The 144179-nt window shown below is 38.0% G+C and overlaps 3 protein-coding genes across 8 annotated transcripts; 2 read left to right on the forward strand and 1 right to left on the reverse strand.

The window, feature by feature from the left end:
- The first annotated feature begins 26521 nt into the window (after positions 1-26521).
- Positions 26522-28917, forward strand: LOC149839332 (WRKY transcription factor 55-like). Of its 2 annotated transcripts, XM_090002471.1 has the most exons (4): positions 26522-26962; positions 27052-27183; positions 27256-27405; positions 28070-28917. In XM_090002471.1, exons 1-4 carry the CDS (start codon positions 26568-26570, stop codon positions 28416-28418), a joined length of 1026 nt encoding a protein of 341 aa, XP_089858597.1. In that variant the 5' UTR covers positions 26522-26567; the 3' UTR covers positions 28419-28917. The 2 variants fall into 2 exon arrangements, with proteins under 2 accessions (XP_089858597.1, XP_089858598.1); XM_090002472.1 differs by lacking the exon at positions 27256-27405.
- A 4249-nt stretch (positions 28918-33166) lies between these two features.
- Positions 33167-109711, reverse strand: LOC149839333 (DEAD-box ATP-dependent RNA helicase 20-like). Of its 4 annotated transcripts, none has more exons than XM_090002467.1 (16): positions 109283-109711; positions 108077-108158; positions 107115-107207; positions 106842-107006; positions 106635-106730; positions 100456-100530; positions 100071-100232; positions 95132-95212; positions 80440-80538; positions 56186-56281; positions 37718-37849; positions 37525-37599; positions 36241-36330; positions 36045-36119; positions 34400-34653; positions 33167-33346 (listed from the first exon to the last, which is right to left on the reverse strand). In XM_090002467.1, the coding sequence occupies exons 1-15, from the start codon at positions 109546-109548 to the stop codon at positions 34474-34476; spliced, it is 1767 nt and encodes a 588-aa protein (XP_089858593.1). In that variant the 5' UTR covers positions 109549-109711; the 3' UTR covers positions 33167-33346; positions 34400-34473. The 4 variants fall into 4 exon arrangements, with proteins under 4 accessions (XP_089858593.1, XP_089858594.1, XP_089858595.1 ...); XM_090002468.1 differs by having other exon boundaries at positions 33167-33373; XM_090002469.1 differs by lacking the exon at positions 108077-108158 and having other exon boundaries at positions 109283-109709.
- Positions 109712-125165: 15454 nt separating this feature from the next.
- On the forward strand, positions 125166-141799 carry LOC149839334 (adenylate kinase isoenzyme 6 homolog). 2 transcript variants are annotated; one of them, XM_090002473.1, is made up of 4 exons: positions 125166-125267; positions 128293-128501; positions 141206-141351; positions 141468-141799. In XM_090002473.1, the coding sequence occupies exons 2-4, from the start codon at positions 128310-128312 to the stop codon at positions 141658-141660; spliced, it is 531 nt and encodes a 176-aa protein (XP_089858599.1). In that variant the 5' UTR covers positions 125166-125267; positions 128293-128309; the 3' UTR covers positions 141661-141799. The 2 variants fall into 2 exon arrangements, with proteins under 2 accessions (XP_089858599.1, XP_089858600.1); XM_090002474.1 differs by having other exon boundaries at positions 125171-125267; positions 128299-128501.
- Positions 141800-144179: the final 2380 nt, after the last annotated feature.

Here is a 144179-nt window from a genome sequence, read left to right on the forward strand (position 1 = left end):
CGGAGCTTGAAAGAGGAGCAGATTCATGTGAAAGACAGGGATTCTTCTTGAACTTTGAGACCAACTCCATGCCCTCTGGTTTCTCCCTCTCCTCTTTTGGATTGCTCAAACAGGAAGACAATGAAGAGATGCTGAATGAGCCCACACGTCCCTGCAGCCACCAGACCGTTTGCCGAACTTGGCCGGATTTCGACGTCGGTAAGCCTTTTGAGATCTTCAAACAGCCAAAACCAGTGAGCTCAGATGATAGTGATGCAATGTCTGGTGGTGAATGCAGCTTCCCTGGACTTGACATGGGTTTTATCAGCTTTGTGGGGTTTGAAGATCTCGATCAAGGTTACTTTCTCAGTACATGATGCAACTGTGTGAACCAGTGGTTTATTATAATTTACAGGATTTCTGGGGATCAGTGAGGAAAAGCAATGGGAATTTTGAAAATCCAGTAAGTTCTTGGGTTTGGTAGCATCCAAACACGACCTTTGTGACCCGGTAGAATTCAGATGTAAGGTCTGTGTTATGTGTGTGGGCTCTGTTGTGAACGAGAAGTCGTGGAAAAGTCACTGCACTAAAATGGGAAGATATTGTTTGTTCCAGTAGAAGTAAAGTGGGTTATTTTATTAGTAATTTGTTTACATTTTAATTCTCGTTGTTAAATGAATACAGGAGGAACAAACCGTGGTAACAAATATTAAGATTTTGACCATAGTTACCAGGAAGCCATGTGTGAAGCAGAGGTGAAGAAGCGAGTGTTAAAAAGCAGTATGAAGCGGGAAGCAAAGTTCATTTTAGAAGCTATTGTAGAAGCATGTGAGAAGCGAAAAAGGAAAACGTGAAGGAAACGAATGAGAAACTAAGGGGAAACTAGAGGGAAAATAGTGGGAAGCAAAAAAATAAACAATAACATAAACAACACAAAAAAAAGGGGGAGTGAGGGGAAACGAGGATAAAGCAAGTGAGAAGCCAAAGGGAAACAATGGGAAGCGAGTTTCCCCCATGCTCCATTCCAGCTTCAGAAGCTCCCCCCCTAGGGAGGCACTTCTGGTAACTATGATTTTGGCACAATATTCTCGTGGCAATATTTTGCTTTTGAAAGCAATACATTTTGAAAAGCTCATTTACTTTGAAAATATATCACATCTTTAATGTTATTTTAATTAATCAGGATTGATTTTCTGCAAGCTTTAAATCATTTTTATGTGCATTATAATTATATATATTGTGTATATTTAGTATTTTTGTATGTATGATATTTTCTTGAGATTTTTTTTGGGTACATAGAAGTATTAAAAGAACGGCTGATTTGGAAGGATGCCTGTGGCTGGAAGAAGAAAAATAAAATCTAAGTATTGGACTACAGAGGTCCTTCATTGTCATGCAAGGACACACAAATACCCACAGAGATTCCAAACAAAGAGAATGATGAGCCCTATCATCTTTATCAGGAGAGCTTCATTCCCAAAAGTAAGGCTCAGAAACTGTGCTTTTGATACCAGTCTCAGTCTCAGCGGTGCAGATCGCCATGAAGATGATTGTTAGCCCTGAATAAACGTGCCAAGAAAGAAGCGTGGTCCTTGTCAAAATTGCAGCACCAGGAAACCAGAAGGCCACGAAACCGATCAACCACTGTAATCGAGAGAGCCGGAATCAGTTGCATAACTATTGGTGGTGATTTACGATCGCGTGCATGCCATTGGTATGGAAATTGAAGTCAGCAGCAGTTGAACTGCTAACTTGGAGTATGGGTAACAACCTGCAGGCCAAAGGGGCAAATGGTGGCCATGCATGCCTAGCCATGAATGCAAACCGTACACGTTTTGGACGTCAGATTCTCCATGGAATTTGAATGCCGCAATAACACCGATCATGCTCATCAAGCCAACAATTAGGTGCAATGCTAAATGAGTAAGCTTTTGTCTGAGCTTCTCTTAGCGTTTTGTATGCCATCATTGTTGTTCAAAGAGGTACCAACATTACTAAAGAACATGTACGCGCACACGCACATACACATACATATCCCTGTGAGAGTGAGAGATTTACCTTCACCAACAAACAGAATGAACCCGATGAACCTTAGAACTGGGTGCACATGATAGCCCACAGAAACACATGGTGAGCATTTTGCATAGAAAACAGAATCCATATAATCTTTATGCAACTTTAGCAGTAAAATGTGCTAAATAAAGTCTTTAATAAGTTAATAAATTGGCAAGCTTGGAGTTCATGTGGATAGCCGAATACGGCCAAATCTGTGAGTTTGTGCGTCATCTCCACTCTCATCACCCCTCTCATCTCATCTCTAACACCGGCTCCCAAACAGAGCCCTAGTCACAAAACCTAACCAAATTCATAAAATATGCTCATGATCCACAATATCTCTTAACTTGCCCCAAGTTTTTGCTGAAGCGGATGGGCTTTTCATTGCCTAGTAGATGTCCAATACGTTGCCAACATTAAGAATCTAATTGATCACATTATGACCCATTGCTCGGTGGCAAGGCAGGTCTGAAGGGAAACTGCTGGCATTTTGGACGAAGGGTAAGAAGATAAACACTTGAGAAAACCGTATAACTGGTATTCTGTTACAAAGCTAACGCAGAACATTTGTTAGTTTAAAAATAACCGACAGCTACTACACCAAACAGGATGATACGATAATTGTTATCCGACGATAATTGATGAATATCTCACCTGGCCTTTTTCACATTTTCTGCTATAAACGGTTGCTGACGTTGCTTTATCTATTGATCACATTTGCCGATGTTTCTTTATTTGTTGATCACATTTGACGTGATCTTATCATATCGAATGATATTCCTGGGACCGAATATCCTGGGATCAGTGTTGGCTCATGATATTCGTGAGACCGAATATCTGTGGACTCTAAGACTCCCTCTCAAGTTGGATTGTGCAAATCTATAACGCCCAACTTGTGAGTAAGAAAATGGAATTGATCTTTGCCAAGGGGTTTCGTGAAGATATCGGCTAACTAAAATGTGGTGGAAACATGAGCAGTGAAAATAACACTGGCTCGAATCTTGTCGCGAACAAGGTGACAATTAAGCTCGATATGTTTAGTACGTTCGTGAAAGACCGGGTTAGATGCAATATGAAGTGTGGCTTGATTATCATAGTATAATTTCATGAGTTGATGGTGAGAAAACCCAAGATCACATAGAAGAGTTTGGAGTCACACAAGTTCACAAGTTGCAACAGCCATATCCCGATATTCTGCCTCTGCGAATGATCTGGATATAGAATGTTGCTTTTTAGACTTTCAAGAAAGTGGGTTGTTGCCCAACACGGTAAAATAGCTGATGGTGGATCAACGAGTCATAGGGCACTGACCCAGTCAGAGTCACAATACACCATCAACTGAATGTCACTGTGAGAGGATAAGAGAATGCCATTTCCTGGGATAGATTTCAGATAGCGTAGCACCTGAATCACTACATCATAATGAGGAATATGTGACTAATGCATGAATTGACTAAGAATGTGAATTGAATAAACAATATCAGGTCTTGTAACTGTAAGATATATCAACCTGCCCACTAAGTGACAATACCAAGTGGGATCGTCCAATGGTTCAGTAGTCAAGCAGAGTTTTTGATCCATAGGAAAATCCGTGGGTTGAGCTCCAAGAAGGCCCAAATCATCCAAGATATTCAAAGTGTATTACTGTTGGCTTAAAAAAATGCCCTCGGGTGCACGTGCAACTTCAATGCCGAAAAAATATTTCAAGTTGTCGAGGTCTTTGAGATGAAATTGTGAATGTAGAAATTTTGTCAAGTGAGAAATAAATGGTGCATCATTTCCTGTGATGATAATATCATCAACATACACCAAAAGTGCAAAAAATCCAGTGCCAGTAGTGTGAGTAGGAAATAGCCCGCCTTGGATTGTGAAAAACCAATAGTTTTCAATGCAAGCGACGACTTGCTAAACCAATTATGGGATGATTGTTTCATATCATAAATTGATTTACGAAGCTGACACACTTGATGCTCCCCTTTACTTTGGAATCTTGGTGGGAGATGCATATACACTTCCTCATCAAGTTGCCATGTAAAAATGTATTACTGACGTTGAGTTGATGTAAGGTCCAGCCTTTGATGGCAGCACAAGCTAGTAAGCACCGTATAGTGATGAGTTTGGCCATGGGGGCAAATATCTCGTGATAGACAAATCCCTTGATTTTGGAGTAACCTTTGGCTACCAAACGGGTTTTGTACCGTTCAACAGATCCATCTACCGATGTTTCACCTTATAGACCCCCTTTGCACCCAATGGGTCGCTTATCTGGTGATAGGGACATAATTGTCCAAGTGCCATTGTCTTTGAGGGTTTTAATTTCTGCATACATTGCATTTTGCCAATGGGAACTCTTTATTGCCTCGTTGTAGGTGTGAGGTTCTCTCTTAGAAAGGACAGAAGAAATGAATGCAAAATGGGAAAAAGTAAATTTGTGAGTAGGTAAAAATTGAGCAATGGGGTATGGTGTACCTAAAGAGAGCTAACCGATGGAGTCAGGTAAAGAGCACGTGGCAGGGTGGGTATGGACAAAAGAGCATACATAGTCAGAGAGGTAGTTGAGATGATGATGTGTACGGATAGACCTACGCAAAGAAACAGGTTGTGGTGGAGGACTGAAACTGGGAGTTGGGGAAGGTGATGACACTGGGTCTTTGTGAGACTCATTAACGGAACCAAAGGGAAGGGTCAGGTGAGGAAAGGAAGTCAGTAGTGAGAGTCATAACCGGTACGGGTATGACAGGTGTCTTTAAAGGTGGATAAGGAATGGATGTTTGAAATGAAAATATGTCTCCATGAAAAGTGATGTCACGACTAGTAAAGATGTCATGATCATGTAGATCATAATGACGATATCCACGTTGACCAAATGGGTAACCAACAAAAATACAATGTTTGGCTCTAGAGGAAAATTTATCCTTGGATGCATTGAGGTTATGAGCATAACATAGGCATCCGAAAACACGCAAGTGGTTGTATTTTGGTTTGGTTTGAAAAAATATTTCATGGGGCATTTTGTTGTGCAAAACGTGAGTAGGCATGCAGTTAATAAGGTAAGTGGCAGTGAGAACGCATTTCCCCCAAAAAGAAATAGGAAAATTGGCATGAAATTGCAATGCCCGTGCAACTTTAAGGAGATAACGGTGTTTGTATTTGGCTCTAGCATTTTGTTGGGGGGTGCCAACATAGGTTCGTTGATGGCCTATACCATTTTGGTGAAAATAATTTTGAGTTATATGTGAAAGAAATTCGGCTCCGTTGTCAGTGCGAATTTTCTTTACTTGTGTGTTGAATTGGGTTTTAACCATGGCAATGAACTTTGTTAAGAAATAATATGTTTATGATTTGTACCTCATTAAATAAGTCCAAGTGCAACCCAAAAAATCGTCTACTATGATAAGAAAATAATATGCACCTGTGTGTGACGGTGTAGCATAACCACCCTATATGTCACAATGAATCAAGTCAAAAGGTGAATCACTTTTATTTCTACTAATCGAAAATAGTAAACAAGTTTATTTTGCTCTATGACATGCATCAAAAAATGGTTCAGAATAGGGAGTAATATGAGGATTTTCCTGTGATAATAAAGAAATACGGTCTTTGATCGGGTGTCCAAGTCGCATATGCCAAATGCGAGAGAAGAAGATCTGACATAGAGGACTCAGTTGTCTGAAACATTTGAAAGATGGTATAGCCCATCATACATTTTACCCTCTCCAATCAGCTTCTTCGACGAAAGGTCCTAAAAAACACAAAAGGTTGAAAAAAATATTGCAACACATTGCAATGATTGAGTTAGTTTACTTATGGAAAAAAGGTTAAAATGGACATTGAGAATGCAAAGGACATTTGAAAGTTTTAGGTTGAGTGACACCAACATGTCAGCTATGTGGAAAATCATCAAACTTTGACCATTTGGGAGGTTAATCGATTTTGGTTTTGCTAAGGTCTTCATATTGCTTAAAGAATGAAGTTGTGAGGTCATGTGATCAGAAGCGCCGATATCTATGATCCAAGAGGTCATATTGTTAACAGAATTAAGAGAGACATTACCTGCAAGATTAGCAGAAGCTGGTGTAGAGTCCCTATTGACAAAAGCAAGAAACTACTTAAATTGCTCATCGGATATCTATGGCACATTGTTATCAACATTAGGTGTGGATGTAACTCCTTGTATCGACCCATGGGTAAGAGTAGGAGTGGATCCAATCTTTTGATCGGCTATGTTGGATCTTTGTTTGGGTCCTTCAATAAGTGCCGCATTGGATGGACTTTCCCCCTTTAGGATGATTTGGAGGATAACCATGAAAGGCATTGTATTTGGATTTGTAATGTCCAAGAATGCCATAATGATCACATTTAGGTTTGTTGTGGTTTTTTCTTTCGGGGTAGCGGCCATTAGGGACAAACTTGTTTTGAGTCTAGGTGTTACTTCTGACATAGAACGTTGCAGGTTCAGAAGAATTACTCATAGGCTAAAGTAGTAGTCATTTTTTTTTTCTTGAAGAACCATGGAGTACACCTTACTGATGTTTGGTAAGGGTTGAATGGTGAGAATTTGAATTCAAATATTGGTGAAACTTTCATTCAGACCCATGAGGAATTGAAAAACTTTCTCTTGTTGTTGAGCGGTACTTTGTTCTTTGAATGCACCACACGTGCATGTGGAGACTCTGGAGTATGATGTAAGTTCATCCCATAAGGCTTTTAGCCTGGTGAAATAAGTAGACAAGGATGATTGTTCTTCACGATGTTCTGTAATCAATTTCTTGAGATCAAATATGCAGGTGGCATTACCTTGAGAGAATCTTTCCTCGAGGTCGACCCATACATCTCTGGTTGTCTCAGCATATATGACACTACAAGCAATGTCTTTTGTTAATGCATTGAGGAGCCATAACAGAATCATGTCATTGCAGTGACTCCATTGTGGCCATTCAGGAGAGGATGTGAGTGGTTGGGAAATGCTTTCATCCACAAACCCATACTTGTTTTTCGCGCTTAATGCCATTTTCATGGCTCGTTTCCATGTTGAATAATTGTCCCCATTTAACTGGGCTGACACTAAAACTGCACCAGAATTGTCGAAGTGATGAATATAGTATGGAGATAAATCTGCATCTCTGCCTTGATTCTGAATATTGGTTGGAACACTTTCACAAGCCATGGGAAATCGTGGTCAGAGAAAACAGAATCAACAAACAATGAGGAAGCGATGCAGGCAAACAAGAACGTGATAATGTAATATCATGATCATTGTGCAGATATGGTTCGATTAGTGCTTAGAACCATCAATAGCTACATCACGATCTGATGCACAGGTGACTGCAATCAGCACTTAGACATGACTTCTAACATGACAGTTTGATCTACTATGAGGGATGATCACAAGCGAACAGATCGTCTTCCTTGCTCTAATACTATAAGAAGATAGACACTTGAGAAAACCATATAACTGGTTTATTACTTGAATATTCTGTTACAAAACCAACGCAGAACATTTGTTACATATATACACTATTTAAAAATAAATGACTGCTACTACAACAAATAGGATGATACGATAATTGTTATTCGACGATAATTGATGAGTATCTCGCCTGGCCTTTTCCATATTTTTTGCTACAAACGGTTGTTGATGTTGCTTTATCTGTTGATCATATTTGACGTGATCTTATCTAAAGCATAATTGTTGGAGACTACTTGCTACATTGGATGTGATCTTATCTGAAGCACATTTGTTGATATCGCACGATATTCATGGGACTGAATATTGTGGGATCAGTGTTGGCTCACGATATTCGTGAGACTGAATATCTGTGGACTCTAAGAAATGGAGGTCCCATTATGGGGTGTAAGGGAATCGTTGGCTTGGTTGGGGAGGCAGAGTTTCAAAGAGAAGAAACTATGGAAGATATGGATTATCTCGTTCCAAAATAATTATTCAAAAATGTTGGGAAGTGGGGAATAAATTGGTGTTTGATCGAATGGGGGTAAAGTCTATTGGGAGCAAACTGCATTGTTGGTTTTGAATGAAGACCATATAGATGTGCTTAGATTATGCCATGGGTGACTCAAGGGTTCGAGTTGGCACGAGTGGCCGAGGAGAAGCTTTCTCAATTGAGCTTGTGTTGAGCCAAGGACAGATAGACATCAAATCAGAGGTACACGTCCAAGGAAAACAAACACCTAGCAGGGCAGCCTTGGGGCTTGCACTGAAGACCGAGCGTGATCAGCCTGTAGATCAAGCCAAGGACTGCTTCTCTTCTTCGAGGCGTAAGTCAGAAGATCGCTCCACAGTGCACGTGAAATGACTCACCCACGAGCATATGGAAGAACGCCACTAGAAGGGCTTTTGCTACAACTGTGATGAAGTATAGGTGAAGGGCCATCGATGCAAAGCCTTAAACATGTACCTATGCGACAGCGAGCTCGAGGACAACAAGACCGAGTTGGATAATGCAGGTGAGGTCATTTCAAAGATTTTGTATCATGCTTCAGCTGACGTCGAGGTACCGTAGATGATGCAAGTACCTGGGAGAATCAATCATCTGAGTATCTTTGTTCTAATAGACACTAAATCGACAAACAACTTCTTGTACATTTAGACGACCAAGAAGGTCAAGTGTGAGACGACACTCCAACATCTCCTCGAGGTGGTAGTTGGGCATAGAAGCAAGCTAAAGTGTACCACTCTCTACCCTAGAATCTGGCCTGATATCTAATACCATTGTTTACACCATAGTCATAGATATCAAAAATATTTTCAAAATATCATGATATTATCGTTGTAAGTTCAACAAACAATAATATAGGTAAAATATCATCAATTTGATAATATCATGATATTATCACAAGAATATTGTGATATTATCAATTAATTTTAGTATTTGTATCTAGTTTTTGCATTATAAATATTTTTTTATTTTCTTTTATGTTTGTTACTTATTTCTTTTATTATTTATGTGTTTTTTGTCCAAGCATGATATTTTTTTACTTATTTTTTATATTTTTAAACTCCAAAAATTTTCTTAAATTTATACCAAACCAATAATATCATGTGAAATAACCGATAGATATTTGTGACTATGGTTTGAACCATCACACCAATCCCACTCTAATATATTTAACCAATACCAACTGAGCTCAACGAGCATCAAACTTGGGTGCAATCATTCATGCCATTTTACTAAACATTGTTATATTCACATCACCCACATATTTAACACCAAAGCCTCCTTTATATGTTCTACACACAACATCCCAAGCTAATAAATGAAGGTGAGGATGACTATATGACCCATCCCATAAATAGTTCCACATTAATTGTTCCATCTTATACCAATTACTTTATGAGGCAGCTTAAATCTGACATCGAGTAAGTAGAAATGACAAACTATATAAACACCAGCCTACCAACTATAGGCTTGCTTACCATCCCAAGACTCCAAAGCCGACTCCACATCAAAGAATTGCATAAATTTGACCTGAGCTTGTTGGAGGAGCGTGGATTTTATTTCTTAAGTGTATATAAATTCATAATTTTTGCGAATCCAATTTCGCGGTAAGTTGGTGGGGGTTTCAGGTATCCGGCCTTCTGCCCGTAAGGTGAGGTTTAAGTAAGTTAACTTTGAAGCAAATTTTTTGAAAAGTAGTTCTATAATTTTACCCTAGACTATTTGTTATATCCAACAACACTAGCAGATTCTATGTAAAATTCGTAAACTTTCTTATTTATCTCAATCAATAAAATAGAAAGCTTAATGTGATTGAAAATGTAGGTAATTCTTGTAAAACCACGTAAATTTTTTAGTTTCATATGTTGTTTTTTTCTTTTTGTTTGTTCATGGTTGTTTCTTCGATCCATCTGTAGGTCGAAGCATCGTTCCCTAATAGAGCTTCCTTATGAAAATAAGAACTTGAGATAACAGAAAGGTAGCTGGTCTAATTTCCATCACAACATGTGAGCCATTGATTTTTAGATTCCTTTAAAAGCCTATATAAACTTTGAAATTCGTTAATTTATGACATATACTTCATGGAAAAGGAATTGTGGATTTGTGGTCATATGTTATGCTACACCACAGGTGAATCGAAAATAAACCACCAAGAAAATACCCAAAAATAAAGAAGATAAAAATTGCATGGCATAAAACGAAAGAGCAAAAGACAAGATATATGTGGTTCAATGATATGCTTACATCCACGGGCAAAGGAAGAGCATGATTTCACTATCAATCAATAGAAAAAAGAGGCTACAGAGGCAATATAGAAAACCCTCAAACCCAAAGAGGGCAAAGCCCTAAAGGGAACAACAATAAAGAGTGAACCCAAAGAGAAATAGACAATACCTTTTATGTGGTTTTCTCTTAAAGGGGAAAACACAAAAGAATACCTCAAGAAAATGCCTCATTACCAAAGATGAAGTCTTCGCCCAGTGGAAAGCCAAAACCCCTCTTTCTCTTCTTCTTTCTCTTCTTCTTTCTTTCTTTCTTTCTTTCTTTCTTAATCAGGAAGAAGACCCAAAAGCCTTCATACGTAGAAATAAGAAAGGCTTCTTTCTTTTTTTTATTTTCATTCTCCATAACTCCAAATATTTTAGGTTTATTTCACAAAGCCTCATTAATATGGATATTACAAATAAGTCCATCAAGAACTTACCTTTTACCATATGGTGCAAGACACACGTAACAAATCTCCACCTTGACTTGAACACCATCATAGCTTCAACAAAATAGCAAACATACTCCACCTTCACCAAAAAATATCCCAAACGGGCTCAACTCAAGAAACTAGAAATGCCATTAAAGTTCAAGCAATGCTTGAACTTGGCAATTGGAACCGGCTTGGTTAAGGCATCAGTAGGATTTTTTGTAGTACCAATCTTCTTCACAACAATTTCACCCTATGCAACAATGTCTCTAATAAAATGGTACTTGACATCAATATGTTTTGTCCTCTCATGGTACATCTGATCTTTGGTCAAGTGAATAGCACTCTGACTATCATAATAAATAATAGCCTTTTCTTGACCTATATAAATTGAATTCAGATAACATACCTTTTAACCAAATAGCTTCTTTAACTGCCTCAGTCACTGCCATATATTCAGCTTCTATAGTTGATAATGCAATTGTAGACTGTAGGGTAGCTTTCCAACTTATAGCACAATTTCCAAGAGAAAACACATAACCAGTTAGTGACCTTCTTTTATCAAGATCACCCTCATAATCTAAGTCAACATATCCAACCAAGCCATCACTGCTCCTCCCAAACTCTAAACAAGTGTCAAAAGAGCTCTTCAAATACCTGAAAATCCACTTCATTTCCTGTCAATGTACTTTGCCAGGGCATGACATATATCGACTGACAACACTAACTGCATGTGAAATATCAAGTCTAGTGTAAACCATTGCATACATACTACTACCAACTACACTAGAATAGAGCACATGTGACATATACTCTTTTTCATCTGTTTGAGGAGATAAAAGAGCTAAGAGTTTAAAATAAGCAACAATAGGGGTACTTATAGGTTTGGCATCTTTCATGCCAAAACGCTCCAGAACGTTCTCAATATATTTCTTTTGAGACAAATATAACTTCTTTGTTATTCGATCCCTATGAATTTTCATGCCAAAAATCTTCTTAGCAGGACCCAAATCTTTTATCTCAAATTCATTTGCCAACTGCATCTTCAACTTCTTGATTTCAGACATATCTTTTGCTGCAATCAACATGACATCAACATAAAGCAACAAATAAATAAAAGAACCATCACGAAGCCTTTGATAGTAGACACAACTATCATACTTGCTTCTACAGTAGCCAAAATTTAACATAGAAGAATCAAACCTTTTATACCACTGTCTAGGAGACTGCTTCAAGCCATATGATGACTTCTTTAAGAAGCAAACATGATGTTCTTTTTCTTCAATAATAAAACCCTCAGGTTGATGCATATAAATATGTTCTTCTAGTTCACCATGTAAAAAAGTTGTTTTAACATCAAGTTGTTCCAACTCCATATCATACATGGCAACCAAAGCAAGCAAGATACGTATAGAGTTATGCCTCACTGTAGGAGAAAAAACATCATTAAAATCAATTCCTTCTACCTGACTGTAGCCCTTCGCCACTAATTATGCCTTATATCTAGCATCTTCCAATCCTGAAGTACTTTCCTTTTTCTTGAAGACCCACTTACAACCAACAATCTTCTTGTCTTTTGATTGTTTTACAAGTTCCCAAGTTTGATTCTTATGGAGAGATTTAATTTCTTCATGCATAGCAACCAACCACTTAGTAGAATGAACAGAATCCATTGCTTGTGAATATGATGAGGGTTCTTTGTTATCAATTGATTCTACAACTGACAAAGCATAAGCAACTATATTAGCATATGCATACTTGTTTGGAGGTCTAATATTTCTCCTTTGTCTGCCTTTAGCAATACTATATTTCTTCACCTGCTCATCATTTTGAGGAATTTCTTCTACTTCAACATGACTAAGAAGTTGAGTTGAAGGTGTCTGTACAGAACTTGTAGTCTGATTATGATCATAAACACCAACTTCTAAGTCCACTTTTTCAATTGAACTCTGAACATCTTGGGCTTTACCTACATTAGACTGAGTAGAGAATTCCATCTTTGGATGTAATAAAGAAGACTCATCAAAAGTTATATCTCTACTAATAATAAACTTTGAAGATTTAGGATCATCACACCAAAGTCTATATCCTTTTACTCCAGAAGCATAACCAAGAAAAATGCACTTTTTAGCTCTAGGCTTAAGTTTACCTTCATCTACATGAACATATGCAGGACAACCAAATATTCTTAAATTAGAATAATCAGAATGAGTACCAGACCATACCTCTTCAGGTGTCTTACATTCAATAGAAGCATTAGGGGATCGATTTACCAAATAACAAGCCATATTGATTGCTTCTTCCCAAAACTTGTTTTCAAGCCCTACATTAGATAGCATACAACATGCTCTTTCCAACAAAGTCATGTTCATGCACTCTGTAACCTTATTCTGTTGGAGAGTCTTCACAACTGTGTGTTGTCTATCAATACCCTCATCTTTGCAATATTCAGTGAACTCATTATTGCAAAACTCAAGACCATTGTCAGTCCTAAATCTTTTAATATGCTTCCCTGTCAGTTTCTCAATTAAGGATTTCCATCTTTTAAAAGTCATAAATACTTCACTTTTATGCTTCAAAAAATAAACCCAAACTTTTCTAGAATAATAATCAATAAAAGTGAGCATATAACGAGCACCACCTTTAGAAATTACCTGTGCAAGACCCCATAAATCTGAGTAAACATAATCAAGAGTACATTTTTGGTTCTATGCACTACAGTACTAAAATTGACTCTTTTATGTTTACCAAATACATAATGTTCACAAAAGTCCATCTTTCATGTGCTCTGACCACAAAGAAGACTTCTCTTACTCAAAATAGTTAGTCATTTTTCACTCATATGGCCAAGTCTCATATGCCATAATTTGGTGGTATCTGACTCTGACATAGATGATATGGCAATATAACCTGTAACTGTGGAACCCTGCAAGACATATAAGCTACCAATCTTTTACCCTTCATCACAATAAGAGCACCTTTGCAGACCTTCATGGCTCCACCTTCAACTGAGTACCTACAACCATTTTCATCAAGAGTACCCAAAGAAATAAGGTTTTTTTTAAGTTAAGAACATGTTTAACATATGTCAGTGTTCTAACCACACCATCATGCATCTTAATTTTAATTGTACCTTTACCAATAATTTTACAAGATGCATTATTTCCCATCAACACAGAACCACCTTCAACGGGCTCATAAGTAGAAAACCATTCCCTGCTAGGGCACATATGAAAAAAATAACCAGAGTCAAGAATCCATTCATCTTGAGACCGATTTCCATCACCAGTCGCAACAAAGACATCAGCATCACAATCAAATGCAATACTAGCCTCTGCAGGAGTTTCTTTCTTTTTTTCATCTTTCTTTTCTTCTTTCTGTTGCTTATTCTTGAGCTTATAGCGATTGGAAATTTCATGCCCCTTCTTGCGATAATAATTGCAGAACAAATTCTTATTTCTTGACTTGGATCTTGAGTTGCCTCTTTTGTCTTTCACATAACGATCTTTTGGCCTCCCTCTAGCAAACAAACCAACTGAACGATTATTACTGACACTACCAGTCAATTCTTTATCAATCTTCTCTTTACTCATAAACTTGGTTTTGACCTCATCTATGGTAATTGATTCTTGACCATAGATCATAGTGTCCCAAAAAAATTTATATGATGGTGGTAGGAAACACAAAAGCAAGAGGGCTTGATTATCATCATCAATCTTCACATCTATATTTGTTAACTCCATAATAATAGAAATAAATTCATTGATGTGGGATTTGATGGGAGTACCTTCTGACATGCAAAAAGTATATAATCGTTGTTTTAGGGCCAATCGATTTGTGAGAGACTTTGTCAAATACAACTCTATTAATTTTTTCTAAAGTTTTGTCATTGTCTTTTCTGTTAAGACTTCTTGAAGAACATCATTAGTTAGACAAAGTTGAATAGCAGTAAGGGCCTTATCATCTAATTCATTCCAATCATCATCGCTCATCACTTGCCACAGGCTAAAACTCATAACACCATCAAACTTTCCAATATCAAACTTTATTGTAGATAGCATGGTGGCCAAATAAATTCAAGAGGCTCTGATACCATTTTGTTATGCTACACCACAGGTGAATCGAAAACAAACTACCAAGAAAATACCCAAAAATAAAGAAGATGAAAATTGCAGGGCACAAAACGAAAGAGCAAAAGACAAGATATATGTAGTTCGACGATATGTTTACATCCACGGGAAAAGGAAGAGCATGATTTCACTATCAATCAACAGAAAAAAGAGGCTATAGAGGCAATATAGAAAACCCTTTTTCTCTTCTTCTTTCTTTCTAAGAAGACTCAAAAACCTTATACGTAGAAATAAGAAAGGCTTCTTTCCTTTCATTATTTTCATTCTCCATAACTCCAAATATTTTAGGCTTATTTCACAAAGCCTCATTAATATGGATATTACAAATAAGTCCATCAAGAACTTACCTTTTACCATATGGTTCAAGGCACACGTAACATCATATATGTATAGTGATCTTCACTAAACATATAATGCAAACATTAGAAAACCAATGAGTCTAAGTAGATGGCGTACATTTCAGTGGCAAAGTGTATCTAAACTTTGTAAGATGCATTTAAATACTAATAGGAGATACACCTCCAGTCACTTCTAACCGTGAGCAAAACCTGTCTTTGTTAAATACATAGAGAGGTCGAATCATGTGATATTCCAAAACACAATTTGTTTACATTTTGAAATCACCATCGTCCAGACCTTCATCTCTATATAACGATGATACGAGTGATTTTTATGGGCCTCACAGTATGCACAATGAACGGTAGTCATGAAGGCTATGAAAGGTGGTGATTTCAGAACAGAAAAATTTGGTGTATTGATACATAGGGATGCAAGCTGATTGGATCTAGAACAGCTATAGGGAGTCCGATCTAGATTGAATCTGACCCATTGGCATTTTTATCAGCACATCACTTGATCCAACCTCACATATAACATGTTTTCCCATTCAAACTGTTTTATTTCATGCATGGTTGTTTCTCATTTTCTGCATTGTTATCCATGGTCGAATTTGTGACCAGGTCTAACAGGAGACAGAGCGAATAACGTCCAAGTTGAAGGGCATTATGAGTTTGATACTGAAGTGTGCATCCTTTGTGGTCAAGTTGAAGCTAATGAAAAACTATGGTGGACAGGATAGAAAGTAATCATGGAGTTTTACACCACAGACATAAACAGGGGACTGTTAACGGGCAGATCAGGTGCAATGTGATTGTATGCTTTCTGCATGCTGCTGCACCTGATCACCAACCATCTTTTGGATACATTCTGTCAGTTGTTGGGCTCACTTGTAAGTTGTGGGGCCAACATCAGATGAGAATGATGGGTGATCAAGTGTAGCAGGACACTAAAAGTGTCCAATGACATTGCACATGATCCCCCACCACACATTTCATTAGGAATTGTGCATTTCACATAGGAACTGTGAAACTAGACTCCAGAGAGATTTCCTTGATATGTGGTGAAGGTTGAATATAGTATCGGTTGTGTACAATATGCCCTCCTTCAGTGCCCTGTTAATTTGGATAAGCTCACACAAGTGCGCAGGATGTAACGTGGTTTGACCCAGTATACGTCTAAGCCTACGAAAAAAATTCTCTCTATCACTCGTCAACAAATTCAGAGATGAGATGTTCCTTTAATGAATATATATAGATTACAGTTGTTTAGGAGAGCATGCTCTCTTCTTAATTAATCTAATACAAGCTGGACTCCTACCAGGGTCCTGCGGCCCTGCTTGTATGAGACATTTTTCTTGCAGGACTCTATCAACAGCAACAGTCCTACTATTCTTCTTTGAGCTAATCTTAATCGAATCTGAATTCTGGATTTCTTGGTGTTCTTGATTCTTGGCTTCTTGATCTTGATCAGGATTCTAGGAAGTTTGATGATGAAATGTGGGACCCACTGACTCGGCAGTCCCTAAGGGATTTCCTTCAAATGTGGGGCCCACTAGATAGGATGCTTTCAAACATGAACTTACGTTTACACCCCCCCTTAAACTCAATGGTCGAGGCAGGGTGTTGAGCTTGTCCCACAGTTGATTAAACCGAGTATTAAACAAGGGTTTAGTCATGAGGTCATTCAGTTGATCCACCTAAGATAGATATTAAACTTGGAGGTTCTTCTTATCAATATGATCCTGATTTAAATGTACATCAATATCAATATATTTGGGGTCGTTATGAAAGATAGGATTAGCAGAATGATAAGTGGCACCAATATTGTCAGACCAAAGCGTGGGTGGAGCAAAGCCAGCAATGTAAAGATCTTTCAATAAAAATGTGAACCAAAGAGCTTCAGTAGCAGTATTAGACTAGGATCTGTATTTAGCCTCAACGCTAAAGCGGGCCATAGTGTGTTGTTTTTAGGCTGACTAGAAAATAAGAGACTGACGAAGAAACACCGCAAAATCGTCAGTGGGTTTTCTATGACATTAGCCCAGTCTACATCTAAGAAGGGAGATATGTTGAAGTTGGTGCACCAGAGAATAAATAGGCTAAAGTGCAATGCATGTTTAATATAGCGAAGGATCTGTTTGACAACAATGCAATGGGTAGTGGTAGGTTGATGCATATATTGACGTACTTTGTTTACCATGGAGGCTAAGTCAGTTTTGGTCATAGTCAGAGCACCCACGACTTGCCTATATTGGGTTGGATCTGGAAGTGGGTCACCATCATGAAGTGACAACTTAGTTGAGATAGCAATGGATGTGGTTACCGACTTTGCCTCAGTAATGTTGGTATTGTCCAGCAGATCAATCACATATTTTGCTGAGACAAAAAACATGCCACCAAAAGTAAAAATAGATCAAATACCCAAAAAGAAATGTAAGTCACCCAAGTCTTTAAGGGCAAATGATGAGAGCTATATAGCTAAAGGAACTAACAATGATATCATCAACATATATAAGAATATAAATAAGAAGACTATCCTGATGAAGAATAAACAAAGATGTATCAACCTAACCCAAAAAAGTCACTAATAAAAAAGGAGCTTAATCTTTGGTACCAAGTGCATGGTAAAAAGTTTTATGTAACTCGCAAAAATGAGAAGATATCAAGAATCATGTAAACTTCTTTTTACAAAAAGGTCATTAAGAAAGTCATTATGAGCCTCCAACTGATAAATAGACCACTCAAGAGTCACAACAATACTAAGCACAACAGGAATAGTAGGGGGTTTAACCACTGGACTAAATAATCAATCCCTTCGTCTAAACTATATCCTTGTAAGACACTTGATTTTAAAGATTCATTTAAAACCAACAATATTAGTATTGGGTCTAAGAGGATCAAGGTTCTAAGTGTCATTATTTAAAAGAGCATTGAACTCCTCAACCATAGCTTGATGCCATTGAGGAAGCTTGTGAGCTTGGGTGTCGTAAGAAGGTTCAGAGTCCTTAGTGAATTTAGTGAGAAACACTTGGGAAATAGGATATCTAGTGGAGAGATAAGTTTTGGGTTTCAAAGAACCTGATTGAGAACGGGTAACCATATGGCGTGCATGACTAGAAGGTTAGTTAAGTTGAGGGGTTTGATTAGAGCTTATCTCAACAGGGGAAGGATGAGTTCTTAAAAGGGGGCGGGTTTAAGAACACAGGTGATGGAGCTACGATAGACAAACTAGGGAGAGGGACCAGATCTGCATGAGCACTTGGAGCACTATGGGGTTGGTGGATAGGGGAATGGGTAAAAGTGGAATAGTTGGAGACACCGGAGGTAGAGGTTGAGTGGATGTCTTAAATGAAAAGTTTATTTTATCAAATTGTTGTTTTACCAATCATAAGGTCAAGACAAATATAGCCTTTGTGTCGACCACTATATCTCATAAATACACATTTTGTGCTTCTAAACTAAAGCTTGTGACTATTAAATGATCCCAGATAAGAAAAAAAAGTACACCCAAAAGTTTTAAAAAAATTATAATTGGGACAGTTTTAAACAAAATCTGAAAGGGGGGCTTTTTTGGTAGGGCAAGTGATTCAATGCTCGATGCCACATGTTTTAAAATACGTGTAAAGTGGTTTGTACTCTCCTCCCTAATTACTCTGGAGAGCTCTTATATGTCTACCAAATTTGGTTTCTATAAGCTTTTGAAAACTTTAAAACACAAGAAAGAGTTGAGATTTTCTTTCAACAATAAATATCCAATTAAACCCAGAATAAGCATCCACAAATGAAACATAATAAAGATGTCCTTTGAGTTGTTTCCTGTGCATCAGAATAAATTAAATCAAGAGATCCATCAACTTTGAAAAGAAGCTTTAAAAGGTAAAGCATGACTTTTAGCCATTTGACAAGCTATTGTGTATAAAAGAAAGTCCATGCTTATTCAAAATCTGATGAACTATATAAAATGCAGATGCCCCATCCTCGGATGCCACTGCTCAATTGATGCTTTCTCTCTAATATAAGCATACGCTCCACACGTTTGCCTTATCACCTGAGGAACATCCAATTTGTAGAGACCATGATCATTGGTACCCGGTAAAATTGTTTTTCCTATTTTGTAATCCCTAACATAACACCAATCATGATGAAATTAAAAAAACATGTCATTGTCTTTGAAAAATTTATGAACTGATAGTGTTGGACTCCCACCAGGGTCCTGCACCCCTGCCTGCATGGGATGTTTTTCTTTGTATAGGACTCTATCAACAGCAACAATCCTACTATTCTTCTTTAAGTTATTCTTAGTCGGATTAGGATTCGTGATTTCTTGGTGTTCTTGATTCTTGGCTTCTTGATCTTGATCAGAACTCTTGATTTTTTGGTGTTCTTGAAGGCTTCTTGATCTTGATAAGGATTCTTGATTTTTTGGTGTTCTCGAAGGCTTCTTGATCTTGATCAGGATTCTTGGAAGTTATCTGATGAGATGTGGGACCCACTGGTTGGGACGTCGCTGCGGAATCTCCTTCAAATGTGGGACAAACCTGAACTTAAGTTAACAGGCCTTAACGGGTACACAGACATTTCTTCTTTCTACTTATGTTTGGATGCAAAATCTATAGGACTACCATTCTTGAAATTGTAGACTTGATACCAAAATCAAAGTACTAAAAGTTGTAGACTCGATACCTCTCTGGCTTTGCCCTAGCCATGGACTGAGAATACCAAATGAAAGAAGGGATCTGGCTTTTGGAATGGGATGGTTAAAGTGTTGAATGTCTTCTTACAAAGTGTAAAGGTAGAGGTGGGCAACGGTGAATGCATAAGTTTTTGGTAGGATGTCTGTCGCAAAAATCTCACTTAGAAGTTCTTGGACTTGCTTCACATATGCAGAGGCACGGGTGGCTTGGTTTGGGAATATAGGTTGGGTCATGGGTGCTAGGGAATGGCACCTAAATGTTGAGCGTAGTTATAATGAAGTCACAATTCAGCAAATGAGGGGATTAATGTGCATGCTTAGTGAGGTAGCACTCACAGTTAGTACCGATAAGATTAAATGGGTGCATGGCAAGGCTGGTTTGCTCTCTGTAGCGTCATGTTATGAGGTGCAGGTTACTCCCTCAGTCATTTGGCTGCCTAAAAAGTGTCTTTGGGAGAAGGGGAAACCTTGTTGTTTGGTTGGCTAGTGTAAAACCAGCATGCTATAAGCAACAACGGGGATTCAGATTGGCGAGTAGATGCAGCCTATGCAAGAAGAGCGTGGAGAGTTGGGAGCACATGTTTGCAGAGTGCAGCTGGTTTATGAAACTGCACCTCAGATTTTGAGGAACAGTGCCATCGGTCCAGCCTGCACGCCCATGTGACCTGTTAGCTCATTGGCATGAAGGCGAAAAAGGTTACAAATGGAGACGATGGTTATTAGTTACTTGGAGACAGATGTGGCTGTCCCGTAACGAATTTATTTTTCAGGGTGTAGTTCCGAACTTGCAGGCAATTCAAATCAGAATTGGTAGGGAAACCCGTGAAGCGTCCATGGCTGCTGCTCATTTGTAAATCAGACTGTCCTGTAAGGTCAGGGGTGTAATTATGTAAATCTGTAAATGTTGACAGATAAATAAAATGTTTGCCTTATCTCTCAAAAAAAACGAAACACTAGAAATTGAATTATTTTGAAAAGCTGAAAATAACACAAAAAATAACGTGAAACAATAAAATGTAGGTAAGGTCTCATTACATCTCTTTTGATTGAATTGTTATCCCCCCACATTTTTTTCTTTTTTTTAATCAAGGGGGAACCCCGGCTCAGGTGGTAAGGCCCATGAGAGTTTGACACTCTGCAGTATGGCCCATAGGGAGGCAGTGGACCGGGGTGGGGGACAAGGTCTCTACCCCCGCCCTGTCTCAAAATCCTGCCCTCCATCCCCATTTCATGTCCTCCATCCCCGATCCAAACGGGGCGAGGCGGGGTGCGGTCCACTGCCATCCTTAAAGATGGATTGAAGATAAGGAGGGGCAGGGTGGGGCGGGATGGGCATGGGATGGAGCGGAGGAAAGCGTAAGTTCATCCCCGCATGGGTTTTGATTTTAACCTCCATCCCCGGTCCAAACGGGGCAAGGAGGAGCAGGCTTCGTTTTTTCCCTAGTCCACTGCCATCCCTAATGGCCCATGTCCAAAGTGATTAAAACCTCTGAGTCATGCCCCTTGCTCACCCGGAGCCAGCTGCTTTGGTCATAATCCAAGGGATGCACACCCGGCCCATGCATCGAAACTTGTGACATTCTTCAACTTGAATGCCTTAAGCCAACCCACCTAACCACATATGTGGAGCCCTCGCGAGAGTGCCTGACGAGGGATTGTAATTTTGATAGACTCAAACTTTCTAATTTTTTTGTTTTGAAAGGCAAGCTAGGGTTATAGGCAGACCCCTACCAGTTATACAGCGACACCATTGGGATTTGAACTTGTAACATCCCAACACAAGGTGACGTGCACTAGCTGCTCCTACCAGACAAGTGGAGCCCCTGTTGGTCAAACTTTCTAATGTTGATAAGCTCTATTAATCAAGATAAACTTTCTTAATTTTGTTAGGCTACGTAATTCTAAATATGATCAAATAAACGAACCTTAGAATCTTTTGTTTGATATTTCAAATTTCAATCATATTTGCACAAAGACAATGCACAATCATGTTTGGAAATGGAGGCTCTGCGTGGTTGGTAGGAGCTGTCAATGCACGTTTCCTTGTGTTGGGACGTTGCCAGCTCAATCCAGTTCAATCCTCAGTGGTACGTTGAATAATAACTGGTGGGGGTCTGCCTAACCCCAGCTTGCCGGACCAGGCCAATGCATCTTATCATACACTAGTGTCTTCAACTTTAAGATGAAAAAATTTATAGGTTTTCCTTTCTTCTCTCTTTGAATGTTTTTTATATATTTTTTTCTTGACTATTAAAAAAAATATGTTTTCTTGGTTTCAGATTAAAATGGTCATGTAGAGATTAATATAATGTCATTTCTGAGTTTGGTTTTCAAACTTTTAGATTTTGCAATTTGCATTTTCTTGGATCTTTATATGTTGAAGTTTGCAGAACAAGGATTTACTGGATCTATGCTAGGCGTTAGCGATGCTCATGGGAATCGAACCTTGACTGCCCATCTAGCAGCCAAGGCCCACCCCACTACATCAACCACTCTTAGGGTTTCATTGATGTAAGCTTTTTTATTAATTAAATCATACTCCATAGATGTGATCTACATCATTCGGTTAGTGAAGATCAACATTTAAATCACTGAAATCTGACTTGAGTGCAAGATTTTTTGGTGATTCAAAAATCAATGGGTGACCAAATATAAAATTTTGTGATTTAAAAAATTATATTTTTGGTCAAAAAATATGATTCAAGGGTCGATTCTTATTAAATTGGCCATGTTGAATTCATCTACAAGGTCAAATTTGATCAAAACAACGTGCATCATAATTAAGATTTAAGAGAGGCATCAAAACAGAGGATGATATAAGGGATGAGTGGAACCAAACTGCAGCCCATGCTTAGCTTGTAAAGAGCATGTTTGAACTAGTAAAATAGGTTTGGCAAGCTGAATATGAAAAATAAGTATTTGGCTTAGCTCAGTTCAGCTCATACCGGCTCATTAAATATTTATTTATTTATTTATTTAATTACATGGTCTTTTATGCATATGAAAAATAGGTATTTAGCTCAACTCAGTTCAGCTCATTAAATAGTAATAATTTTTTTTTACATGGGCTTCTATGCATGCCTCTTGTTCTATGAGGTATGAGTTGCACGCATGCAAGACCATGCAAATGTACAGCTGCTAGATGCATTAGTGGTGCTTCACTGGACCCTGGTGGGTCTGGATCTGGAGTACTGATACAGGGTCCGAACCTGAGTTCGACTAGATCTAGCATAGGAAAAATCATTCTCAGGATCTATGAAGTTTATATAAACTACACTTGGTCCATACCTGGTAAAATAATATTTTTTTTAAATGTTTTCTATATTGAACATTTGTGGATCCTAATCAAAACTTGGATCAGATCTAAATATGAAATTTCATAAACCGTACTCAGCTCTGTAGACCCGAATAGTTACTTAAACCTCTTGTTTTGCTTCCAAATGCTCACCCTAACGGATCCAGTACAGATCGGGATTAGATCATACCTGACCCATTGTCACCACCCCTAGTGCACGCATGTGTGCTGAGAAAGGTTTTTCCACAACACTATTCAAAACATCAAAAGACAAACTTGGGGCCAGGGCGCAGCGGCCGACACCAAATAAGCATTCGCGAAACACACTAATATTGTGTCCGCACCTCCCGCGTTTGCATGGAGCCTGCTTTTGGTGTGTCCCGCGGACGGACACCTGATCCCAATTCTTCAAATGCACACTAAACATCAAGAGAGCAGGATCCAATCATCTACTCAGCCGAGTGATTGGATGCATCCCACCCTGATGTGTGGCATCTAGTGATTGGACTGCGCAAGGTATTCAGTCCGATCATTGGATTTCCTCTCAAACTTCAAACCTATTTATTGATATAGTTAAAGTTAACTTCACTCTGTACGTGTCCCATGTGCATGCCATGATATTTTCAGAATTTCTCAGTTTTATTTAAATATTAGAAATTAAGAATAAATATCAGAATAAAGTGTGCAAAAGGTAAAAAAATCAGGAACTTTTTTAATCAAATGCATATTTCCCAGAAAATTGAGTATATAATCATTTTATTTAAAAAGTATATAATCATATTATTATTATTATATCCATTATTTCAATAAAATCTTGGTATTTTAAAAAAAATCATGATCTCATTGGCAATTTATTGTTTTGAAATATGACAACATTTAGGAAATGAAAAATGATTCTAAAGGTAGGGTATTCTCACCAAAACCCACAAATATGCCACAATTCTCATCATGTCCAAAATTATTAATTTTTGACTTATTTAGGATTATTTTAACTTTCACAACTTATATGTGCTGACATTCACACCAATATGTTGTGAACTTAATGTTCTCATGTGAATCTTCTAACATTTGCACAAACATGTTGAGAAGCTTTTGACATTCGCACAAATATGTTGCGAACATCTCGACGCTCGCACAAATATATTGGAACCTCCTACTGACGTTTGCACAAATATGTTGTAAACTTCGTGCGAACCTCTTGATGTTCACACAAATATTTGCGCAGACCTCATAATGCTCGTTGTGAACATTTAAAAACAGTTAAAATCAAACTAAGGTGGCCTCCATATTTGTGCCAACATCAAGTGGTTTATAATATATTCGTTCGAGAGGTCTGGACAAATATATTGCGAAGGGTAAAACGACCCTAAATAACTTGAGAATCAATGATTTTAGACATGCAAAAAATTTTGGCATATTTGTGAGTTTTTGTGAGAATGCATCATTTATAGAGGACAATACAGTCATTTCCTGTCTAAGAAAAATAGGCATGACTCCAAATGGTACCCTATATTCAAGCTCTTAGAAATGGATCGAGGGGGTTTCAGATCCACAGCATTATGATATTAAGTCATTTTAGAGGTGAAGAAAAGGAAACTTTTTGCTAAAAAATTCAAAAAAACAAAAGCCAAAAGTTTTTTAAAACAAATTCATTTCATCAAGAAAATAAGCATATAAAAAACTAATATTAAACATGATTTAGTCATCTAAAAGCCTTCTGCCGAATCTGCACAAGTAGTTATAAGCATAAAAGGAATTTAACTTATCATAACGTCATAGGTTAAGTTTAACAGTTTTAACAAGAAAACTACACCCGCTTGAGTGGCAGCTGGCTTGGAGAGAAGGTGTTGACCCCTTTGTCCTGGATTCAACACCCGTTGGCTGCGCGAGTTCCTTTTAACAGGTAGGCTCCGTAAGGGTTTAGGCACCGGGGGTTTATCTCACATGGAGGTGGGCTCATTATGTAACCCGATTCTCGCGAGGGTCATTCATCATAAAAAAAAAAAGTTTTAACAGGAAAACTAATGACTAGATTTAAACGAGTCATTCCTTACAAAGGTTGGCTAAGGAGGTGGAAGGATACTACTCCCCCTTAGAACCCGACCGGGTTTTGGGCATTTGAGATGGATCCGAATCCAATAGGTGTTCCTCAAATTTTGTGAAAATTATGACTAGATTACAGGAAGAGGATCAAATGAGCTATATATTCCTATAAAAAGGGTTGGATTATAAATTGGTGGGATACTACGCACACTTAAAATCAAAACGGGTTTCGAACATTTGGGATGGATCCAGATCAAATACATATTCCATGAATTTTTTAAACAAAGGAAATTAAAACTGGGATTGCATCGATTTAAGACTAAACTCAACCTAGTTAAATCCGGATCCATCACATCAATTGGATCAAATAAGCCTCTGGACCGAACCGGGATTTTAACTTATTCCCGAATAATTTTACTTGAAATTAATTTGAAAACATGAAATTGGGATTATCCAATTAAGTTCAAGCATGCCGAATCACACTCAGACATAGACATAATGTACTGGATCCTGTTAGATTTTGACCCGTAATCACATGGGTGTCTTAAAATAGGACCTCAAAACCGGGTATATGCTCCAAGTCCAAAACTTGAATGCTTATACACGTCATAGAGCACACAATGTTTTTTTTTAGATAATTCAAGGGAAAAACCCTGAAGGTCCCCCCTAGGGATTTCACCCAGCTTCGACCCACCTTGTGGTAAGAGACGACACTTGTGGGTTTCTAACTTGGTGACATTCATAAATGGCCCCTACTGGATGAGCAGAGCCCTTGTGGGCATTATAGGGCACACAATTTTTTTTTTTTGGGGGGGGGGGGGGGGGGAATAATCCAAGAGAAACCCCTGATCACAGATCGCACCTTGGCTGACCTCGGTTTGGTAAAACCCTTAATTAGGTCCCTCTACCGGCAGAGGAGTCTATACACCCAGCTTTGACCTTGCAGCAATGGATGCCACCCATGGGTTTCGAACTTGTGACGTCCCGTCAACTTGGTGACATTTACAAGTAGCCCCTATCAGATGAGGAGAGCCCTTGTGGGCATGGCACACACACCTAGTCTTGGACCCACCTGTCTCCTATTTGTGGACTTGTCATCAACTTTTTCAAACCTTCGAGAAGGAAAGGACAGGGGAAGGTCTTCCCTTTTGGACTCAAAAGTCAAAGCACATTTAAAAGAAAAAAAAGAAAAAAAAATCAAGATGACCAAGAAAGAGTCAACCATTCAAACACACCCAACCTTAACGTGTAAACAGGGATTAACCTCGAGTCCATTCTTCGTACCAACGTGTGCCCCCTGTCTATTTAAGCCCTCCCTTCCTAACCCTTAGCCCTCCCTTCCCAACCCAGCAAAGGCTATCCCTATTTCCACACCTGACCTAATGGAGGACGCCCTGACCTTCATCCTCCGTGGCTGTGAGCTAGCCAAGAGGCTTGAGTCCAACCTACAAAACCCACCTGATGACCTCTCAAACTCATGCCAAGACATCATAAATGCCTTCATCAACGCCATGAATTTATTGAATTCTCAAAACGCCGGTGCCGGTGCCGGTGCCGCTGCGCTCTGGTTGGCGGAGAACAAGGCGAAGGCGCCGGAGATCCTGGACCCCTTCGACATGCTCGAGAACGAGTTCACTAGAGCAACGAACCATGTCGTGACCACTCATGATGCAGATATGCTGGTACAGCTCAAGGGGTGCAATGAGGCAGCCGCCGTCGTGGAGACGTCGGATTCCGGCAGATCGGGTTTTCCGGCGGCGAAAGGATTGAAGAAGAGGTGTGAAATCTAAAACCAAGAAATGGGAGGAAGAAACAAAATGGGAAAATAAACAAGAACTGAGAAAATTGGGATATTGGTTTTTGCAGGAGAGGGCCTAGCGAGAAGAAAACGATTAGGGTGCCCGCACCACAGATGGGAAACGTGGAGATCATACCGAACGATGGGTTCACTTGGAGGAAATATGGGCAGAAGGAGATCTTGGGATCAAGGTTTCCAAGGTATGGATGCATATTTCCTTTTCAAATTTTGCACGTTGGTAACTGAAAAAAATAGCCGTTGCTGGCATGCAGGAACAAGTCTTGCCGGATTCCCTTCCCGCCAAATCCGATCAATCTTCACCGTACCAAATTCCTACTACCCCTGTTCACCTCCTGTCGTTCTTTCCCTCTTTCTTTTTCAATCCCTAGATTGTTTGAATCAGTAGAAAAGGAGAAAAGTCGGTGACTTGCCGTTGGTCATGGCGTTTCCCGACCGTGTTGGGGAGAATTACAACCTCTCTCTCTCTCTCTCTCTCTCTCTCTCTCTCTCTCTCTCTCTCTCTCTCTCTCTCTCTCTCTCTCTCTCTCTCTTACGGATGTCAACGGGCCAGATGTAACCCGACATCCGACCCAAATCCGATCAGTCGCTAATTGGATTCGATAGCTAAATTCGAATGTAATTAAAAATTAGATTTGAATTCGATATTAATTTTGCATTGAAATCCCAATTTGAATCCGATTAAGTGTAAATATCAGGTTTTAGAGGATTCGGTTTTATTTTTCTCCACCAGACTTCGAATCTGATTAGGTCAATGAAGATCCAAACCAAATCCTACCCGTTGGCATCCCTACTCTCTTTTTTCGGGGGTTGCCGCCAATAAAGGGTCCAAATGAATTGGGTTTGGTCAGATGTCCAATTCTAATCCAACATTTTGTTTTAGAATATGGATCTTAGCATAAAATTCCGGAGTGAATCTTGTTTCGTCGTGATGGTGTCACCACCCACCTCCTTTCACCCTCGTTGCTCTTTTTTAACCGTTAGTCCACGTTTTCAAAATTTGACCGTTTAAATTTCAAACTTTGAACTCACTCGTGCCTTGACCTTGCGTCGTTGCTTCCTTCACAGGAGCTACTACAGGTGCACCAACAAGACATTCTTCGGCTGTGATGCCAAGAAGCAGGTGCAACGGACGGACGAGGATCCTCACACGTTCGAGATCACATACTATGATCACCACACGTGCCAAACCCCCATGTCCATCCTCATCAACCCCCTTATAGCCATGGAGTCAGAGAGGCTCGAACCCTCGCCGACGAGCGCATACACGGTCGGTGGCCTGCGCATGCCGGAGGGCGAGGAGCGGGTCAGGAGCATGGAGGATCAGTTCTTGGAGTATGCAGATGTCATGTTCAACTCGGGAAGCAGTAGCAGTAATAGCATGGACTCCATCTTCTCTCCAAGGGGGGATAAGTAGGAAGGAGCTCGACTCCCACCGGGCGTGCAGGTGCCTTTCACTGGTGAGCTTCGTAAGGGATTTGGTGTCGGTGACTTCACTCGAAGATTATCGGCTCCGGTAGGGAACTTCGTCATCAGAAAAAAAAAATGAAGGCAGGGCTGAGAGTTCTAAACAGTTTGGGGGGGCTTGATACTTTTTGACCTATTGGAAGTGTAGCATGAGGAAACTGTTTGTTATGGTTAATATGCATTTGTTAGAGAAAGTGAGTGCAAAACAGTGGGATGTATTAGAACTACCGTGTACTTTTTAGTTCAATACCTTTTTTTGATTATCCAATGTAGAGATTAATTAGTCTCACTTAGGCTATTTGGTTTTAAATTGAATTGCAATAGGATATTTAAGAAAATTGATTTTAATTGGGAGTTGTGATTACTAGATTTGGTTGATTATTAATTTATTTGTAATGTAGTCAGCTTTCAATTTATTGATAATGTTTCAAGTGTTTTTATCATTAAAAGCTTAGCACAAATTGGTGTTTCAGTACAGTTGGATATTGTTCTATACCATCACATCATCAAAAGCTTCTGTGTCGTTGAGTAATGGCAAAATCAATTTAGAAAAGGGTTTGACTATTGGGGAAAAATCACTATTTTCTTATTTTCATTGAGAATTTTTTAGTGCAAAGATCTGCATTTATTGTTTATTTTTGAACAAAGAGTATAAAAAATCATGGTTCCTTTTACTCAAGATTTGGGTTGCAAAGTGGTTCCTTATAGCCTATTTTCAAATTAGTCCCTGACTTATCGCATTCTGCAAATCAGTCCTCGCCTTTCTCACCGTTATTACAAACTGGTCCTTCTGTCAACAGCTGTTAGTTTCATCGTGGTCAAACATTGAAAATGTTGTCAGTATCGTCTCGGGCCATGAGCCGAATCGTTTTGAATCACCCAACTTTTAATCATAGAAAGCCATGTGTCAAAATAATATTAAAAAACTATTTTTAACTATTGTCAGTTTTTTTTTTTTAAATTAGCCGGTTCAGGCCAGTTCTATATCGATTTCTTGCGGATACGATACGTATCGGCGATTCAGGCCGAATATGCACCGATATTGACAACATTGGCTGTCAATGTATTAAGTTTTTGCAAATTAGCTACCACTTTATTCACGTTTTGCAGATTGGTCTTCCTGTAAGGGAAAAATAACCATCAATTTGTCTGCCCTTTAAAAATTAGCTGATTAGGCCTAACATGAATAATGTTTGATCTTTTTCTCGAAAGATACCTGACCTCTTGCTTGGATATGAGAGAGAGAGAGAGAGCTTAGAATTAGACCCAGAAACAGCAAGGAAGTATGAAGGAAGAAGCTTTGAAGCTAGGTTGGTTGATCTTTTTCTCGAAAGATACCTGACCTCTTGCTTGGATATATGAGAGAGAGAGAGAGATTAGAATTAGACCCAGAAACAGCAAGGAAGCATGAAGGAAGAAGCTTTGAAGCTAGGTTGGTTGATCTTTTTCTCGAAAGATACCTGACCTCTTGCTTGGATATACATGAGAGAGAGAGAGAGAGAGATTAGAATTAGACCCAGAAACAGCAGGGAAGCATGAAGGAAGAAGCTTTGAAGCTAGGTTGGTTGATCTTTTTCTCGAAAGATACCTGACCTCTTGCTTGGATATACATGAGAGAGAGAGAGAGATTAGAATTAGACCCAGAAACAGCAGGGAAGCATGAAGGAAGAAGCTTTGAAGCTAGGTCGGTTGATCTTTTTCTCGAAAGATACCTGACCTCTTGCTTGGATATACATGAGAGAGAGAGAGATTAGAATTAGACCCAGAAATAGCAAAGAAGCATGAAGGAAGGAGCTTTGAAGCTAGGTTGGTGTCACATTATTGACAGGCAAAGGAGCGGATTGGTCTAGAGAGGTTTATACCGTACGTGGAATTGCAGCAACTCGTACAGTAGATGACAAAAGTAAAAGTTGAAGTATTTGACATTGAAATTTTTTTAAACGGAAAGTACAAAGTAGGTTCAGTTCTTCATCCAGACACACCCCGAAACACGTGGTAGAATTCTGGATCCATATCTAATTTGACCCCGCATTTACACTGGATTTGCATAAAATGGTTCATGTTTATTGGTTTTCCTCTTAAATAGATAAAAAGTGGTTCGAACCAAACACGATTATGGCCTGGTTCTCAACATATTTATTATTGGATTCTATCGGATCTACTAAACCCACACTATTTTTTCCGACCTGCTTGTAAAACCAACATGTTTATGATCTGTATCTGCCCCCACCCGCTTGAACCCCAGCTACCCATCTGATCCGAGATCCAATAGTGTGTGTATATATATATATATATATATATATATATATATATATATATATATATATATATAGAGAGAGAGAGAGAGAGAGAGAGTCTAGAATATGAGAACGAATGTGTGAACTGCAATTTTCATGAATTTTTTGTTCTTTTTCTTGAATCTAATCATACGGACCTTATCTACATGTTTGGTTTTATAAGAACCCACTCTTGAATCATCCAGTTTTGATGCATAAACTAGATCTTTTTAAGGATTTAAAATCAATGGCTCATAATCTTCATAAATATTCAAGCATTCAAAAATTATAAAGATTATGAGCCATCAACTTTAAAGCCTTAAAAAAAATCTAGTTTATACATCAAAATATGAAGATTCAAGAGTGGGTTCTTATAAAACCAAACATGTAGATAGATTCACGAAAAAGAACAAAACATCCATGAAAATCACGGTTAACACATTAGTTTTCATATTCTAGTAGCCATCTATGTTGTCATTATCAAAAACAAGATGGGGGCCAATAGTGTTTAATTTCCTAGAAACAAACGGGCTTCTGGTTCCACACACAAACAGGTCAAGATTTCATAGTGTTGAAAAGTTGGTCAAGAATTCTAACGTTTCAAAGTTTAGGTCCGAGATGGTCGCCACAATCGTGTTTATACCTAACTTTTGTCCGAACAATGGTTGCAACATGTGAAAATTGTTCGCAAACCAAAAACACATCTTCGCATGAATCACATCTTGTCGCGACAAGTTTAATTTCACAATACGATTGTCGCTGTTGCATGTATCATGTTCTTATCTCGATATTTACAAACACTTCTAATGTTTTTTGAATTTTTAGTAATTTCATTTTTAACATATTACACATTTTTTTAACAAAAAATGACTGTATTGTATAACAAACAATTATTTGTTTCCCTAAATACAGAACAATTTCTGAATTTATGTGCCCAAGTTTTTCAGAGATTTTCTTGTAAAAAAATATAACCATCAATATATTGCGAGATTTGATAGAAAACAGGAAATGCGACATTGGCAAGAATTCAATATCCAGGAATTAAATCAATGGTTTTTCAGGAAAATCTAGGATAGTCCTCTGATCAAAAAATGACTATTGTAAAATGTTGCATTTTTTAAAAAATCTTACAATTTGACAAAATCCAAACAATGACCAAAATCGCAAATGTTACACTAAAATGATCATTTTAACCTTCACATGTGCATATACTCAGCTTTCCTTAGTGACAAACTTTACTATTGATTTTCATCTTAAAAATTAAAGGATTTTAAAGAAACACAAAAAAAGAACAAAAAAATTAAACAAAAAAACATTTCAAACAAAATCTGAATTGGTGAAAAACGACAAACAGGCATTGAAATTCAGCCTGGACAACATTCCAAAAAAAAAGATGAACATTCGTGGTTATGCCTAGCCCAACTATTTTAAGATGTTTTTGGCCACCTACACTAAAAATAAGAAAAAACAATAAAAAGTACAGACAAATTGGCACATCAGCACGTTAACTTAACGGCACCAATATCAAGAACGGTTTGAGAAAAACGTCCTCTGCAAGATAGATTTTTCAATTGCGTCGCACTAAAAGATTTGTTTTGTAAACCTCACGAAATTCGCATAAAATATAAGCAAAAAGTAATCAATATTTGCAAGGATAAGGAATCCGCATATATTTTATGTGGATCCTCGAAGTTTGGGCACCAGGTCAAGCAGCTCATTGGGCATGGGTGGGTGGTCCAGCCCATCTGAGCTAGGATGAGACCGGTTTTGCAAGCCTGGCAAGGCAGAGCACAGCCTCTTGGCAGGACGGTTTTGACCAGCCTGTTTGCTGAGGCCCCTTTTGGCCCTGCCTGACTTAGACTGCCCAACCTTTCACTGCCCCTTTTAAGGGCTGGATAAGCCACCCTCCCCAGCGATCAGAATACAGCACCATGCCAGGTATGCCCCCTTATATGTTTACAAAGCTGCTATTATGCAACGCTCTATGCAAGATGGGCCAAAAACTAGTCCGAATGGGCTGGGGGCGAGCTCTAGGCCACAACACTTCGGAAAACAAACAAGATGAGGGACCTAAACTTTGAGCCCATGCGGTTTCATTGGATGGGTTTGGCCAAGCCTGACACCATCCCACTTGCACCAACATGGATCATGCATGACATGGTAGCCACCTGACGTTGGGCAACAATCATTTTTTTGAGGTCCAATGTCAAAAATATCGTTCTCGGCAAAAATGTTTGAAAATATTACATTTTTCTGGGGAATGTTTTGGCTTTTGAAAATTGAAGATAAAAAATAGTGATATTTTCATAATCTCGACCATATTTTCATAATCTCGACGATATTTGTGACACAGTTGAGGACAATGACGGCAACACAGACCATGACATGACCATGTGATCACTACCACATCAAAAAATGAGGATCACACATAAAGCAAGAAATATTAGAAAATCCTGCAATGACGCAACTGTAGATACAGACAGGTTAATGGTGTTCTTGACGGAAAACAGGATACAAGTCTACTTACAACATTCTTTCTCATCCTTTCACCTTGCAATGCCCAGCCATGAGCTTTGTCACACCCTGATTTGAACATCAGAACCTGTTCGTGGAGCTCACCAGTTAGAACCTGGTAAATTTATAAATTAACTAGCTATTCAAAAAATCAAATGAAAATTCAGGCAGAATTTTTTCGTGCATGTCCTGAAGGTACATGCTGCTATACTGCATGAGCGTAACCATTACTCGCAGTGATTGCAGATATGGCATGATGTGCTTTGTTAGGTTTTGCAGAAGGTAGATACCCAATGGGTAAACTAAAGGACAGTGACCTAAACCTATCATGTTGGAATTTTCACACACACACACGCATTCTACACATAAACCTACTAATATGTCATTGGGTTTATGCATGTGCGCACACACACATACACGCACATCTATCTGAGAAGGGAGAAGATGCAACCAAGACCCTATGGAGCATCTATGACATCATCTAGACCATTGGATTAAATTCAATCTAATGAATAAGATTTAGGTTTAAAATTCAAACTCTAAAAAAAATGGATGACTGCTCACTTGGTACCAATTATGAGTTGTTTCATGCATGGGAATTAATTCATAACTATCATTTATGAGGCTTTGACTAAATTTTGACTGTTGAATTGAACCTAATCCAATGGTTCAGCTGATGTCATGGATGCTCCATGCAGAAGTGGTAGTATGCATAGTTTGCCAGTTTAGAAAACAGACATAGTTTGTACAACTTTTCAAATCTGATCTATCTCAATATTTTCTGTTATGGTGGAATCTTGACCATTGATGTTCCAAAGGAATAACCATTGCTATGAATAGTGCATGTTCGCATTGGGTTGTGATTCTCAAACTTTGTTACCATGTGCATGTACCTTTTCTAAATAATTCAACTTAACTAATTGGATAACTTGGTATATTCATATTCAAGCTCCCTGATGTCCCCTAACACCGATCACAGGTCACTGTCTGTAGGAATTTGTTAATGCATGACTACTGAGCAGTTGCAAATATCCACACAAGATTATCCAGAGGAAACAAAGGATAAAATATAGAAATTTGCCCATCCAGATAAAAGGATAGTGAATATACCCTATTGGGACTTGGAAATCTGGGTGATTACCTGTTGGTTAATCTTCAGAATCAGAACTTGAACTTTTAGTGATCCTTTTTGTAAAAGGGAATAGAGCAATTATCTCAATCATCCCAAGCATCATCTGCTGCCCCCTCTTTCCTCGTGCTCACAGGGGTCAGCATGTATTTGTACTTGTCATCAACACTTATTGCAGTAGGACCCAATCCTAGTGACAATTTGGATATCCCAAGCCTTGTTTCTCTCTGTGCTGCTGCTATTTCTCTTTCTTTCTTCCTAGCAACCTGGCAAATTTCACAAGATCACAATCTCATTACATGATATCACAAAAAAGAAGAAATAACAATGATTCTGTTGAATTGGTCAACATCCTTGTAAAGCATTAGAGAAGGAAGAAAATCAAACTACGTGAAAGGATGAATCACAAGAAATGTCCTTTTCTTGGAGAATGAAAATTTAAAAAGAGTAATAACTTCTATAGGCAATGCCCATGTTGATACATGTTGCTCTTGTCCTGGACTGCAATGGCAATCTTTCCCTAAACCAAGGATGATGCTCAAATGCCAGAAGTTACTAAACTCAGCTGAAATATAGCCAAGAAGAAAATCACAATCCAAAGTCAAAATGTTCAGATAAGCAAGATGAATTTCCTTGTGTGACAAGGTAGATCCCTTTAATGGGAATGCAAAGATTATTCTTGTGATTTGGTTATCTGGGCAATATTTTTAAACCCTTTGTTTTCTTCAACCAGAACACTCGGCAGATGCATACTTGTGAAGATCATTTCTGGACAACAACAGCACTACATATAAGTTTTTCTCTCAACTCAAAAAGAGAAAACTCCATGCTTCTAAACTAAATATATCAAATTATCACCCCAAAAATTGCATCTGCAAAAATGAGTGGATTGGTTGCATCATAATGATTTGAAATTTTAACTAATTTAAAAACCAACCATACAGATAAGATCATTTCTGAACAATTACCACCCGATCATTTCTGAAGTCAAACCTTCCACCACATAGAGGTCATACTAACCCCAGCTTGGTAAGGTAAGAAATAAATGTAACCTCAAAAAGAGAAAACTCCATGCTTCTAAACTAAATATATCAAATTATCACCCCAAAAATTGCATCTGCAAAAATGAGTGGATTGGTTGCATCATAATGATTTGAAATTTTAACTAATTTAAAAACCAACCATACAGATAAGATCATTTCTGAACAATTACCACCCGATCATTTCTGAAGTCAAACCTTCCACCACATAGAGGTCATACTAACCCCAGCTTGGTAAGGTAAGAAATAAATGTAACCTCAAAAAGAGAAAACTCCATGCTTCTAAACTAAATATATCAAATTATCACCCCAAAAATTGCATCTGCAAAAATGAGTGGATTGGTTGCATCATAATGATTTGAAATTTTAACTAATTTAAAAACAAACCATACAGATAAGATCATTTCTGGACAACAACAACACTACATATAAGTTTTTCTCTCAACTAACTAGAACACACAATATCCACACCTAAAAATGGAACAAGAATAAATAAAGAAACAAGATAGAAATCATGTATGCAGCAACGAGATAATTATTGATCAGAACTTGAAGTGGAGCAACTATTACTTTCTCCAATATCGCAAATAAGAATATAAATTTCTATGATGTTGCACCTTCCCAGTAGCAAACGACATTGAATTCCCAGACTCAACATCTAAAATCCCTTTCCTGATTTGTGCCACAAGGTACTGCAAGGGCCAGTGAATCATAGGTTAATGAAATGTAGACGATTTAGCTAATCATCTCTTTAGATGTACAGAGAAATAATTGAAGATGACAACTGGAAAAGAAAGACAGAAACAACTATACCATGTCACGATCAGTATAAAAAGAAGTAGCTTGACCTATAGATCCTGCACGCCCTGTTCTACCAATCCGGTGCACATAATCCTCCATTGCCTATCAAACAGGTGAAGGTTAGCAAATGAGGTACACATTACAGATAAAGGTTCAAGAAACAACAATTTGATTAAAATATGAGAAAAAAATTAAAAGTTTTGGAATTCAATAATAACAAAAAAGCTTCCCTGTTCAAACTGCAATCTGAAAATATGACAAGATACAGATTTCATACGTAAATATACTCAATTTAAGCAAGCCTTCCACTTCCCCAACAAAAAGGAAGAACTGCATGAAGTTCCAAAGATATCCCAAAATAACTATATTCAATGCAATCCTTGAAGGATACATTTGGAGAATCCCTTCTTGTATGCACCTTAGAAAATAGCTGATGCTTAATTACTGAAGCTTTGGCAGTATTCAGTTTACTGAAAAATGAGAAGCTTGATATTGAGATAGCATACCTGTTTAGGGGATTTTTTATGCAATTAAACACAAATCAATTTGCTTTTCTTTTTCTGATGACACAAATCAATGTGTATTATATCAGTGCCTCTTACAAATGGTAAGAATTTTTTACTTATCGATTTTAGGAACTGGTAGGCGAGACAGATGGCCTATCAAAAGAAAATTAACTAGCAGGGAATGATATCAAGACCATCTCCCAGGACACATTAACTTGTAGGATACATACGTGCATACATATATGGATGGGTTTATCCAAGTTATATCCATTGTGCTAGCTTTAGGATTATCCAACTGGCATGAAATAGGAAGGCAGAGCCAAGGAACATCACAGATGGTTGCCAATTTCCCCAAAATTCTTGGAACTTTTAATTTGTTGCCACCTTTTACAGTCAAGAGTCACTTTTACAAATCATTCTGTTTGACTTCTCCCTCCAAAAATACCTAATCTCTAACCCTAACAAAAGCATCAGTTCTCAAAAATGATGCCATCTTAAAGGTGTTTTGCAATTTTGACCAGTCGAACCCTCTAAGCTAAGGATTTCATCTTCAATTAACCATATGAGAGAGAGAGAAAAGTAAAACCATTGCAATAAGATGTGACATTGTAAGAAATTGAAGAGATAGATAAAGCATTGTACGATGTAATATAAACCAGAAACAAGAGTCTATTGCACCACTTATATGAACATTTCCAGAGTGGTACCAGCTTGGCAAGTTTTTGGACTAAACAGTTGAAAACCACTTATGAGAAGACAGTCAGCAAGCATCAACTGATGCCAACCACACCTTTGGAAGATCAAGATTGACAACATGTGCAACTCCGGTCACATCCAAACCACGTGACGCAACATCTGTGGCAACCTGAAAGTAAAATCCAATATTCAATAATTTTTACCCGAAATGCAAAAGTGAGCCCATCAACAAGAAAAAACAAATCTTGAAGTAATTCCTTCCTAATCAACTATGACATTGTTCATACCAGAATGTTTGAAGACCCATTTCTAAAATTACGCAGAGCTGCTTCCCTTTCACTTTGACTACGACCACCATGAAGAGAAACTGCATGCAGCCCTTGTGCTATTAAAGCTTCAGCAACTTCATCACACCTTGTCTATATAGTATGTAATTTTGCAAGTTATTATAGAAATAAAAGTTAAAAAATATAAGATTACAAAAAGGACCAGTAGGGAATAAGTAAAAAGCCCTTCCAACATGACATTATGACAAGAAAATGTAAATGCAACAAGAACTAAAAAAAATAAAAAATAAAAAATAAAAATGGGGCTCCAAAATGCACAAGCAACTCTAACATGAGATCCATATACGCATAGTGGAATGAGCCAAAATACAGCCTCATATTTACAGAATTGCCAGCACCCAAAGGGTTGACTTTGTCTTATAGGTGTACCTGCATACAAGTTCCAGGTGCTTGCCCATGTGAGTGTGTGCATGATATGTGCACATGCATGGATTGACTATGCAAGTGCATATCACAATCTCTCAAGAAAAAAATTATCTCTGCTTTACTTAAAGAACACCTCCGTCACCCAGGAGAAGACCACTGATTTACTTAAAAGACCTTCACATTTCCAAATCACTGAAAATTAGCTTCAGCTTAAGGAGAAAAATGCATTAAGGAATGGCCTAGCGGTCAAAGTCTAAGTCATATGAAAATTAGCTTCATGTTTCCAAATGGATTGCTGTTTTACCAAAAGGTGATGAGTCTAAGTCTAGCGACTCACAACTCTTCCAAGCCAAAGGACCGTAATCTTCTTGCATAAAGTTTAAATTGGTAGAATTATAATGGTAAGCAATTGGTGTAGATTCAGATACCAAAAAAAAAAGTATTATACAAAAAAATGACTACTTACATTCCTAGTCAAGTTATATAAATAAATCTTTATTTGATACCAAAACTTATGAAAGAGTATCTTATTTTAAATTCAGACTTTTCTACAAAATACAACAATAGGTCCTAGATCCGTGCCATTTACTACTAGATTTTGATTTGTTTGGGTCAGGTTGGAGGCTTTTAGCCTCGTGTCATTTTTTGACTTCATTAATTGAACATGATTAGGTGTATCAAAGGCGATCAATAACTCCTTTTTCATGGGTAATGAAACAAGAAAAAGGTTGTATATAATTCATATAGAAAGGCTGATGATGGACAAGAATGCCAAAGAGAGTGGTGATGCCATATATAGAAGGGACCCATAGAATGTTAAGAGGCCAATAAAGCTCTTACACATTTTGTAATCCATGAATAGGATCTATTAAAGCCATAGAGTTCCAATCATGAGAGAGATAGCAAAGAAGAAGATGAGAAGAGAAACTTCATTAGGAGAAAAACAAAGAATACAACCATATATGAAGGACATCCCTCCTATCCCACTATAGGACAAAAACAGTTGACTCTACACTACTAGAAGAAGTACAAACATACTTTTATAAAGAATGTAATGTACATATAAATACATAAAGGGAGTAACACAAAATGTAATACACATATTGTACATAAAACTCAACGCTCCCCCTCCAATTTGAGATGATGTAGGAGGAATCATCCCAAGTTTGGAAAGGAATATGCTAAAGTGCAACAGAGTAAGACTCTTGGTAAACACGTCTGCAATATGATCCTTAGAGCCTACATGCTCAAGACAAATGACTCCATCTTCATAGGCCTTCCTTGTAAAGTGACAATCTATCCTTTCATGAAATTTTGGATTCTTTGCAATATGAATGGCACTCATATTATCACAATATAAGGAGGTTCGGCCATCGATATGAATTCAACTCTCCCAATAGCCACCTTATCCAAATCAGTCACAGATATCGACATTATTTTCAAAATATCACAGTATTATCACTATATTTTCAGGAAACGATATTATAGGTAAAAAATCACGATATTTTGAAACTATCTCCAATTTGATAATATCGCAATATTATCAATTATTGTTACTGTTTTTTTAATTTTCTACAGCTTAAATGTGTTTTTCTTCTCTATTTTGCACTTTTTACTTATTTATTTTATTATATATGTATTTTAGTATCTAAACATGATATTTTCTTACTTATTTTTGTATATTTTTTAAGCCATGAGATCTTTCCGAGATTTATCACCAAGCCTATAATATCGCGAGAAATAGCCTCGCCGAGATATAGCCGATATCGATATTTGTGACTATGATCCAAATAATCTCATGTGTAACTTGTGTCATTGCTCTGTATTCAACTTCAACTATAGATAAGGCAACTCTTTATTGCTTCTTACTTTTCCATGAGATTAGGAAGCTTCCAAGAAAAATACAATAAACAGTAGTGAAGAGACTATCCCTGGTAGAGCCTCCAAAATCAGCATTACAAAAGGCTCTCACATCTGGACAAGAGGATGTTGAAAAAAACATCCCATAGTACATGGTGTGCCTCACATGTCTGACAATCCAGAGTACCACAACAAGATGAACAGCCTTGGGGGAGCTCATAAACTGACTAACCATATGAACAACGTAAGTGATATATAGTCTGGATATAGTCAAATATATCAAGATCCCGACTAATTATCTATACAACATTGGATCATCTAGCTCCACCCCATCCGAAGCTCTCAACTTGACATTACCTTCCACAAGAAAATTAACCTTTTTTAATTATCCACTAATCTTGCCTTCACAACCAAATCAGTTGCATACTTATGTCGGGACAAGTAAAGTCCTCTCTTTGACTATGCAATCTCTAAGCCAAGAAAATATTTCATATTTCTCATATCCTTCATCTCAAAAAATGTTGGCTAACTTCTTCTTGGTATCATCTACCTTCTTCAAATCATGGCCTGTAATGATCATATCATCAACCTACAGGAGTAAATATGCACTTCCCTTGAGAACAAGATGCCACAAACAAGGTTGGATCATGATAACTTTGCTCAAAACCAAAAGATCCTACAACAGTACTAAATTTTTTGAACCAGGCTCGAAGAGCTTGTTTGAGCCCATACTGCAGCAGTACTACTTTGCTCAAGGAGCTCTTGGTTCCATTGTTTCACTGCAACTACTGCAAGCAAAGTTCGTATGGTAGTCCTATGGGCCATATATGCAACGGTTTCTGCAAAATCAATTCCAAACTACTGGTTATAGCCCTTTGCCACTAATATTGCCTTATATCTTTCGATTAACCCATCTGCCTTAGTATTCATCTTATAAACCCTCCCCATTCCAAAGTTCCCCTAGTGGAGGCTTTACAAGATCACATGCATGCATTCTCTCCAAAGCATTCAGTTTCTCAATCATTGCATGTTGTCACTCTTCTTTACTAGTTGCTTCTGCATAAGACTCAAGCATCAAGGTTAAGAATGCATAATATCTAGGGGAGAAAGACTCATAAGACACAAAGTGAGAGAGATGAATAGAAGCTCTAGAGCTTCGACGTACCTAAGGAAATGTTGAAAGATGGAGATGGCTCAAAGGATGACTCTAAACTTTGATGCTCAGGATCAGCTGAAGAAGGAATTGAATCAAAATTGGCCTCTATGTTCCCAACCTCCACTTGATCCAAGAAAGATATCTCAACAATATTTTATAGAATAGATTTGTCCCAACATATGGCTTCCTAAGGAAACTTGCTCCCCCTAAACCTCCATATGCCCGTCATCTCCCCCTTGCTCCCCTTGAACATCCATATGCCCATCAATTCCCTCTTTCTCCCCATGAACCTTCATATGTCCATCAATTCCATCTTTTTCAAGAAATGACACCAAGAATGATAGATCATTCTCCACTCCCACCTTATCCTGAATATGACTAAAATAAGGTGTATCTTCATGGAAGACATTTCTAGATATCCAAACTTTTATTCCAATCGGATCACAGCACTTATATCATTTTTGCTCATTCAAAAAACCCAAGAAGCATATGATACCAACCGAGGCTCCCATTGTCTATGGGGAGCAGCTAGTGCACGTCACCTTGTGTTGGGTCGTTGCAGGTTCAAAATCCAAGGGGGTCTGCCTAACCCCAGCTTTGCCTTTATAAAAAAAAGTATCTTCTATCAAATTAATACCACTACCACAACTAAACTAGAATATTTTGATGTCAAATTAGGTATTAAGGTTAAAAGAGAGTGTTATAGAAATCTAAGTAAGAGTCGTGATAATGAGAATTTGGAGAAGTATATGATAGCAAAGAAGAAAGCTAAAAAAGTAGTTCGAAACGCGAGGGATAAGGTATATAAGGAGGTTTATGACAAGTTGGATACCAAAGAGGGCGAGAAGGATATTTATAGGCTTTCAAAGATGAGAGATAGGAAATCGAGGGATCTGGGTATGGTTAGATGTATCAAAGATGAAACGCAAAGGGTTTTAGTCAAAGATGAGGAGATTAAGGAGAGATGGAAAGATTATTTTGATAAGCTATTTAATGAAAGTCATGCTCAGGATCTTGGAGACTTCTCCATTCCTTTTCATGAGATGAATCGTGACTTCATGCGCAATATTCAAAAGAAAGAAATTGCAGAGGCTTTGAAGAAAATGAAATCAAGAAGGGCAGTTGGCCCAAATGGTATACCTATCGAGGCTTGGAAATGCTTGGGAGAGAAAGATTTAGAATGGTTGACAAATCCTTTTAACAAGATTTGGCGGACAAATAAGATGCCTAATGAGTGGAGGAAGAGTACTTTGGTGTCTCTATATAAGAATAAGGGTGATATACAAGATTGCACAAACTATCGTGGTATAAAACTCATGAGTCATACTATGAAACTTTGGGAGAGGGTGATTGAGTCTAGGTTGAGGAAGGTTGTCATGATATCGGAGAATCAATTTGGTTTTATGCCTAAAAGATCAACTATGGAAGCTATACAACTTCTTAGACAACTTATTGAGAGAAATAGAGAGATGAACAAAGATTTGCATATGGTTTTTATTGATTTGGAGAAGGCATACAATAGAGTACCTAGAGACGTTCTCTGGTGGACAATGATGAAGAAAAGTGTTTCTCTCAAGTACATTAGTATAATTAAAGATATGTATAAAGGAGTAGTAACCAATGTCCGCACTTGTGGAGGGGTGACAACCAATTTTCCTATAACGGTTGGGTTACATCAAGGATCTGCTTTAAGCCCTTTCCTATTTGCTATAGTGATGGATGAGCTTACGAGATCAATTCAAGAAAATGTGACGTGGTGTATGTTGTTTGCTGATGATATTGTTTTGATTGATGAGTCTAGAGTTGGGGTTAATGCTAAGTTAGAATTATGGAGACAGACATTGGAAGCAAGAGGTTTTAAGTTGAGTAAGAGTAAGACAGAATACATGGAATGTCGATTTAGTAAGCAACGAAATAGAGATGGGAGTGTAGTGAAGCTTGGTGAGAAAGAAATACCGGTGGATGATTGTTTCAAATATTTGGGATCTATCATTCAAAAGTATGGAGAAATTGATGGAGATATAAATCATAGGATAAAGGTTGGGTGGATGAAATAGAAAAGTGCAACTGGAGTGTTGTGCGATCGTATAATGCCATTGCAGTTGAAGGAAAAGTTTTATAGGACGACTATTAGGCCCGCTTTACTATATGGTACGGAATCTTGGGCTGCCAAGAGACATCATATTCAAAAAATGAGTGTAGTTGAGATGCGTATGTTGAGATGGATGTGTAGAAATACAATAAAAGATAAGATTCAGAACGAGGAGATACGTAAGAAGGTAGGCGTTGCACCCATTGAAAATAAGATGAGAGAGAATCGTTTACGGTGGTTTGGACATATTCGGCGAAGGCCTAATGATGCTCCAGTTAGAAGAATGGAGAAATGGAAAAATATATTAGTTAAAAGAGGTCGGGGTAGGCCTAGGAAGACATGGATGGAGATGATAGAAAAGGATATGAATGCTTTGAACCTCGCCGAGGACATGGCATTGGATAGAAATGATTGGAGGAGAAAGATTCATGTGGAAGACCCAGAATGATTTTCTTTTTTGGTTCATATCGCCGACCCCAATTGTTTTGGGATGAAGGCGTAGTTGTTGTTGTTGTTGTTGTTGTTGTTGTAAAAAATCCAAGAAGCAACACTTAATAGTTTAGGGAGACAGTTTATCTCTATATCTATCAGGTAAAAGCACAAAACAGGTACATCCAAACACTTTTATCATTTTATAGTTCGGAACAATTTCATACAATTTCTGAAAAGGAGATATACCTTTGAGAACACCCGAAAGCATACGATTTATCTTATAGATAGTCATATACACAACATCAACCCAATATATTTTTGTCATACATCCAACAAAGAGGAGCTCTAGTTATCTCCAAAATATGTCTATTATTCCTTTCAACGACTCCATTTTGTTCAGGAGTATGAGGACAAGATTTTTTATGATTTATACATCTTTCTTGCAAGAACCTTTCTCAAACATATAGCGAACATATTCACCACCAAAATCAGTTCTAAGACTCTTAATCAGAGTTACCAGTCGAGGAAGCGGGAAGCGAGGCACTTTCAAAAATTTAGGAAGCGGGGAAGTGTGGGACCACTTAGAAGAAAATTCTCAACCATCTCGGAAGCGACCTAGGAAGCGAACCGGAAGCGAGGGAGAAGCGAAAAAAATGAAAAAAATAGGGAAGCGAGGGGGAACCGTGCCTCCCATAAATGGGAAGCGTGTTTCCCATAAAATGGAAACGCGCTTCCCATAAAAGGGAAGCGCGTTTTCCCTTTTACTTAGGCGCTTCCGGTAACTCTGCTCTTAATCTTAGTAAAAAATTGAGTTTCAATCATAGCACAAAATTCTTAAAGATCTCAAAATGTTCACTCTTACTTTTCATGAAATATACCCAAGTATATCTTGTTTAATCATTAATAAATATAATAAAATATGATGAACCTCCCTTGGACAAAACTGGTGAGGGACCCCACACAACTGAATGAACAAAATCAAATGAATACTCAGCTTCCGTGTCTCTTATCCCAAATGACAAAGCATGACCATTCGCTAGCCTACAACTTTCATGATTCTGAACATGCCTTGGACACAAATAACTTTGGCTCACCCAAACTCCCAACATATACCAAACATTGCAATATCAAATTAGAAATATGACTTAGTCCTTGGTGCCACAAAACTGACTCGGCCATAACTGCAGCTTTTAGACTAACTCCAGACTTCTTATGTGAGCTCATATCCAGCCAATCCAAATAATATAAATGTCTCCTCCTATGGCCAATTTCAATCCTTCTTCTTGACGGTTGATCTTACACAAGACAATCAACAGAAGAGAAGATAACATTACAGTTAAGCTTGGTAATTTGGTTAACAAAAATAAGATTCATTGCAAGAGAAAGAACATGATAAATTTGTGAAATATCCAATTTACTCCCAGGACAAGAAATGAGAGTAGTGAACCCAACTTTGGATACAGTTATAGAGGAACTATCTGTAATGCGGAAAATACCATTGCAAGGCTAACAAACAACAACAACTACTACGCCTTCATCCCAAAACAATTGGGGTCAGCGATATGAACCAAAAAGAAATTCATTTTGGGTCTTCCACATGAATCCTTTTCCTCCAATCATTTTTATCCAATGCCATGTCCTCGGTGAGGTTCAAAGCATTCATATCCTTTCCTATCATCTCCATCCAAGTCTTCCTAGGCCTACCCCGACCTCTTTTAACTAATATATTTTCCCATTTCTCCAACCTTCTAACTGGAGCATCATTAGGCCTTCGCCAAATATGTCCAAACCACCGTAAACGATTCTCTCGCATCTTATGGCTAACAATTGGCTAAAATGGATTCATGAGAAGTCATGTAGTAATATGATGCTCCTGAATCCATCAGCCATCCAAGAGGACTACCAGAAATACATGCACAAGCAACATCAGAAGAAGTGGGAACGGAAGAGAGGTTAGAAAAAAGAGCATCAATGAATGACTGAGTTAAGAGCTGCAATTGGAGAATTTGTTGTTGCATCTGTTGCATCAACTCCAAAATTCGTAGTTGACTCCCACCAAGATGCTTAAAAGAACCTCTCACAAGCAAGTCAACGGACTGAGTTCTTTCATTATCATTCATTTTCCCATTCTTTTCCTTAGGACTCTCTCTAATGGATTGAGTTGCAGAACCACCACTCTTCTTTTTTTAATGCAAGGCATAATCGCTTCATATGCCCTATTTCTTTGCAATAATGGCATCTCATACCATCCATGTCACATCTAGATGCTCTTGACACAGCAATCATCCCATCACTGAATCTACCATTCTGACAAACAGATGCACAAGAGCTGACTTAATTCTACCTTCTCCATCACAGCCACAACCCCCAACTGCAAATCAAAGAAACATGCATGCAATAGAAAACACAGCACAACTGGACCAAATACACAGTATACAGTCCCAAAACAAGCAAGATATCACCAACTTCAAGATGCTCTCTGGAATGAAACCAAAAGATAGCACACACACACTATGTTGCCAATACTACCAACTCACACCAGCACACATGTGCTCAACCGATATGAAGACCATCAACAAAATATGCATCAAACAAGATGCACACATGGCCAATCAAAGAACAAAGATGTTGATACTACCAACTCACACACATCAACAAAAACACCTCAAATGCTTCACCCAAAAACAGTGAAATCTAATGTTGATACAAAGGTTACAGTAGTTCTACTACTCATCAATAAGCAAAAACTCAACTACCGCCCCAAATAGACCACTAAAATCACTTTAAATTTTCACCAAAACACTAAATCTAAGTAACATAGACACGCCGAAAAGGGTGTCATACCTGTGTCGACACGGGTACTGCCATCGGGCACAATGCGAGTACGCCGTGGATCGGGTCCCGCACTGCGCCAGGATGGATCCAATGAAGACCCAACTCATTCCAATCTTTTTTAACCAGGCCTGATGAAAACCCTCTCTCTCTCTCGGCTCTCTCCCCATGCCCTACCCCCCTCGCTGTCTCTGCTCAGCTCAGGTACCTCTCTCCCTCTACTCTCGACTCGCCTCTCCCATCTTTGTCTCCCTCTCGACTCGCATCTCTCTCCCTCTCCTAGGGTTTCCCATCTTTGTCTCCCTTTCGATTTCCCTCTTTCTCTCTCGTCTTCCCCATCTCGTTTCCCCCTCTCTCTCTCTATCTCATCAAGAGAGAAGAAGAAGAGAAGGAAAGAGAAAGAAAGAAGGTGTGAGAGAGAGAAGAAGAAGAGGAAAAAGAAAGAAAGGAGGTGTGAGAGAGAAGAGAAGAAGAAGAGGAGGAGGAAACAGGAAGAAAGAAGAAGGTGAGAGAGAGATGTGTTTACCTCATTCGCCATTTTCTTCCTCTCCTCTGGACTGCTCTCTTCCTTCTGAAAAGATGTCATTCATGACTGGGTTTGGATCTCAGGATCCAGACCCAACTCGGTTTTATTTTAACACATGTTCATTAATGGTATAATGTAATTTTATGTTGTTATGTAATGGGTATTTTCGTACCCTAATAGTTGTATCAACATATATATAATGGGAAGCCAATACCGCAGACCCTAATTGGGTTTTATGCAGCCATTGATGCCTCTCCCCCTCTTTACTCCTCTTCCTCTTGTGATTGACGGTGGAATACCAATTTCTAACATGGTACCAGAGCAAGAGATCCTTCCTTGATGATCGTGTTCTCCTATGAGCATTCAGTCCAGCCTCTTTGTCCTCTTCTAAGGTATTTCTCTCTTTGTTCATATCGTTTCTTCTTTTCCTACACAATCCAAAATATCTGATTTGCTCATTAACCTTGCATTATCTTCTTCTCCTATTTGTTTCTTCTCTCATTGTTCTTTCTTTCATAATGTTGCATCTGATTTCACCCATACAATAATCTTACCTAACCACGCAATAGCAGAATTCATGTTTGTGTGATTTCAAAGATTGAAATCACGTCAAACTCGTTCTTTCCTTTTTCCCATATTGATGTCAGAACACACAATCTTTGTTCTGTCTTGATTGATTAATATCACTCTGAATCTATCTTTCTCTCTACTTTGGAATTTTCCCTTTTAGAAAGAAAACACGTTATTTTCATATTAATGTGTTTTCTTACTGATTGAATACTTATTTTTCTTCAGAACAGTTTTTCTTTACTGCATATTCTATTTTTTCTGCTTCGGGTCTGCAGGTTATTATTATTAATAAAAAAAAAGGCAACCGAGTTCTCTGAAATTCAATTACTTGTTCTAAATTTTTATTTGTTTGCTCTAAAGTGACTTTTCTTTTCGGTTTCTTAATCTTCCTCGTTTTTTGCTTCCCATCGACTATGGATTCATTTTTTTCTTCTCAATCTGGCCTTTCTTCCAACTTTCTCAATCAACCTGTGTCTGAGAAACTGAATAATTCCAATTTTCTAACATGGAAGAGACAAATCATCTCATTCATAAGGAGTCAGGATCTTTCTGAATATTTGAATGGTTTTGTTCATGTTCCTCCAGAGTTCATATCACAAGAAAGAAAGAATGGGGAGGGTGACGCTTTAATTACTTTTGTTAGAAATCCAGAGTATATATCCTAGATGAAGCAAGATCAGGCCTTGGTTGCCTACATCACTTCCACTCTGTCACAAGAGGTGCTTGTGGCAATCCCAGATGACTGCTCAGCTATGCAGTTATAGCATCGTCTTGTTCAAACATATCCTTAAGTTTTTCAAGCTAGAATTTTATTTTTAAAGAAAGAGTTTCAAATGTTGAGGAAGGACTCCATGACAGTCATGGAGTACTTAAACAAAATGAAGACTATCACGGATCAGTTGGCCATCGTGGGTTGCGCAGTCAATGACAAAGATATGGTGTAACGGACTTTATGCGGGCTGGGACCCGATTATCACATGATAGTTACTTCTTTGTTGTCTTTGCCAGACTTACCTACATTTGAAGACCTTCATGCTAAGCTCTTACAGTATGAGATGACCTTTAAGGGATTCTCTGAAGGTATTCACAACCCCATTGGAGCACACGATGTTCTTGCCACAGGAGTTACCTATGGTAGAAGACGTGGCAGGTATGAATCTCGGGAAATGAGAGGTCAAGAGAAGAATGGACAAGGAGCCCGTGGAATATTACCTACTCCCAGTATGCCTCCTAATCTGCAAAGGTAAAAGATAATACTTACTTGCTTTCTCTGCAACAAAAGGGGACACATCAAAGCAAATTGCTGGTTTAACCCGCAAAATAGAGGAAAACAATTGGAAACAAGAAAGGGAACAGATACATTGAAGAATACTGGAGAAGTCAAAGAGTTGTTATTATTTGCCTTGGCTGAATTGAACATCAAACAAAATGATCAAAATACTTGGTATGTTGATTCAGGTACAGCCACTCATGTCACTGGTGATACTGGTAAGCTCCTAAATCTTGTTCCTTATGTTGGTAGAAATAGTATTGTCACTGGAGATGGGTCTCATCACCATATTTCGCACATTGAAAATTCTGTAATTCCTATGTCCAACTCTTCCCTTGCTCTTTCAAATGTCATTCATGCTCCTAATATCAAGAAAAATATTGTTTTGTCTCTAAGTTTGTCGATGACATTAATGCTTTAATTGAGTTTACTCATTTTTCTATTCATGTTAAGGACCTTCACACGAGAGAAATGTTTGTTGAAGGAAAACGACAAGAGAATATGTATGTGTTTCAAGAGAATCCTTCCTCTCGTGTTCAACCTGTTGATTCCATCTTGAAGCTCACATCATCATCTTCAGTTCCTCCTGAGAGTGTTCTTAATGTTTATGAATATATTGAGCTGAATCTTTGGCATGGTCGTCTGGGTCATTGTAGTAGTCGCTTTATTGATAAGCTTGTTTCAAACAGTCTTATTCCCAAGTCAAGTCTGAATTTAAGTATCGATAATAAAAAAAATTCTAGTTGTCTTCAGTGTAAGAGTTATGTTCTTCCATTTCATTCCATTAATAAAAGAGCTGCAAGACCATTTGAAATTATATGTTCTGATGTTTGGGGTATGGTTCTAGTTCCTTCCATGTCTGGCACTAGATATTATCTCATTTTTGTTTATAGCTATTCTCGATATACATGGATCTTCTTCATGAAAAGTAAATCTGAAACCTTTAAGTTGTTTCAGAATTTTCATTCCTTTGTTCAAAATAAATTCTCTGAGAATATTACTTGTTTCCAATGTGATGGAGGGAGGGAGTTCTCTTCAAATGACTTCATTAATTTCCTCCAAACAAATGGAATAAGTAGGCAGGTGCCTTGCCCTCATACACCTCAACAGAATGGGATTGTTGAACGGAAGCATCGCCATATTGTCGAGAGTGCAACGAGCATGATAGCAATCTTTCAGTTACCTTCTGGGCAGAGGCTTTTCATACAGCAGTCAATGTCATAAATTGATTGCCCATGAATATCTTGGAAAACAAATCACCCCATTTCTCTTTGCATGGTGTGCATCCAAATTATCATGATTTGCGTGTATTCGGGTGTGTATGTTATGTTCATGTTGACAGTTCAATGCAACACAAGTTTCAAGATAAGGCCTTATAGTGCAGATTTGTGGGGTACGCTGATGATTATAAAGGATACAGATGCTATGATCCCGTGAGCAAGCGCATCAAGATATCCAGAAATGTGTTTGATGAATCAAATTTTGGTCATAATGTTGACACTCCTGAAATTGAAATTTATCACCCTCGGTTGAATTCAGATCTCGTTTCTATTATTAACGGTGTTTGTTTTTCAGACGGTAATCAAAGAGATGAGGGAAACGTGTCTACTGCTGCGCAAAGAACTCAGGAAAGTGTGATCTTTGAACCATCATTGGCCCCTGAAAGGTATAAAGGCATTGTTTACTCTCGACGTGAGAAGGAGATATTTCCCAGCTCTAATCAGGAGTTGAATTCCCCTTCTGTTTCCATTCAATCACATGTTCACAGAAGGTCTACCCGGCCTCGACATCCTATTGATAGGTGGATTAGTTATGAGAACTTCACGATGGATTTTCAACTTTTCATAACCTCTTTGGGCAAAGAAGATCAACCCACCACATTTTATCAAGCAATAAATTCTAAAAGATGGATTGAAGCTATGAACGAAGAAATGGAAGCTCTTCATAAATGTGGCACTTGGGATACTATTCTCAGACCACACAACCGAAATGTGGTTGGGTCAAAGTGGGTGTATAAGATAAAGTATAAGCCGGATGGTACTATCGAGCCATACAAGGCTAGACTGGTTGCCAAAGGCTTCACACAGGAGCAAGGACAAGACTATGACGAGACCTTCAGTCCGGTGGTGAAAATGGGCACTATCAAAGTCATACTAGCATTGGTTGTTGAGTACCAGTGAACTCTCAGTCAACTGGATGTGAAAAATGCATTTCTACATGAAACTCTGAAGGAGGAAGTATACATGGAGCAGCCCACTGGATATGCAGATGGGAACTCCAACGAATACGTGTGCAGGTTAAAGAGAGCTATATATGGTCTGAAGCAGGCTTCTCGATCTTGGTTTGACAGTTTCTCTCTTGAAGTGAAAAAATATAGTTTTAGTCGGTCTCTTCTTGATCATTCTTTTTTCATATTCAAATGTAAAGATATAGTTACCCTGTTATTAATATATGTTGATGGCATTATCATTACAGGTAACTCTAATGAACATGTTGAACAGGTTAAAGAACTCTTGAACCATAGACTCAAGATGATTCAAGATAAAGGATCTTGGTAAACTGCGATATTTTCTTGGAGTAAAAGTTGATAGGACTACTGAAGGCATGACACTTACGCAACATAAGTATACCATTGATGTTCTTAGCAAGGCAGGTATGACAGATTGCAAGCCCCTGAGCACACCGAGTGTACTTCATCAGAAACTCAGTTCACAAGATGGAGATTTGTACGAGGACTCTACAGGATATCGCAGGATAGTAGGAATGCTTCAGTACCTTACCTTCACTCGGCCTGATATTGTCTATTCTGTCAATCACGTATCTCAGTTCATGCATGAACCGCATATTGGGCATATGAAAGTTGTTAAACGCATTCTTCGATATTTAAAGGGAAGTATTAGAAATGGTCTTGTGTACAAAAAGAGTATGCATGACCATCACATGCATGAACTTCTTACTTACACATATGCAGATTGGGCAGGAGATCCAGATGAGCGTAAGTCTGTCTCAGGATACTGTGTTTTCATTGGCCTAAATCTTGTCTCCTAGAGCAGTAGAAAACAAAAGGCCATAGTCAGATCGAGCACAGAAGTTGAATATAGGCCAATGGCAGCTGCTACAGCCGATGTAACATGGATCAGACACCTATTGACAGAAATATTTCTAAATGTATTCTATTGTGTGGCAATCAAAGTGCCATCAACATGTCATTTAATCCTATCTATCATAGTCGTGCCAAGCATATTGAAATTGATCAACATTTTGTACGACAGAAGGTTGAAGAGAAGAAAATTAAACCAGAATTCGTTCGGACTGTTGATCAAGTTGCTGACTTGTTTCCAAAGGGGCTTATCAAAGACAGATTCTGGATGTTAAAAGGCAAGTTGTTCATGGTTCAAAACCATGTACAACTTGAGGGAGGGTGAAAAGATGTCATTCACGACTGGGTTTGGATCTTAGGATCCAGACCCAACTCGTTTTATTTTAAAACATGTTCATTAATGGCATAATGTAATTTTATGTTGTTATGTAATGGGTATTTTCGTACCCTAATAGTTGTGTCAGCATATATTTAATTGGAAGCCAATACCGCAGACCCTAATTGGGTTTTTTGCGGCCATCGACGCCTCTCTCCCTCTCTACTTTTCTTCCTCTTGTGATTGACGGTGGAATTCCATTTTCTAACACCTTCTTTGGTTTCAAACCCGCAGAGAGAGAGAGAGAGACTATGGGACAAATGCCCCCTCTCCTTTTTATACCCACGTTTCTTTTTTATTTTTTTAATATTATAACTTTACCTTTCCCTTATCAAAAAATATCAGTTAACCCTTTTCCTTATCAAAAATATCAGTTTGTTCCTCACATTTATTAAAAACATCAATAAAATTATTTTTTTACTAAAAACTGTCTTATTTTTACTAAAAACTGCATTGGATCTATAAACCATTATATGGATCTTACATTAGACCCACACAATATATAATTTTATATATATGTGTGTGTGTGTGTCCATCCCCGTACCTGCATTTTTTTTAAAATGTTGTATCTACCTTCCGTACCCGTACCCATGTGACATAGCACCAAATCTTGTCAGAACACTTGTAAAAGCTTCCTCACATAAAAACGACCAGATTACATCAAACTAAGGCCACCAAAAACTACTAATCTGATAGGAAGAGCCAGAAATCCAAATCTAAAATCAATATCTACCAAAGTCCCAACTCAATCAAACCAAACTGCAACAAATGTACGGACGTCCTTCTTGGGGCATGCAAAACAAGGCACACACCCGATGTACCAAAATGGAGTTTGTTCTCCCTTTTTCCTTCCAGCTGATCACCAAATACCTCTCCTTAGGATTAGGTATAGCTTTGATACCATATTAAAGCAATAGAGTTCCAACCATGAGAGATATAGCAAAGAAGAAGGTGAGAAGAGAAACTTCATTTAGAGAGAAAAGAAAGAATACAACCATATATGGAGGGCGTCCCTCCTATCCTATGTCACATGGGTGCGGGTGCGGGTGCGGCACTTTAAAAAACCTTGGGTGCGGGGGTGCGGCAGGGCAAAAATGTAAAAAATTATATATATATATATATATATATATATATATATATATATATATATATATATATATATAATTTTGAAGTTTTAACAATTAACATTGTCATAATATCATTCATCATGCATGCAATATATCAACCTAAATAGCAATCAAATAAGTAAAGCAATTACATAAATCAACCTAAATATCAATCAAATAAGTAAAGTAGAAAAGAACTAAATTACATACCAAAATTTTGGGCTTGAGCCGAGATGAGCCCAAGCCCAGTTTGAACAAGAGTTGTTCAAACTTGGCTCTAAAACAGCTATTTTTTGAATGGCTGACACCAACTAAAAAAAGAGATTTTGAAAAAGAATCGAACGTTACCGTGAATTCAAAATGTAGCTGAAAAGTCATCATTAAAATGCCCTTAGCTACATGGCACGTGGACGACATGAAAAATAATTCAAAGATAGAAGAATATGACAAACCTGGTTTGCCAAAAACCAACATGAAAGGGCTGTTTGGGTGATCAAAAACCTGATTTTCAGAATTTTGGTCACAAACAACAAAAAAAAAGGCGTCATTTCCCGACCAGCCACTGGCAGGAAAATGGCCTGATTGGTGTTTCCCTTGTCAAACGACACCAACCAGGCCATTTCTTCGCCGGTGGCTGGCCGAAAAATAGCCGGCCATGCCGAAAAACTTAAAAAAATGAAAAACTGTCGAGCCATTTTCCGACAAGCCAACGACCGGAAATGGTTGAGCCAGTGTTGCCCATGCCAGGCGACATTGGCCCAACCATTTTCGTGTAGATGGCTGGCCAACTCGTTTAAAAAAAAAAGAAAAATATGTTTTTCGGCAAGTCACCAATCGAAAATTTGTCGGCCATTCCTTTTCTTTCAAAAAAACATAAAAAAACTAACTTTTTATGGCCATTTTAAGTCGGTCACCTTCTTCCCCATGAAACCCATCAACCCTCACATGTGTCCGGCCAAGCACTGGCCAAAAAATGGCGGGACACATGTGAGGGTGGAGGGATTCCATGGGAAAGAAGGGGGGAAGGTTGTGGGAAACAAGTCACGCCTCCCCGCCGACCCAACAAGAGAGCGAGAGGGAGCAGGGTGGGGGGCTCGGCCCCTCCCCTGCCAACCCAACAAGAGAGCGAGATGGAGCAGGGGGGGCTCCACCCCTCCCCTGTCGACCCAACAAGAGAGCGAGAGGGAGCCAGAGGGTACCTGCGACGAGGGAGAGCAGGAGGTGGCCGGCGTCGAGCTCCTCTAAGAGGCATCGGGAGGAGAGGAGGCGAGCGGAGCTGCGCAGAAGAGGAGAGGATTTTGCCCTAATCCGCTTTCGACAGCCTTATGATCGGGAATTTTTTTTTGTCTAGAAATTCGACAAAAACGACCCTGGGTGTGTTGACCGCACCCAGGGTCATGTTGGCCGCACCCGCACGCGGACCTGCATCGCGTCGCGTCGACGCGGGTGCGGCACCTGCTTTGCCAAGTCCCTATGACTTAGCTCCTATCCCAATACAGGACAAAAACAATTGACACTACACTACTAGAAGTACAAAAATACACCTGTAAAGAATGTAATGTACACATAAATACATAATTGGGGTAGCACACAAAAATGTAATACACATATTGTACAACTCAACAAGATCAAACCTCATAATGATACCATGAGGGCTTTGAGGCATCCCCAAGATATGTTTTAAGATACTGCTATACAACTACAATTTATATTTGCTCAAAGGATATAAAACACTCATGCTTTAACACCCGACCCAACAACTCTTGGTGCAACAACAGGTAAATTTATTACCTATTCTACTGGCAATGGCAGATTTTTTTTGGTACATCACACTCATGCATTTGGGATCCATGTGACTGTATTGACGCCGTTGAAAGGTGTTCTATTTGCTTGCAGTTCTCGTTTTATACCTGGTAAAGCAAGTCTTAGATTTCTTTGTCCCTTGTGATACACACAAAAGAGTTTGAACATGTCAAGTGACCACCTGGTATCTCTTAAAATATATATATATATATATATATATATATATATATATATATATATATATATATATAAATTTCTTTGTTACCTGTTGTATTAGGGGCAATTTAGTTTTTTTCTATTTATGTAAATAGACATGTCCACTAGGGACATTTTTAATCTTTTTATTTTTATTTTATTTCTTTTTCTTTTTTTCCATTTGTGAAGGGGCGGACAGGACAACTAATCTAATTAGAAGTCCTAATTAATTAAAGAAACTTAATTAGACTCTTTCTAATTGACTTGGAAAAAATCGAGAGGGAGAGAGAAGGGGATGGGGCATCCCATCCTGTTTCTCCCATTAAACCCTCCATGTGGGCCCCACCGGGTAGCTTTCATTAATTCTGACATGGACATGTATCAGACTCTCCTTTCTTCTTGTATGAACATATGTCTAAAATACAGCCTCCCAGTTGTGGGGTTGGTGTAAAATATCCTCCTCAAACCCAATGGATTTTTACCTTCCCTGAACAATGATAATAACAATATGTGAATATTTTCCAAGTTTTTGAAAGATGTAAATACAATTATAATTTTTAAATGTAAAATATATCAAAGACTTAAAAAGAAAAACACAAATTTGAGGTTCTATACTATGGAATAAGATCATGATGAAGAGAGCAGAAAAATATATGAAATAGGCCAAATAGTATTTTTCTACTCTACTACATGAAATGAACATGTTCTTGACCGACTCTCGCACCTTCCTTTCAACAAAAACAATGGTTAAAGGAAAAGCTTGGCCAGAAATTTCAGCTTGAGATGCCTCCTCCACAAGCATAGACAAAAGCCGATCAATCTGCACAACAATATTCATTTAGAACTGTGATGAGAAGTTTTCTATAAGTTGCAGCTTCAATAGCGCCATTAGAAAGATTAAGAAAATGTGAAGAACGAATTATTAATCAAATATACACAACAGAATTAATACTAGTCAAAAGCATTATATGCTAATGCCATGTAAAAAGAAAAGGTAGCACCTGCACCAAAAGTTAAGGATTCAATCTTGTGTCCAGTAAGAAAATTGGAGCCTGAATAAGAAACAGAAAAATATGGCTCAAGCATGAAAGCTGAGCAAAGTATCTTACTATATACCATGTGATGATCAGGTCCCATTGGATAAAAGCCATCATGACACCACAAGGAAATGAGCACTGCTACCTTCAGGTACCAGCAATTTTACAATATCATCAATGGTCTTTCATCCATATAGTGTTCACAAATAATGAAATTATGCAAGTCCTTTTTTATAAAAGTGCAAGTTGATGCCATGGGCAGCTTTCTACAATCAATGTCTCCCTCCATAAAACTATGTGAAAATGCCACTGAAAAGAGTATTTTGACCGTTTACCAGTTGTAGGTTTAAAATTCATATTACTAAAACACAACACAAGTGCCAGTTCATGGGAGACTATCAGAAATGTCCAGAGAGAATTTCTTTTAATTATTTTCTTGGAAACTATATCAGGAAGACTCCAAAATTTCAAAAAGAAAAAGGATAGAAATAAAAAATCCGTTTTAAGTTTACTATTATACTTTCTAGTGAATATAAAAATAGTGTTGTTAAGAAACTCAAATTCAGTGATATTTTGAGAATCACCTATTTCTTATTTAAAAAAACATGAAAAAATGGTGAAATGTTTCAATAATATCCGAGATATGTGGTGGAGGTCAAAGAAATGCAGGCACCTATCAACATAACTATGAGATATTGCACTTATGCAGTCTTGACTTCTACTTAGAATTGACAAACAACAGACTGATATGCATATTGCATATAAGGCTTGGAATGGACAGAAAATTCACAGAATTTCTAATAAAAGCCTTAGCTCTCTAAGAACCAAGAACTTTTAGAACATCACGATCTTGTTTGTTTGCACCAACTCTCATTCATACCACCAGACATGAGTACTGGAATTCTCCACTGGCCCATGCCTGGACAAATCAGAATCTTTGACTCAACTGAAAAGACCAAAAATTGATGTTTTAAAGAATTCCTGGACAAGTGTATCACAGTTTGAATCTACCACAAATCTAATGGAGTACAAAAGCCTGTGATAAAATCAACCAAACTTGATGGGCTTGGTATTAGAATGGACCACCGAATGCATGTCGTGCAGAAAGTAAGAAGACAGAATGAAGAAGAGGGCTGCGGCAGCAAAAGGGCTTCTTTTTTTCTTCAGCATCGTGCCCTATTCCATGTGTGTATTTATATACAAAGGAAACTTAAGTGAGTTGGATTGGATCAATTATGTTTTGGATCCATACCCAAACAAGTAAAAATTACATATTACATTTTACATCAGAACTAGGAAACCCGATTCATATTAGAGACCCGATAGAGTCTTAATACCCTCCCTCAAGTTGTGCATGGTCCAGTACCATGGACAACTTGCCTTTGAGATACCAAAACCGCACACTTGTAAGTCCTTTGGTAAGAAGATCAGCAACCTGATCTCCTGTTGGTACATAGGTTGGAGTAATTTCTTTGTCCTCAACTTTCTGTCGAACAAAATGTTGATCGATCTCTATATGTTTTGTTCGACCATGATGGATAGGATTGAAGGCAATTTGTATGGCACTTTGATTATCGCAAAACAGACTTGCAGTGTTCACCCTCTCTCCTATTTCGGTTAATAAATGTCTTAACCATGTAACTTCAGCAGTAGCGGATGCCATGGATCGGTACTCAGCTTCTGTACTGGAACGTGAAACAACACGTTGCTTCCGACTACTCCATGCTATTAAGTTTCCATCAACATAAACACAATACCCGGAAACTGATTTTCTATCGTCTGGATCTCCTGCCCAGTCTGCATCTGCATACACTTCAAGCTGTCTATGTTCTCCTTTTGTCTTTGATTGATGATAAACAAGTCCATCTCCAGGAGTACCCTTTAAGTACCTAAGAATTCTTTTAACAGCATTCATATGTTCTGTATATGGATCATGCATGAACTGAGAGACTTGATTCACTGCATACACAATATCCGGCCTTGTAAAAGTAAGATATTGAAGCATCCCAACTAATCGACGGTAATACTTTGGATCTTTATATACCTCCCCATCCTGAGCACTGAGTTTATGGTTTAACACGCTAGGGGTATTCAATGGCTTGCAATTCTTCATTCCTGATTTCTCCAAAAGGTCTAGTGCATACTTGTGTTGGGTCAACAAAAGACTAGTATTTTGTCGATCCACTTCAACCCCCAAGAAATATCGTAGAACACCCTGATCCTTCATTTTGAACTTCCTGCTCAATAGGGTCTTTGTGATCTCTATATGCTTACAAGAATTTCTTGTAATAATAATGTCATCTACATATATGAGGAGTAAGATGCTGACCTGATGTTCTCGAAGGATAAACAATGAATGATCAAGTTGAGATCGAATGAATCCATATCGACGTACTTCAATGGAGAAATTGTCAAACCATGAACGTGATGCTTGCTTCAGTCCATAGATGGCTCGTCGCAACCTACAAACATGTGTCTCAGGATTGTTTTCTGCGTAACCAAGAGGCTGCTCCATGTAAACTTCTTCCTTTAGATCACCATGTAAGAATGCATTTTTAACATCAAGTTGACTTAGAGGCCATCCATGCTGAACCGCTAAGGATACCACAAGTCGTATGGTTCCCATTTTTACAACTGGACTAAAAGTCTCATCATAGTCTTCTCCATATGCTTGTGTGAAGCCTTTAGCGACAAGTCTTGCCTTATATCTTTCAATGGATCCGTCAGGTTTGTACTTGATCTTATATACCCATTTAGACCCTACAACATTCTTATCCGACGGCCTAGGAACTATATCCCATGTCCTACATTCATGCAAGGCTCCCATTTCTTCATTCATAGCATTTGCCCATTTGGGTGACAAGGAGGCTTGAGAAAAATCAATGGGTTCTTCCTGTTTTTCAACCTGTGCAACATATAACTGCATTTCTGTGGAAAAGTTCTTGTAACTTACCCATCTATCAATTGGGTGTCTAATCCTTTCTGAGCGTCTGACCTCCTCAGTTGTGGGTGGCGTATCTCTTCTCCTGGCATATACTACCCCTTTAAACCTTCTGTCATCTGCAGTGGGAGACATAACAGATTCCTGAGCAGCTGTCAACATGTTCCCTGTAGATTCTGCATTGCTTTCCATGTGTTCACACTCATTTATTATTGTATGACACGGAGCAGAGTTATCCATCTCCAGCTGATCAAATAACTCATTTGCAAGCCACGGCTGATAGCTTTCTTCTTCCTTAGTGGCCTTTCCTTCTTTGTTTGAGTCTTGAACATTGTTCTCATCAAAGACAACATTTCGTGAGACTTTAATGCGTTGAGTGTCTGGATCATAACATCGATATCCCTTATATTCATCAGCGTACCCAACAAACTTGCATCTACAAGCTTTATCCTGAAATTTGTTACGTTGGGAACTATCAATATGAACATAGCATACACATCCAAACACTCGCAGTTGACTATATTGAGGCTGGGTGCCAAACAATACGAAATAAGGAGTTAAATTATTTAACAACCTCATTGGTAACCGATTTATTACATAAACCGCAGTGTGAAATGCTTCTGTCCAAAGACTTAAAGGAATTTGTGTGTCATGCAACATGCTTAGGGCACTTTCGACGATATGACGGTGTTTTCTTTCCGCCACCCCATTTTGTTGTGGCGTATGTGGGCAAGATATTCTACACCTTATCCCATTATTTTGAAGAAATTCAGTAAATTCCTTTGATAGATACTCTCCCCCTCCATCACACTGAAAATGATGAATATTTGTCGAGAATTGATTGACAACAAGGGCATGGAATAAACGAAAGAATTTAAATACCTCAGACTTGTATTTCATAAAATAAATCCAAGTGTATCTGGTATAACTATCAATGAATGTGACATAGTAACGACTACCAGATAAAGAGGATTGTGGAGCAGGTCCCCAAACATCAGAATGAACAAGTTCAAAAGAAAAAGAAGCTCTTTCATTTATTGAATTAAAGCACATGACTCTTACACAACTGACAACTAGAACAAAGGAAACCATCAACTTTATTACACTGACTTGAATTTGAAATAAGACCACTCGACACTAATTTTTCGAGAGAGAAATTATTACAATGACCCAAACGACGATGCCAAATATTTGACTTATTATACGAGGACAGACTTAAACAATCTTTAGATGAATCCAATTTGAATGGTTGGCCAATGGACGATTTTGATCCAGCTCTACGAACAGAAGAAGAAGCTTCCTTTAAGATATACATATTTCCCTTTCGTTCTCCCTCAACGAGCGTCTTCTTCGTGAGTGGATCCTTGACACAGACAGAAGAAGGAGTAAATTCGATGCAAGAATGAATGTCATCAACTAGTTTAGAAACAGAAATAATGTTTTTGACAATATTAGGAGAATGAAAGACATTTGACAATTTTAGGGAACCATTGAAAAGAGGAATATTCACATTTCCAGTGTAAGTTATTGGATGGAGAGCTCCATCTCCAGTTTTAATACTTGCATTTCCATGATAAGGAATGGGTTTCGAAATCTTACCAATATCACCTGTCACATGTGCTGCAGCTCCAGAATCAATGTACCAAGTTCCTTGATCACCCTGTTTGAAATTTAATCCTGACAAAGCTAATATTAAAAGATTTTTGACACTGTCTTCATCCAATTGATTTCCTCCAGCTTTTCCCTTGCTTGACGATTCTGTTGTATTTATTTTACCTTTGTTGTGAGGGTTGTGCCAACAATTTGCCTTGATATGTCCCTTTTTGTTGCACAAATAACATGTTGGAACATTTTTAAAATTGTGATTTCCAGAAAAGCTCGGTGTGCTTGTAAAACCCACGTTTTTTCAAAAAAAAATAATAATAATTATCGGACCCGGGCCGGGTCGGGTCCGGACCCGACCCGGGCCCGCCTGCGATAGGGTTTCATAACCCAACGCAGGAGAGGTTTTGTTTAAAACAAAACCCCCCTGTGCGCCGCATTCCCCCCACCGCGCCTTCGGCCCGATGGGGAAACCCATCGGGGTTTCCCCTTTTGTCGCCCTCCCCGAGCTCTTTAAGAGCATTGCGGGAGGGGAGGAACGATGCCCCGCCCCCCCTTCTCGTTCCCTACAGGCGGCAACCACGACCGACGCCTCCTCCTTCCCTGCGCACGCCGTCGATCGCCAGCCACCTTGCCTCCTCCCCTTTCAGGTACGCCCTCTACCTCGGTCTCCTCCTCCCTCTTCTCCCCCTCCCATCTCCCTCTCTGTCACCTCGCCAGGACGCCGGCAGGCGGCGCACGGCCCCTGCCGCGCCCTCCCACCTTCCTCCTTGCCTTTGGAGACCTGACAGGGGGCCTACAGGGCCCCTGTCGTCCCCTTCCCTCTTTTGGGGTGCGCCAGAGTGCCGGAAGGGGCCAATGGCCCCTGCGGACCCCCTTCTCTTCCCCGTGGGAGATCGGGGCGACCGACAGGAGGTCGGTCGTCCCCCTGTCACCCTCCTCTCTTACCTTCCGGCAGGGGCCATCGGCCCTTGCCCCTCTTCTTTTAAAACTCAGCAGGGGTCGATGGCCCCTGCCATTTTTTTTAGACCGACAGGGGCCTTTGGCCCTTGCCCTCCTCCTCTTTTAAACACCAGCAGGGGCCGATGGCCCCTGCCCTTTCTCTCCATGAACGACAGGGGCCATTGGCCCCTGCCTCCTCTTTTGAAGCCGCAGGGGGCCTTTGCCCCTGCACTCCCCTCTCTCTGCTCATTTTTTTTTTGCAGGGCCCATCGGCCCTGCCATTCCTCTTTTTGGTAGGGGCCTATGGCCCCTGCCCTTCCTTTCAAGCCAGCAAGAGCCTTCGGCTCTTGCCTCCCTTTTCGGAAACCCAGCAGGGGCCGATGGCCCATGTCCCTCTCTTAGTCGTCAGGCAGGGGCCGATGGCCCCTGCCCCTCTTTAAATATCTGGCAAGGGCCGAGGGCCCCTGCACCTGTTTCCTTTGCCGGCATGGGTCATTGGACCCTACCCTGCTCTGTTTCGGATCGGCAGGAACCGTTGATCACTGCCTTGTTTTGCTGAGAAGCCGAAACCCCAGTCCTTTATTGCCGTTTTCCCTATTCATTTAAATGCATGCTAATAACGTACCTTGCAGCTTACGCAACAGGCTCCGTTCGTGCTCCGTGGCCCGACCCTCGTATTATCTTCTCGCGTAGGCGTACGCAGCTGCACGACATCCCAAGGTAGGGTAAAGTCGCACAAGGGGCAATAAGATCTAATTAAGTTGGAATAATTAAAATGTCTATGCTAGTTGTACTTAGATTTATGCTGCTGTTGCGTGACTAATTATTCTTGTCTCCATGTTTATGAGTCGATGTACGGTTTTACTCTTCGAGTAGTAATTTGTGTATTTGCTTACGTGTTGAAGGTGGTTTCGCACTTTTTGCAATACTTATGCCCTAAGTTGCTTGCATGTATACTCGCCTGTACCTTTCTATGGGTGGATGTACAATTTCATTATTCGATTATTATTTTGCGTAGTGTTTATGAATTTGAGGTGTGGTTTCGTATTTCTTGAAATACATATGCCCTTGTTTGCTTGCATCCATTTTTGCCTGCACGTTTCCTTTGAGTGAGGTACGACCTTGTCTCTCGTGTATTACTTATGACCTTATGTGTTTGCCTGTCTAAGTGGTCAATGTATGGTGTTGGTACCTCATGTATTACTTATGTGCTTTTCCCTCGATGTGCGGCATCGCAAGTCGAGAGTTGTTTGTTGACATGTTATAACCTGCATATGCTCACACTCATGGTAAATATGTACTTACATAACTGTAGTCTTGTGCATATCCTTTTATCACCTGTTTTCAAAACACCAGAAGTTGCACTTGAGCACTATAGTCCTTTTAAAGAGGATTTCCTTCTGCAAACCCAGGGCTCTTCAAAATGCACAACTTTTGCAAAGTATGATTAAGTCTTGCAGGATTGCGAAGTCACATTTGGCCCCTCCCAAGTCCACACACTTGGGAGAAATGTTTTATAACCTTGACTCAAGTTGCGGCTCATTTTGAATAACCCCGATCAGGGGCATGAGCATATGAATGAGTGGGGTTCTGTTGAAGGACCCATTCTTTATATCTATCTAGTGTAACATGTCGATACTAAGATAAATTTTGGATGTAAGATTTATAGTGTTGTGTCTTGTGTGAATGACTTAATGTGGCATTATGGCTTTTAAGGATGAATCGTGCCAAATGAGCACTCCTATATTCTTTGAATTGTTATGAAGTTGTGTGTTGGGTATTCCTTTTGAGAAGCCCACAGACCTCCCTGGTTCAGTATGGCGTACTTTTAGACATGCACAACATGTTAAGTACTTTGTTGATCGGACGAGAGATCCGGGATGACCTTGCATCATGAAATATGAAAAATGTTGTTGAAGTGAATTCAAGATTTATCTTGCCAGGCTGTGTTGTATTAATTCTTTTGCAGATAACATCTGTTGGGGTTTCTTTTGTGGAATCATATCCCTTTCATCGTAGTCGTACTTATGACATGTACGACCGTACTTTTTGGACAAGTACGTCTTCTTACGTTGCGATGATTGGATGAGTAGGTTGTGGCAACCTCGATGAGCGCAAATAACAAAATGTTGTGATCACCTAAATAAGGGATGTTTTCGCCTTCACCGGCAAGATACTCGAGTGGGTCGAAAGACCAGAGTATGTAGAATGAGTCTTCAGTTAACTACCTCTGATGTACTCATTCGAATCGCTGACTCCTGTCAGGAGAGAGGACAGGAAGGTACAAAACTTCGATGGACAGGCCATTAATGGCAGTTACGAGCAAAAGACTCGGCTTCCCCAGTCATCGGAGTTAGGGGAATGAGACTACCATAATTATCCTAGGTGGTAGCTCTCCATGTTTGGGATGCATCCATTGTTTATGCTGCTTTGGGGATTTCTCTCTTGGTCTCCGACCGTCCCCTTAGGTGCGTACTCAGTCAGCTATCCGGGTTATCATAAAATACATAGCATAATAAACCCCCGAATCAGTCTAGGCTGTTTTTAGAGTCGTGCCTTGTGCGTAACCGCTTGGCCAGTTAATATCGAAACATAATTTAAATCCGATCACACAATGTGTTCAGTTATGCATGTATGAAAGTTATAGGGTACAACAGGTTCAATACTTATGGAATTGTGTGTGCGGTTGATGAAGCATTGTATTTTGCTAGTTACTTTCTTGTGCAGTGCTTTGCTTGTAATAGTTAGCCTACTTGTGCCAGTGAAATGCTTGTAATAGTTTTAGCATTATGCTCATGATAGTTTGCTCTATGACTCTGCTGCAAGCAAATTGCTATCTAATTGCCTGTCTACTTGACATATTAAATTATTCTGCTTAATTATGTTCAATATTGTCTTGTCTGTGCACCTACCAGTTTTTAGCGAAACTGACCCATTTTATGGGCAGGTTTTGTATAGGTGATACAGTCTGCGATGGCACGATGGCGTGATGAGTTCAAGATAGAGCTCTTTCCCTGACGTTTCGCTCCTGAGGACATATTGGTAAATTTGGTATAAAGTGTGTTTCAAAATTTCTCTTTTATTAAACCGTGAGTTAATAAAACTGTTTTAGTAAGCTTCTTCTTGGTTTCAACAAATGAATTCTCAATTATTGAAACTCTGTTTCTAAACCATTTGATTTCAACGGTTGTGCGGGATTTGACAAAAGGAAAGTTTACGCTGTAATGTGCTCAAGATCCATTGACTTGTGGTTTTAAAAATATCATTTTCCGCTGAAGTATTATTTAAACTCTGATTATTGTATGATTTCAAAGCTTTCTGAACTTTTCTAAAAAGTTACAAGTCCTGGATGTTTGGGGCGTTACAACTTGGTATCAGAGCGACAGGGAAAATAGTGATTCTTGACCATCCGACATCTGCATCGCACAGTAAGTACTATTGATTTTGTTGTTTTGTACTTAATTTGATTTAAAAAATCTTGCTTCGATTTAGATGTCGTATAATGAGACGAGCGAGGCAATAAATGTTTTGACTGGAGCCGTTATGCATCTCCAATCTATGGTTCAGAACCTGAGTCATAGTGTGGCTTGCGAGAACACCTTTCAGGGTCAGTGCGATAAACAGATGGATAACCATAAAGTTACCCCTAATCTATTGTACCCCCGAAATTCTATTGTTTGCTCTTTCTGTGGTAACGTGGACCATTCAAGGAAGGAATGCCGCCATAAGCGAAAGTACGATAAGTGGCATCTGGCCACACAAGGCTTGGAACAAGGGAAGCAAGTTAAAGATTTTCAGAACAAAAAGTCAGTTGGTAGTAAGGAAGTTAGCAAATGCCGACTTGCCAATGATAGAATGCAGGGATCCCCACCTAAGAAACAAAAGCAAGGCAAAGGAATCAAACTACATCGATCGTCTAGTCGTAAATGCTCGAAGTGTAATTATGGTCATCCGGGACAACAATGCCCTCGAGACACAGGAGGTTGTTTCTATTGCGGAAAGATGGGGCATTTCGCCAGAGTTTGTCGCAAGAAGGAAACAGATCTGAAGAAGCGAACCGCGAAGGAAAGTCAGCAACAACAACCCAAGCTGCCTCACTAGTAGCAATTAGAGTAGTGAACCATGTTTATTTTCATCATGACAGGCTAGGTAGAGAATTGACGAATAGACACTTTAATAAGTTCGAGTAAGACTTTTTATTTTCCAGTACGGATCTTGTCAAGTAAAAGTTTATTAATGAAATTACGTATGAATTTTGTTCAACCTAGACCCTTATGATTACAATGCTTATGCAGGTAAATGACATGTAACGCCTACAACTGATTAGTTTTTGGGTAGTTAACTTGTTACGCCTACAAATGATTAACTTTTAAGTGGTTGACTTATACGCCTACAAATCATTAGTTAGACTATTTAGAGGAATGACACCTCACGACTACAAATACTTAGTTTTTATGATACATCACACCTACATAGCCGTGTTGTAGAGGGTTGCATTATGATTGTTTGTGAGAATATATCATACCTGTATAGCATGATTGGCGGATATCATATTGGACTAAAATATCTTGTAGATCTGTGCGTGTGTTTCACACTAATATGGTCGAATGCGATGTGCTTTGAGGTAAAATTATATATGTATATGATGGTACCATGATTTGGATGTCTTAGATGCATATAGAATTTGAATTCTGTGTGCGTAACTCGAACTACGTAGAAGTTACGTATCCGGAGGTTTAGTGGATCCTTGTTATATACATGATCACATTGTATAGAACTCATGCTTTGAGGTTAGATTTGGATAATGAAATGCTCCTAGTGGCAATGATATAATGCATAGGATAATATGCTTTTGTATGATATGATTGAAATGCATGTGACCTCAAATTTTGAAAGTATGGAACCTTATTGGTGAAAGGTGTGATTTTTGATGTATGTGCCATATGAAGTGATGTGATGCTCATTTATGATATATATACTTTTGCCCATTATTGGTGGCTATCGACCCTGAGAGTCGTCGTTTGTTTTGATGCATGTATCATTGATTTCGGTACCTATTGAGGACCTTGTCCGCAAAGGATTCTCTGTGAAGGGTATGTATGATCAAGATCAGGTAATCCGACTAGAGTGGTGAATTCCTGTGAGGAAGTATATTGTCCAAGACCAGGTAAACCTTCTAGGGCGGTAATTCCTTGTGAGGTCGTACATTTCCCAGACCAGGTGATCCAGTGTGGAACTTGTAGATTTTGATTTCGTAGAGAATTATGGTGTGTTTTGATGCTCTTCTGAGAGCATTTGATATAGCCGGTTATGAATCTTTAAATTTTGGCTTTATGTTGTAGCATGATTATATACTGGTTTTAGATTAGAGAATCGGATCCTTGCCGATTCTAGATCTGGTTACGAGGTTACGTTTTTGTCTTCTATGAAAGTTAGGGTCATTCTACGAATGATAACTTAAGCGAAGATAGGACAACTGACCATGTAAGGCCTTGAAATATAGGCATTAATTAAGGCTATTCCGGACTAAGAGTATGTTAGAATTAGTAAGGGTAACGAACGACAACTTGATTATGATAAAGTACAGAAACCTCCGTTCAAGGAACGTAAACAAACTAGAGAAATGTCTTGTTGTGTCTCTTCATTCGTATCGAATCTAGGAGAAGGTGACGAATAAACATTCTTACAGTCTTCTGCCAAACCCTTTTTGTGACTCCGTATAAACTCTTGCGAAGACATAAATTATTAACAATTTACCCACATTTTGTTCAATCGAGTTGTTGGCTTCGAACCTGTCTCAGGAATTTATTATGTGCTATCCTGATTACTATAATAGCATACGTGTTTCAGATCACTCACACATATAGTGTATCCTCGTTAACAACGATTAACTAAGAACCAGATTGTCGCAGATAATCTTTTAATAAATATTTCGCGGACGAAATTCTTTTAAGAGGGGTAGGATGTAAAACCCACGTTTTTTCAAAAAAAAAATAATAATAATTATCGGACCCGGGCCGGGTCGGGTCCGGACCCGACCCGGGCCCGCCTGCGATAGGGTTTCATAACCCGACGCAGGAGAGGTTTTGTTTAAAACAAAACCCCCCTGTGCGCCGCATTCCCCCCCACCGCGCCTTCGGCCCGATGGGGAAACCCATCAGGGTTTCCCCTTTTGTCGCCCTCCCCGAGCTCTTTAAGAGCATTGCGGGAGGGGAGGAACGATGCCCCGCCCCCCCTTCTCGTTCCCTACAGGCGACAACCACGACCGACGCCTCCCCCTTCCCTGCGCACGCCGTCGATCGCCAGCCACCTCGCCTCCTCCCCTTTTCAGGTACGCCCTCTACCTCGGTCTCCTCCTCCCTCTTCTCCCCCTCCCATCTCCCTCTCTGTCACCTCGCCAGGACGCCGGCAGGAGGCGCACGGCCCCTGTCGCGCCCTCCCACCTTCCTCCTTGCCTTTGGAGACCCGACAGGGGGCCTACAGGGCCCCTGTCGTCCCCTTCCCTCTTTTGGGGTGCGCCGGAGTGCCGGAAGGGGCCAATGGCCCCTGCGGACCCCCTTCTCTTCCCCGTGGGAGATCGGGGCGACCGACAGGAGGTCGGTCGTCCCCCTGTCACCCTCCTCTCTTACCTTCCGGCAGGGGCCATCGGCCCTTGCCCCTCTTCTTTTAAAACTCAGCAGGGGTCGATGGCCCCTGCCATTTTTTTTAGACCGACAGGGGCCTTTGGCCCTTGCCCTCCTCCTCTTTTAAACACCAGCAGGGGCCGATGGCCCCTGCCCTTTCTCTCCATGAACGACAGGGGCCATTGGCCCCTGCCTCCTCTTTTGAAGCCGTAGGGGGCCTTTGCCCCTGCACTCCCCTCTCTCTGCTCATTTTTTTTTTGCAGGGCCCATCGGCCCTGCCATTCCTCTTTTTGGTAGGGGCCTATGGCCCCTGCCCTTCCTTTCAAGCCAGCAAGAGCCTTCGGCTCTTGCCTCCCTTTTCAGAAACCCAGCAGGGGCCGATGGCCCCTGCCCCTCTCTTAGTCGTCTGGCAGGGGCCGATGGCCCCTGCCCCTCTTTAAATATCCGGCAGGGGCCGAGGGCCCCTGCACCTGTTTCCTTTGCCGGCATGGGTCATTGGACCCTACCCTGCTCTGTTTCGGATCGGCAGGAACCGTTGATCCCTGCCTTGTTTTGCTGAGAAGCCGAAACCCCAGTCCTTTATAGTCATTTTCCCTATTCATTTAAATGCATGCTAATAACGTACCTTGCAGCTTACGCAACAGGCTCCGTTCGTGCTCCGTGGCCCGACCCTCGTATTATCCTCTCGCGTAGGCGTACGCAGCTGCACGACATCCCAAGGTAGGGTAAAGTCGCACAAGGGGCAATAAGATCTAATTAAGTTGGAATAATTAAAATGTCTATGCTAGTTGTACTTAGATTTATGTTGATGTTGCGTGACTAATTATTCTTGTCTCCATGTTTATGAGTCGATGTACGGTTTTACTCTTCGAGTAGTAATTTGTGTATTTGCTTACGTGTTGAAGGTGGTTTCGCACTTTTTGCAATACTTATGCCCTAAGTTGCTTGAATGTATACTCGCATGTACCTTTCTATGGGTGGATGTACAATTTCATTATTCGATTATTATTTTGCGTAGTGTTTATGAATTTGAGGTGTGGTTTCGTATTTCTTGAAATACATATGCCCTTGTTTGCTTGCATCCATTTTTGCCTGCACGTTTCCTTTGAGTGAGGTACGACCTTGTGTCTCGTGTATTACTTATGACCTTATGTGTTTGCCTGTCTAAGTGGTCAATGTATGGTGTTGGTACCTCATGTATTACTTATGTGCTTTTCCCTCGATGTGCGGCATCGCAAGTCGAGAGTTGTTTGTTGACATGTTATAACCTGCATATGCTCACACTCATGGTAAATATGTACTTACATAACTGTAGTCTTGTGCATATCCTTTTATCACCTGTTTTCAAAACACCAGAAGTTGCACTTGAGCACTATAGTCCTTTTAAAAAGGATTTCCTTCTGCAAACCCAGGGCTCTTCAAAATGCACAACTTTTGCAAAGTATGATTAAGTCTTGCAGGATTGCGAAGTCACATTTGGCCCCTCCCAAGTCCACACACTTGGGAGAAATGTTTTATAACCTTGACTCAAGTTGCGGCTCATTTTGAATAACCCCGATCAGGGGCATGAGCATATGAATGAGTGGGGTTCTGTTGAAGGACCCATTCTTTATATCTATCTAGTGTAACATGTCGATACTAAGATAAATTTTGGATGTAAGATTTATAGTGTTGTGTCTTGTGTGAATGACTTAATGTGGCATTATGGCTTTTAAGGATGAATCGTGCCAAATGAGCACTCCTATATTCTTTGAATTGTTATGAAGTTGTGTGTTGGGTATTCCTTTTGAGAAGCCCACAGACCTCCCTGGTTCAGTATGGCGTACTTTTAGACATGCACAACATGTTAAGTACTTTGTTGATCGGACGAGAGATCCGGGATGACCTTGCATCATGAAATATGAAAAATGTTGTTGAAGTGAATTCAAGATTTATCTTGCCAGGCTGTGTTGTATTAATTCTTTTGCAGATAACATCTGTTGGGGTTTCTTTTGTGGAATCATATCCCTTTCATCGTAGTCGTACTTATGACATGTACGACCGTACTTTTTGGACAAGTACGTCTTCTTACGTTGCGATGATTGGATGAGTAGGTTGTGGCAACCTCGATGAGCGCAAATAACAAAATGTTGTGATCACCTAAATAAGGGATGTTTTCGCCTTCACCGGCAAGATACTCGAGTGGGTCGAAAGACCAGAGTATGTAGAATGAGTCTTCAGTTAACTACCTCTGATGTACTCATTCGAATCGTTGACTCCTGTCAGGAGAGAGGACAGGAAGGTACAAAACTTCGATGGACAGGCCATTAATGGCAGTTACGAGCAAAAGACTCGGCTTCCCCAGTCATCGGAGTTAGGGGAATGAGACTACCATAATTATCCTAGGTGGTAGCTCTCCATGTTTGGGATGCATCCATTGTTTATGCTGCTTTGGGGATTTCTCTCTTGGTCTCCGACCGTCCCCTTAGGTGCGTACTCAGTCAGCTATCCGGGTTATCATAAAATACATAGCATAATAAACCCCCGGATCAGTCTAAGTTGTTTCTAGAGTCGTGCCTTGTGCGTAACCGCTTGGCCAGTTAATATCGAAACATAAGTTAAATCCGATCACACAATGTGTTCAGTTATGCACGTATGAAAGTTATAGGGTACAACAGGTTCAATACTTATGGAATTGTGTGTGCGGTTGATGAAGCATTGTATTTTGCTAGTTACTTTCTTGTGCAGTGCTTTGCTTGTAATAGTTAGCCTACTTATGCCAGTGAAATGCTTGTAATAGTTTTAGCATTATGCTCATGATAGTTTGCTCTATGACTCTGCTGCAAGCAAATTGCTATCCAATTGCCTGTCTACTTGACATATTAAATTATTCTGCTTAATTATGTTCAATATTGTCTTGTCTGTGCACCTACCAGTTTTTAGTGAAACTGACCCATTTTATGGGCAGGTTTTGTATAGGTGATACAGTCTGCGATGGCACGATGGCGTGATGAGTTCAAGATAGAGCTCTTTCCCTGACGTTTCGCTCCTGAGGACATGTTGGTAAATTTGGTATAAAGTGTGTTTCAAAATTTCTCTTTTATTAAACCGTGAGTTAATAAAACTGTTTTAGTAAGCTTCTTCTTGGTTTCAATAAATGAATTCTCAATTATTGAAACTCTGTTTCTAAACCATTTGATTTCAACGGTTGTGCGGGATTTGACAAAAGAAAAGTTTACGCTGTAATGTGCTCAAGATCCATTGACTTGTGGTTTTAAAAATATCATTTTTCGCTGAAGTATTATTTAAACTCTGATTATTGTATGATTTCAAAGCTTTCTGAACTTTTCTAAAAAGTTACAAGTCCTGGATTTTTGGGGCGTTACACTTATGCAGGTAAATGACATGTTACGCCTACAACTGATTAGTTTTTTAGTAGTTAACTTGTTACGCCTACAAATGATTAACTTTTAGGTTGTTGACTTATACGCCTACAAATCATTAGTTAGACTATTTAGAGGAATGACACCTCAGGACTACAAACACTTAATTTTTATGATATATCACGCCTACGTAGCGGTGTTGCAGGGAGTTGCATTATGATTGTTTGTGAAAATATATCATACCTGTATAGCATGGCTGATGGATATCATATTGGACTAAAATGTCTTGTAGATATGTGCGTGTGTTTCATACTGATATGATCGAATGCGGTGTGCTTTGAGGTAAAAATATATATGCTTATGAGGGTGCTATGATTTGGATGTCTTAGATGTATACAAAATTTGAATTCTATGTGCATAACTCGAACTACGTAGAAGTTACGTATCTTGAGGTTTAGTGGATCCTTGTTATATACACGATCACATTGTATAGAACTCATGCTTTGAGGTTAGATTTGGATAATGAAATGCTCCTGGTGGCAATGATATAATGCATAGGATAATATGCTTTTGTATGATATGATTGAAATGCATGTGACCTCAAATTTTGAAACTATGCGATATGTTTAAGTTCAATAGTGAGCTATGGTTCATGGAACCTTATTGGTAAAATGGGTGATTTCATGAATTGAATACCATATGAGATGAAGTGATGATGCATATTGATGATATATATATACTTTTGCCCATTATTGGTGGCTATCGACCCTGAGAGTCGTCGTTTGTTTTGATGCATGTATCATTGATTTTGGTACATGTTGAGGACCTTGTCCGCAAGGGATTCTCTGTGAAGGGTATGTATGATCAAGATCAGGTAATCCGACTAGAGTGGTGAATCTCTGTGAAGAAGTACATTGTCCAAGATCGGGTAGCCGTAAAGACGGCGAATTCCTGTGAGGAAGTATATTGTCCAAGACCAGGTAAACCATCTAGGGCGGTAATTCCTTGTGAGGTCATACATTTCCCAGACCAGGTGATCCAGCGTGAAACTTGTAGATTTTGATTTCGTAGGAAATTATGGTGTGTTATGATGCTCTTTTGAGAGCATTTGTTATAGTCGGTTATGAATCTTTAAATTTGGCTTTATGTTGTAGCATGATTATATACTGGTTTTAGATTAGAGAATCGGATCCTTGTTGATTCTAGATCTTGATGCGAGGTTATGTTTTTGTCTTCTATGAAAGTTAGGGCCATTCTACGAATGATAACTTAAGCGAAGATAGGACAACTGGCCATATAAGGCCTTGGGTTATGGGGATAAGTTGAGGCTATTCCGGACATAGAGTCTGTTAGAAATAGTAAGGGTAACGAACGACAACCTGATTAAGATAAAGTACAGAAACCTCCGTTCAAGGATGGTAAACAAACTAGAGCAATGTCTTGTTGTGTCTCTTCATTCGTATCGAATCTAGGAGAAGGTGACGAATAAACATTCTTACAGTCTTCTGCCAAACCCTTTTTGTGACTCCGTATAAACTCTTGCGAAGACATAAATTATTAACAATTTACCCACATTTTGTTCGATCGAGTTGTCGGCTTCGAACCTGTCTCAGGAATTTATTATGTGCTATCCTGATTACTTTAATAGCATACGTGTTTCAGATCACTCACACATATAGTGTATCCTCGTTAACAACGATTAACTAAGAACCAGATTGTCGCAGATAATCTTTTAATAAATATTTCGCGGACGAAATTCTTTTAAGAGGGGTAGGATGTAAAACCCACGTTTTTTCAAAAAAAAAATAATAATAATTATCGGACTCGGCCCGGGTCGGGTCCGGACCCGACCCGGGCCCGCCTGCGATAGGGTTTCATAACCCGACGCAGGAGAGGTTTTGTTTAAAACAAAACCCCCCTGTGCGCCCCATTCCCCCCACCGCGCCTTCGGCCCGATGGGGAAACCCATCGGGGTTTCCCCTTTTGTCGCCCTCCCCGAGCTCTTTAAGAGCATTGCGGGAGGGGAGGAACGATGCCCCGCCCCCCCTTCTCGTTCCCTACAGGCGGCAACCACGACCGACGCCTCCTCCTTCCCTGCGCACGCCGTCGATCGCCAGCCACCTCGCCTCCTCCCCTTTCAGGTACGCCCTCTACCTCGGTCTCCTCCTCCCTCTTCTCCCCCTCCCATCTCCCTCTCTGTCACCTCGCCAGGACGCCGGCAGGCGGCGCACGGCCCCTGCCGCACCCTCCCACCTTCCTCCTTGCCTTTGGAGACCCGACAAGGGGCCTACAGGGCCCCTGTCGTCCCCTTCCCTCTTTTGGGGTGCGCCGGAGTGCCGGAAGGGGCCAATGGCCCCTGCGGACCCCCTTCTCTTCCCCGTGGGAGATCGGGGCGACCGACAGGAGGTCGGTCGTCCCCCTGTCACCCTCCTCTCTTACCTTCCGGCAGGGGCCATCGGCCCTTGCCCCTCTTCTTTTAAAACTCAGCAGGGGTCGATGGCCCCTGCCATTTTTTTTAGACCGACATGGGCCTTTGGCCCTTGCCCTCCTCCTCTTTTAAACACCAGCAGGGGCCGATGGCCCCTGCCCTTTCTCTCCATGAACGACAGGGGCCATTGGCCCCTGCCTCCTCTTTTGAAGCCGCAGGGGGCCTTTGCCCCTGCACTCCCCTCTCTCTGCTCATTTTTTTTTTGGCAGGGCCCATCGGCCCTGCCATTCCTCTTTTTGGTAGGGGCCTATGGCCCCTGCCCTTCCTTTCAAGCCAGCAAGAGCCTTCGGCTCTTGCCTCCCTTTTCGGAAACCGAGCAGGGGCCGATGGCCCCTGCCCCTCTCTTAGTCGTCTGGCAGGGGCCGACCCTCTTTAAATATCCGGCAGGGGCCGAGGGCCCCTGCACCTGTTTCCTTTGCCGGCATGGGTCATTGGACCCTACCCTGCTCTGTTTCGGATCGGCAGGAACCGTTGATCCCTGCCTTGTTTTGCAGAGAAGCCGAAACCCCAGTCCTTTATTGCCGTTTTCCCTATTCATTTAAATGCATGCTAATAACGTACCTTGCAGCTTACGCAACAGGCTCCATTCGTGCTCCGTGGCCCGACCCTCGTATTATCCTCTCGCGTAGGCGTACGCAGCTGCACGACATCCCAAGGTAGGGTAAAGTCGCACAAGGGGCAATAAGATCTAATTAAGTTGGAATAATTAAAATGTCTATGCTAGTTGTACTTAGATTTATACTGCTTTTGCGTGACTTATTATTCTTGTCTCCATGTTTAAGAGTCGATGTACGGTTTTACTCTTCGAGTAGTAATTTGTGTATTTGCTTACGTGTTGAAGGTGGTTTCGCACTTTTTGCAATACTTATGCCCTAAGTTGCTTGCATGTATACTCGCCTGTACCTTTCTATGGGTGGATGTACAATTTCATTATTCGATTATTATTTTGCGTAGTGTTTATGAATTTGAGGTGTGGTTTCGTATTTCTTGAAATACATATACCCTTCTTTGCTTGCATCCATTTTTGCCTGCACGTTTCCTTTGAGTGAGGTACGACCTTGTGTCTCGTGTATTACTTATGACCTTATGTGTTTGCCTGTCTAAGTGGTCAATGTATGGTGTTGGTACCTCATGTATTACTTATGTGCTTTTCCCTCGATGTGCGGCATCGCAAGTCGAGAGTTGTTTGTTGACATGTTATAACCTGCATATGCTCACACTCATGGTAAATATGTACTTACATAACTGTAGTCTTGTGCATATCCTTTTATCACCTGTTTTCAAAACACCAGAAGTTGCACTTGAGCACTATAGTCCTTTTAAAGAGGATTTCCTTCTGCAAACCCAGGGCTCTTCAAAATGCACAACTTTTGCAAAGTATGATTAAGTCTTGCAGGATTGCGAAGTCACATTTGGCCCCTCCCAAGTCCACACACTTGGGAGAAATGTTTTATAACCTTGACTCAAGTTGCGGCTCATTTTGAATAACCCCGATCAGGGGCATGAGCATATGAATGAGTGGGGTTCTGTTGAAGGACCCATTCTTTATATCTATCTAGTGTAACATGTCGATACTAAGATAAATTTTGGATGTAAGATTTATAGTGTTGTGTCTTGTGTGAATGACTTAATGTGGCATTATGGCTTTTAAGGATGAATCGTGCCAAATGAGCACTCCTATATTCTTTGAATTGTTATGAAGTTGTGTGTTGGGTATTCCTTTTGAGAAGCCCACAGACCTCCCTGGTTCAGTATGGCGTACTTTTAGACATGCACAACATGTTAAGTACTTTGTTGATCGGACGAGAGATCCGGGATGACCTTGCATCATGAAATATGAAAAATGTTGTTGAAGTGAATTCAAGATTTATCTTGCCAGGCTGTGTTGTATTAATTCTTTTGCAGATAACATCTGTTGGGGTTTCTTTTGTGGAATCATATCCCTTTCATCGTAGTCGTACTTATGACATGTACGACCGTACTTTTTGGACAAGTACGTCTTCTTACGTTGCGATGATTGGATGAGTAGGTTGTGGCAACCTCGATGAGCGCAAATAACAAAATGTTGTGATCACCTAAATAAGGGATGTTTTCGCCTTCACCGGCAAGATACTCGAGTGGGTCGAAAGACCAGAGTATGTAGAATGAGTCTTCAGTTAACTACCTCTGATGTACTCATTCGAATCGCTGACTCCTGTCAGGAGAGAGGACAGGAAGGTACAAAACTTCGATGGACAGGCCATTAATGGCAGTTACGAGCAAAAGACTCGGCTTCCCCAGTCATCGGAGTTAGGGGAATGAGACTACCATAATTATCCTAGGTGGTAGCTCTCCATGTTTGGGATGCATCCATTGTTTATGCTGCTTTGGGGATTTCTCTCTTGGTCTCCGACCGTCCCCTTAGGTGCGTACTCAGTCAGCTATCCGGGTTATCATAAAATACATAGCATAATAAACCCCCGGATCAGTCTAGGCTGTTTCTAGAGTCGTGCCTTGTGCGTAACCGCTTGGCCAGTTAATATCGAAACATAAGTTAAATCTGATCGCAATGTGTTCAGTTATGCACGTATGAAAGTTATAGGGTACAACAGGTTCAATACTTATGGAATTGTGTGTGTGGTTGATGAAGCATTGTATTTTGCTAGTTAACTTTCTTGTGCAGTGCTTTGCTTGTAATAGTTAGCCTACTGGTGCCAGTAAAATGCTTGTAATAATTTTAACATTGTGTTCATGATAGTTGCTCTATGAATCTGTTGAAATTAAATTGCTATATAATTGTCTGTCTAGTTGACATATTAAATTATTCTGCTTAATTATGTTCAATATTGTCATGTCTGTGCACCTACCAGTTTTTAGTGAAACTGACCCATTTTATGGGTAGGTTTTGGATAGGTAATACAGTCTGCGATGGCATGATGGCGTGATGAGAACAAGATAGAGTTTTTTCCCTGACGTTTCGCTCCTGAGGACATGTTGGTAAATTTGGTATGAAGGGTATTCCAAAATTTCTCTTTTTATTAAACCTTGAGTTACTAAAGCTGTTTTAGTAAACTTCTTTTCGGTTTCAACAAACAAATTCTCCATCATTGAAATTGCATTTCAAAACCATTTGATTTCAATAGTTGTGCCGGATTTGACAAAGGAAAGTTTACACTGTAATGCGCTCAAGGTCCATTGACTTGTGGTTTTAAAAAAATATTATTTTCCGCTGAAGTATTATTTAAACTCTGATAATTGTATGATTTCAAAGCTTTCTAAACTATTCTAAAAGTTACAAGTCTTGGATTTTTGGGGTGTTACAGTGCTAGGTGTAGGTAACAATCCACGCCCCCCTTGATTATTCCTTATCTGTCCATGTCCTCCTCGAAAGTAACCACGTTCTCTTCCTGGATTTGTCCCTGCAAATAGTACTTCTTGGTTCCCTGAATTGTTGCCTACATCCTCGCCTTTGATGGAAATTTCATATTGTAGTAATTTCGCCCGAAGAACTTTAAAGTTAGGAAGTGAAGGAAGACACAAGAGAGATGTAACCAACATGTGGTAGTCTGATCCAAGCCCGTTTAGCACTTGTTGAACTTTATCCTTATCAGAAATCATACAACCCACCATAGCCAATTGATCTGTAATGATCTTCACCTTGTTCATATATTCTGTAAGAGTCAAGCTCCCCTTTCTTAGGAGTTGAAACTCCCTCTTCAAATGCATAATTCTTGCTTCTGAAATTTGTGAATATGTCTTTGCAAGCTGTTCCCACAACTCCACCGCTGAGCACTCATCTGGAATACCTACAAGAACCTCTTGTGAAAGAGTAGAGGTAATGTACGCTACAACAGCCTGATCTCGTTTTCTCCAAGTATTAAATTCAGGGTTTTGAATCAGCTTGTTCGAGTCCTCTCATTTATCTTCCATGACTTCCTGCACAATAAATTCTGGTGGTGCAGAAATCGTTCCATCTAGGTGTCCATAGAGATCAATACTCTTAATAAAAGGCAGTATCTGCCTTTTCCAAGTCAAATAGTTGGTGTTATTCAATTTTTCGGAGATAAGTTAACCTAAAAAACTAGATGGCAGGGTAGGAGAATCCATGAAACTGAAATTGGATACAAAGAAAATATGACAAATGAATATGTCTGACTGCAGTCAAACACTCAAAGATTAACGTCAGATTTAAAATAAAATCTGGCAGATGGAGTTAAGATGAATCTGGAAGGAATAGTGACAGGGGTAGGAGAAATAAAACTAGAAAAAGGGATCTGATCTGAATTTGGGTTCAGATCTAATCAAACAGAATATTCAAACTGATAAAAGAAAACACAGCTGGACAGATTTAAGCCTCGAGAATCATCAGATCCAAATCTGATAAAGTAAATCATGCACGATCTGATCTAACGATCAGATCTGAAGGCAGATCTGCGGTCATGCAAAATCTGATCTCACGACCAGATCTAACGATTAAGAAGAAAACAGAAAGAAAACTGGGATTAGATAGCGATTAGATCTGTAAACAGATCTGCAGTCGTACAAGCCCTGATCTAACGAGCAGATCTGGTATCAAATCTGTTCCGATCGAGAGTGTAAAAAAAAATATATTTAGATAGGATAAGGACAAGATCTTTAACAGAAGATATTGATGATAGATAGAAAGATTGGGGAAAGATTCAGAAGAGACGCAGATAGCGTTAGGGAGAGAAAGAAGAAGACTGGAAGAAAATACTTACCTGGAACGTGAATCTCACTGGACACCTTCTTGGAGACGATTCAAGACACGTAGGCCTGGAGCTCTGATACCATATTAGAATGGACCACCGAATGCATGTCGTGCAGAAAGTAAGAAGACAGAATGAAGAAGAGGGCTGCGGCAGCAAAAGGGCTTCTTTTTTTCTTCAGCATCGTGCCCTATTCCATGTGTGTATTTATATACAAAGGAAACTTAAGTGAGTTGGATTGGATCAATTATGTTTTGGATCCATACCCAAACAAGTAAAAATTACATATTACATTTTACATCAGAACTAGGAAACCCGATTCATATTAGAGACCCGATAGAGTCTTAATACTTGGAAGAATCTTTTACTCAATTTTCATCTCAGCAGATTTTAGTCTCAGCAAGTCATGTACTAGAATCTAAGTCTTAATACAATTACATAGATCTGTATATCATGAAAATATAGCATAATATATGTTATGCATTTATGCTATAAATGCATTATAGAGAACAGATATATGGTCATAGCTGTAACTTAACGAATCTACTAGCTTCACAAGTATTAGCATGTTTTCCAAAATAACAGCCTTAGCGAGACTTCATTTTCTCACAGGTGAGTTGTAAAAGCCACTTTCAGTAGATCTTAGATTCCTTTACTTACCACTCATGACTTCTGTAGGATGGTGAACTTTGATAAAAGATAAAATCATAAAACCTCTTTGACATAAGTTCCTAAAAGAACAGGGAAAAAGAATAATATGCAAGAGAAGATTATGGAGGGGTAAACAGTGAATTGTATTCTGTCTGTTAAGAACTACAAATAACAATGATTAAGAAAGAGGAGATGCAAAGGAAAACAAAGAAGAAAGAGTGGGGGAAATCACAAATTACTAACTAAAAATAAAATAATTTCCATCTCTTTTTTATTTAGGAGAGAATTATTAGTAATTAAATACTAAAATTCCACATTTCCTGAAAAATGCTACTGCACTGATAGAAATCAAATAGGGTAATGCCTTAGCTTTTCATTGAGTTATTGGCTTCAACTCCGAGGACCACACAATTTTTAATTAGACAGTATCTTTGAACTTGTTGTTTAGTTAGACACCTTTTGCCTCCACTTTCATTGCATCTTTCCACATTAACGGGACTTTATGTAGTATGCACAACATATAACAGAATGCTAGTTTAGGAAAGCAAAATTCTAGCAGGCACCAAGTAACAGTAATCTTATTTTCACTTGACAATTATTCCATTCAAACTGTCAGATGTACCAACCTTCTCACTCTCGCTGACTTTCTCCAGAACTTGAGATACATTCATAGTTGGGCTACTTACTTTTCCCACCTTTACTTGAACAGGTTTATTTAGGTATTCCTGATCATATAGACATTGAACAAGGACAAGTCAGACACAATATTACAAAGAACAAAAGCACAATGACCAAAAACAGAATAAATAAGCGTAAGTTCAGCCAGGAAGAAAAGCACAAGAAAGTCTACAGGATTGCTCAACCAATATTTGATCCCAGCAACATTCTGCATGATATATAGCAATTACAATTCTATGAAGCAAAGAGATTCAAATATAACACATGACCTACCAGGGATGACTCAAATATTTTAGAGACATGAAGAATGTGTACCTGAATAATGCATACAAATGGTATCATGGTTCTCATAACTAAGGATTTCAATGATTAGGTCGGGTGCTAGACCCAACCAGGTCTGGACCCATCTGACTTTGAAGTGTCAGTACCAGATCGAGGTGGTCAAAACCAGACTGGAACAAGGACACAAGGCCTGGGTCCAAGATACTTTCAAACTCTGTAGATTCAACATGATAACCCGATCTGTTTTGGTGGGACCAGGTCACAGCACTACTAAGGCACTCCACTCAGTGAATTTTTACCAGCAATTCAAGAGAGGATGCATTACGATGATTCCAACTATATGGCAGCACACACCCAGTTCGGTATGAAGCTTAAAACATTTCCATCAAGCTCAGGAATCCGGTTCCTTGGACAAAGAAAACACTTTTATTTCATGTTCTGATCCACAAACAGTGACTTTCAAGCTTGGCTCATTCTTGTGGTGAGCTGAGTTTGATCTCATAATGAGCCCAAGTTAAATGAGCAGAGTCCGAGCTGGCTTGTTTATAGAAGAAATACATTGTTTCAAAGCTGGAAGAAATGGGTTACAAAAAAATGCATTTTTCAGAGCTAGAAGTAATCAGATTTTACCACTAAACCTATTTTTGCAAACCAAATAATTTAATCATATGTTCTACATATACTATATGATGTAAATGTAATGTAATGCAAAATACATAAAGAGATGCCTTTTATGGGCTTACAAACACACAAAGGTGTGTATACAGAAGGACCGTTTATGAGTCAAAATACAAGCACATATACAAGGTCACTAATGGGCAAGATAAAGAACATAAAAAATATAGAGATTGTACTTCAAGAGTGCTTGAAACAAGCATTACAAACAAGAGGGAATTCATCCCTTATTTATACACAAAAAGAGCCATCAAGGATTAAAGAGCCATTGGGGGTGCTCCCAATGGCAAGAAATATAGCCCTTGGGAGAACTCCCAACAGCTCTATTTCAAGGGCATATAAAGTCTATAATGCCCTTGATAAAAGATAAAAATACAGAAAAGCAAAAACCCTAAAGTGCTATTAATGAACACAACTAATTACATAAAGTAAAAAGACTAAAATACCCGTAATGGTTATTACCTATTACATCAATAAAATATATATATATATATATAAAAGTAAACATATATAGTAACATATATATATATATACTTTAACACTCTCCCTCAAACTTACAGTGTAATCACCAAAAGTTTGTCAAGCAAAAAGTGAAACCGGGGAGAAAAGAGTTCATAAAGAAGTCGGCCAACTGAAATTTTGATGCTACATAAGGGAGGATGATGGTCTTCTTCCAGTACTCTTCAAGAACATAGTGGCAATTCATCTCAATATGTTCAGTGCGCTCATGAAACATGTGATTGTCATCTATATATATGGCACTTTTGTTATCACAACATAACCTTAAGGGTAATTGCATATGCACCCCCATGTCTTCCAATAATCTTCTCAACCACACAATTTTAGATGTTGTGGGAGCAATGGGCCGGTAGTTAGCTTCAGTTGACGATAATGACACATTTTGTTGTTTCTTGCATTTTAATGGAATCATCTACAAACACACAGACACACAGAAACCTGTAGTTGAGCGTCTATCATTAGGATCTCCTCCACAGTCAGAGTCAGTATAGGCAATTAATTTGAGTGGGGAAGAAGAAGACCAAATAATCTCTTTAGAAACAGAATTTTGTAAATATCTAACAATATGCATAAAGGCACTCATGTGCACAGTGGTAGAAGAATGTTGAAATTGACTATTATATGGACTGCATTGTTAAATTATGTAAATCAAACTTGTAACTTCATATATATATTTTATATATATAAGGTAATACATATACATATATTATATATATGTATATGTATTTACCTATTATATATATATATATATATAATATATATATATATATATTCCTATTTTAATCTTAGGGGTAGTTTAGGCATTTTACACATATTCTTTTTTATGAATATTTTTTTTGTATTTTCTTTTTCCTTTTATTTTTCTTTTTTATTTTATTTTCTTTTAATGCATTGTACCTACCTTGGGAGGGGGCCAACACACTAGTCGTTGGACCCCTCCAACGGTCACATTTGTGACCATTGGAGGGGCTCCAACGACTATGTGGAGCCCCTTCCAAGGTCTCCTAATGCCCTATAAATATGGGCACTCCCTCTTGTATTTCTCTTAAGGGTGTTGGGGTTTATTGCCCAACCTTTTTATTGTTTATGAAACTTATGAGTGCATTTGCACATTTGTGAATTCGTGTTTTGTGTTTTTTGTGCACAAGTATTCCAAGTGTTCTTGGTGTGTGAATGTTCATACATTTATATCGTTCCATCGACTATAGTATCTTGTTAAAGATACTTTTACATGGTATCAGAGCCTCGTTGAAGAAGAAGTAATTGTGATTTTCCTCCGTTTGAGTATCTTGAAAAGCGTGCCTTCAAGCTTTTTGAGATTGAAGTGGATCATCTTCTTCGGGCAATATTTTAGAAGCCTCTTTTATCAAGAAAGACGCGGAAAATACTTAAGGTACGTATTATTTCTTGTCTTCTTTCCTCTCTAATGGGCGAAAAAGACTCATTTCTCTCTTGAGTTTAAGCTTAATGGCTCAAACTATCATATTTGGGCCGGTAATATGGAAGCCCATATTAAAGAAAAGGGGCTTTGGGGTTACATTCATGGTTAAATACCGGAACCGGAACCCAAAATCACCATCATTGAAGGAGGGGATATTAAGATCCTTGAAGGGGATGAGAGACTAAAGGCTCTTGAAGAATATTCAAAAAAGCATGATGATTGGGAAATGAAGAACTTCAAGATCTTATCTTGGATTTTTTCATCCGTTGAGACCAAGATTAACGCCAATATCATCAAATTTAAAAAAGCTTCCGAAGCTTGGTTGTATCTTGAGAAAATGTACACTTCAAGAGACTTATCTCACAAGTATTTTCTCCAAAAGAGGGCTTTAACCCTCCAACAAAATGATATGACCATTCGGGAGTACTTTGCCGAATTATCCTCTATTTGGGACGAGCTTGCCATCCTTGAACCAAAATGGAGTGGAGAAGCTATCGAGTTAAGGCACAAACAACTTGAGGAAGACCGATTCTTCAATTTTCTAAACGGTCTTAGACCTGAATTTGAACAAGTTCGGTCCTCTCTTCTCTCCGCTTTTACATCTCCCTCCCTTGAAGATGTTATCACCAAGCTAAGTGGTGAAGAAACCCGTATGGGGATTAGCAAGAATAATCCTAGTATTCTTGTAACCTCTTCCGCTCAAGAAGATGGTGAATTGGTTAATGTCGTGTCAAGACCGGGGAATAACGTGAAGACCTATAAACCTCCTCATTTCAAGAACCAAGGAGGAAATGATCGATATGGCAAGAGGGACTATAGCAAGTTGACTTGTCACTTTTGTAAAGAACCGGGACATATCAAACCTATATGTCCTAAATGGAAGAAATTTATTGCAACGGCTATGGCATCCCAAGCGGAAGAACGACCTTCATCAAGTGAGCCTCTTTCTCTTCAACAAATCGTAGATGCTTTGCAACCTCTTCTCAAGGGAGGCATTTCCGGAGCCACTATGTCATCTTCTTCCCCAGGTAAGACATCTTGGCTTTTAGATTCTGGGGCATCCTTTCACATGACCCCAAGTACTTGCTCCCTTTCAAATTTTTCTAAAAATATTCTTCCATCCTTTGTCTCAACCGCGGATGGAACACCTCTTGAGATTAAAGGAATAGGCAATTTTGAAAGACAAGATTTTTTTGTTCCAAAAATTCGTCTTATCCCAAAACTTAATTTAAATTTTCTTTCCGTTTCCCAACTCTCGGACCATGGTTGCGATATAAAATTCTCTTCAAATAAATGTTGGATACAGAATCGTCAGTCCGGGAGATTGATTGGGGAAGGCTCTAGAAGAGGAGACCTCTACTACGTTGATTTTCTTCAAGTTCCCAAGAGTCAATTTTGTAATGTTGTTCAAAACAAAGATATTCATGTATGGCATAAGAGATTGGGTCATCCCAATATTGTTAAAATCTCCTATTTGCCTTTTATTAAACATCTTTGTAAAAGTGATTTTATATGTAATGAATGTATTCTTGGGAAAATGAAGTGTTTGCCTTTTTCTCAAAGATCCATGTTTACGACAAAACCTTTTGAAATTGTTCATCCTGATGTATGGGGTCCGGCTCTTGTAATGTCAAAAGGAGGATTTTCATACTATGTGATTTTTGTGGATGACTATACTAGGTTTTGTTGGATTTATTTCCTTAAACATAAACATGAAGTTTTATCAACTTTTAAAAGCTTTCATATGATGATTCTAAATCAATTCAATGGATCCCTAAAAATCCTTAGGTCCGACTCTGGAGGAGAATACCTCTCAAATGAATTCAAAAGTTATCTTGAAAAAATTGGTATTCTTCACCAAAAATCTTGTCCGAAAACCCCCCAACAAAATGGGTTAGCCGAACGAAAGCATAGGCACATCATTGAAACAACTAGGACTTTACTCATTTCACAAAACATTCCAAAGAATCTTTGGGCTGAGGCAGCCCTTACCTCTGTCTATCTGATAAACAGACTTCCATCAAAAAAGTTAGGCAAAATTTCTCCCTTTGTAAAATTATACGAGAAGAAACCTGATTATAACAGGTTGAGGGTCTTTGGATGTAAATGTTTTGTTCTTACTGATAAGAATGACAAACTTTCTCCTAAGGCCATTCCTTGCGCCTTTCTTGGCTATTCTGAAACCCAAAAGGGTTTTCGTTGTTATGATGTCAAAAGTGATAAACTATATGTTTCAAGAAATGTGAGTTTTTTGGAAAATCTTAGTGAATTCGAACATGGTGAATCTCATAATGAGAATGTGGACTATTCTTTTCTATTTGATTTACTGAATAAAGATGATGACTCTAGTGATGATGAGTCAGATCAAGGTAACTTAAATGAATTTGAAACTGAGGAAAACGTCCCTTTGCTCCCTTTATCACATCAACATACTGATGAAGGGTTACCTAGAGACCCTATCAACTATACTCATAGAGATCGAAACAACTTTAGAAGTGCTCTTGAAAGATATGATGATACTGGTCCAAGTGCTTCTCAGAACGAAGTAATTCCTCGTAGAACCGAAAGAAGTATAAAGACTCCTTCTAGGTTTATTTCATATGATTCTTTTTCACCTAAATATAGAGCATGTCTTAGTGTCATTCATTCTTATACAGAACCTAGAAATTTTGAAGAAGCACAAAAGTACCCTGAATGGATTAGTGTAATGAACAATGAACTTGAAGCTCTGAGAAAAGCTAAAACTTGGGAGTTTCAAAATCTTCCTAAAGGTAAGAAAACAATAGGGTGCAGATGGGTCTTCAAGGTAAAGACTAAAAGTGACGGATTCCTTGAAAGATATAAAGCCCGTTTGGTTGCAAAAGGATATAGTCAAGAGTATAGTATTGACTATGAAGAAACTTTTGCTCCTGTAGCTCGTATGGTCATTGTCCGATGTCTTATAATCGTTGCTTCTATCAACAAATGGAACATCTATCAAATGGATGTTAAAAATGCTTTTTTAAATGGTGATTTAAACGAAGAAGTTTATATGGATGCTCCACCTGGGATGGAGACTCCCAAGGGAAAAGTGTTTCGTCTTCAAAACGCACTTTATGGCCTATAAAAAGCCCCCAAGGCCTGGTATGATAGGTTTAACTCTGTAATGATCGAAAATGGATTTGTTTCTTGCTTTACAGACACTGCTCTATTTGTTAGAAAATCCAATGCAGGGATTGTGATTTTATTATTATATGTTGATGACATGCTCATCAGTGGGAGTGATTCTAACGAGGTTAAAAGTATAAAATCTATCTTGAAAAATAAATTTGAAATGTCTGATTTGGGTTTTCTAACTTACTTTTTGGGGATTGAAGTAGCATACTCTCCTAGAGGTTACTTCTTATCTCAAACTAAGCTTGCTTCTGAGATCATTGATAGGTCAGGTATTACAGATGAGAAGCTTTGCGAAACTCCTGCAGTAGTATGGGCAAAAATGAAAATTGATGATGGGGTTCCTCTTTCGGATCCTACACCCTACAGACAGCTTGTAGGATCTTTGATGTATCTGAGTATTACCAGACCAGATATATCTCATGCAGTCCATACTGCAAGTCAGTTTCAGCATGCGCCTACATCAGTTCACATGAGTGTCATCTTGCGAATCGTAAGATACATAAAGGGTACTCTAAATAAGGGAGTTTTTATGTCTTCATCTGATTTAAAATTGATTGCTTATACTGACTCTGATTGGGGAAGTGACCCAAATAACCGTCACTCCACCACTGGATTTTGTGTATGCTTAGGAGATTCACTAATTTCGTGGAGATACAAGAAGCAACAAAAGGTGTCGCTCTCCTCAACTGAAGTTGAATATCGTGCTATGGCAACTACTACCATGGAGATTGTTTGGATCCATCAACTGCTGGAAGACATGGGGATCACAATTGAAGGGCCCACCAAGTTGTGTTGCGACAACAAGAGTGCAATCTACATTGCGAAAAATCACACCTTTCATGAGCGGACTAAACACATCGAAATGGACTGTCACTATGTTCGTGAAGCATATCTCCGGGGAGTCATTGATCTCCCTTATGTCACGTCTGAATACCAGTTGGCAGATTTCTTTACTAAAGCCTTGTGCGCCCCGCGGTTCAACTTCCTTCTTGGCAAACTATCGGTCATCTTGCCCTAAGTTTGAGGGGGGTGTTAAATTATGTAAATCAAACTTGTAATTTCATATATATATTTTATATATATAAGGTAATACATATACATATATTATATATATGTATATGTATTTACCTATTATATATATATATATATAATATATATATATATATTCCTATTTTAATCTTAGGGGTAGTTTAGGCATTTTACACATATTCTTTTTTATGAATATTTTTTTTGTATTTTCTTTTTCCTTTTATTTTTCTTTTTTATTTTATTTTCTTTTAATGCATTGTACCTACCTTGGGAGGGGGCCAACACACTAGTCGTTGGACCCCTCCAACGGTCACATTTGTGACCGTTGGAGGGGCTCCAACGACTATGTGGAGCCCCTTCCAAGGTCTCCTAATGCCCTATAAATATGGGCACTCCCTCTTGTATTTCTCTTAAGGGTGTTGGGGTTTATTGCCCAACCTTTTTATTGTTTATGAAACTTATGAGTGCATTTGCACATTTGTGATTTCGTGTTTTGTGTTTTTTGTGCACAAGTGTTCCAAGTGTTCTTGGTGTGTGAATGTTCATACATTTATATCGTTCCATCGACTATAGTATCATGTTAAAGATACTTTTACATGCATGTGAGATATCAGGTCGAGTGATGGTCAAGTATGTGAGGCCCCAATCATTTGACGAGTAGGAGTGTCCACCCTTTTCCTATCTGTAATTTCAGACTTGTCTATGATGTCAGAAGCAAACTTGGATTGAGTTAGAAAATAGCCACAAGTAGAATATCCAACCTCAATCCCTAAAAAGTATCTAAGAAAACCTAAATTAATCATTTCAAAGCTTTGTTTTAAAATACTCTTAATAAAAATGACTCCATGTTTGTCTCCTCTAGTGATAATCAAGTCGTAAACGTAGAGAAGAAAGATAATAATACATGCATCAGATATCTTAATAAACATAGCAGTGTCAATATAACAGGAAGTAAAACCTAGTTTAACCATAACAAAACCAAAATGATCATACCAGGCTTTAGGCACCTATTTCAGACCACAATGAAAACCTCATACCCAGGTGGTGGATCCATATAAAGTTCTTCCTTCAATTCACCATTGAGGAAGGCATTCTTGACATCCATTTGATAAATAAGTCAATATCTAATGACAGCTATAGCTATAAGGGTTCTAACGAAAGTCATCCTAGCTACTGGAGCAAATGTTTCATCATAATCTATTCCATACTCAAGAAAATAACCCTTGGTCACTAATCTAGCCTTATGCCTTTTTAAAGTTTCATCACTCTTGTTTTAATTTTACCTATCGTTTTCTTTTCATGAAGAAGATTTTTTATATCCCAAGTTTTGGACTTTTTTAAGGCTCGAATTTTATCATTCATAGAACTCATCCATTCAGGATAATTCTTAACTTGTTTGTATGAAGAGGGTTCAAAGTAAGAAAATATTCTGGCTAGACAAGTTCTATATTGAGGAGTAAAATTTTCGTAGGATACAAATCTATCTGAAGGCCTATGTTCTCTTTTTTATTTCTTAAGAATGTTTTGTTCTTGATTTTCTATGCTAGAATAATGTTCTAAGGCATCGGGATGTCTATCACCAATTCTTATTCGAAATTGGATAACTAAAAGTTCACCATCAATGTCATGAGAGTCACGACACAGGATGTTGTATCGAGGTTCATCATTAACAACATCATTGTTGTTTGACACTTCATCATTACATTTAGAAAATATTTTAAAAAAAGAGTAATCATTATTTTCTTTGATAGGCACATTTAAATCAAAAAAACTTGTTTGCACTATAAAGGTAACATTCCTTGATATATAGAGTTTATCATGTTTAAGATCATAATATCTAAATATTTTTTTGCTTTTCCCATAACCAAGAAAAACAGAAGGAATAGCTCTTAGAGAAAGTTTGTCATTTTTTTTTAAGAATAAAGCATTTACATTCAAAGGTTCTTAGTCTGAAATAGTTAGGGGTAATTTTATAAAGTTTCTCGTAAGGAGAAATATTTTAATGCAAAATACCATGATTTTCTAAATAATTTTTAAAGTCATTTGACATATATTCTCCCCATGAATCATAAAGAAATATGGAAATATTGGTTTTAAAGAGATTTCTAACAAGGTTATGAAAAGTTTTGAAAGTTTCAAAAACTTCATATTTGTGCCTAAGAAAGTAAAAGTGAAACGAGAATAATCATCCACAAAAATCACATAATAAGTAAATTCTCCTTTAGAGGCAACAGGAGCAGGACCCCAAACATCCGAGTGTATTAATTCAAGTGGTTTGGATGCAAAAAAAAATCTCTCTTGATAAGGAATGGCTTTCATTTTTTCAAAAATACAAACAGTACATTGGATTTTTTTCATTGCAAAATTTTCTCAAATGAGATACATTGGATAACATAGAAATGCTAGGATGATGTAGCCTTTGATGCCACAAAAATATATTCAATTTTTGTACATTGAAACAAAAAGTTTGAGAATGATCAACCGATCCATGTAGTAGAGGTCTCCTTCTTTATGACCTTCCCCAATATGCTTTCTGGACAGGAGATCTTATATTAAACATCGGTCAAAAGTGAAGGAAATACTATAACAGAAACTGAAAGAAGATTTAAGTTAAGTTTGAAATTTGAAGAATTGTGGCTTTTGAAATAAAAAAATTTGAAAAAATTATAAAATTTTCTAAACCTTTAATTTCAAGAGAGGATCCATCTGCAAGAAAGGCATTGAATCTACTTGAATTAATATTACAATCGAAAAGAAAGTTTTTATTAGGGATCATATGAAATAAAGCACCGGAATCTAAGAGCCAAGAAATCTTAGCAAGAGGTGAAGAAGAGGAGACTGTGGCACCAGTTAAGGAGAATGAGCCTTTTAAGAGACGGTGTAGAGCTTCTGCAAGTTAGGATAAAGACATGTTTTTGTACCCAAAGGTATTGGTATATTTGTCTTCCTGAGAAGACTCTAAAGTAGCTACTATTTTCTTATCTTTTTTTTAATTAAGAGCAATATGGTTTGATGCAAGGTTGTAAGTAGCGTATTGTTACCCGTATTGGTCGGGCCAATAGTAACACCGTATTGTATCGTACCATATCTCATCGTAAATGTATCATAAATTTTTAATAAAAATTTCCAAAAAAATAAAAAAACAAGAAAAATTAATAAAAATTCTAAAAATATATATATATCACATAAAATAATGATGAATTGCACAAAATACAACCATAAAATCACATATGAAGCATTTATGTCTCTATGAGTTGCATAAGACATCATCAAATATCAACTATCTCATAAGAACAATGCAAAATATTAAATATCTTGCAATTAAGAACATGCCACAAGACTTATACTTTCATACTACATAAACAAAAAATTTATGTCAATAGTTGCACTCGAATTTCAATCGGTTTCCACTCAATACTTGAGTGCCCCATTGTCATGCCGGATCATCTGATGCCATCTTTATTGGAGTGTGGAGCTTGATTTCTAGCTTGATATAAATCTTTCATTTTCGTGGATGTTGGCAAGGGGTTGTAGGGGGACAGCGCCCTCTAAGGCAAAAAAAAATTGGAGAGTAGCTTTGTAATTTTAATCATAATAAAGATTTTTTACCTTAACCCATTTTCTTGAGTGAAAAAATGGCGAAAATGCATTTTTTTACCTTAATCCACTTCCTTGGGTGAAAAAACAGTAGAAATGCACTTCTAAAATAATATTTTTTGGCATTTTTAAAGTGCATCATACGACACGATATAAGGGTGTATCGTACGATACACTCGATACAGGTACGATACACACTCGTATCGTGATAGTGTGTATCGTATCGTAAACCCCAAAAGTAACGATATGTATTGTACTGTATCGTACAATACGGCACGATACAGACAACCTTGGTTTGATGTGCCCCAGTTCTTCACATTTATGACAAATAATGTTTCCTTTTCTACTATTATTTCTCCCGCCATATCTTCCATCACTGCTCCTTGGCCTCCCAAAGTTATTCTTGTTGAAATGAAAAGGCTTATAGGAATAAGTATTGGCACCGGGTCTAAATACCGCCAATACATTGTCCTTGGTCTCCTTAGATTCAGTCATGGATTTTAGCCTTATTTCTTCCATGCATACTTAGGCTAAAATCTCATGCAATGAAGAAAGGTCCTCTTGCTTTTGGTTTTGGTGAATAATTGAAACTCGAACATGTTCAAATCCAGGCCTAAGCCCTCTCATGAACTGAAAAAAAAAATGCTCACTAAGGATTTGATTTTTTCCACGGCGAGCATCATCAACGGTATCCCAAATAGACTCAATTTTAGCCATTTGGTCCCAAAGTCTTTTGAGAGTTTCATAGTACTCCCTAACACTTTTATTTCCTTGCTTGCAATTATGAATCTTATCTTACATTTCCCATTTATGGGCAACATCATTTTTAGTGTAAGTTTGTTTGATAAAAACTCATGCTTCATTGGCACTCTCAAATTCCAATATATTTTCACAAGGCTCTTCACATATACTTCCCATAAATAGGGATAAAACCTTAGCATGTCCAACATCGCATGATTTAACCAAGTTTTTATAGTCTAAAAGAGTCTTTTTCTCCTCTTTATCTTTAAGAAATTCCTCTTTAGTTACTCAATATTCCCCATAAATAGATTTAGTGAGAATAGGTTGAGATTTCGATACGAAGCCATCGACATAGTCTCACAAGTTTTTGTCAACCAAGATTCTTTTCATAGCGGTGGCCCACATATTATAGTTTTTCCCATCAAACTTGACAGGTACAACCGTAACTTCTTTTTAAGTCGTCGTACTAAGAAAAGAAAGAATAAGAGAAGAGCATATAGAGAGATAAGAAAAGAAGATGGCAAGAGTGTGTTGAAGAAGGTTGATGGCATGCTTCCCGAGGCAATAAACCAACAATCCACCGATCTCACGAGCCTCCTCTTTACGTACAAGTTACAATCCAAGAGTAACCAAGCTTTGATACCACACAATGAAATACAAAATACACAAAGAAATGCCTCTTATGGGCATACAAACACACAAAAGGTGTGCACACACAAGGACCATTTATGGGTCAAAATACTGGCACATACACAAGGCCACTAATGGGCAAGACAAAGAACATATAGAGAATGTATTTCAAGAGTGCTTGAAACCAAGCATTACAAAGAAGAGGGGATTCATCCCCTATTTATACACAAAAAGAGCCATCAAGAGTGCTCCCAACGGCTAGAAATATAGTCGTTGGGAGCACTCCCAACAGCTCTATTTCAAGGGCATTATAAAATCTATAAAGACCACGACAAAAGATAACAAATACAAAAAAGTAAAAACCCTAAAGTACCCTTAATAAACACAACTAATTACATAAAGTGCAAAGACTAAAATGCCCCTAATGGGTATTACCTATTACATCAATAAAAATATACACATATTAATATATGTATATATATGTACATACATAACTATAAGTATATATATATATACTTTAACAGTAAACTATATCTAAAAATAGCTTTTACTACTTAACGAGCTCGTATGAGTCAAGCCAAGCCGAGTACCTATTGTTCATGTTCAGCTTGCCGAGCCTATTTTACAAGCTCTTTATGGACGGAACATGAGCCGCTCCCAGCCCTATTCCTAAGAAGAGAATTGCTTTGAATGTTCGAATTTTGTGTCTGAATATTCATGAAAATTCATAAAGTCCAAGCATAAACCTGCAAGATTGACATATCCTAGCAGCTCAAGCACATAATATGGAACAGACCAGTGTTGTGGAAAGCGTTGAGGCGTAGCGAGGCGCTCCACCAAAAACCGAGGCGAGGCGTACCTCAAAAAAAATTTAAACTTTAAAAAATTTATAAAAAAAATATCTAAAAATACAAATAAATAAATAAATGATTTATTCATGAAACAACGACCAATAAGAAATAGAAAATCTCAAATAAGTACTAAAAAATATGAGATTAACATATAACAGTAACTAAAAACTTATTATATAACTGGAAAATATATGAGATTAACCAAAAAAAGTTAAAATTTACTAAGAAACTGATTACATAACTGAAATAACTGGAAAACATATGAGATTATTCTAAAAAATATGATATTAACATATAAAAGTAACTAAAAAAATGATTACATAACTGGAAAATATATGAGATTAACCAACAAAAGATAAAATATACTAAGAAACCGATTACATAACTGGAAAATATATAAGATTAACCAACAAAAGTTAAAATATATGAGATTGTTCTAAAAATTATGAGATTAACATATAAAAGTAACAAAAAAACTGATTACATAACTGGAAAATATATGAGATTAACCAAAAAAAAAGTTAAAATATACTAAAAACTGATTACATAACTGGAAAATATATAAGATTAACCTACAAAAGTTAAAAAACTTAAAATATATGAGATTATTCTAAAAAATGTGAGATTAACATATAAAAGTAACTAAAAACTGATTACATAACTGGAAAATATATGAGATTAACCAACAAAAGTTAAAATTTACTAAGAAACTGATTACATAACTGAAAAATATATGAGATTAACCTACAAAAGTTAAAATATATGAGATTATTCTAAAAAATATGAGATTAACATATAAAATTAACTAAAAAACTGATTACATAACTGAAAAATATATGAGATTAACCAACAAAAGTTAAAATATATTAAGAAACTAATTACATGACTGAAATAACTGAAAAATATACGAGATTAACCAACAAAAGTTAAAATATAGTAATATATTAATAAGCTTATTACATAACTGAAATAACTGGAAAATATATGAGATTAACCTACAAAAACTTTGTTGATTATGTCTCTGAAATCTTGTAAAAATAAAAAATAAAAAAAATTGTGCCTCAGGCTTGCGCCTTGAGGCACAGAGGGCCGCACCTCAAGGCGAGGCACGCCTTTTGCACCTCAAGGCACGTTTTTGATAACACTGGAACAGACAAACACATCCTCATCCTCAGGGAAGAAGAGGAATCAACTGAAAAACTAATATGCAGTGATTGCATTAAGAAACAAAATTTATATTTTCCTCCCATGAGATAGTTTCAAAGAGGGAGACCCTCAAAAAAAACTTTTGAGAGGAAAAGAGAGTAAATAAATGGCATTGGAAACAAAACCATCTTTTTTTATCACAAAAACAACCCCTTATATTTATTCAAAATCTTAGAAAAAACAGAAAACAAAAACTCTTCAGATGAAAAACGAGTAGGCATAAAAAATATACAGTATCTGACAATAGCATAAGGACAATTGATAACCAACCAACGCAAGAGGATCAATAACCTCGAAGATAAACTTGAAAAGCTATGAAATAACAGAATTATGAAAATCATAAACTTCCAACCTAGATCAGATCACACTCGTTAGAAACAAAATGCTGTGAAGACATTACAAACAGATTAATTTTCGAAAGTACACATATACACCGAACATTTCAGACTATCAACAAGCTAATGTCATAAAATTATCAGTTGAAAACAGATGAAACATTCAAAACCAGATTACCTGTGCAAGTGCTTCGATCTCCACAGGCATAGTTGCACTAAACAAAAGTGTTTGATGCTTTTTTGGGAGATTTTGCATAACCTGTAACCAAATTGAACAAATTAAACCTATAAGATGAACTTTATTAAAGATGAATGTATAGTCCAAGACAAAACTAATTCAAGAAACTAACTTTCAAAATTTGCAACAGCAGTATGTCAGAAGTTATAAAGATGCAAGCTGGACCTTGTAATAGTGAAGACTTAACCAATATGATCAATATTTATGAGTGCGAGTCAACTTTCTTTATGTGCCAAACACAACTTATAAGGGAGCCTCAAGCAGAGAATTATGCCAAATCCACTCCACTGAGACCACCAACTAGAAATCAACCATAATAGAGCATTATTGTAAGAATACTAAAATTAACAAAAAAGGTACTCGGACATATTTAAGACTAATCCACTGATGTTGACAGACATGAATAGAATAAATAAATATAAGAGTTACATGTATATATGTGTGTATGCATGTCTGCTTCCTGTATATGTATGCACAGAAGATTAAATATTGTGTGTATGACATGCATTTGTGTGTATGTCCGGAAAAGGTGGCACTGGGTGACAAGGGACAAATTTATACACAACTTCCATCATTTTTGCAACTAAAAGATAGATGTGACATATAGCATGCACTTGACATGGTTCACTAGGTATCTTAAACGCTGCAGAATGAGTTAGAATCAGGACAGCCTTATCGATAATGATGTAAACAAATGGTCTAAACATACACGAATATAACCCTGCAGGAAATGGATCTTACTGCCCAAAGACTTTATGCAAGGATATTTCAGGAGATGGGAGACTTGGGATCTCTAAGGGCACATCCCGGGCGGCGCGCGGGATAAAAATCACAAAAAGAACACTTTTTTTAACAAATGTTGGATGTGGCAGATGCACGGAACGCCGTCCGCCACATCCATAAAATAGTGATATGTTTGTTCCACCATCTCTCTCTCTCTCTCTCTCTCTCTCTCTCTCTCTCTCTCTCTCTCTCTCTCTCGTCCAACCGCGGCTGATGGAGGGGGGAGGCGAAGAAGAACAAAGAAGGGGCGGAGGTGAGGCCGTCCGGACCCTTCTTTTCTTCTTCTTTTTCATTTTCTTCTTGATTAGGGCTTTTTTTATTTTCTTTTTCTTCTTATTCTTCTTCTCTTCTTCTTATTCTTCTTCTTCTTTGTTCTTCTTCTTCTTCATTTTATTTTCTTCTTGATTAAGGGTTTTTTCTTTAATTAAGATTTTTTCTTTGATATTTCATTGATTAGGGGTTTTTTATTTTTATTGATTAGGGCTTTTTTTTCATTTCTTAGGCCTTTGAATCAAATATCTTTAGTTTAGGGTTTTTTTGGTTTATTTAATGATTTATTTTCTTGCATTTTAGGGTTTTATGATTTATTTATAGTTTTTGGTTTGTATATAAAAATCTGAATTCTTATTTATAGTTAATTTGATTAGGGTTTTCTTTTATTTGATTAGAGTTTTTTTCTTTGATTTTTTATGATTAGGGCTATTGTATTTTAAGGTTTTATAATTTGATTAGGGATTTTTTTATTTTCTTTGGTTAGGGTTTAAATTAAGAGTTTTTTATTTAATTTTATGGTTTTTTCTTATAGTTTAGGGTTTTCTGGTTTATTTATGATTTATTTTATTGCATTTAATTTGATAATTTGATTTTTATAGTAAATTTGCTTTTAGGGTTTGATATTTCTATGATAAACTTTTGTAATTAGATGTGATATGACATTGATTAAATCGTTTATATATAAAAAAAAAATATCAATTCTTATTTTTCTCAAATGACTCAAATTGTAAACATTTTTTTGTTTTTGGATCCAATCCGAGATCCATATCCGAGGCTAAAATCCATAATAAACATGTTAAAACACTGATATGGTCGGGCGGATAGAGTCGTACGATCCAAAATGAAGTTATCCAACCCATTATCCATGTGTATTCATGTTATCCGAGCACAATGTAAAACAAATGTTGGACTTTGGAACATAGCATCCGAGTACGGTCCAAACAAACGTTGGACTTGGTACAGTTGTTATGGAATGAACAAAACCAGTGTTATGCCCCGTCTTTTTTGTTCATTTTGTCCACTCCTGGACAAGCCGTCAAACATACCCTAAGAGAACGTATATATCACACTGAGCAAATTTCAGCTCTAAAAGTTCACTTGAATATGCTCAAATGCGAAACAAAGCTCTTATCGACATGTGTGCCCCTCTGGTTTTTGGAGCATTGAAGAACTCCACAATTTTGGCACAATTTAGAAATTAGTTCAAGCCAGAACTTGACAGGTTTCATCATTCTCATCCATACCAGACCATAACTTTATCAGCTTCCAAAACTTGCTGCATGATGCTTTTTATTTACTAGTTACCAAGTATTTAAGTCAACATGATAATGGCTAATAACAAACTTTTGTTTTCATGCAAAATATAATGAAGAAATAATAACCTGCATGAATAAAGAAATAAGCAGTACATGAGCTGGACGCGCTTTTTTCTGAGGGAATGAAAGTCAAACTTTATTAAAACTTAAGTTCATGGAATGAGTCACGAGTGATGAGTGGTCATCTGATACCAAAATATTCATATATTGATAACAAAAAGAAATATGACTCTATCTGATTCGATTAGATCTGGCCCAAGAAAAAACCTCATTTTATCCATCAACCACCTGCGAGTAGATGCAACGCAAGTAACGTTTTACATTTTTGTGTATTTCCTTCAAAAAGCCTTACATTCCTCTCTTTCAAATCAACCACCATGAATAGAATTGGCATCCTCGCAGAATGTAGCACCACCTTTTGCATACTTTCTGTGCCCACTGGTCGTGCACATGGACTTATATGCATCATTCAAATAATTTTAGCTGGGAAAGGGTCACTCCCAGATGGAATAAGAGTAAAACAGCATGAGGCAACCAAAAGTTTACCTGTAGATGAGTTTTTCCAATACATGTTATCTAGATTATCTTTTGGGTTTTATCTTATTTAGTAGTTCCATCAAAACTGATCCACAGTAGGAGCTCTTGTTCATTAGGTTGCCTTCTTAAATGACCTCCGAGTCATTGTTGATGCTGTAATGAAATGGACTAAATCCAAGAACGTCACTTATGGACAAACAAGAACACACTTCAATCAAGTAAAATACTTGATTGAATAATCCAAACCACCCTCACAAGGGTCAAAAATATATATATTATTGAGTAGAGGAACTCTCCAAATGAGTAAAAAATACAATGGCCTTCAAGGCCTTTTATAGAGCAAATGGGCCAAAAGGGGGCAGCTCCGACAGCTAGTTGGAGCTGTCCCATCACCTGAAAAAAACTGAAAATTAGCTGAAAATATAAAAAATAAAAAAGTAGAAAACTAAAGGTCAGTCAGCCCCTAATGGGCTGACGCCTATTACAGGAAATGACTGAAATACCCCTGATGGGTATTTCGGTTTACATAAAGATATATATGCTAATATATATGTATATATATACATATTCATATATATATCTTAACAGATGCTCCATCCCAGTCGTTGTTGGTGCACCAACGAGACTAGTATCTTCAATGGAAAATGGTGCAGGGAACTGATTGCATAGTCCTGTCTCAAGCAGCCACAGATCCTTCCAGAATGATATGGAACATACATTTCCCAGAGCTTCTCACACTCTCCAGAAAAAAAAAAAAAACAGGTATATAACCATCCCTTTCAAGTACCTGACCACTTTCTCCATCAAACTATTCCATTGCCAATGTCAGCCTTTTAACGCATAGACCTCCCTTAATAGGTTTGCTCACCCTCTCCTTCATAATTGTAAAGTTTACACTAGAATTTTGAGATAAAATGAAATATTCAGCCTTCCCTCCCTCTCCTTCCCTATTTCATGGGATTGTTTTCCTTTGTTGTACACAAAAAGTACATATCAATCTATCTTTCTTAACAAGCTTACCCAGCCTTTGACAAGCATAGGCTCAAGCTACCATGGTTCATTTATTAAATAGGAGTGTCATGTCCTTACCTACCAAAGCCTGAGCCTTTCACAAGTGATCAGTTCATAACTTCATTGTGCACCCTTATAGAGGCCGTGTGTATATAAATAGATTTTATGGAAAATCTGCTTCACAATTTTAACAAAACTCAATGTGATTTTATTGGGTTAAAGACGTATATTTTCAAAAAACAAGTTTAATGTGTCAATAGCTGGGATGCTCTTCTTAATGGTGTTAATAAAGCAGAGTCAAAATAATGTGATTGAAATTCATTGTTATGAAAATAATGTGTGCTAAAACATGTATAACCTTTCTGGTTCAATTAGGATATACCTATAGTTTCCATGCTTATTTCTGAAGAACTAATTTAATCCATGCCTATATTCAAATTTAAAGTCTTATGCAATCAATGCATAGAATAGTATCTCAAGAAATCATAAAATTGAACGCGAATTGTAGATATGCACCAAAATCAAAAGCTATCTAGTTATGAGTTTCAAGTTGTTCCAATGGAAGTTAATTTTATTGGAACTTTATTCATTGATGAACCCAAAACGTCTATCAGATGTTTACATTGCATTGAGTTGCATAGAAATTTCATTTTCTCATTTTCTGTTTGACAGGCAAGCTGAGTGATACACCACCCCCCAGTTAAGCCAATGGCCACCAAATTCTTGCCCTTCAAAGTTATGTATTAGCTCAATGTTTTCAAGTTCAGAGTGGCAGTTTAAAAAGAAAAAAATACTAAAAGGTTTACAACTTCACATATTGCAATGTGGCAATTACAGGCTACGCTCCATTGTATCAGTTACAACTTTAACCAAGCTAAACAAATGGTCTGTGAGAAATGAGAAAAATCACTAAGAAACACTGTTGCATAAAGGTTTGATGGCAGATAATGTTGACCGACCTCTTTAATCTGTGGTTCAAAACCCATATCCAACATCCTATCAGCCTCGTCCAAAACAACAAAAGAAATCCTGGAAAGCGAGCTGTTTCCTTGCTGCAAATGATCAATGAAGCGTCCAGGTGTCGCAACCACAATATGGACACCTGTTCGCAGTTCTGCTCTCTGTCAAAGGATGAACCAGCAAAATGAAAAGATATAAGAGACTTCTTACTGATTAATTCTTGGATGCACTTGTATGTTCACCACATTCGACGTACCATTGTGAAAGATATAGCCTTAGAGGCATGTTCAGATAAAAAGTAATAAATCACCTAAAAAGATAAGCAGATGACTGACGGACCAGATGAACACAAGCATCACACTAGAGTTATGATGCAAAAGTTACCTGCTCTGCTATGTTTGTTCCACCAACAACTATAGCCGTTCTGAAAGAGTCCAGAGATCTGCTGAAGGCCTTGACCTGGAAAACACATAAGAGATAATCCGTGAATATGATACAGAAAATCAGGTCTATCAAGTCTTTAATAATTCACAAGCACTTGACCAAGGTTGCAAAAAGCTAGGTGACCAGAACTTTAAAAACCATAATAAAAGATAATGAAAGAAAAAACACATTAAATAATCTAAATGTAAAACCCGCGAATTTTCGATATCTTACAAAGAATAAAGGTGAATTTAGTGTCAAAATATTATTGAAACTAAGATGACATTTAATCACAATTTGAACTTTAATTTGGATTCAGAATAAATTCCAAATTGGGAATTTATTCCGAATCGGGTTTTGGATTTTTAATCAGATTTAATCGGGATTTAATTTGAAGTTTTATCGAATTTGGATTTCGATTTGAGAATTTGAATTCGGATCAGATTTGGATTTAATTCAGATTTAATAAATATGTCTCGAATATTATAATTGGATTTGGGTTTGGTTCGAATCTAAATTAAGATTTAATTGAATGTTAATTCAGAATTTGAATTATACAATAATTTGAATCTTTGTTGAAATTGAACCAAGAATTTGAATTGAATATGGAATTTTTTAAAATTATTAAATAATAAATAAATAAATTTTTCAATATTTGATTTCAGTAAAATCAGGATTCTATTTAATGCCAACTTGAAATTTAATTTACATGTTAAATTAAATTACCATTGAATTAGGATTTGAAATTTAATTGAAATTCAAAGTTAATTTAAGCTTAATTGACATTTAGAATTTAAATACAATTTAAGGTGAATTTGGATATGGGATTTGAATTTGGATTTTAGGAAGTCAAATTTGGATTTGGGTGTGGAATTGGGTATGGAAGTTAATTGGATATGATTTAAATTAAATAGAATTGGATCTAATTTGGATTTGGATCCAATTAGGATTTTAAATTAGGAATTAATTAGAATTGAAATTCAATTTAAGAATATAAATAGATTGGGATCTTGTAATTTATTTAATTAAGTAAAACTAAGATCCAAGGATGGTGAGACATCCCCACTCATTTGCCTTTTTTAATAAAATAATTAATTTTATTAATTAAACTAAATAGAGCCCTAATTAGCTAAAATAATTAGTAAACCTTAATTAACTAAAAGCAACTAAGTTAAGCTAGGTATTTTATAAGAGACGTACTTAGTTTAGGCAAATGAAAAAGTCAGTTTTGAAAATCTTATCCCTCTCATGTAATTGGTAGACTCCATATAGAAAAAAAAAATATCATACTTCGAAGTCAGTTTGATAAAAAGTAAGTGTGAAAAATCCCTCCCACGCGTTTTGGAAGGATTTACCTAAATAGATGTACATTGAGGTGAATAACCTACTTGAACTAGGTCTATGTTAAAGTAAAGTTTGACCTTATTTTCCATTGACATGATTTTGTGTGTAGAGGACCTATATGACCTAGGTAAGGAAAGGAGGGGATAAATAAATAAATAAAAGAAGAGGTAAGGTAAGTCTTGGATTTCATCCATCCTCTCACATAGTTGTGGAAATATCCTAGGAGGTGAGTCGTTCTTCCCATCTTCTTCAGCTTTAAGATTAGTTAACAAAAAAAAAACAAGAAAAGAATAATAATAAACTAATAAAGAAGTCTACCTAGAGGGTGAACTTGCCATATGGGATTGGAAACTCCTTGACATCCTTTAAAAGGGTACCCTCATATGGCCCCTCATTCTCTCGTAATATTCTCTCTAACACTCACTTTCTCTTCTCATTAATTTCTCTACCATCCTCTCACTTCCTCCCTTGCTTTTCCTCTCTCCATCTCTGGACCAGACTTTCTCCCTTTTATTCTCCAAAGAAACGATCTTTGTTAAAACGAAGTAACTGTGAAGCAAGAGAACCAGCCCACACGTATTGGTTTTCGGTTTCAGCATATTCAAGGTAGAGGATTCTATTTGATACTCGTAGATCGAAGCTCGTATGCACGAGCATATTCCGAGGCTGAATAAGTGAAATCATACATCGAATATTATCCATGATAAACCGATGTAGATTTCGACCTATTGAGCTTGAATCGGGCTTCGGAACCGATTACCAAGTTGATGTACCAATTCAAAAATGGACCAGCCATGAGCATAGACCAAGGAATGGACTGAATAAATATATATACACATGTATACATGCATATATGACTGTGTAGTCTTTTAAAAAAATATATGCATTTTCTCTATACTCAAATCTCTGCATCCCCGTTCATGTTCGGGTTTATATGTTAATTTATTTTAAATGCTCAAATTTATGTGTTTATGCACGAGTCCAGAGTAGGTACTTTTAGCTGTGATCAGACCATGTGTTTTGCTTATGTTTGGTTTATGCATCTTTTTGCTATATCCAAAACCATGTATTTTATACACACAAACCCATGCATTTTCACTGTGCCTGAACTCATAAAAACAAACCTGGTTGTATGTCCTTAATCTGACCTTTGAACCATTAATTTAATATAATAGTAATTAGTCTGATATGTGTGTCATTAATCTGATCAGTGTAGTTGGCTCATGAATCAATACTGAGCATTTTTTTTGGACAGCATACATTACTACATTTTCTCTTTTGGTATCCATAAAAATTTTACCCATATTGAATGTTTGCTTGTTAATGTGTTGCATATACTCAGACTTTTAAAGGTATATCATAAGGAGTTTTATATTCTTAGTTGTATTGTTGTACATAGACACAAAAACCGACTAGAATTTTATGTTCTTGTGCGTGCTACTGTCCATACTAAACACAGCCCTGGCAAGGATGGGTCGGCCCTGCCTCAGCACGTTCAATATGTGTGGCATGCCATGAGAGTGCACTTGGGCACTTGGTTCGCATATCCACAAATGGGTTTGAGTGTAGGACCCACATGTTGTGTGAGATAAAGTGTATATATATGAATGAAAAACCAAATCGATAATACATGAGTAAAGTTGGAAATAAAAAAAAAAAAACTATTTTGTTACTTGATAAGTTCCAAGAGCGGGTATTTCCGAAAATCAATTTCGAAGACCCCGTAAGGGACTGATCCACTTGTGGATCAGTCCAAAGCCTAAGATATAAGTAGGTCCATATCAGTCTCAGACGTATCCAACCATACACAGTTCATACAACTTGACTGATCCAGAATTTGTGATGTTCACGCCCACTGAACAGACCGTAACGCAAGTTTAATCGGGCGTTCCGGATTGAGTGTGGGGTGTGATAAATTCCAGTATAATGACTGTTAATTTAAAAAAAAAAAGACAGCCTTCAGATATCACTTGCAATCTGTGAACCATACTATCAATCATGTGAGAAAGAAAATTTAGTATTAATATAAAGTTCACCTATTGTATGGAAAACACCGAAAGTGTTTCTGAGGAAATCGCTTTCGGGTTAATGGGTCATTTATCCAGTTAAATGGTTGTGTTTGTGTGATTGATACGTAAGTGACCCTATACTGATAATACGTATATTGTTAGACTTAATTGAATTCAGTCATGAGTGGATTGAGGTTTGTGAAAAAAAAAATTAAAGCATATGCTCATGTGTTAGTAGCTTACCCGAATGCACTTTAGCCGCAATTTTGCATAACCGGCCTGACATATGTCCGATAAATCGTTTGTATCTCCCCCGTTCGGAGAAGTTTTTACGAACGGTTTGTTGTAGTGGAAAGCTAACAAAATTTTATATAATCTGTGAAATTTTAACCTTTGTTCTCGAACTGTGCACATAACAGTAACAGTCGAAATAGAAAAGTATACGCGAACACTAAATGAGTCGTATCTCCCTCGTTCGAAGGAATTTTTACAAATGGTTTGTGGCCTCGGAAAGATGACAAAATTTCTTACAATCTATCAGAAATTAAGCTCTGTTTGCAGACTATACACAGCTCTGTGACATTCGTAACAGTAAGACAATTTGAGAGTCTGACGAGTCCCGAACCGGATAAGGACCGGGATAGCAAAGAATGTGACACATTACCGGTATTCGAATCTGATCTTATTCTGAAATGAATGTTACTACATATATAATTCCAACACTGGTTTTATGCAGGTATTGAGTGTCCAAATAGGGGCACGATTTGAATATGGTGTTTGTTGCACAAAATGACTTTCATTGCAAATTAATATCGAAGTGAATAAAATGTGCATAGAATGTGAATGTATATGGATGCATCTACTTGTGTATGATCATTGTCTATTGATGAATGAATGTTAAAGTCAAAAATGTAAAAATGTGCAATAATGCATGACTGTTAAATTTACATTTGAAGTATGTGCATCCATGAGCCCGAAAGGAGCCCAAATCTTTAAATTAGATTCGTAGTGTGAATTGCAAGGACTTAATGAATTAAAAAGGTTAATCATGTTGCACTAAAGTATGATGCTTATAAGGAGAGGATAAGTGGTACATATGGCTTCGTAGATAAAGTTTTTGAGCACGAAAGGTTACTCATTTCAGCCACGAAGATAAGAAAAACCTTTACAATAGACTGCATGGTGGATAGTAAGAAACTCATGAGTGAAAGTCTGATGCATCGGGATGATGGTGTTGGGAGTTCTCTCTCGATAATGGTCGTCCCTCACCCAGAACTGGTGAAAAGTGTTCGGTCAGATCAAAGCCACAATTGTATGAATACATTACCTGCGTCATGGCCCTGATCCAGGTTTAAGCATGTGTTATACCTACGGAGCGAAGTAAGAACTTAAATTGATTGTGCATTTAGTTAATCATAGCATGCATCATTTAAAAAGAAAATCCAATTAAAGATAATTAAGTCACTCATGCATAGATAGTCGATCATTCTGCAATGGTAAGTACATACATCCTTAACTACTCATACATAATTAACTCTTTATGGATATATAACTGCTTATAATTGAAAAAAATATGCGAGAGTGTGTGTTTGGTAATCGTGTGAAGCATTGCATTGTACGCATCCTTAAATTGATGGTTTATGTTTGCATGTGTGAGTTGTAGGAATATTCTTTTGCATACTTGTTTTAATTTACTAGTACTGAATAGCATTTCCTACGAGGCTTTCACAAGTCTAACTCATTTTATGGGTTTCAGGTGAAGTATAATATGCAACTGCGGAGCGGATGTGGAATGCTTGGGCGGCGTCGAGCGCCAGTCTTTTCCTTTCCCGGGGATAGTTTTAGAAAAACAATCTTTTTATTTTGAATTAAAAGACTGATGTAAATTTTAAATTACTGGAAATGAATTAAATTTTGATAGTGATTCTATTCACATTTTGATTCAGTAGGATGATTAATCATATTGTAACTCACCCAGAATGTTTAACCCAAAGAAATGTTTGTTTTTGCTATTTTTAAAGAAAAAAAATTCTCTAAAATTTTAGGTTAAAATTTTGGGGTGTTACACTAAAACAACCTGCAATTAAGTTTTTTATGTACCTAAAAATATAGGCAAGCATGACAAACACTGACAAAATAAGACAACCAAGATGATGCTAAAGCTTCTATCCAACTGATTATTAACAAACTAGAATCAACAATTTGCCAAGGATTTCCATTTGAAGATTATGGGCATACAGAAAATCAATATTTGACAACACCTCTGAGATAGATTTACAAAACAATCATTATCTGAGGGTACAGATACAGAGCAAAAATGAACAAAAGAAAGTATACTCCCACATTGGAAAAAAGCAACAGCATTTGGTTGATGACGTGTTTGCAAAGGAACTCTGCTTGCCTGAAAGCAGTATGCTACCAAGTGCCTATCCAATCTTGTCTAATAAACAGATATCCTCATGACTAAGAAGTGACTGCTATGTGCACAGGCCACCGCACACAAGATAATTTACAAAAAATGACACAATATAGCAAATGCTCAGGTATAAAAAATGTTACAGAAACACCATTCTTTTATTATTCCTGTCAGATGAAGAACTAAATGGGCATAATGAGAAATAATATGTCATGCAACTACAAACTGTAACTTCTGGTTTAGATTTTATGACGTAAACCAATGATATAAATGAGCCTTTTCTATACCAGTTTGATTATGGAATACAAAGCTTTACTAATAAAAGGATATATTTAGGTTCATACTTCATAATAAAAATAAGGTTCACTGACCTCTTTTTCTATTTGTTGGGCAAGTTCTCTTGTAGGAGCCAACACCAGTGCCAAAGGTCCATCACCTTGACGAATGGGTGGTTGAGCTAAACAGTGCTGCAAACAGGGACTTAAAATTCATAAAACCTATTGAAAACTTTATGGTTGAATTCACAGTGCAGAAGGCCCAAGGGACCTATATAGCAAAAACCAAACCACATAGGATACCTGAATCATGGGAATGGCAAAAGCAGCTGTTTTGCCACTACCAGTTTCAGCGCAGCCCAAGAGATCCCTCCCACTTAGAGCAATCGGCATAGCTTGTGCCTGGATAGAAGTTGGCCTAGTGTAATCATGAAGGTTCACATCCTTCATAATACTTGGATGTAAACACTGAAAAAATTTAACCCAAAAACAGCCATGTTAGTCAGCACAACTTTAAAAGTACAAATAAACAAAATACAATTATACAAAAATAAGATAAGTTAAGCATGGATGTACCATGTCAGTAAATGATTCTATTGGTGCAGAAGCAGGAGCAGTGTCAGGAGGAACTGTCACGTCAACATTTAGCCGCACTCTAACCTCTTCAATCTGATGACAGAAGGAAAGGAAAACTTAACAACATACCTCAAAAATGATAAGAAATTCAAAGCTATTGAGAATGATAAACAAATTAACCGACAGTGCTAGTGACTTTTTTTAATGTTTTTCACATGATTCGGTTGTGAAGCTGTTATTTTTTAGCATTGGAACGACAATATTACCTGCAGTTTTGTTGGAAACTCGAACTATTAAAACCTTATTCTCTTTTTCTGAGAGTATGCAATAATTTCATGCAGTGATCATAATCTTTTAAGAAAACTCAGAGGCAACAAAGTCAAACCTTACATAACATTATGGATATTTCATTTTTTCATCAAAAAGAAAGCTCTAATTAATGATCCCACGCAGAAAGCTATGATGCAGATGGATGAATCAGTTTTGCCGAGTCAACATTCTGAAGGCTCCACTTGACAAGGCAGGCCTGTGGCGCCTAAAGTGCGGGAAAGTTCCCACGCCTCACAAAGAGGCAGTTAAACAATAAAGTTAACAACAAATAGTACAAGTCAAAGGGCACAGCCAATCCCTCAAAAACCTGTATAACACATCCTTCCCCTGTAACTTCATCCAATTGCAATTTTCTGCTTGAATGCGAGTACGGAAAGATGGATGATGCCAGAACTCATCCTAGAGTACTCTTATCGGTCTTTGTTCATGCAGAAATGCGCACATCTACATCCACAAATTTTTTTGGACATGTATTTTCAAATAGATGAATTAACTTCATTTGAAATCTATCAAGCATTTCTCATATCAGTGGAACTCTTAATATTAAGTTCAGAACTTCACATACATAAATGAAGTGCTTGAATATTGCAGGACTTGATGTTGAACAGTTCAAACTTCATCAAGCAAATTACCTCTAGGGACTCTTCTGACAGCTTCTGATACCTCCATGTAGTACTGCAGACGAGCTCAAGCTGAGCCTGGACTTGAGGAGTTCTGCTCAGTTAGAAAACAATATGCCTGAGCTTGGCTTGAGTTTGAGCCATGCTTGAACAACATTGTTCAAACTCGGCTTAGGTGAAACTTGAGCTAGCTCAAGTAAGGCTCAGTTCGGGGGACCTAATGGTCCAATTTAAATTAAAAAAAGAAAATGAAAAGAAAACACTGTTTCATAAACTTTGAGGGAGAAGGATTCAAACCCGCACCTTCTTGAATAAATGTCGAATGCCGCAGCCTAATGGATAGGATTATTTTTTTGTTTGTCATGCAGTCAAACATATCTATATAATTGTAATAGAAGACTGATCGGGCTTGCAGGCTCAATCAAGCTTGGCTTGCTTATAATGACCAGCCTGGGCTCGGCTCGTTTACCCTCTCAGACCAGCCCAGTCCGGGCTCAAACGAGCCGAGCTTTGTGCAGGCCTACCTCCATGGACCCCGAGACAAGTATTCACCATCCCCTGCTTACCTTAATCCACACTAAAGCTAAGCGTAAGAAAATCAATTATGCTAACAGGATCCGCCTAATCATAGATATAGTCCATGATCAAACTCATACACAAGTAACCAAGAAAATGTAACTAATCTTCTTTTGAAACTACAAAAATGTAAGCAATCTGAAATAACAGATACTTCTCAATAGTCGGTTTCGCAATACTGCTTCAAATCCAAACCGCAGAAAACTTCTAACTCTTTGTGGTAACAAAGTATCTATCATTCATTTACTCGGAGCCGATAACAGTAGCAATCAAGACTTTCCTGCGTGGTTTCTTGGTAGACAGAAAGAAGAGAACCCCAGCAAATTAAGCAAAAAAGAGCATGTACTGTGCCCCTACTAGTTGGCATTCAATCTTCCCACGGAAACTTCAAACCCAAATTCATAAAAGATGCACCAAAAGCTAACAGCCCAAGAAATTCAAAGAACCCATCTCCTTCTCACTCAATACCAGTGAAAAAAACGAAAACCCCTAACTAAGCGAGGAAACAACGAAATACTCACACCCAACAAACAAGAACGCCTGAAACTCGTCACCCATCAAACAAACTGACGCCCATACCCACAAGCAGAAACAGCAAAGAAGAACAAGAAAACCAAAACACAACACCAAGAAGGCTCTCACCTGCTCTGGCGTCCAGCGGAGAACTCTGTCAGATGGCTGCCATTGTGGGAAGACGGAGTCGGGCGTAGAGAGCCCGTTGATGGCCCTCCGACCGTAGGCAGGATCCGAATTCTTGGCCGAGGGAACGATTGGGGACGGCCTGGAGAAGCGTGGTGCAGGGGAAAGAGGTTTGTCATTGTGCTCTGAAAGGGGCTTTGGCTTGTTGGAATTGTTGGATGAGGGGAGTGGGTGAGGAAGAGCACAATTCCTGAGGTGGGGAGGGACATAAGACATGCTTCTCTCTCTCTCTCTCTCTCTCTCTCTCTCTCTCTCTCTCTCTCTCTCTCTCAATAGAGGGATGCTGTGAGAAACTGATGAATTTATCCCCTTCGACGAAGGTCAGCAGTATGGCTCATTGCCTTCATTGACATGCTTCTCTCTCTATCTCTCTCTATCTCTAGAGGAATGCAAACATATTAAATATGAGTCATTTTCTTACATTGGTTCAATTATTAATGTATAATTTGCTGCTGCTGTTGCTTTCACTATTAATTGGATTATTATGGTTTATGGGTGATCAATGATAATGTATATCTGGGACTTTCTAAACATGGAGGGCGTTAATAATAATGTTATGCAAGTATGGTCATGTATGGTCGTGAGGGGATGACCATAGTCCCTTTGAGTTTTTTTTTATGATAGGAGCTGTCATTGCATGTCTCCTTGTGGTGGGACGTTTCAGGTTCAAACACTAGTGGTAAGAGGAATAATAAATGGTAGAGGTCTGCCTAGGGATGGCAATGAACTTGGGAAAAAACGGATTCTGGCCGCCTTGCTCAGTTTGAACTGGAGATGAAGATATTTCAAAATGGTCAGGGGTCATTGTCAAGGATGCCCGCTCTCCCCTCTATTATTCATGGCAGTCAAAATCCCCTCCTCCATCCCGCACTAGTTTTGATTTTAACCTCCATCTTCGCCTCCATCCTTGTTTCATGTCCTCCATCCTCGATCCAAACGGAGCGAAGTGGGACGGGCTCGTCCCCCCGGTCCACTGCCATCCCTTATGGAAGAATGACTTAATGCACTCTTCAGACCAGCAAACTCTAGTGGGTTTCTTTGTTTTTTTTTCTTCGACAGAGAAAGCTGGGGTTGAGCTATCCAAATGTGGTTGGTGGTGGAGGTTCGCCACCGAATGAGGATTCACTAGTTTCCTTAAGCACAAATACCATCTCTCTGGTAACCCCTAGGGGTGTCAGAGGGTCATATTTACCCCGACCTAACCCAAACCAAACCTTATAAGATCCGGGTATGGTGATAAATAAGAAGACTTGGGGCCGGACTTGAAGGTCCAATTAATACAAGGACCCGGGTATAGTTTGTGAAATTTGATACTAGACCCGGACCCAACCCGAGTTCTGATTAAGACCCACAAATTTTCAATCTAAAGATGATAAACAAATATGGTTTTACCGGGTATGATCCGGGTTCGATTCATGTAGTTCTTATTGGGTCAAGGTTTGGTTCATTTAGTTCTAATGGGGTCCGGGTATGGTTTTTCTTACATTGAAGTTGATTAGACTTGGGTCTGGACCCCATACCATACGCAAAATCGGGTCCAAGTCTGGTTTCACCTGGATCTGAACCAAACCCGACCAGTTGACACCCCTAATAATGCTGGTGGCACCTGGCGCCCACATGATTCGTGAAAAAAATGGTCTTTCTCTTGGAGAAATATGAGATCTTAAAGGAACGTACAAGTGTACAAAGTGGGGGTTCCGATTTGTCTCGGACCCTAACCAATGGTCTTGCAGATAAATTTCTTTTGATATTATTTATATTTTTTCTTTCACAAAAGAAAAATCATGTTGCCAAACTTGAACCAACCCAGACCATATAAGGGCTTCGCTCGTGCAGTAGGTGTGATCAATCAAGTTGAAAGGACATCACGAGTTCGAAACTCATAGAGGGTGTCTCTTGTCATAAGGTTCAAGCTACGTGTACAGTGTATTTGTGTAAAGGGCACCTCAAGGGTTTTAACGACTAAATGCCTACCAAAATGTGGTCGATAATGAGAGGGTTTTTCTTGGCCTAAAAAAATGGACTGGCCCAGCCCAGCTCGATCTAAGGTCTATTGGACTTGGCCCAGACCGAGGGCTGCCTAAGCTTGGACTTACTCTTGTCATGTTCATGTCAGGTCCTGGTCATATCAGGTTGCAGTTAGGTGGGTTAGGTCAGGCCAAGCGCAGATAAGGGGGCGAGGAGGGGGTCGAGCCCCTCTTAAAGTTTTGAAAATTTTCAACCCAAATGGGAAAAATTTTTATGATATGACATAGATCTATGATTTTTTTTTATGGTTGAGGGTATTGATTTAGATTTTTTTCAGATTTCATGAACATTAATTAGGGTTTTAAGTTTTTTTGTGCTGTTTTTATTTTCAATTATCATTAAGCACACCTCCTAAAGTTTAAAAAAAATTCAACCCAAGCGGAAAAAATTTCAATTAGCATAGATCTATAATTATTTTTTTTATGATTGTGGTTATTAATTTAGATTTTTTTAGATTTCATGAACATTTAATTGGGGTTTTAATGTTTTTTGTGCTTTCAATTAGCATTAAGCACGATTATATTAATGATTGTTTTATAATAATTAATTTTTTAAAACATATTGTGAGTATAATTTATTAGTAATTATTTTATTTACTCTAAATTTTGTGCCCATCCTAGTTTAGATTCTTGGTTCCACCACTGGGTCAGACCATTTAAACCTGACTAGTAAACAAGTCAGGGCTCTATTTGTTGGGTCCAGCGAGGATTTTCCGGCGAGGCGGCATACCAGACGGCGTCACTGTAGCAGTGACCCTGCAAAAAACAACAAAACAGAAAAGCAGTAGACAGCGTACCTGATGCTGCCATTTACGGAGGTCGGAGGTCGCCGGAGTTAGTCGCCGGAATTTCTGCTCAGTCGGACTGCAACCCTTCACGAGCCCAGGCTTCCGTATGCAATCGGTGAGTAGACCTTTGATCTCCTTTTTCCACACACACAGGGTCGCTCATGATACCCTGTATATATATATGCATAAGGTGGAAACGGTTACACACCGTTCCCCTTTATCTCATGCTGATTTATCGGCATGATCACCCCTCAATGGGGATGTATCCACATTGTGGATAACCACCACGTTAATCGTGGTGGTTAATCAAACATTCTCCCACTTGATCTGACGATAAATCTTTTTAACCAGAAAACCTTATGGAAATAACTTGATGAATAGAATGGCCTTTATATTCTATTCTAAAGGTCCTTAGTTGAATCTCTAATCCTTATGAGATTAACAACAACCATAATGAGAATCAAAAGACTGAAAGTGATCACTTTATTTACATGCATATGTCAAAAAGAGTTTAACAATCCCATCCTCATTACATGTTCGGAATATAATCCCGGTGCTAGCCCTTTAGTAAGAGGATCAGCGATCATCTCTTTGGTACCAATATTGACAATATGCACTAAATGATTCTCTGTCCTTTCTTTAACAACAAAATACTTCAATTCCATATGCTTGCATGACGTAGTACTTTTGTTGTTGTTCGAAAAAGACACTGCAACTTCATTATCACAGTAGACCTTTAGTGGCTTCCCAATGGAATCGACCACCATTAACTGTGATATGAAGTTCTTTAACCATATAGCCTGCGAAGTAGTCTCGTACAATGCAATGAATTCTGCCTCCATGGTGTGGGCAGCAGTGGTCGTCTGTTTTCCACTCCTCCAAGAGATCGCTCCCCCAGCAAGTAAGAAGACGTACCCAGTAGTAGACTTTCTACTATCAAGGCATCCTTCTAAATCCGCATCTGAGTAGCCAATGACCTCGAGGTGATCAACTTTATGATACGTTAACATATAGTCTTTTGTCCCTTGCAAATACCGCAAGACTTTCTTGGCAGCCTTCCAATGGGGTAAACCTGGATTAGACTGAAATCTGCCAAGTACCCCTACTGCAAAAGAAATATCTGGTCGAGAACATGTCTGCGCGTACTGCAAGCTGCCAACAACTGATGCATATGGATAAGCACTCATCTGTGCTTTGTCAATATCGTTCTGTGGACAATCCTTTAGGCTCAGCTTGTCACCTTTTGATATGGGTGTAGAAGTAGGAGAACAATTCTCCATCCCATATCTCTTTAACACCTTTTCTATATAGGATCTTTAGGAGAGACCTATAAACCCTTTTGCTCGGTCTCGACGAATCTCAATGCCAAGAACATAAGCAGCCTCACCCATATCTTTCATATCAAAATGTGATTCAAGAAACTGTTTTGTCTCTGAAAGTAACTTCATATCGTTGGTTGCAAGTAAGATGTCATCCACATACAACATCAATATAATGAACTTACTCCCACTTTCCTTAAGGTATATACATTGATCAATAATGTTTTCTGTAAACCCGAAAGTCACAATGACTTGGGAAAATTTAATATACCATTGTCGGGAGGCCTGTTTAAGTCCATATATTGATTTGTTAAGCTTACAAACCAAACGATCATTTTCATAGAAATCAAGAGGTTGTTCCATGTATACCTCTTCATTCAGATCCCCGTTGAGAAACGCTGTTTTCACATCCATCTGATGTAGCTCTAAGTCATAATGAGCTACGAGGGCCAGAATAATCCTCATTGACTCCTTAGTTGAGACAGGAGAAAATGTCTCATTATAGTCAATGCCCTCCATCTGGGTGAATCCTTTAGCAACCAATCTTGCTTTATGTCTCTCTATGTTACCTTTGGAGTCTTTCTTGGTCTTAAAGACCCATTTACACTCTACGGGCTTTACTCCTTTAGGTAACGTGACAAGATCCCACACTTGATTTTTAGCCATAGAGTCTAACTCTTCTTTCATGGCTTCAATCCAGTGCGAAGATTGTTTGCTCTCAACAGCTTCCATAAAATTCAACGGGTCATCATCCATATCTATGAAATCACAAGGCTCCTGAAGGTACACCACATAATCAGGATGTATGGCAGATCTCCTAATCCTTGTGGATCTCCAAACAGGTCGTTCCTCGGGCTCAGATTGAAGTTGATCATTATGTTTGTGCTCTTCCGCATTGTCCACAATAGGTTCACTTTGGATTTGTGCATTAACAATCGAATGATCAACCACACCATCATTAGGAATAACAATGTGGTATCTTTCGATGTTTTCCTTAACAGGTGATAAAACTGGATCCTGTATTTCCTCAAAACCAATGTTTTGAAGTGCACTTAATCCTACTGAACCATCTTCTATGAATTTAGCCTTATCTGTTTCAACAATCTGTGGTGAGTGAGATGGGCAATAAAACCTGTACCCATTTGATCTTTCTGGATAACCAATGAAATATCCACTGGTTGTTCTTGGATCAAAGACTTTAATGTGGGGGTTATACAGTTTAGCCTCTGCAGGACATCCCCATATGTGCATATAAGACAGTGATGGTTTTCTACCTGTCCACAACTCGTAAGGAGTTTTAGGCACAGATTTCGTAGGAACCTTATTCAAATTATGCACAGTTGTCCTTAAGGCTTCACCCCACAACTTTATGGGAAGTGTTGAATAATTCAACATAGCCCTGATCATTTCTTTAAGCGTACGATTTCTCCTTTCAGCTACATCATTCTGATAGGCACTACCAGGCATGGTATATTGAGGCACAATGCCTTCCTCTTTAAGAAATTGTGCTAATGGTCATTTCCTTTGCCCCATCTCAGTAAACCTACCATAATATTCGCCACCTCTATCAGACCTGACTATTTTAATAACACTACAAGAAAACCGTGGATTAGCGACGGCCTCTATCCATCGCTAATCCGTCACTAAGCCGTCGCTAAACTGTTTAGCGACGGATTAGCGATGGATAGAGGCCATCGCGATTTTTTGCTCGCTAATTAGCGAAAAAAATTATCTGTCGTTAATTCCGTCGCTAATTTGCGACAGATTAGCGACGGACATTATCCGTCGCTAATCTGTCGCTAAATTTTAAAAAAAAAAAAAAAAAAATTGATCCTTGTCGGGCGGTATTCCGGCAGCACTAAGCCGGACTTATACCGCACCCGACAGGCATTGCATGCACATAACGATCGCTCTGCCTCATCGCGAACCGGCGTCGCCGTCCTCCATGAACCGGTGCTCTCCGGCGTCGCCGTCCTCCATGAACTGGCACCGTCATCTTCGTGAACGTCGCCGTCATCCTCTGTGGACCGGCGTCATCGTCCTCCATGAACCGGCGCCAACGTCCTCCAGTGATCGCCGACCGTCCTCCGTGAATCGACGTTGTTGTCCTCCGTGAACCGGCGCCGACATCATCCAGCGATTGCCGACCGTCCTCCGGCGTCGCCGTCCTCCGTGAATCGGCATTGTCGTCCTCCGTCAACCGGCGCCGACGTCCTCCAGCGATCGCCGACTGTCCTCCGGCGTCACCGTCCTCCACTCTCATGTACATGCTCTCCAATAAGCTCTCCGACGTCGCTCGGTTTAAATCGAGCGCGGTCGATTTAAATTTCAAACAGGGAGAGAGGGAAAATTTCGCGCTTGGTTTAAATCGAAAATTAGCGACGGATTAGCGACGGAAATTTTCCCTCGCTAATCCGTCGCTAATTAGCGACGGATTAGCGACGGAAAATTTCCCTCGCTAAATCCCTCGCTAAAATGTTTTTCTTGTATTGAGAATTAGCGACGAAATACTTGTTGTCGTTAATTCGTCGCTAATTAGCGACGGATTAGCGATGAAACAACTTTCATCGCTAATCCGTCGCTACTTAGCGACGGATTCATTAAGAAAGTTTTCTCTAGCTAATCTGTCGCTAAGTTGCGACGGAAAAAATCCGTCGCAAATTTCCGTCGCTAATTAACATTTTTCTTGTAGTGTAACTTTATTGGTTTGTTTCTCTACTTCTTTCTTAAATTCCTTAAACATCTGAAAAATATCAGATTTTTCGAAAATCAAGTAGAGATACATATACCGAGAATAGTCATCAATAAAGGTAACGAAATATTTTTCGCCTGTGTAACAGTGGGAAAATGGTCCACATACATCCGTATGGACAATTTTTAATATCTCACTACTGCGTTTGGCACCCTCTTTATATGTGTTTGTATGCTTAGCCTTTATGCAATCAACACATGGGTCTTTGTCAGTAAAATATAGAGATTGCAAGATCCATTCATTTATCAGTCTCTTTATTCTCTTTTCAGAGATATGACCCAACCTTCGATGCCAAAGCATGTAAGATTTATCATTCATCATGCTACGTTTATTTCCAACTAATGCGTATTCAGAATTCAAAGACTCCTGAGTTTGGATCTTCACATTCAATCTATATAAACCATCATAAACTGATGCAGAACCAATTTTAATTGAATTTCTAAATATGAACAATTTGGAATTTTCAAACTTAAAACAATATCCAAATTTATCCAACTTTGAAATTGAAATTAAGTTTCTACTATACGATGGAATATAAAAGACATCATGAAGATCTAAAACTACGCCTGTATCCAAAGTAATCCTGCAGGTTCCAACACCCTTCACATGTGAACGCATCTTGTTTCCCGAATAGATGCTTTTCTCATGCATTGTTGGTTCCCTTCTGCTCAGGAACAGCTGTAGACAGTTGGAAATATGAACAGTAGCACCAGAATCAATCCACCAACTATTTTTAGGAATTTGTAATAAATTACATTCATGAGAAACAAATGACAAATTACCTCTCTTTTCCAACCACTTCTTGTACTTTATGCAATTTGCCTTTATGTGTCCCTTCTTCTTGCAAAAAAAGCACTTTATGGGAGCAGAGTTGGATTGCTTATCTTGGGATGTCTTATCCCCAGTTGGCTTCTTCCTAGCATTTCTCTTAAATGCATTCTTCCTTGGTCCTACCTTGGACGTATGAGAAGCCATATGTGCATTTTGCACCTTCTCACCTTTCATCCTCTCTTCTTCTTCAACACACTTGGACATAAGTTCATTAAATGTTCATTCATCATTATGTGTGTTGTACGAGATTTTGAAATGTCCGTATTCCAAAGGTAAGGACGTTAGAACTAAATGCACTATGAAAGAATCAGAGATAGTGAGCTTCATGTCATTCAGCTTAGACGCTATGTTTCTCATCTCCAAAATGTGCTGACGAATGTTTCCCCCTCCAGTATATTTCATATATATCAGTTTTGACATCAGGGTACTGGCTCTGGCCTTGTTTGAACTCACAAACTGTGCCTCAATGGCATTCATGAATTCCCTCACTGTTCTGCATTGTGGGATAGCACTCCGAATGTTCTTAGCTACTTTAAATTGCAAAAGCAATAAGCTAAGTCTATTTGAGCGCTCTCACTTCTCAAAAGCAATCTTTTGATCAGCAGTACTCTGATCAGTGAGGGCAGCGGGTTCATCTATCCTTAGGGCCAAATCTAGATCCATATACCCTAATGCAAATAAAACAGTTTCTTTCCAATCACTAAAATTTGATCCATCTAGAAAAAGAATTGAGCTAGAGCCATCTAAAATCACAGAACTAGAAACTGCATGACAGAAGACACGTATCAGGAAGCATTCATACGAGACTAAAAAATTTAGTGAAAAAAGCAAAATGATAAAGGCCCTTAATATGCTTCTTTTCAGGCGAGTGAAGGGGGTCATCAGAGTCCTACTTTGGTAAGAGCTCCGACACGCGAAACCACTTCGCCTACCGACCATATTCGGTAAAACTAAGGTTCTTGTGAAGATAGACCATCAACACAAGGTACCTTTGGATACTCATGTGTGATGTATCTCGACATATTTACCTTATTCTACCCTACTTAAATTCCAAACACGATAAAACTACCTTTGGGTCGTCTATCATTTCATGAATATAAGTACAATGTGCATATCGGCTTAGGAACTGTATGATAGTATAAAATTCATTCATGACTCATGTGTATTCAGTCACTTTGGTGACATGAAAACACTGATTCATTTAACTATCCTTAATGCTAATATGCAAAATTATATCTTAAAATAGTCCTTAAAACGAATGGACTAGACATATGACCATCGAAATAGTTCTTAAACTGAATGAACCAGTCATATGTATCACGAACCGGTCTTAAAGTACTCTGAACCGGTCTGAAACAGCCCCGAACCGGTCATCCAAGAGTCCGAACCGGTTCTGAACCTTATGAATTGGGTCAAATATGAACAAAAGTTCATTAAAACCCTATAACCGTATGCCAAAACCCCTATATTTTCTTATATTTAAGAAAACAGGGTCTTAGCATCTCAGAACCGGTGAGAAACTGGAAGGAACCGGCCAAAAACGGCTCCGAACCGGTCTCGGAAGGGGATTGAGTGAGTCCCTGATCCGGTTCAGGCCAAATAGTGCCTGGACCCTTCTGGATCCGGGTCAGACCCGACTGCTTACTGGATCCGGGTCAGACCCGGGGTTATCCGGATCTGGGTCGGACCCGGTACAATCCTGATTCGGGTCGGACCCGGTTACAACCGGATCCGGGTCGGACTCGGTTAGGACCGGATCCGGGTCAGACCCGGTACGGACCGGACCCGGGTCGGACCCGATATTACTGGATCCGGGTCGAACCCGGTAAGGACCAGATCCGGGTCGGACCTGGTAACCGCTGGATCCGGGTCTGACCCGGGGTTTACCTTGTCCGGGTCAGACCCGGTATGGAACTAGATCCGGGTCAGACCCGAGCGGGTCCCCACCCGAGTCCCTGATCCGATCCGAATCACCTTTATGGATCGGTTTCAGGTGGTCGGGTCCGGTTCAGAAAATGAACCCGACCCGATAAAACAAAAATTAAGGGTCGAGTTAGGGTTTACAGAACCCCATTTCGCCCCTTTTTCAAAATTTGCAGGGTATTGCCGCCGCCTGTCGGCAACCAGCGTCGGTGCCTACCGGCGACCAACGCCGCCATCCGCCGGCGACCAACGCCGTCATCCGCCGGCGACCAACGCCGCCATCAGATGGTGCTCCAACTCCGGCGAAAGCAACCATCCGCCGACCAAAACGGTTGCCGCAGAAGTTTTCTGAAATTCGGCGACTCAATAGTCGCCGGCGACGGCTCCCGCAGCCTCCTAATGGCGGATGAAGATGAAGACGCCGGCGGGGTCCTCGCCGACAGGAAAAAAACCTCTCAAAAAAACCAGAGATAAGTTGTTTTTTTTTATTATTATTATACTATCGCCCAACGGCGACAGTCGCCGGTGACCAGCAGCAGGGTCACCCCACGGTGACCTGCGTTTCTGGTCAAAACCGGAGCACACCCCGCGCAGCAGGAAACGGGTTGTGGGCCCATAACCCAATGTTGGGTCCGGTGAAGATTTTTCGACGAGGCGGCATACCAGACGGCGTCACTGTAGCAGTGACCTTGCAAAAAACAACAAAACAGAAAAGCAGTAGACAACGTACCTGATGCTGCCATTTACGGAGGTCGGAGGTCGCCGGAGTTAGTCGTCGGAATTTCTGCTCAGCCGGACTGCAACCCTTCACGAGCTCAGGCTTCCGTATGCAATCGGTGAGTAGACCTTCGATCTCCTTTTTCCACACACACAGGGTCGCTCATGATACCCTGTATATATATATGCATAAGGTGGGAACGGTTACGCACCGTTCCCCTTTATCTCATGCTGATTTATCGGCATGATCACCCCTCAATGGGGATGTATCCACATTGTGGATAACCACCACGTTAATCGTGGTGGTTAATCCAACACTATTCTGATGTTATCTTGGCACTGCTTATTTACTCGTTGGGCTGGGTCGGACCAACTCTAGTCGGCCTAAAGCTACACAAGACAGATCAGACCAGAATCGGTTTCATTCATCCCCTATGTCATCCTGATCTTCATACACTTGCTTGGGACTCCCAGGATGCAGGCTGTTTTCATGAAATAATCCGACTTCACATATGTGATCTACATCATTCATTTAGCGAAGTTTAACACTTAAATCGCCGAAATCCGATTTGTGTGCAGGAATTTTTGGCCGTTAAAAAATCAATGGTTGACAAAACACAAAATGTTGTGATTTAAAATATCATATTTCTTTTGAAAACAAAAAATTATTCAAGAATCTACTTTTATGGAATTGATCATACTGAATCCAACTGTAAGGTCATATTTGATCAAACCAACTTGCATCATTAGATATAAGAGGGTAGTAAGATGGGAATGAGTGAAACCGAACTGGACCAGACAGTTTACATGTTACTGTTTCGTTGAGGTAGCCTCGAGTCTCTAACCTTTATTAACAATTTTAAATTTTAAATGTCAATTACACCAACGACTTTTGAGGAATTGAACATTTTTAATTAATATGTTTTTTTTTAATGAGCAAACTGTTGTCTAATGTGTAAATAGAACAAAACATTGACATGTAAAACATAAGTCACTGGGACAGATAAAATGGCAAATATTGTGATAAACTAATGATGCTTTTATCTAAATGGAGAGGACTTGGTTTACGAGAAAATCTATCAACTATGAGAATATTTAGAAAAATTCTTAAAAATATGAGAAATAACTAAGATATAAGAAAATTAATGCAAAGCAAAGAATAAATAAAATAAACTAAAAATTATCTAAAATTATTATATCATTTTCAATTGTGTTTTCTAAGTAGGGCTCTCATCCTTTTATAGATGAGGTTTACCAAATTTCAATCTAAATAAATTAACTAATTAAATTGATAAACTTTTAAAAAGATAAAACTCGTCTTAATTATCCTAATTTAATTAAATCTAAATATTGAATCTAAGATCAATTTCAAAATGATCTAAATATTAAAATGTCTAAATTAAATAATATGGATCTCTAATGATTCAATAAATGAAGTAGACTCGGATATGCATCGCTCTGCTCCTGCATTATGTTTTTAAATAAATGTATAATAACAATTTCAAAATATTGTAATACTTTAATTAATGTGAGCTTCTCTTGACGAAAAAACTCCAGTCATGTCACAAAACGAAGCCTAATGTCATTGACTATGTTCAGGGTTTCAAGGAGATTTATGATGAACTTGCTGTCATAGGCCAACCTCTTCGGGATCAAACCATGGTCTTCAGCTGCCTAAACACTTAATATGATGCCTTCATAACTTCCACCATACAATGAGATTGCAGGTTTCTTGCAAGGAGGAGAGACTATGCAATCAATCTATTATACAAAGTAGGAGTGAAGCAAAGAGTTATTGTTATGGACCAAAGAGTGAACAATCAACAATTCATACCTAGTAACGATAAGCAAATATTGAATTCCAAGGGGTGTGGCTCTGTGCAGGTCGGCTAACCCACTAGCCGATATAATCAAAATAAAATGGATAAAAATTCAAAAAGCAAGGTTCAAATCAAGATGGTAAAAACACAAGACAAGGCAAAGAAAAATGAATATCAATCACCACTACACGAATTATGCGGATTAGCGAGGGACGCTATCCGACGATAATCTATCACAAAACTGTCGCAGAACTGATTAGCGACAGATTGGCGATGGCTTGGCAATGGATAGCGTTTGTCGCAATTTCCTGGTTGCTAATTAGCGGCAAAACAGATTTGTCGCTACTTTTGTCCTTAATTCGCGATGGATTAGCGAAATTTGTGATCCGTCGTTAAATAAGCACTAGTTTGGTTTTGTGATAGATACATATCCGTCGATAATTCGTCGCTAAAATTTAACGATGAATACGTATTCATCGTGAATTTACTAACAGATTACATTCCGTCACAAAACATCGGCTGATTTAGTTTTTAAGACATATAAACATTCATCTCTAATTCATCGCTAAATTTGCGACGAATATTAGTGATGGATAATATCCATCGCTAATTTGACATAAATTTAAAAAAAAAAAACTTTGAAATCTATATATCAAGAAAAAATTATCGTTATACAATTTATATAACCTGTGTATAAAAAACAAAGTACACCTAAAAAATACATATACAAAGCAGGTGAAATGAATTTAACACAAGTTATAAGTGAAACAAATTTAACAACCCACTATAATCATCGTCAAGTTCTAATTAGTTACAAGTGAACATATACAAAGTGTTTTGTTTGAAACAACAAGTACGTGAAACAAATTCAACACATGAGTTTAATCCTCACAAAGATTCGGAGCATCAGCCTCTTCATTGTCTTGATTTGCCCCTTCATCCATGCCTCCATCAGCTCCTCTACGCTGATCATCTTCAACACCCTACAACAGAACCAAAATATTAGTATTGATAAAAAAAAATATAATAAAACAAATTGCATGCAATGCACCTAATTTAAGAAAATCAAAGTAACATGATTGAATGACATATAGACTAACAATAAAGTGAAGGGCATTAAATCACAGTGATTTAATCATGCAGATATGTATTATAAGGCTGTAAAAAACTGTCATAGTGATTCAAGCATGCATATATGGGTTATAAGGCTGACAAAAAAAAAATCATAGTGAATTCAATCATGCAGATATGTGTTCTAAGGTTGTCAAAAAGATGCCATAGTGATTCAAACATGCATATATGATTTATAATATTGTCAAATAAATGTATTATGTATCACAATCATGCATACATGTGTTATAAGACAGTAAAAAAAAAAACATAGTGATGAAATCATGCTTATGTGTGTTCTAAGGTTGTCAAAAAACTTTTATAGTGATTTAATGGCAGTAAAAAAAATTCATAGTGATGAAATCATGCTTATATGTGTTCTAAGGTTGTCAAAAAACTTTCATAGTGATTTAATCATTCTTATACGTGTTAAGGCAGTAAAAAAACTTTTATAGTTATGAAATCATGCTTATATGTATCATAAGGTTATCAAAAAGATGTCATAGTGATTCAAGCATGCATATATGGTTTACAAGGCAGTAAAAGAACTTTCATAGTGATTCAATCATGCTTACATGTGTTCTAAAGCTGTCAAAAAACTTTCATAGTGATTCAATCATGCATATATGTGTTATAAGACAGTAAAAAAATTCATAGTAATGAAATCATGCTTATATGTGTTATAAGGTTGTTAAAAAACTTTCATAGTGATTCAATCATGCATATATGTGTTCTAAGGTTGTTAAAAAACTTTCATAGTGATTTAATCATGCATATATGTGTTATAAGGCAGTAAAAAAATTTCATAGTACTGAAATCATACTTATATGTATTCTAAGGTTGTTAAAATTTGATGAATTTTCTTGAAATCTGTTGAGATCCAAATATGATTAAATCATGCATATATGTGTTATAAGCCAATAAAAAACATGATATTTTTTTGAAAATTGTTGAATTTCATGATCTTATCCAAACTCATTTTGGAAAAGAGATGCACTTTTTTTCAAACCAATGAGGGAGGCGAGTTTTGCAACAATGAACTACGAGAGCACAAAAAAAATAATGGTATCTTCATTACAAAAGTTATCCCAAGAGTCCATAACATAACGCGATGGCCGAGCGACATCACATATTTCATGCCCAAACTTCAATTCTATTGTGGGTTGAAGCCTTCTAAATTATTGCATGGCTCATCAATAGACTGCCCATGCCCAACTTGTCCATGAAATATCATTTCAAAGTGTTGTTTTGCAACAAAATCATATCACTCTTCTAATGATGTTCTTGATCAAGACAAAGCTGCATGGGGTGCTCGTATGCTTAACAGTGGTGAACAATATGTTTTTGTAAATCACAGTTTTGAAAATCATGTTGGTTTTGAACATGTTGAGACCCACAATATGGCAACACCAATCCTTGACACTGCCTTGGAGGGTGCTCATAAAGATGAAGCTAAAATTAGCCCTAACTCGGTTTCAGATTCGTTGGGGTCTCATGAGAATGGTAAAGGTTAAAAGCTAGACTTGTGACAAAGAGATTTGATGAAATTACTAATTGATTTTATGGGGACATTCTCTCGTACTATAAGATCAGCTACCATAAGCATTGTAAATGACAATCACTTTGTATTATTATTATGGTTTGTATTATTATGACCATAAAGATAAATCAGGGAAAAAAGAAAACAATATTTAACATAGTTCCTATGCAACTAATTAGGTAAAATAACAATAGTTATCCGAGTTACTATATAATAGTTAATTTTTGGAAATTTTATATAAGAATTACCTTTAAAAAAATGAGCCGAGTTTGAAGAGTTCGAGCTTGAGCTGACTTGTTTATATAAGAATTACATTCCATTCACTGTTGGATGCAATAAGATTTGAACCCTAGACCTATTGACTATATTTTATATGTGGATTTGATGGATATCTGAATCCGATTACATGTAAAAAAGCAGTTCAGGTATGAGTTTTTTACCATATGAGTCCGAATCCATTTAGGCAACATCCGATTAGTCGGATCTGATATTGATCATTTCTGATCTGAACCCGAACTGTTTGCATCCCTAGCTAGCACAGATTATGCCTAAGCAAGGTCTACTGCAAGGGCGTGTAACATCGTGGGCCAACCTGAGACTCGCCCATTAGTAAATGGGTTGGGTTTCATCCTGGCACTGTGGCACCTAAGTACCTAACGATTTAGGGCTTAAATCCCTGAAATAAATCCAAACCCAACTACTCGACCCGTTGCCTGCCCTTGCCTACAAGCATAAACGTTGTTTTTTATAAATGTCTATGAATCTGGATCACTACAATCCTATAATAAATTCTCCAACTAGATCCACCACTTTCCATCCACATCGGGTCCCAAAAAGTCGGTATGCATCCGATCCTAATCAGTTCTTATGAAACTTGAAAAGTTCATCAGTTTTAACCGGATCAAGGGTTGTCGGATTTCGACGCTGGACACGTGGCATGTCAAGATAAACAACTTAATATTAAAGTATCTATTGTCACCTTATTATTACTCAGTAATGGAAAGACAGCCGCTGCTGCCGCTAAAAGGCTCGAAATTAGGGCTTCGATTCGGTTCTCTTCAATTTTCGCGCCTGTTTATTCACAACGCAAGGAGGGAGGAGGTACGTTCTCTCTCTCTCTCTCTCTCTATATATATATATATATATATATATATCTATATATATATCTATCTATCTATCTATCTATATATCTATATATCTATATATGTTTTGTGTCATCGCTTGGATCATTATGGTCAGATTTCCTCATTTTTCAATAAGCATGTTTCAGAGTTTCGATGGCTCTCATTTGCGCAAAAATTAGGGTGTTCTGGTGTAATCACTCGAATTTATTGTACCGATTTGTTATTGAAGTGGCGATGATTCTTGAGCCGATAGTGATGCGTTGATTCTGCAAATTCTTACTGGGAAAAGGAGTTTCGTTTCTAATATTGTTTTTGTTTCATTATTGCTTGAACTGGAAAAGATTCAATCCTCTTCATGGTACCCAAGTTGTTTACCATCAAGAGAAAAGAGTTATTTGCTTGATTGTGCAATGAATTCCATGCTTTTGTTGATCCCCTTTATTAGGTGTGATGTGGGATTCAGTGTTGCAATTCGCCGTCCCACCTGCACATCAGTATCTTTTTTTTCTCTTTCTTTTTCCCCTTAATACGGGTAAACTGTGAATTGGGTATTGTAGGGTTCTATATTCTTAGGGCTTTCATATGTCAATGTGCTGGATCTGTTATTTTGATTGATTAGATGTTAAGATTACAATATCTTCAATCCATGGTCTTCCGGTTATGGCTTGAATGGAGTAGTTGTGGTATCCAAAAGGGTGAGTCCTTTAGAGGATTTTAGGGACTGAGAGGATTGATTGCAGGAGTAGCTTTGTTTCAGAACTTGCATTCTGTAGTTTCTTATGAACCTTCATTTTATCAAGAGGACCAAGTTCCAACGACACTGGAATGGGAGGAATGTTAAACTAAGTGGAAATGACAGACAAAGGGTAGGGCTCTGTGACTGCAGAATGTTCACACTTTGCAAGTTTTGGTTTTCAGTGAATGGGGGTATTGGGAAATTTACACCCATGACAATGAGGAATGGTGATTTGCACCATTTTTATCATGTATAACATATCTGAAGACCTATGTCACATAGATGAGGGTGCAGATGTGGCACTTTAAAAAAACTTGGGTGCGGGGACGGTATATATATGAATTTTTCAACAGTTTTAAGTTAACACTAATGAAATGAAAACAATGATCATATCATCAATTCATCATGCATAAATTCATACAATAAATCAAATTAGCAATCTATAATTTATATTCTTCATCAATAAAAATAACACTACAATTAAATAAACCTAAATACATTATGGCTATGCTAAGTGATTTAAGAAAACATGAAACAATCAAACAAGTCAAGAAGAAAAAGGTTAAATTATACTAATAAAAGAAGCAAACAATGCGTAATTGCATACTAAAAGTGTATCATACACAATATATATGACGATAATGTAATGATCTTAATAATTTTCTGCTTTATCATCAACTTCTTCATAAGAAGGAAGAGTAATTTTTATTGTATTGAAATCATGCTCTCCCTCCAAGTCACACTTTTTTTGGGTTTATATCCCAAAATTTGGATGATCATTGTTTGTATTACAATTAAAATGTAAAAATGTTAAATACATGCATATTTAAATGAATTTACTAAGATCCCTTTATCTGCCATTTTCATCCTTAAAACCAAAAAAATACTATTCTTATTAAAATAAAATTCATAAAAAAAGCTGGCTGAGCTCAAAACCCAACCCAAGCTTGGGTTATGTTTTGGTGTACCTAGTCCTGAGTTCACTAGAGCTGAACCCAACCGGTCTGGGTTCGGTTTTGGTGAACCCAAGCTTGGGTTCACAAGAGCCTCTTTTGGAGCATGCTTGGGTTCGGCCCTTGCACCAACGAGGTGAGGAGGAGGAGGGATGATGAAGAAAGAGAAGAGTGGGAGGAAGGAGGAAGAAGAAAGATAGGAGGTGGAGAAGGAAGAAGAAGAAGAGAGGGGAGGAGGAGAAGGAATAAAAAGAAGAAAGGGAGGAGGCGGCTTTGAAGTGAGGAGAAGGAAGACGAAAGAGAGAAGGTGGCAGAGAAGGAAGAAGAATAAAGAGAGGAGGCAGTAGAGGCGAAGGAAGAATAAGAAAAAGAAAGAGAGAAGACGACGAAGGGGGGAGGATAAGGAAGAAGATGAGGAGTAGGAGAAGGAAGAGAGAGAGAGAGAGAGAGAGAGAGAGAGAGAGAGAGAGAGAGAGAGAGAGAGAGAGAGAGAGAGAGAGAGAGAGAGAGAGAGAGAGAGAGAGAGAGAGAGAGAGACCTATTTCACCATGCCGTCACCACCATCGTTGTTGCCATCGCCTCCTTTGTCGACACCATCGAAAGGGGAGGAGGAGTCGGGGAGGGGGTGACGCGATTGTGCCCTCCCCTCCCCCAAATTTATTTTTTTAAATTGGATCAAAATGGACTCTGTCAAAGTTGACCTAGTCTAGTTTGGATAAATATAACCCTGGGTACGGGTTGACAGCACCTGGTGCAGCAAATTTTAATATTTGCTGCGATGCAGGTGCAACAACCTTTTTAACGCGTCTGTGTGACGCGATGCGGGTGCAGCAACCTTTTTAATGCGTCTGTGTGACAAAGCTGAAAATTCAATAGCAGTCGAAAACAAAGATATTTAGGGTTGGTTGTTGATGTTGTCGTACGGGGCCGCTTGGTGGTATTGAGAAGCAAGGGTTTTCCATTGTTAGGCTTATCGGCAGGAGAGTTCTAGAAAATATTCATGTATTATGTGATTCATTGAACCAATGAGAAGGAACATCCATATTCTGTTTTGCTTTTAGGATTGGAAGACTTTGATTTGTTGATGAGAAGTTTGTTCGGTGGTTTGGTAATTATTATTGACACTTTGTTTCTGAACAAAAAAATATTGAAGTTTTTGAACCATTTTTATGGTACTTGTGGAATATTTCACATGAATTCATTTTCTGCTCAAAAATTTTCCTTTCCCTTTTTCTTTTGCCTTGTGCCCTGAGTTGGTGGTTTTCCGTGTGCTGTGAGTTTTATTGAGAAATTTGTACTATTTTGAACTGTAGCAACAGAAGAAGAAGAGATGAGTAAATGCCGTAGCAAGCCCAATATCCTGGTCACAGGAACCCCGGGGACTGGTAAAACCACAACGTGTGCATTACTATCTGAGGCTACCAATCTTCGACACATCAATGTTGGTGAGTTGGCTAAAGAAAAAAATCTATATGATGGATGGGATGAAAAATTCGAATGCCATGTCATTAACGAAGATGTGGTAAGAAGTTCTCTTTTAGCTCCTCAAGTTCATCATAGTTGCTTCTTGGTTTTACATTAAAATCACCTCTTTGTGAGTTAGCTAGAAATTGTTTGATTTTAGAATGTAAAAATTTTATAAGTCTTTTTTCGCATTTTCTCTTTTTTACCTATAGTTGCTATATATCTTGATGCCACTTTCCCTAGTCTTTGCCTTGTACTATATTAGTTACAAGTTTTTTTCTTTTTAAATTTCTTTGTCTATCAGAATAGCTTACTGAGCATGCAAGGAGATATAAAGAATATCTACTTTTATGTCAAGACAAGGTTCTTATTCAATGTTTTAGATAGAATGATACATATGTTGGGGATTTTACCAACAATTTGGAAGGAGACTGCAGTTCATAAAGATAAAAAGCTAGGCATCTTAATGGTGCTGTTTTTTTTGCTGCCTGCAATTAAGGCTGTTGTTCTTTCCAATTGCGTGTTTCTTTTAGTGACGTTTCCTGTATTTCAATACCAATTGATCTTTTATTCTACTATATTTATCCCTTGATGGTTGTGATTCTTCCTTTCTTTGAGTTCCTTATTCCTGTCTGATGCTTCGCAAAGTGTCTTTATTAGTTGCCTGTCTTCTGTTTATGCTTGACTGTTCTTAAAATTGATGGCTTGGGTTCCTTTCTATGTTCTGGTATTAGATGCTTGCGTATGATATTGAAGATTGGAATATTATAAATGCGTTCTCCAATGTATTTGTTTTATGGTAATCAGGGAAGGACTTTATAACCTAAGACTTGCTTAGGTGTGGGCTATTGCTATTCTTAGTAATGGGTTTTTCTTTTAGTGTGATGCTTGCAACCTCCAACTTTTGTAAAGAAGTTTGGGAATAAACTCTTTGGTGAGCCATCATGATTGGAAATCTGTTCATTAATGGGTTATATCCTTCCAACTTATAGGAAGATGAAGTATGATGCTTTTCCACCAAGCTTCCATAGCAAATGATTATTACCCAAGGCTTCATGCATATGTTTTCCCAACTAAGCATTTATGGCACAATAGTCATTGTGCACATCTAGATGTATTCCCACACTACAATATGAGCTTAATAATTATATACGTTCATGGACGAGTATACTTTTTCACACTGTTGCGTGTGACATTGGAGATAAGTTAGGGAAGACAACATGCTTATCTAATGCATTATCTCACCATCCTTTGATGGAAACAAAGCGTGTTTCATGGTATAGAGGGCATTGCATTTAGCTTTTAAGCAGTGTATGCCACCACATGATGCCACTTGATATTAGAGGACTGATTGGGGGAATCCGTCCCTTTATTTCACCTAGCGGATGTTCTTCATATAGTACCCCCATTTCTTTTTTGGTATTTTCTTTTCTATCTATGAAGCTTTAACTGCAACTTTTCTCATCCACTTGATAAAGTAGTGTATATTCTCTAAATAGTTTATTTTGGCTTTTGGAGTATCAAAATTGTTGTCGTGTATTTGAAGATTAGATTAGGTTATTTTTGAATTTCTTTTTTGGTCATTATTAAAATGACAAAATATTTTATTTTCTATTTTTTTATTTTTTATTTTATAATTTTTTGAATGACAAACTTGTCACGAAGTGGCAGAATCCAAGACACAAAGAAACTAAAGAAAACCACAATCTTATTATAAATAAATAAAATCCAAATGCTTATCACAATGCATTTGGCTAAATATAATGAAACATACATAGCCAAAAAAGAAGAATTTAAAAAATAAATATTTTATTAACGAAGAATATACACAATATACAGAACAACACTCATGGATACACTGTCTTTTTATATCCATCTCTCAACTATACGACAAAGAATGATAAATATATAGCGTAAGACATAATGGGTTTTTGACTAGTCAAACTAGTTGTTAGAGTTAGTCCTAACCAGTGTTGTATCTATAGTAAGATACATATCATTACTTTTTGGTTTTGTGATACGATACGTACTCGTATGCGATGTATAGTATGATACACTCCTGTATCGTGCCGTATCATACCATACACCTTCAGCGCACTGTAAAAAGGCTGAAAGTTAGTTTTTTTCATTTTGGATTTGGAATACCTTATGAGGGTCGAGTTCTCCATTTGTCTAGAGGCCATTAGAAGTGCATTTTCGCCATTTTTTCACCCAAAGAAGTAGGTTAAGGTAAAAAGTGCATTTCCACCATTTTTTCACTTTAAAAAACGGGTTAAGGTAAAAAATATTTATTATGAGTAAAATTACAAAGCTACTTTCAATTTTTTTTTGCCTCGGGGGGTGTTGCCCCCACCAACTCACCACGAAGTTGGATCCACGTAAACTTAGATTTATATCAAGGTAAAAATCAGGCTCCACACTCCTCCAACAAAGATGACATAAGATGATCCGTCATGGCAATGAGGCACTCAATCAATGAGTGGAAACCAATTGAAAATTGAGTGCAACTATTGTCATAATATTTTTGTTTATGTAATATTAAAGTACGAGTCTTTAGGCATGTTCTTAATTGTAAGATATTTAATATTTTACATTGTTCTTGTGAGGCAATTGATGTTTAATGACGTCTTATGCAGCTCATAGAGACATAAATGCTTCATACATGATTTTATGTTTGCATTTTGTGCAATTCATAATTATTTCATGTGATATGATGTTTTTAGAATTTTTGATATATATATATATATATATATTTTAAATTTTTTTGTATTTTTGATTTTTTTTATTAAAAATTTATGATATTTTATGATACGGTGATAGTTTGGGTCCGACTTATACGGGTAATGATATGATACTTACAATCTTGGTACTAACGGCTAGTTTAATTAGTGAAGCTAGCCATTAGAGTAAATCCCAATAGTTAGTTTGACTATTCAAACTAGCCTTTGAGATTTTCTCTAATGGCTATTTTGACTAGTCAAATTAGCTGGCAGAGGAAATCCCAACAGCTAGTTGGTCATTTAAAAAATGATCAAATAATAGAAAATACAAAAATAAAATATTTAGTCTTTTTAATAATGATAAAAAATAAATAAAAGGCTTAATATAATCTAAACTATACATTAAATATACTTAACCTAAATCCTAAAAGGTACACCTAGAATATTCTTAACACCTAAATACACAAAAAATATACTTTGGTATACTTTGAATACAAAGAAAAAGGAAATAAAAAAGAAATACCTAAATACACCTTTTATACTTGGATGAGCAAATATTGGCTACTAAGGAAGGTACAAAACTAATGATCTAGAAATCATTTGTGCAAGTTGTATCTACCAAGGTTGTAAGCATCGTATTGTCATCCGTACCGGTCGGGCCCAAAGTAACACTCTATTGTATCATATCGTAAATTTTTAATAAAAAATTTCTAAAAAATCCCAAAAAATAGCATTTTTAAAAAAAAATCATATCACATAAAACAATGATGAATTTCCCAAAATACAACCATAAAATTACATATGAAGCAGTTATGTTTCTATGAGCCGCATAAAACATCATTATACATCAACTAATATAGAATCATAGATAATATTGCATGCATATCTCACAAGAACTATGCAAAATATTAAACATCTTGCAATTAAGAACATGCCATAAGACTCATACTTTCATATTACATAAACAAAAATGTTACGACAATAGTTGCACTCGATTTTCTATCGGTTTTCACTCATTACCTGAGTGCGCCATTGCCATACCTGGTCATCTTATGCCATCTTTGTTGGATGAGTGTGAAGCCTGATTTCTACCTTGATATAAATGTTTAATTTTCACAGATCTAACTTTGCGGGAAATTGGTAGGGGTCAGCAGCCCCTGAGGCTATTTTATTTTTGAGAGTAGCTTTGTAATTTTACTCATAATAATAATTTTACCTATTTTTTTAGTGAAAAAATGATAAAAAATCACTTTTTTACCTTAACCCACTTTTTTGGGCGAAAAAACGGTGGAAATGCAATTCTAATGGCCTCTAGACAAATGGACAAGTTGACCCTCAAAAGGTATTTAAAACCTAAAATTAAAAAAGTAACCTTCGGCATTTTTAAAGTGTGTCGAAGGTGTATCACACAATACACATATATCGTATCACAAAACCCAAAAAGTAACGATACATATCGTATGATGCTTAGAACACTAGTATTGACTCAATCTAACCACATAGATGTGTTCAACATGATTTGTTTGCCAAGGATCGTGCTTTTCTGATGTAAAAATGTGATCTTTTGAGTTATAAAATTTTGGCATATTGTGGGCCGTTGATTTTTGGACCCCTCTAAAAACCGAACTACTTGTCATAATAACTTGATTCAAAACAAGTTTCATACTAAACAAACTATGTAGATCACATACGTAACATTTTATCTACAAAAAAATAGATTTTTTTAAAGAAAAGAGTGATTTCTACTCATTAGTTCCGAACCTTCATTAGTAGTCAATATTAACTATACTTGATATATATAAACATCACATGTGTCTTAGCACGAGACATTGAGGTTTGCCTTTTAATAGTCAAACTAGCTATTGGGATTTACTCTAACTGGCAGTTAGGACTAGCTCTAACGGTCAAACTAGCCGTTACGTCTTTCTCTATATATTGCTCATTCTTTTGTTGGATAGGTGTAAGAGGGTGGATGTAAATAGTGAGTGTATGTATAGGTGTTGCCTTTGCTTAGTTGTTATAGGCGTTAGGCGTAGCCTAGGCGGTGAGCCTCTTGGGGGGCCTAGGTGGTACCCAAAATAAGAAAATAATTAAAAAACCCTAAAAAACATAAAAAGAAACATGTATACAACATAAAATCAATCAATAATGAGCAATAGACAAATAATATGTCGTTGAATACTGAAAAACAATTATATTACATAACCTTAACCTGCTCAAACAAATTAAGAATAAACTAACAATTGAATAAACAAACCATACAACTAACAATGTTAATGAACAATACACAAAAAATAAAATCATGTATAGAGAAAAATTAACAACAACAATAGACAAATAATGTCTTCTTTTCTTCTCCTCCTCCTCAAAGAAGAAGAAAAAAATGATTTCTTCGAAACAAAAAAAAAAACTTCAAAAAAAAAACCTAAGCTTTAAGAAAAGCCTAGGTGGTGATAGCCTAGGCGGCAATATAGGGCCCCACTGCCCAGACCTGGTTGCCTTGGCGGTGGGACTGCGCCTAGGTGCCGCCTTTGACAACTAAGTTGCCTTGTATATTCTTCATTAATAAAATATTTATTTTCATTTCTTCTTTTTCTTTTGGCTGTGTATGTTTCGCTGTATTTAGCCAAATGCATTGTGATAATGCATTTGGATTTCATATATTTTTATGAGATTGTTATTTTTATTATTTTCTGTCTTGGATTCCATGTGTGCTTTCCCCCCTAGGGAGGCGCTTCCGGTAACTATGGATTAACCCTAAAACCTGTTAAAATGTAAAACTGTATATATATGTATATATAATAATATTATATTATTATATATATATATATAAATACATTTTTAATTTCATTCTTTTTTGTATTTTTTTTCCTTTATTTTTATTTTTTGTCTTTATGTCATCTAGTTCAGTTTGAACTAGAATGACTGTTGCTAGTCAAGTCCTGTCCAGACTTGACTAGCAATAGAGCTGTTGGACTGACACATTCCAACAGCTCTAAATAGAGCTGTTGGACTGTGCCCAACAGCTCTATTGAGTCCTCTTTCAGCTGTGTATATAAAGGGGTGCAGCCCCTCTTGTATTTTACTCCAATGCTTCTTAAGCAATTGGTTTTTCATATCAATAAAGAATACATTTTTATTTTTATTTTGTTTCCAGTTATACCCTTTTTTAAGGGTTATGCTTTAGTGTCATTCTTGACACTTGCTCTTGTTAATCAAAGCTCGTGTTTCGAAGATCCCCATTTCATTTCATGGTATCAGAGCCGCGGAAGTACTAAATCTTGAGGAAAAGCTGCCTCGGTTTCCGTGCCCGTTTGCAAAAGTGTTCGCCACTTGAAGAGAAGTGTTTTATCACTTCATTGGAGAAGATTTCACATCTTGTTGTATTGTTTTTTTTTTCTTTCTTTCTCATTTTCCTTCTTGTTTCTCTTCTATCCCTATTCTTTCTCTCCTTGTAATCGATGGATGACAATGATAAAGTCACCATCATGCCTATGAAATAAGCGATATGAACTATGTAACATGGGCTTCAATCATGAAGCACCATATATGGGGAAAAGGCTTATGGGGGATTGTGGATGGTTCCGATTCAGAACCTAAGCTATCTCTTACTAAAAAGGAGGGAGATAAAGAGGTCCCTCTATCGGAAGAAGAGAAAATCAAGGCTATTGCCTCATACGAGAAGAAATGGAAAGAATGGAGAATATCTCATGCGAAGATAATGTCATGGCTTATCAATAGCGTTGACATTAAAAAATGCTCAAGTCTTGCCAAATTTGATCATGCCGATAAGGCATGGGAATACCTTAAGAATATGTATTCCCTTAAAGATATTGCACACGTGTGCAACCTCCAAGAAAAAGTTCGAATGATGACACAAGGAGACAAAACTATTCGTGAATATTACAATGGGTTGTCCGAACTTTGGGAAGAACTTTCCCTTTTAGAACCAAAGTGGCATTGTGCCGAAGATATCGAGCTTCGTCAGAAACAACTCGATGCTGAACATTTTTACCAGTTTATCACTGGATTAAGGCCGGAATTTGAAACCACTAAATCGGCCCTACTTCACCGGGGAAAAATTCCTTCTATTGTTGAAACTATTGAAGAGTTAACAATGGAAGAAAATCGTCTCCGGAAAGGTTCTTTAAAAATTGAAGATGATTCCGTTTTAGCCGTGTCTAGACCAGGGAATCATGTTCGATCATATAGGCCTCCTCACTTTAACCGACAAAATGGTGACTATGATAAGAAGAAAGTTATTTGTCATCACTGTCATGAACCGGGACACTACAGGCCACAATGTCCCAAACTTAAGGAGCTGAGAGAAAAAAGAGCTGCAATTGCTAGATCGGAGCCTAAAGATCAGGATGCACCAGTTTCCCTGGCCCAACTAATGGAGATCCTTCAGCCTCTCATCAAAGGTGCCTCTTCCTCATCTGAAGCTTCAACCGGCGCAACAACCTTATCTTTTTCTGATTTAGGTAAAATTTCTTGGCTTCTTGACTCTGGTGCATCTTTTCATATGACCCCAAATAATCAAAGTCTATCCAAATGTGTTAAAAATAAAACAAGTGTGTCAAAGGTCTTTACTGCTGATGGGACTTCTCTTGAAATAGAAGGAATAGGAAATTTTGAAAAAATTTATAAAACAAAAAATTTTTTTATTCCAGAAATTAGACATGTTCCCAAATTAAATTTAAATCTTTTATCTGTATCTCAAATTTCTGATTATGGGTGTAATATTTCTTTTTCTTCTCATGGTTGTTGGGTACAGGATCGCCAGTCAGGCAAGCTGATTGGGGAAGGCCATAGAGAAGGAGGACTCTATTACATGGATTTTTTGGAAATGCCGAAGAAAGCTTTTTGTTATAATATTCAAAAAATAGAGTTGGAACTGTAGCATAAGAGACTTGGTCACCCACATATAGCCAAAATCCAACATTTTCCAAATCTAGGGAAATTTTGTAACTCTGAATCATTTGATTGTAAAGATTGTATTCTCGGCAAAATGAAAAGATTACCATTTCAGAACAGAACCTTTTTCTCTTCAAGACCACTTGAATTAATACACTCGGATGTTTGGGGTCCTGCACCAGTAATTTCTAAAGGAGGATTTGTTTACTATGTTATTTTTGTCGATGATTTCTCCCGACATACGTGGATGTACTTTCTCAAACATAAGTCTGAAGTATTTTCATACTTTCAAACTTTTCATAATATGGTTAAAAACAAATTTCAAAATGATATTACTATTTTTCGCACAGATTCAGGGGGAGAGTTTTTATCCACAGATTTTCAAAATTATCTTAAATTGCATGGCATCACACATCAAAGATCTTGTCCTTACACACCTCAACAAAATGGACTGGCAGAACGAAAACATCGCCATATTATAGAAACCACTAGAACTTTATTAATAGCAAATCAAGTCCCTAAAGACTTTTGGGCAGAAGCTGCCTTAACTGCCACCTATCTCATTAATAGGATGCCATCTTCTTCGTTACAAAATATCACTCCCATTGAAAAACTTATGAACATTTCTCCAGACTACTCTAGATTAAGAATATTTGGGTGCAAATGTTTCATATTTACTGACAAAAATGATAAACTTTCCCCTCGTGCGATTCCCTGTGCCTTTTTAGGATATGCTAAAAACCAGAAAGGTTATAGATGTTTTGACTTCAAAAATAATAAACTATATGTGTCTAGAAATGTTTCCTTTCTTGAAAAGGAGAGCTTCTTTGATTTTAGAAAATTAAAAGACGTCACTGAGTACTCCTTTTTGCTAGATCTAACATAACATCTGATGAATATGACCTTGATTGTAACTTTGATGATGATCAAAGAATTATTGATCTTAATGTTGAAAATGAAGAAGTTCATAGAGATACTAGTATTCAATATTCCAGGCGACAAGAGTCTAATACTCCATGTGCACTTGAGAAATATTCTAACATTCCAACTAGACAATCATCTCGAATCACGAGGCCTCCAGAAAAGTTTGTATCATACGAGTCTTTCTCACCCACATATAGGGCAGTTATTGCATTAATTCACTCATATGAATAACCATCCACATATTTTCAAGCAAAAAATGATATCAAATGGATAGAAGCCATGAAAGCTGAATTAGATGCACTTGAAAAGGCTTCTACATGGAATATTTAAGATCTTCCTCCAGGGAAGAAAACTATAGGATGTCGATGGGTTTATAAAATTAAAACCAAGAGTGATGGTACTCTTGAAAGATATAAAGCCCGTTTAGTAGCCAAAGGTTATGCCCAAGAATATGGGATTGATTATGAAGAAACCTTTGCTCCGGTGGCTCGTATGACTACTGTCCGAACCTTAATTGCCTTAGCTTCTATAAAAAAATGGTCTATTTTTCAAATGGATGTCAAAAATGCTTTTTTAAATGGAAAGCTAGTTGAAGAAGTATATATGGAACCCCCTCCTGGTCTAAGTATTCCTAAGGGTAAAGTCCTTCGCTTAGAAAAAGCTCTTTATGGACTTAAACAAGCACCAAAAGCTTGGTATGATAGGTTTAGTCGTGTTATGATTGATATTGGTTTTCAATTCTGTTTAACTGACACTGCTTTGTTTATTAAGAATTCTGATGCAAGGATCATTGTGCTTTTTCTCTATGTGGATGATATGATCATCACCGGAAGCGATAAACAGGGAGTTGAAACAATCAAAACACTTCTTAAATCTCATTTTGAAATGACTGATTTGGGCTTGTTGAGATATTTTTTAGGCATTGAAGTTGCTTATTCTCCTAGAGGATATTTATTATCTCAGACTAAATTTGCTTTTGATATTGTTTTCAGGTCTGGTATTACTGATAATAAGAAAGTTGACACTCCAGAAGTTGTTAATGTTAAAATGAAGATTGATGATGGAGAACTTCTTGCAGACCCTACTCCTTACAGACAGCTTGTCGGGGCACTTTCCTATCTATCCATTACCAGACCAGATATAGCACATGCTGTTCATACAGCAAGTCAATTTCAACATGCTCCTACTTCTGTTCATATGGGAGCAGTCATGCGTATTATCAGATACATCAAGTCCTCTCTTTCACGAGGACTTTTCTTATCTTCCTCCTCTTCTCTTGATTTAATTGCATATACTGATGCTGATTGGGGAGGTGATCCCAATATCAGACACTCAACCACTGGCTTTTGTGTCTTTTTAGGAGAATCATTAATCTCGTGGAGGTGTAAAAAGCAGCAGAAAGTATCTCTCTCATCCACCGAAGCTGAATACAGAGCCATGACAACCACGACCATGGAAGTAGTTTGGCTCCGACGACTGCTTGCTGACATGGGAGTTGAAGCAACAAAGGCTTCACAAATGTGTTGTGACAACAAAAGTGCGATCTACATTGCCAGTAACAGAACATTCCACGAACGCACCAAACACATCGAAATGGATTGTCACTACGTCAGAGAGGAATATCTACACGGGATAATTGATCTGCCATATGTCACTTCAGAATATCAGTTAGCAGACTTCTTTACAAAGCCTCTCGCTGCTCCCCGATTTCACTTTCTCTTAGACAAACTTTCGCTCATTGTACCGTAAGTTTGAGGGGGAGTGTTAAAATGTAAAACTGTACATATATGTATATATAATAATATTATATTATTATATATATATAAATACATTTTTAATTTCTTTCTTTTCTGTATTTTTTTCCTTTATTTTTATTTTTTGTCTTTATGTCATCTAGTTCAGTTTGAACTAGAATGACTGTTGCTAGTCAAGTCCTGTCCAGACTTGACTAGCAATAGAGCTGTTGGACTGACACAGTCCAACAACTCTTAATAGAGCTGTTGGACTGACACATTCCAACAGCTCTAAATAGAGCTGTTGGACTGTGCCCAACAGCTCTATTGAGTCCTCTTTCAGCTGTGTATATAAAGGGGTGCAGCCCCTCTTGTATTTTACTCCAATGCTTCTTAAGCAATTGGTTTTTCATATCAATAAAGAATACATTTTTATTTTTTTTTTGTTTCCAGTTATACCCTTTTTTAAGGGTTATGCTTTAGTGTCATTCTTGACACTTGCTCTTGTTAATCAAAGCTCGTGTTTCGAAGATCCCCATTTCATTTCAAAACCAAAAGCCTTTTCTCCTTTTCTTTTTGTTTTTCTCTCTAGAGAGAGTTCCACATTGGATGATTCCTTTTTCTGAGTTTTCTAATACCCACCAAAGTGGGTTGCCAAAAGAGTAAATAAAGCTCCTTCTATGTGTGGTTTCTTGGAGCTTAAGAAAGAGGTCTCCAATATTATTTGGCAGCTCAAGCCACATACACCACACTGTCCTATCACACCATAAGTATGCTTGGAATCATCTCAAAAGATTAGTATGGCTGGTTTCAAACCTTCATGGACAACTGCAACTTTGGCTAAAAAGTTATTAGAGGATGAAGGGAATATTATAGATTGTTTGGAAAATTATAAAAATTTTATTGGAGCATTGCTGTACTTGTTATTTACCAAACCTTTTGTATTTTTTTTCTATGAATCAGTCATCTCGATATATGCATGCCCTTTGAACATCACATATGGAGACAACAAAAGAGATTCTTTATTACATCAAAGGCATCTAGTGAATGCTATTCTTATTACGACTCAGTAAAGAGTTTCATTTTCTTTGCCTTTGAAAGGGGATGCTTACTCATATGCAGATTGGGTTGGGGATTCCAAGGCTAGAGCCAGATATTGTGTACATTTAGGAGATTACCTGATATCCTCGGGCTGTAAGATGTAAATGATAGTAACTCAGTCCAACACAGAAACTGAGTATAGGACAATGGCTGTAACAACATCAGAAGTGACATGGATAAAAAATTTATTTACTTTGGGCATTCCATCTTTCATATTCAAACGGTAGAAGTGCAGTTGGGTTATTGTTGAGGCATTTCAATATAATAAAGTCAAACACATTGAGTTGGATAATCATTTTGTGCCTGAAAAGATTGAGTCTCAAGAGCTATAGACTCGATACCTCTATGAAAATGATCAAATTGCTGGTTTGTTCACAAAGGTGTTAATGAAGATGAGAGATTGGAAATTGAGAGGCAAGCTATTCATGGTTGCTACTCATGTATAGCTTGAAAGAGGCGGTTGGAACATATTTGTATACTGGGTTCATGATACATGATGGCATATTTGTAAAATATCATATCTTGTTATGTTATTTTAGTCCCAAGCAATTATGTAACTAATCAGGAATGGATTTATAATCTACATGCATCTATCTTAAATATAAAAAGCACATCATAATGATTCCTCAAATTTTTTTTGTTTTATTCCTAAAAAAATCTCTTCATAATGGAACACCCAACTCTTGGATTTTGCTGCAACTCTCTCACCTTTCTCTCCTCTCTTCTTCAATTTTTTACACAATTCACCCCCATTCTCTCTCCCGTTTCGCATATATGATGAAAAAAAAAACGTTTAACCAATATCAGGTTGGCTTGAGCTTAGCCGTGTGCAGTCGATCTCGAGCTTGAACACGTATATTCAAGCTCGACTTGAGCTCCAGCCGAGCTGGAGCCTGGCCAATAGAGCACTGAGTCCCAAGATGTTCTTTTTTCCTCTCCAGGTAAAAAGTGCTGCTGGAAACTGTCCCATATCATTCCCTTGCTATTTCTGTTATCTAATTTAGCTTGATTCTTGAACTATTGGCATTCATGGAAACTGCTACATCAACTTATTTACTTATGGAATTAATGAAGTCTTTCAGTCAATTCCATAAATGCGCATGCATGTGCAGACATGCTCACAACTGCATGGGTAGCGAGTAGGAGTGAAGACAGCCACAGACTTACAGACAGTTCTATTAATGTCATAGAAAAGATCACTGCTAAAGCTTTAATTTGGTTAAAGTATTTAGATGTGTGGTGGATTTTCCTGCTTTTCTGCATCTTGTAAAAGCTAGAAACAGCTGTCACATAATTCCTAATTTATTCACTTTGAGTACTAGTGCCGTCCAGTGCGGTCATATAATGGTGCTATTTTGTTGTTGCAGCTCTGTGATGAGATTGAAGACATGATGGAAGAGGGTGGAAACATTGTTGACTACCATGGCTGTGATTTCTTTCCGGAACGTTGGTTCGACTGTGTGGTGGTCCTGCAAACAGAAAACTCTGTGCTTTATGATCGCCTGACAAAAAGGTGATGCTGAGTTTTGTAGCTGAGTTTTGTAGCTGTGTTCTCGTTCACAACCATTTTCTTCTCATTCTATTACTGTAGTCAATTCCATATGCTGATGTTGGTTGTGTTAATCACAGAGGATACACTGGAGCAAAGCTTACAAACAATATGGAATGTGAAATATTTCGAGTACTTTTGGAGGAAGCGCATGAGAGTTACTCACAGGATATTGTATTGGCCTTACGGAGCGATTTTGTAGATGATGTAAGCAAGAATGTGAATACACTAGTTGAATGGATCAAGAATTGGACACAAAATTTCAGTCAGTAAATGATTGGTCCTGGTAAGTGTTCTTGGATAATTTAAGAAGTTTTGTATCATGTTATTGTGAGAGAATATATAGATCCAAATATTTATGTAAAAGTCCTTGAATGAACAATAGAAGACGGTTTCTTTTTTCAGATATAAATCTTTGGTGTGATACTAATATTCATATGCAGAATGACTTGTAAATTGATGTCTCTGTTCTAGAATCATTTATCAAAGAATCATCAGAGAACTTTAAATGATTGAAATGCCATGTGTTTGGCTTCCTTTCTGTGCAGCAACTTGTGTGAAAGTCTGCATTGTCTGTAAATGCTTTGGAATTGGAGTTCATAGTTGCAGTTGCTGAAAATCATGTAGTGTAATATTGACTTGGTCAGTCTTCAAAATGATGGTTTGGTGTATTGAACACAAATCGATACCAATTTGTCTTAAAATGATTGTTAGTCAAGCATGAAATCAACCTGTAAGTAAGACCTGACGATCAACTAATCACCGGTAGATTGAAATGATAAATCAATCTTAAAAAAATGTGGCAATTTCAACCAAAGTCATTTTTAGGAGGACTGGCTATGGACATTGAGCGCAACCTAAAATTGTAATTGTAGTAAACGTTTTAGGGTTACCAAAATCACTACCAGTGGATGGAGTCATTAAGATGTGAGAACTGCAAATATGAGAACCGCCGTGTGAACTGTGGTTCTCATGGGTTTTTTGTTCCTCTTAAATCTAACTGTACGGTTGTGATTTATATCGGAAATACCTAGTTCACATTATAGCTCTCATATTTTAGTGGATATATATATATATATAGAGAGAGAGAGAGAGAGAGAGAGAGAGAGAGAGAGAGAGAGAGAGAGAGAGAGATGAAAACCTGCTAACTAAAAACCCTACGAAACTTGCTAACTAATTGTGGACCGTCCCATCAAAAGACGATCAGACGGTCCATATTGATCTCTTTCATAGGACTAACCTTTCCTTAGTCCCAGCCCCAGCCCCAATCCCGTTTCCTCTCTCCCTCTGACCCCAGTCCCCCTCTCTCCAGCGACAACGCCAGGCTCTACTCTGGTGACCCCTGCCCTGTTCACTCTCTGTTCCACTCCTTCCGAAAAAATTCAAGTCTGTCTCCTTGAGAAGAGTAATCATAGATTTTTTATTAGAAGAGAATCTTCTAACTCTGGTTTGTCTTAGTTATTGAGTAACTAGTCTATGCCTTATCAAGAGAGACACTACTTATACAGAAAAGATTGATGTAACAAAGTTGATGCTACGTAAACAAATGTTTTTCAACATAATGTACCATATACTAGAAATCATGGTTGTAGGTTGCATCTTCTCAACAAGACCGTATGGATGTATTCAACATAGTTTATTTGATAAGAATCAAGCTTTGGATCTTGTTTTTTAATATAAAAAACAGGATTTATAAAGTTATGAAATTTTTGGCACATTGTGAGCCGTTGTTTTTTGAAGATCTTAAAAAACTTACATGCATGGCATAATCACATAATCCAGAACTTGTTTTCTACTAAATAATGCATGTAGATCATGTTTATAGGGTCGGATAAATAAAAAGTTTAAAAATTTAAACTTTCTATTAGGTGCGAGTAGGTGTTCGGAAGCTGTGTGTGTGTGTGTGTATATATATATATATATATATATATAAAAAGAGAGAAAGGGTGCTGCTAACTACTCACGCAGCTGTCAGATCGCATGCTAAAAGTCACAAAAATGACTTTTAGTTGTGGTTGTTGACTGGTGATGCCTTTTCGGCAGAAAACAAATTAATGATATGGTGCATATCCACTCGCGGTGTGCTAAAACCTGGTCAGCAGTTACCACTATATATATAGTAACTAGTATCATCAAACATGCATTTTTGTCCTACATAATCGGACGATTTTGCACCACTGATCGTGCATGCGATCTGTGGTGCAAATTTTTTTTGCACTGAAAAAGGTTTTTACCAGCATTCTTGACTGCCACTAAAGACCTGGACAGAAAAATGGTCTTTAGCAGCGTTCACAACCACCACTAAAAAGACTTTTTGACGCGCGGAGTGCGGCTGCACTTTCGATCATGGTTCGATGTTTATATATGAGTCACTAGAATATGAGAACTAATGTGTGAACCACCATTTTCATGGATTTTTTGTTCATTTCTCTGGAATCTAATCTTACAGATGTGCATGCTTGGTTTTATAAGGACCCACTCTTGAATCATCCTATTTTGATGCATAAACAAGATTTTTTTAAGGCTTTAAAATCAATGGCTCATACTCTTTATAAATATTCAATCATTCAAAAATTATATTTTTCATCAAAAATACACGATCCAATGGTTGAATCCTAGCAAATTCACTATATCAAGCATATCCACATGGTTAGATATGCAAAAAAAGTGTTGAAAATGCCCATATTTCTAGTTCTCATATTCTAGTAATTATATATATATATATATAGTGTTGGAATTAGGGGTATCAACAGGTCAGGTTTGGTTCGGACCCAAGTGAAACCATACTTGAA

Source organism: Nuphar pumila, chromosome 4, assembly GCF_984573655.1.
Source record: "Nuphar pumila chromosome 4, dmNupPumi1.hap1.1, whole genome shotgun sequence".
Classification (NCBI taxonomy): domain Eukaryota; kingdom Viridiplantae; phylum Streptophyta; class Magnoliopsida; order Nymphaeales; family Nymphaeaceae; genus Nuphar; species Nuphar pumila.

What these genes read in the sequence shown, in the direction of transcription:
- LOC149839332 (XM_090002471.1), top strand. Translation starts at nt 26,568, where the DNA reads ATGGAGGACGCCCTGACCTTCATCCTCCGTGGCTGTGAGCTAGCCAAG. An exon ending in GCGAAAGGATTGAAGAAGAG is followed by an intron (nt 26,963 to 27,051) that starts GTGTGAAATCTA and finishes TGGTTTTTGCAG; the next exon opens with GAGAGGGCCTAGCGAGAAGA. An exon ending in TTGGGATCAAGGTTTCCAAG is followed by an intron (nt 27,184 to 27,255) that starts GTATGGATGCAT and finishes GCTGGCATGCAG; the next exon opens with GAACAAGTCTTGCCGGATTC.
- LOC149839333 (XM_090002467.1), bottom strand. Translation starts at nt 109,548, where the DNA reads ATGTCCCTCCCCACCTCAGGAATTGTGCTCTTCCTCACCCACTCCCCT. An exon ending in AGATCGAAGCACTTGCACAG is followed by an intron (nt 80,539 to 95,131) that starts GTAATCTGGTTT and finishes CTATATGATCAG; the next exon opens with GAATACCTAAATAAACCTGT. An exon ending in AAGTCAGCGAGAGTGAGAAG is followed by an intron (nt 56,282 to 80,439) that starts GTTGGTACATCT and finishes ATTGTTGTGCAG; the next exon opens with ATTGATCGGCTTTTGTCTAT.
- LOC149839334 (XM_090002473.1), top strand. Translation starts at nt 128,310, where the DNA reads ATGAGTAAATGCCGTAGCAAGCCCAATATCCTGGTCACAGGAACCCCG. An exon ending in ATGTCATTAACGAAGATGTG is followed by an intron (nt 128,502 to 141,205) that starts GTAAGAAGTTCT and finishes TTGTTGTTGCAG; the next exon opens with CTCTGTGATGAGATTGAAGA. An exon ending in TATGATCGCCTGACAAAAAG is followed by an intron (nt 141,352 to 141,467) that starts GTGATGCTGAGT and finishes TGTTAATCACAG; the next exon opens with AGGATACACTGGAGCAAAGC.